The sequence below is a fragment of the Barbatula barbatula genome (genome assembly GCF_947034865.1).
Source record: "Barbatula barbatula genome assembly, chromosome: 16".
Classification (NCBI taxonomy): domain Eukaryota; kingdom Metazoa; phylum Chordata; class Actinopteri; order Cypriniformes; family Nemacheilidae; genus Barbatula; species Barbatula barbatula.
The window spans coordinates 9,539,654-9,657,955 of record NC_136779.1 but is presented as its reverse complement, the minus strand read 5'-3'; the positions used below and the strand labels follow the sequence as shown (position 1 = coordinate 9,657,955).

General features: G+C 38.9%; 5 protein-coding genes across 16 annotated transcripts; 4 read left to right on the top strand and 1 right to left on the bottom strand.

Moving 5' to 3' along the window:
• Positions 1-740: 740 nt before the first annotated feature.
• On the top strand, positions 741-19,745 carry jcada (junctional cadherin 5 associated a). 2 transcript variants are annotated; one of them, XM_079477256.1, is made up of 4 exons: positions 741-952; positions 9,511-9,978; positions 12,006-16,057; positions 17,376-19,745. In XM_079477256.1, the coding sequence occupies exons 2-4, from the start codon at positions 9,626-9,628 to the stop codon at positions 17,408-17,410; spliced, it is 4,440 nt and encodes a 1,479-aa protein (XP_079333382.1). In that variant the 5' UTR covers positions 741-952; positions 9,511-9,625; the 3' UTR covers positions 17,411-19,745. The 2 variants fall into 2 exon arrangements, with proteins under 2 accessions (XP_079333382.1, XP_079333383.1); XM_079477257.1 differs by lacking the exon at positions 741-952 and adding an exon at positions 1,002-2,156.
• Positions 19,746-26,077: 6,332 nt separating this feature from the next.
• svila (supervillin a) lies at positions 26,078-81,860 on the top strand. 7 transcript variants are annotated; one of them, XM_079475869.1, is made up of 41 exons: positions 43,021-43,252; positions 47,078-47,138; positions 47,667-47,758; positions 49,512-49,572; positions 49,697-49,845; positions 49,932-50,619; positions 54,855-55,730; positions 56,172-56,339; positions 56,813-56,847; positions 57,863-57,927; positions 58,738-58,874; positions 59,255-59,350; positions 60,066-60,351; positions 62,935-63,340; positions 64,746-64,986; positions 66,354-66,486; positions 67,415-67,462; positions 68,100-68,168; positions 69,570-69,738; positions 69,977-70,072; positions 70,323-70,409; positions 70,557-70,734; positions 70,894-71,066; positions 71,189-71,344; positions 72,309-72,445; positions 72,701-72,848; positions 72,973-73,118; positions 74,268-74,443; positions 74,720-74,867; positions 74,963-75,156; positions 75,302-75,384; positions 75,536-75,684; positions 77,840-77,945; positions 78,076-78,283; positions 78,446-78,579; positions 78,659-78,814; positions 79,044-79,187; positions 79,490-79,611; positions 79,739-79,894; positions 80,623-80,643; positions 81,064-81,860. In XM_079475869.1, exons 1-41 carry the CDS (start codon positions 43,198-43,200, stop codon positions 81,148-81,150), a joined length of 6,840 nt encoding a protein of 2,279 aa, XP_079331995.1. In that variant the 5' UTR covers positions 43,021-43,197; the 3' UTR covers positions 81,151-81,860. The 7 variants fall into 7 exon arrangements, 6 of the variants coding, with proteins under 6 accessions (XP_079331999.1, XP_079332000.1, XP_079331995.1 ...); XR_013787722.1 differs by lacking the exons at positions 67,415-67,462; positions 68,100-68,168 and having other exon boundaries at positions 80,581-80,643; XM_079475870.1 differs by lacking the exons at positions 67,415-67,462; positions 68,100-68,168.
• A 2,897-nt stretch (positions 81,861-84,757) lies between these two features.
• On the top strand, positions 84,758-106,991 carry psme4b (proteasome activator subunit 4b). 2 transcript variants are annotated; one of them, XM_079476626.1, is made up of 47 exons: positions 84,762-85,239; positions 87,032-87,172; positions 87,258-87,374; positions 88,456-88,509; positions 90,015-90,059; positions 90,395-90,544; positions 90,617-90,680; positions 91,087-91,161; positions 91,242-91,364; positions 91,448-91,540; positions 91,668-91,933; positions 92,564-92,750; positions 92,832-92,921; positions 93,009-93,073; positions 93,151-93,301; positions 94,312-94,410; positions 94,493-94,562; positions 94,650-94,717; positions 94,919-95,134; positions 95,216-95,373; positions 96,097-96,192; positions 96,285-96,340; positions 96,479-96,535; positions 96,636-96,691; positions 97,617-97,715; positions 97,793-97,855; positions 97,947-98,042; positions 98,118-98,249; positions 98,332-98,541; positions 98,699-98,835; positions 99,197-99,250; positions 99,416-99,545; positions 100,610-100,691; positions 100,811-100,964; positions 101,105-101,171; positions 101,272-101,397; positions 102,444-102,596; positions 102,694-102,798; positions 102,991-103,082; positions 103,165-103,296; positions 103,384-103,678; positions 103,786-103,914; positions 104,091-104,246; positions 104,320-104,482; positions 104,635-104,768; positions 104,854-104,992; positions 105,245-106,991. In XM_079476626.1, exons 1-46 carry the CDS (start codon positions 85,043-85,045, stop codon positions 104,986-104,988), a joined length of 5,538 nt encoding a protein of 1,845 aa, XP_079332752.1. In that variant the 5' UTR covers positions 84,762-85,042; the 3' UTR covers positions 104,989-104,992; positions 105,245-106,991. The 2 variants fall into 2 exon arrangements, with proteins under 2 accessions (XP_079332753.1, XP_079332752.1); XM_079476627.1 differs by lacking the exon at positions 88,456-88,509 and having other exon boundaries at positions 84,758-85,239.
• A 472-nt stretch (positions 106,992-107,463) lies between these two features.
• chac2 (ChaC, cation transport regulator homolog 2 (E. coli)) lies at positions 107,464-109,728 on the bottom strand. The gene is made up of 3 exons (XM_079476633.1): positions 108,491-109,728; positions 108,324-108,359; positions 107,464-108,181 (listed from the first exon to the last, which is right to left on the bottom strand). The coding sequence occupies exons 1-3, from the start codon at positions 108,623-108,625 to the stop codon at positions 107,810-107,812; spliced, it is 543 nt and encodes a 180-aa protein (XP_079332759.1). The 5' UTR covers positions 108,626-109,728; the 3' UTR covers positions 107,464-107,809.
• On the top strand, positions 109,189-117,726 carry asb3 (ankyrin repeat and SOCS box containing 3). Of its 4 annotated transcripts, none has more exons than XM_079476628.1 (9): positions 109,189-109,858; positions 110,112-110,322; positions 111,340-111,498; positions 111,828-111,940; positions 112,209-112,341; positions 112,536-112,713; positions 113,386-113,853; positions 114,001-114,134; positions 114,538-117,726. In XM_079476628.1, exons 2-9 carry the CDS (start codon positions 110,124-110,126, stop codon positions 114,687-114,689), a joined length of 1,536 nt encoding a protein of 511 aa, XP_079332754.1. In that variant the 5' UTR covers positions 109,189-109,858; positions 110,112-110,123; the 3' UTR covers positions 114,690-117,726. The 4 variants fall into 4 exon arrangements, with proteins under 4 accessions (XP_079332754.1, XP_079332757.1, XP_079332755.1 ...); XM_079476631.1 differs by having other exon boundaries at positions 109,742-109,858; positions 110,092-110,322; XM_079476629.1 differs by having other exon boundaries at positions 109,855-109,979.
• The last annotated feature ends 576 nt before the right edge of the window (positions 117,727-118,302 follow it).

Below are 118,302 nucleotides of genomic sequence, written 5' to 3'. Positions count from 1 at the left end.
TAGACTGGGCGCTACAAGCTTTGCTTTTACTTGATAATGTTTATCTGTTTTAGTGGAAGGCAGACCTAAACAATGGATAGATTTACAGGAAATAGATAAGCAGCAACTAAGCAATTTAAAGTCGGTTGGAATTATCACAAACATTTAAGCGGTTTGAGGTCCGTGACCTTCAGAGTTACGTCAACAGATGTTTAGGTGTAGTATGACCACACAAAACAAGCCTTGAAATTTCAATGGAAACACTAGTAAACCACAGCATAGATCGATTCCGGTGATTTCTGTTCGAGAAGTGTAGCACTCCCATTCCAAAAACTCTGCGGATTGGGTTATATCTAACATCTGTGTCAATATTATGAGATCCGTCAGCCTTTTTGCACTTTTGAATTGCTCAAATGGAACAGCCTTCCATCTGTGAATGGTCAGCCAAGAAAACACGCAGGTACTGGGGAGTGTGTGCGTGTGTGTAAGCGCGTATAAGTGTGTGCTACTGAAGTATGCAAAGCTTCCAAGGAAATATCTGAGCCCACTTTTTTCCAGGAACTTTTCCTGAATCATTCAGTTGTGAAAAAATGACGATATAAAAAATGGTTTCCAAGAATGATTAGTAAACAAACCAAATACCTTTAGTACACAAAATGCATTTTTAAAAGGGTGTGTATGCGTTTAGGAATGAATAAACGATTGCAAATGGAGATCGCTTACAAGCATGAATAAAACTCAGTATGAGGCGTTTGTGTAATAGTGTAATGGGATGGGGTGGGGTGTATTTCAGTTTCGTCAGTAAAAGTTTACCCACACGTTGGGAGGAACCATTCCCCTCTTCACCCGACCCACGCAAGACACATCTGAGCTCTCCCTCTCCACTGCACAACCCTTAGATATGCTCAGCACAGACACCACATCAAGAACTAAACACAGGCTACTCTAGGACCCCAGAAAGAGCACATCTCAGGTACGTGGCAAAATACGATATATTTTCCCTCAACACATCAAACGGACTTATTCACGAAGCGTTTGAATGTGAACGCGCATCTGCTGACGCTGGTAACACTGACCCGCTCAATAACGCCGGGAATGACGCGTCTCGGCATAAACTTGCGAGATAACGGAATCGTATCTCTATTCAACATTTCGTCCCGTTATGTTTCTGTGTCTGTCACAGGATGCACGGCCACTGCTGTTGATATGATATTTTGGACAGGGATGAATTGCGCCCCACTCTCCAATAATGATTCGTCTATTTCTAGCCTTTCCCCCAGAACTCAACATCTCCTGGAAGGCGGACAGCTCGATGCTTCGCTGTAAATTCTGTTTAGAGGTCGGGCGCAGTGCGCAAGATGTGTGTGCGCTACATTCGCGAGAACCGAGCGGATTTTATAGTGTAGGGGAGGGATGGGCTATATCCTTCATCTAACGTGACATTATAACTTTGATGTCAAGTTCTGTACATTCCCTAATATATTATTCCAAAAGTTTTTCTTGTAAAATCAACTATCCTGATTATCTTTGCTATCAACAACAGACGGGTGCGTCTTCGTCGTTCAAATGTTTGCAAAATCGCGCTGGGACTGTCCCTCGCATTTACGCACGCTCGTGCATATTGTTGTCACCCGCGCAACAATCTAACAATCTTTCTTTAACATCCGTTTTGAATGGTGATCAGACAGCTTGGCTTGGCGTGTCAGCAGTTGTTGTCCGGAAAAACAACCTCCTGTTGTGTTGACACCGGCTGGTTAGTGAAGAACTTCAAAGGGCAAACGTCTCACGTGTAGAGGAAGCGACCTGTGTCAAGCTCGCGGGAGGTGCGAGGTCAACAACTCCGCGCCGGATGGCCGCTTAACTCCATAGCGAAGCTACTGGTTAAAGGCTTCGTTTGTTGGTCCGTTAACAGCTTTTGACATCGACAGAGGAGTCTGGTTTATTATGAGCACTTATGTTTGCTGATGAGAGCGGAATTTTGGGATATCTTAAAACCGCCAAGGTCCAGCTTTGGAGGCTGTTGGAAATGCTCTTATAAACAATCCCATCTGCACGTCTGTCCTCGTGTGGCTTGCAGATTTTCGGTTCGAATACACATTTTGTGACCAATTGTGTGCAAAGGCCCAAAGCAAGGACTCGAGTGGTTTTATGGAGCTGTTGGGAGCCGTTCTTGAAAGGTGAGGAGACGAATGGTCTCGAGAGAGAAAATGTGAAAAGGTCAAGTTGAGGTCACGAAGCGGATCATGAGAGAATGCAGATGTGTCTTTAGAGTGAAAGTTTGTCGAGATTATGATTATATTATAAATCGGCATTGTGATATTATTGGCATAACGTCTGCATATGCGCATTATACGTCTTAATGTTGTAAATGTATCTGGGCCTTTGTCAAAGTAAAAGTAAAACCTTCGTATATAATTATAGCTTATTATATTATCATATATCCTAATATGTAGATTTGACTTTTAGGTATAAAAGAAATAGGAACACATACATCCTAATTGTCCACTTAAGTATTCTTTACATCTGAAGAAACGGGAGGGCAAAGGAAGGACAAAAGCGGAAGAGCTGAATCACACAGCATCACTTATCTAATGATACACGGAGAAAGGGCTGAAGTCTGTTTCCTGGAAATGTGCTGATACCACTGCTATACACATGCAGTTACTCACATAAAGTACTTTTTTGTGAATGAAGCGGTGAAGGTTTATTACATGAGCAGATCAGTTATAATCTAATATTTCAAGATTGCTCAGTAAATGCTTCGGTTTTATTAAAGACAGCCTGTGATTTCATTGGAGTGTTGGGACCTTTCTACAGTATCGTCTTTAAATGTGTTTATAGTATAGTTTCAGTTGTAAGCATGCACAGGGAACACAAATGCTCCTCCGTAATAGAAATTAATGAACATCGTTGCATCATTCAGACAACATTTTGCTTACAGAATGTTGTCTCGGAATGAATTTTGTCTGTTTTACGGGACAAAATCATTAGACGGGTCCCCATGCGAGTCGCAATGAATTCAAAATCTCATTCATTTCAATATTATTGTTCCACAGCTCATTCAAATTACGGATAACATATTAATGAGCATGTAGAGACGTTACCAAACCATCAACACGAAACTTTGACTTAAAGCAACCTTTTGAGATAAATGTATTAATTCATGATAAAAGTTTGACTTTGTGTGTGGGTTGATATTGAAGAGAAATATTCTGTGAGACGTGCTTTCCTCCACAACTGCGTTCTCCGCTTATATATTGTATAGTAATAAAAGAGGGCTGGCTGACCAATCAAATGCTTTAAGATCAGAAGGTTTTTGGTAGTGATAAACATTTCACAAGCAAAATGCAACCATGTGCACATGAAAGAGTATAGTGAAATAATGACCTAGTAATTAAAAGAGATGCAGGGCAAAGGATTGGTATATAGCCCTTGTGTATGATGAAGTCACATTAAACTCATATGGAGAACAGATGGACCGCTCTTATATGCTCCTGTATGGATTCCTCTAGGCAAATAAATTAGCCAAGCGATTAAACTCAGAGGAGGAATACAAACTGATAAGGATCACTGGTCAGCTTTTTCCCTCTGATGAAAAAAGCAACCTGTTCCAATGTCCTGCTTGAAGGTTATAAGCAGTTGGTTGTCTATTCAGCTTTAGTCGTTTTTCTGAGAGGTACTGCACATTTTCAACAATCTCTGCTCTTTAACACAAAAGTATTGTTTTGTCAAATGTCTCTAAGTTTTTTCCCCTTGGTTTGAGATTATATTGCTTGGCAGGATAGGAGAGTTATTAGCAGAACACTTATGAGTTCCGGTCCTTTGATCAGGGTGTTTCTAACGGATAAACCTTGTCACTGGGGTCTCTTGGTAAGTCAAGTTTCCTTATGCTGGTTCATTTAGTTTAAACAGTTTACAAAAGGAGAGCTCTTTGAACTGTTTGTACATAGCCATACAAATATTACAAATATAGAAGTAATAATAGAGATAAAAAATGCTGATGGTCGGTGATTTGGTGACACAAACTATAAAGAACTGAGCACATTTACCTCACATTTCACCCAGGATGCGCTCTTTACTATTAGACATTACATTAAAAGACATGACATGTTCATTGATCTGTCTTAGTTTACTCACTCTCCAGTTGTTCCAAATCTGTATACATTCCTGTATTCTGATTAACATCAATATTTGTATGAATAGATGTCAATATCACAAATATTCAAAATATATTTCATATGCCACTAGTATATGGGCCAAAGACGAAAAAAGGGTTTAAGCATAAAAACAATAAGTCTAATACTGCTTAAAAATGTTGTGGTTCAAAAAAATGTTGTCAGGCATATTTGCAACAAAAATCTATTTATGACATATCAAAAGTCTAATTGCTTTCACCCCAAATGCTAATTATTTGTAATTGTACATTTTGTTTTGCCACAAATTTGTCTAGGTTTTGCCCATTTGTCAATAATATTTTTTTACTCATTTATAGCACAATAAAATGTAATATGCTCCCTTATTCTTTTAGAAATTGTAATATGTACAAGTCAGAATAAGCATGTTGTTTGAATTTGTACATAAATGTTGTGTTACACTGAATGACAATGTAACATTATGTAAACCAAATTTTGACATTTTATTCTCCCGAAACTTAGTTGAAACCATTAAGTAGACATTTTACTTACATCTAATGTGCTTTCCACGGACATAAAATCAATTTTACACATTTCTTTTGATAGGGACATATTAACATCTTTGACCCATGTGATACATTTTTCAGCCCTTGTTGATCCAGTTTGGTTTACATTTATACCTTTCTAGCAGAAAACCCAGCATAGCAGTCCACCTTAAAAGTATTCAGAAACTGATTTTAAAAATCATATTTTTAAGGCAACACATTTCAATTATGAGAATATTAAATTATTAAAATTTGATTGAAAAAATGCGACAGATATAGCATATTTTGATTCTTCCACACTTCAGCACTGAAGCGTATTAATTCAATTCAGGTTGCACTTTTTTACAATGTTGCATTGCTTTAAAGCATGCTTTGACTTAAGTAAATACGATCAGTAGTCCTTATGATATCAATGAGAAATTTGTTGAATTAAAAATAATTTATGTTAAGGATGTAGAACACAAAGAACATTGGATTATTGGTTTGTCACTGGGTTTATAGTTCCAGTCTGGTAAAGCATTGCTTTCTGCTTTGATGACTCTTTGGTTCTCCTGCCAATTGAATTACCAGACCTTGAAAACATTTCTCTAGTGCCATCAGTGACACCATTCTTATAGTCTTTTCTTAGAAAACATGCTTTTCAAAGAAGGCAAAATGGTCATTTCCATGGCCACAGCTCAAACAAAACAAGGGTGTTTAAGTAGCTGGTTTAAGAAGTAGTTTTCATCATGCAGATTAGACAGATTTCTTGAAAGGCATAGGTTGTAATTGCAAAAAGATGCAGCCTGCATCTTTTCTGTGGACTTGATCCAAAACTATAAATATATGATAATGGCACTTTCTATTCACTTCCTATTTAAAAAACACTTATTTCTTCCTCTCTGTTCTCTGTTTTTTCTAGCAATCTGCTCTAGCTTTTGTACACTGTATAAGACTCCTCTGTTCAATTATTTAATGTAAATTTATTCTGTGAGGCCCAAAGGAACAGCACATTTTCCATATATGGATCTTTATTGAACCCTGTTTTAACTTTTACAGTTGAGCAAAACTTGAGCCTTTAAACTTGATATATCTAATAACTCCAATCTTTTTACGGGAATCTAAACAAAATCATATATGTATGAACAGTGTGACCTTACATCTTTCTGGTTTGTAACTCAAAGAAGAAAACTTCCCAAAGTCTGCACAAAACCATAATACAGATAAATGAACACAACAGGGATAGGGAAAATTGTGTTGCCAGTTCATTATATTTATTTAGAACCCAACTGGAGTAAAAATCTGTTGAACGTCTGTGATGCTGCCAAGATTCAGAGTTATGAGTGACATAATCGAGATCCTCAAGTCAGCCCAAAAAACAGCTTGGTTAAGCATTTTCCTTCTGTTTTGGCTCCATCCTTTTCCTCGCAGTATCAGTGTTTGGCTGTCAAGTTTATTCAGCCCCTCCGCCGCATAGAGGCTTTTCCTCGTAACATGCGTGCACATCCTCAGGAAGCAAAGGGTCAACTGTGATGATGTCACAGTGTTTACGATGAAGAGAAGTGTGAACATGTGGCTCTTAAGGGACAGCGTAGGAGTTGTGTTAGGACAGATGGAACAATGACGGGGTGTGGATTTGGAAAACTTTTTTTATAGAACAGGGCAGACATTTTATTGTTTGTTATCAAACTTGTTGTTTTTGTGTTACCCATAAATTCTCAACTTTTAGTCAACGAGACGGCTTCTCAACAGGGGCTGTTGTTTCTGGCTTTTTCCGTGCAGGCCATTACTTGCATATTTATGTCACGGTTATTAGACAATTTGTGAGGAAACATTAGTCTGATGAGGTTCTTTATCATGAGTCTCAACGCAGTTGTTCTGTCACTCCAGAGATTGAGAGAAGGTAAAAACGACATGAAATCTAAAATTGACCCTATGCAAGCTCTGCCTCTTTTTGTGCACATTATTCTACATAAACATAATGTTTGTCATAAACATGCTTTTGCTGGCATACGAGTGAATCTGCAATCTATTCTATGGTTTTTATATCGTTTGTTGACATTTCAACAAATTCCCCTATTAGTTAAACAGCTAGATAACATGAACCACAGTTAAACAGAGTCAATGTCACAAATCCTCTACGTTTCCACCCCTCCTTGCAAGCCATTACCCTCCATTCTGGATAAAAACACTCACTTTTCACAATCCAATACATTCCTGATGGGTAAAATCATGTCTCGCCTCAATTTTGTCTCATCGAGTATCATGTTATATTTGGAAATGTGTCAAGTTATATCAAATTGGTTGCAGAACGATTGTGCCTCGGTGTAATCTTAACATTTGTTTGTTTTGTAAACATTAAAACAATTGTTTACATTTAGAGAAAATGTGCTTTGTTTCTTCATTAGATCTGTCTTTTTAAGTTTTTCTCAAACACACACCAAAAGTCTGTGAGTAAAGAGTTGACACCAAACTGTCACGGGCGAAGGCTCTGGGCTCCACAGGGTGTGTTGGTGAGGCTGGTGTGAGGGGGGGAGATCTAAAAATGTGTGATCGGTTATGAGGAAGGCATTTCTGGCTCCACAGGAACACCTTACAGTCTAAAGCGATAAAGTCTAGGCTTCTCATCTGAGGGAAGAGGACGTATGGGTTTTATATCTCAAGATTTAGCTGCAAATCTAACAACTGCAGGTGATCCTGAGTGTTTATTGTTGGAAAAAATAAATCCAAAGATGCCAAAATTCTCCATATCTGAGCGGAATTAAATGATTCACTGTTATTCACTTTTGGCTCAAAGCATCCCGATGACATCACTGGTCTGCTCGTGCTTTTGTTCATTTTTAGCTGGCGACATGTGTTTGCCATAAAGGCAGGCCATTAATAAGAAAAGTTTGCAATCTCACAGATCTGCAATTTTATGAATTTACTCAAGGCTCCCAGCAGCAGTTTGTCATTTCTGAAACTTCAGCTGTGTTCTAACCCATGCAGGCAAACATTTCTATGCTATTAAACCTCTCCATGGACCTTGCCTAGAATTTTCTTTTTGCCAGCGTCTGGCTTTTGGATGTTGTCGTGTTTTTTGTCAGATTACATTTACGTGTACAAGCATGTGGGGTCTGTTTTGCCTACATTGTGGATTTCCAATATTGTAAAATGGCTTAAAACATTTAAAATATTTATGGAAATAAATAATAAATCGTAAAAGGATATTATACGGTTTGTGTGAGGGTCAGGTGTAGCAAACCAAAGTAAAGTTCTTCCACCATGGCAGAAAGACACATTTTTCTGAAAGATATGGCTAGTGGTAAGTGATGAGTTTTTCCACCTTGGCTAAAGAAGAGAGGAGGAGTATAACTCTCCTATTTTGGTCTAGGTATGTCTACATGACAAAACTCCACCCAAAAATGAAAATTCTAGTATGAATTACCTCCCCCTCCCAAGTTCTAAACCTGTGTACATTTCTTTGTTTGGTTGAACACAAAGAAAGATATTTGGAAAAATTTGAGCGAATGATAGGAGAGATCTTTGATCATTAAATGATGACATTAAACTTTTTCCTATATTGTATAGGATACATTGTATAGGATGTTTAATGTCAATTTAAATATTCACACTATGGCAGTCAATGGTGTGCCAGAAATGTCAGAACTTGAGGTTGAGTAAATGATGACAAAACTTTCATTTTTGGGTTAAGTATCCCTTTAAGGTGGGGGGAATAATATTTCGGTGATGTATTCACAAAGAGAGCTTCACGTCTGTATTGACAGTGTTTCACAAGTAAACAATTATTTATTTGTTATTACCATTTATTTTTTACCAAAAGATTTAGCTTGGGCTTGTTTTTAGAAAGATTATAGGACAAGCAGCATGCTGAACCGAGAACATTCAGATATCGCTGAGATCTAAGCTTCGGTATGGACTTCACCCTCTGCAGATCAAGAAACCAACAATAATCTTTGTAATGGGGAGATTGTAGGCAATGTAATAGGCATCTCTCTCGCTCTCTCTCTTTTTTGTGTTTGTGTGTGTGCAAGGAAAGTTAGATGACCTCTTTCTTTTGCAGACTTGCTCACATGTACAGACTGAAAACAGACATGCAAACACACTAAGACATACTTTTGATGCAGTACATATAAGTTAGGTCTCCTCTGACTACCTTAAAAAAGATGAGATGCGAAATATACACACTACATATTTACTGATGTATACCCTTTTCTTAAACCTAACCGTTAACATTATTACATTTAATGCACAAAATCGTTTGAGTAAGCTTTGGTGAGAATGACTTATCCTTTGTCATTTATTTTTTATAGATTTAAAAAATGTGTCCTTCACAAGTATAGCCAAACCTGTACACACACACACACACACACACACACACACACACATGTTAACATTTAAAAATATGATCACAAATGGTCTGAACTCTTTACAACTACTAATGCACTTCAGTCACATTTGGCGCTCAAGATTTTCTGCACTTGCAGAGTGTTTTGCAAGTGAGCTATTCAGAGATCTGGATACATTTTCTGTTCTGGATAGAGAACTGAGGAAGGCAGGGATGGTGGGGTGTGTGTGTGTGTGTGGGGGGGGGGTGATTGATGGACCAGTTTAGTGGATAGACAAACAGACAGTGTGCATGTGAGACAGAACCTTTTTTGCCTCTGCCTCTGATGGGGGGCAATCAACAAAAACCATCATTTTTAACTTCACCTCTTGCTCTCTCCCCCTCTTTATCGCTCTCTCTCTCCATCTTGCTCTCTCTCTCTCTCTCTCTCTCTCTCTCTCTCTCTCTCTCTCTCCATCTTGCTCTCTCTCTCTCTCTCTCTCTCTCTCTCTTCCTACTGTCCTGTTTTCTATCATTTCTTCCATAGTGATGGCCTCTCCCGTGCAGCTGTTCATGAGCTCGCCTCATCTGGTCTAGAAGCCGAATTCATCTGACTCTCTCACACACACACACCACCAAAAGCAACAACACACCGCACAGCCATGTACAGCGTGGAAGACCTTCTCATCTCTCATGGATACAAAGTCCCACAGAGGAACAGCAACAATGTCCCTGTTTCACACTCGTCTTCCCCCCACCCCGCAACCTATGAGAAATGTCTGCCAACACGAAGCGACAGCCGGTGTGAAATCGGTGAGAAGCGGAAAGGACACAGCGCAGTAAATGGCTATGAGGGGGACCATGTTTACAGCGGTGGAGGATTCAGAAAGACTCCTGGCAGGGGATTCCCCGGTGACACAGAGAACAGGGTCAGAAAGCAGAAAACGCAAGACTTGGACAACGGGAACCTCAGAGATGGACGTCTGCCAGAAGACAGTATGACCACAGACAGCGGGTGAGTTGGGTGCTTATATTTTGACCTCTTTTTCTATGCATCACCTTTAACTCTCTTCCACTTTTGTGCTTTTTTTTCTCATCGCTTTGATATGGTATGATGAGTGTTACGTAAAGGTTGAACCTGTCAAGGACTTCCCTTTCCGTCAACCTATTTTTATCTTTTTATATCTATCCCCCTCCCCTATTATTCTCTCTTCTTATTTTTTGTTTGGTCTTTCATCTTCATGTCATCCTCTCAAATCTTTGGACTTCCTACATTTCTTGTTCGGTCTCCTACACTCATTTGCTTGTCTGCACCGTTTCCTACCTCACTCCTCCTTGCTGATGAATTCATTAACTATGTTTAGTAGATTTTTGCAGTGCGTTTTTTATATCCTCACATGTCACATGGGCCGTAACGGGGTAAACACTGCTGTTGTCGGAAATCCCGCAGCACCCCCTACTGAGCATGCTCAGTTCTGCAGGCAGAGGCGGCAGTAAACTACATGTCCCACGAGTCCTTTGTCAGATCAATATTCAGTTCCTTGGAACAATCTCTTATATAACACACTTATTAATAAAACATGATGAATATAAATGTGAATATCTGCATCCTGCCAGCCTTCTTGTCGCCAAACAGCTTAAGAGATTCATTTGTTGTAAGATTTATTCATATTTTAGAGGTCACTTTGGTTCTCAAAATGAACTTCTGTCTTTTTTGTGTCTTTTTTTGTGTTTTTTGTAAGCCCCATGTTTATTAATTTATTGATTTATTCATATAATGTCCTTATCAATGTCATTAGATATAAATATCTAATGACTGTTACTAAGCTAGATGATCCTGCAGGTCAGGATTGTTTAACATGCAGATAATACTGTATGCTCCCTGCTGCCAAGATATCGGATGAGAAAATAGACCTTCACTGCTGACTCATCTGTTTGCACTAGATTACAGTTTGTCAGGTTAGTCCCCTGCTTAAGAAAAAAGCCTAATTTATCCTAGTTTGCTTGCACCATAATAGCCTCACAATCTACGGTGCCTATGGAGATCTCCTGCATTGCTGACCACATTGTCAGCATTAGCAAACTGAAATGTCTTTTTTGGGATTGGGATGCTGTACTGTGCTTGCATTGTAATTGGTGCCTGTATTACTGATTTTACAACCATTTACTTGATCCATTAAATTAACAGATATTATTATTTTTGTCAACTACAGCCACAGGAAAAATGTGAGACCATTTCAGAGACCGTTTTTATGATTTTCTATTTTTGTTTAGAGCTATGTGTTTAGGTAAAATGTGAAATGTTTAATTCTGTGACCTACTAATAAAACTACAAATAAATATAAAGAAAATGAAAAATGGAGTAACAGGTCAAAATAGCAGAAAAGATGCTCTGTATTTTTTCAGACCTCAAATACTGCAGTAAGTTCATATTAACTTGTAAGCAATACAACAGTAATATTTCTACGTGTATTTAGAAAAAGTTCAAAAAATATAGTTCTCCCAAAAATGTCACCTCTGTAATCATTTATTCACCGTCGTGTCATTCCAAACCTGCCTGTCTTTCTAGATATTTTGCAAAATGTCTCAGTGGCTTAGTGGTCATACAATGAAAGTCAATGGAATTTTGTGCTGTTTGGTTACCAACATTCTTCAAAATATATTTTTTGTGTTCTACTGCAGAAGCTCATACAGGTTTGAAATTAAATGAGAGTCAGTAAATTATTAAATAATTTTTCATTTTTAGGTGTAATACCCCTTTAAAAGCCTCCATCTCATTACGCTCATATTTGGAGTGTGTTTCAATGACTAATATAGGAAAAACACAAAATAAATAAAATGAAAGGTGAATTTGAATGACACGTTTATTTAATATCATAATTGGCATTGAAGAATATCATTATCGTGATTTATTTTAGCCACGATATGATCATTGGAGAAAATATGATATTGTGACAGCCCTAATCTTCAAAATCTACTAATATTGCCTCTATGACTTATCTAGTATAATATTTGACATTTTAACTTTTATTTTTAATGCAGGTTTTATGACAGCCACAGAGGAATACATACCCAGCCTAGATCTGAGCAGGATGTGTCCTACTGGCGGAGAAGAGGTCAGGACTTCAGTGTGCTTCTGGATTATGCAGACTTCAGAGACCCACGTGGAAGTGCTGGAGGGGTTCCCAACAAACCAGAGGGGATGCAACGGAGGCCAGAATCTGCCTTAAGCACAGAGGAGCATAACCGTGCCAGACAGCGCCGGGCAGATAGCACACGTGCGAGGGAGAGAGAGATGGCCCTGCACCAGTGGAGAATTGCAGCTGAAAGGAAGTATCAGAGTTTGGGAACGGAAGAGTGGCGTCCAATGACCAGCATGAGTCGTCAGCCGTCCGAAAATGAGGTGGCACAGGAGCAACGCAGGCCACGGACTGCAGAAGGAGCTGTTCCACCCAGAACCAAAAGCAAATCTCAGTCTCTGCCCAGAATGGCACTTCAATCAGAAAGTCTTCAGTACTTCAGCATACCGACCGCCGGGCAGGACTCATATGGAAGCTTTAGGGTGAATGGACACCACACACAAGACCTTCATGGAAGACAACTTAGTGATGCAGAGAGAAGGGAGAGGTGGACCGACCGATCAGGCGCTCAGTCGGCACCACCATTGAAACCAAGATTCAGTCGACCTCTCAGACCTCCATCTTATGAGGTGCACCAGCAGATGCGTGGAAGCACAGAGATACTCACGGGAGAGCTCCCCCCTCGGGCCAGAGACAGGACTCCGCTGCCCTTCTCAAGGCAAGAATACTTTGTACAAGAACTTGGAGGTTCTGGTGCAGAGCCACCTGGTTACATCCCTCCCCCATCCTACAGGAGGCAGCCTGTGGTTAGAGGCGGGCACAGAACTTATCCCATCTCAATGGGCAACCACCAGTACAGAGGTGACCCATACATGCAGGGCTCTGCCATGACAGAAGTGCAGGAATGGTTTATTAGGCAGACCGGGATGGCATGGCCAGATCATTACAGAGATGGAAGGAGAAGCGTGCCATGCAGGAGACAAGCATATCCAGGTTACGCTGAAGAACGAATGGGTAATGTTCAATACATTCCCTTCGATGACCCTCGCGTCAGGCACATTTCAGGATCGGGAATAGATGGCAATTCTCTTACAGACGCAGACAAAATCAGAAACATCAGAAACGAGATTCCAGTAAACCACATAACTGAGAAGAATAATGACAGTGCCTTTCTGCTTGAAGAGAAACCATGTGATCACACTGAACCATGTAAAAGCAATATGAGTGACTCTATTAATGAAAACAGTATGCACAAGGAAGTCTTAAAAGAGACAGAAAGCTCAAGCACAGCAGCCGACCAAAACTGCAACAGGGATCCAGCTGACCACACAATTGCTCCTCAGACATCACAACAGAGCTTCAACTCAAACCAAGGTTTTATTGAGACGGTAACACAGGTAAAGAAATTTGAGGCAAAAACTGTAGCCGAGAATAAGAAGAACTCCAAAAAGAGGCTTAAGGAGACTATGTTTTGCCTGGTTTCAGTCCCTATTAATATGCAGGCTAACAAAGCCGTCTCTGACCCAAATAACAATGAAAAAGTGGCTGGCTCAATTGAGAACACAGCAATACAACCTGACAACCAAAACTCTTCTGTAACTCCAGAAAGCAAGGACACACAAATGCAGTCCAGCAGCGCTGTATTCATGAGAAGCTCTGAAAACTCTCCTTTGAGGAAAGAAATTGTAAGAAAGAACGTTAGGATGTTTAATGCAAGCCAAGACAATGAAATGTTCTACCCAGGATCCTGGCCTGGAGATCATTACAGGAACCAGGAAACTCAGACAGGCTCTCCAGAAATTTTAAGAAACACCCATTCCCAAAGAGAAGCCCAGACATCGAATGACTATTCCTTCCCTCACACAACCACAAATAAGGAGGATGAAACTCACTGCAGTGCCAACTATGGATATCCCATGATGGGTCAAAAAGACCTATACCCTTCCAGCAACAGTGCATTCTCCAGAACTCGAACTGAGAGCAGTTTGAATATAAAGAGTCCCACTCTACCCCAATCGTCACCCACAACACAATCTCCAGACTATCAGCCTTTGCCCAGAAAGACTTCAACCCAGCAGCAAAATACAGATAGCCAAGAAGTTTTCGGACAGTTCCTGTTAAAGCCGGTGAATAGAAGAAAATGGGATGCCATCGGGGAGCTTGAGTCTTTTAATAAGGAAATACAAGATCAGACAGGCAAGTGTCCAAATGTTAAGCAGAATATAAAAGACCTGGACGACGCGCTAAACAATGTCCTGGAACTGAGCAAAGCTAGCATAGAGGTCAACAATAGAAGACAGGAAACAGGCCCACTTTATTTATCTGAGGAAACTGACCAGGAGTCACATGTGGTGCAGGTCACGGAGACGCATTTAAAAAGAAAGAACTTAAATGTAAAGTCAGATTCGGCTAGTAGAAGCAGATTAGAAGGACATCCGGAATACTTTTCCAGGGCAGAGTTAACTTTGGACGCCCAAACCCAAGAAATACCCAATGCCAAAGGCAATAATTATGTGAACTTTGAGGTTATGAGAAAGGAGAATGCTGATCCAGCGATGCATAGGCAGGATATACCCGTGCCAAAAGAGTGCTTGCTCAAAGATGTTGGGTTAACAGTGTACACTGCCATTCCAGACACTGTGACCTCTGGCTCACCTACATACTTGAGTCCGGAATCACCGATGTTAACTAGCCCTTCAGACAATTCAGAGGTGTGCGACACCCTACACATTACATCATCCGACAGCAGCGGAGATCTGAGCAGACACAGCCCTGAGATAGCCGAAGTTACTCAAAGCTTGAATGATAATAACGTCTTCAATTCCAAAGCCCTCAACGAGAAGGACGCTGGGAGAGGAAGATCAGGGGGGTCCTCACATGTCCGTGCGATCAAGAGTCTCCATTGTAGGTTTAAAGCCAATTATGAAGATGACGAAGAAAAAATTTATTCCGATTATCTCAGCTGGAGTAATGAAAAGACGCTGGCAGATGAACACCTAGAGACTCTTCTGAGTCAAGAGAAAGCCAGCAGCATGCAGACGGAAGACATAAGTAACTTATACCAAGTGCAGTGTGCCAAGGGCATTCCTGAAAACGAGTCCATTCAGGAACGTGCTGCCCGGATACTTGGCATCACAGTACCGGTTGAATCTTTGGTTGTTGATCAGGGTGATGGCAAAAAGGAGGAAACAACTTTAGAAGTCACAGATGGTTTAGTCTGTGAAACACAAACCAAAGAGATGAGCTCAAATGAGGAGACGCAGAATGTCAGTAGAGAGTGTGAGGATGTGCCAGATGGGTCTATGGAACGTCATGTGATAGAACAGACAGAGGGACAACCTGGAGATGATCCAGAATCTGGAGATGATTTATTTAATGCAGAAAGACATGGGCGTAGAGTTTCTTCTATGTTGGAGCTGCCTGAGTTTCCTCCGAGCAACTTATGTTTGTCTCTTCCACTGTCAGAAGATGAGGAGTTGACCCTAAGTGTGAGTGGAGGAGACAACAAGATTGATGAGGTAACAGAAGCACCATGGGACCATTTGCAAACCGGTTCCTCTTTGTCCACAAATGATCAAGCATTCCTCGAGTACAGCATCTATGCAAAAGAAGAAGGCACTCAGTCATTAGTGAGGACTATCAACAGGATCACCCTGGCCAAAGAGACAGAAGAACAACAAAGTTTAGAAGATGAAGCAAGAGAACTTTCAGAATCAGTTATAAAGGACCAAGTGCTGAAGGATGAGGACCAATGTGTTGAGTGTGCATCAGGAGAAATCAAGGACTTAATAAGTTTTATGCAAGAGGGGGACGAGGCTCAAAAGGAAGAGAAAATGACAGCATATGAGCTGATACAAGAGAGATCAAGTCAGCCACCAACAAGGTCAAAGGGACGTCCAATCCCACAGCCTCGTAGTGGCATGGTAGCTAAAAGAGAGATTACGCTGGCACAAGTGTTCATAATGGATGATGCAGTGTTGGCAATAGAAGAAGATGAGAAACTATGCATTTCAGGTTGGTGATATTATTAGTTTACTTTTATTACGTTTGTGAGGCTGCAAGTAGAAGTGAAAAAAGTAGAATCATAAGCCGTATTCGCACAAGATGGCGCCGATGAGCTTTTGGTATGCCAAAGTCGGCAGACTAATTTCCAGTTGTATGACACTGTTTGGGAAAAGGATGCGGCAAATATGGGTGTTTTTTAGATAAAAAAGTATAAAGTAATATATCAGCGATGATCCTCTTTACACTGTTAGGCCAAAGCAACACCATAGTGTTTTATGACCCGAACCTGGTGTCGCAAAAGCTCACCAGTGTCATCCTGTGCAACTAGCCCAGTCATTGATACTGGCAGTGAATTGAAAATGATTTCAAATCCCTGCACTATCAGAAAATTCTGACCTCACCAACTCAACTTTTTCTAGTGACTTTTTACACCTTCATTTAAAGTTCTGTAAATGTAGAAATAGACTGTTGCCACAAATGCTAACTGACAATCTAATTGAAAGAAATGTATAGAGCAAGTCAACTGAAATTTTTTACTTATAATTTTTTTATATATTTTGTTTTCCAAATCATTTATTTTAGAAATGTTGAGGAATTTTTACAGTGTATTGTACAAAATTACAGTTTGTTTAGCACTTCAGTGTACATTTATATTATATATTATAATTATATTACATATAATAGTCTGAGTATCAAAGGTATAAGTGAATATTTTAAGGTATAAAATATTATATATAATATACAGCCACAGCTAAAATAAAGAGACCCTTTTTTATTTTATCATTATTTATAGATGTATTACATTTACATTTAGGCCTTTAGAAAATGCTTTTATCCAAAGCGCCTTACAGAGAAGATTAAGTGACAATATAGCGATTTGTCATAGGAGACAATAATACAATATACTAGTTTTTACAAAGCCACAACAACTAAGTTCTATAAAAAAAGAATGATCAAATTCTATAAATTCTATAAATGTGTGAAGTGTCTTTTGCGTAGTGCCCTATATAGGAATAGGCACTCTCAGAAACGTGTTATTAAGTGTACTACCTTATATTTTTTAACAACGTAAGCTTTATAAATATATGTAAATGTAGCTGCCAGTCATCAATAACTTGTCATCATCTTGGGGGCCAATCAGTAATGAGGTTTCTCCACCACAAGAGGGAAGTGTGGACTGATGAATCATACTTAATGGCATCAAAATTAGATATAATGTTCTCTTGATAGTTTAGTTTATATTACACTATATCAAGTCCACAGTGTAAGTTAACCACTTCAGAGTCTTTGTCAAAATAATTAATATATTTTATGTGTTTATCCTCAGATGCATATGACCCTAGTCGTGTGGAGAGAGTCTAAACTTGGACAAACTTGTCAGAGCAATTCTGTGACCTTACTGGAATACCGCTGTCATCAAAAACTCATCTGAAACAGAACTGGAAACCTCCAGGCCTTTTTATAATAGTCAAAGAAATTCATAAGCAGGCAGATGGACTTCGAGACACATATTCAGAGTAATTTTCAGAACTTCTACGGCCTGTTGATGACTAGCAAATGATCATAGACAGTCTATCAATGAGATTTGAATGTATAATGTATATCAAGCAAAGATCAGACGTTGTTGGCTACAATTCATTCTGTGTAGATCTAATCATTTTCTCAAGAAACGTATTTTTCTCTGCACCAGCAAATTCTGTTCGAGTTCTGTTGGACTGTCACAGAACACAGCGTCATTCATGTGCCATTAAGCAACATTAGGAAGAAAGACACAACTGCTTGCACTTCTGCAGTATTACCAATGAGAGAAAGAAGGGAGGCCTTGATGTATCAAAGCAATGTATCAGACCGGCGAGGTAGCAGCTGAATCAGTTACATTACACTGTGCTTTAAATCACAAAGTATTTTTGTAAGAAATGTTAAAAGGAAGGCGTAAACCGTGTTTTATAGGTGGGAGAAACTGTGTATGTTACTGTTGTAAAGCTGCAATATTAAATCATATTTCTTTTTTTCTCAAATTATGCCACAGGCGAAGAAGAAAGCTGAACAGTGTCCAAGATTTAAGAATATTTTATGTGAAATCTTTCTAGCTTTTATCTAAATGGCAAGAGACAGTATTCATAGTTCTCGCTTTATATCGAGTCTGTGCACTCATGACGTTTTCATATTCCATATGCAGTTTGAGCATTTTTTCGAAGTAGCAATCTGATTATGTGTAATCTCAACACAAAATGCAATAAAAAAACGAAAAATGTATTTATTTTTATCAAACTATCAATAACCTGTACAGATGAAAATATATCCGAAAAAGTATTTGGTATTTTACCTTGTGAATCTTTTTTGCTTGCTTACAATCATTATAGATATATCATCTGAATATATTTCTTATGCATATTATACTCTTGCAATGACGGATTCTTTTTTGTGCCGTGCTGTGCTGTGCCTTTTGTTGCACAAACTTCAGAAGGTATTATTTTATGTTTTGTGTTTTAATGCAATTTCTAACACATATGAAGTGAACAGTCCATCTCACTTCTCAAAGTTACTAGGATACTGGATGCAGTGGTTGTAATATATTTGCCCTATTATAGCTTGGGTTCCAATTTTTATGACTCTATATTATTTCTGAGTATTTCCATCACGTTGTTTATACTATAACTGAAGCCAACATGACCAGGTGAAATATAAAGTAAATTGAGTATTTAGCACATCCAAAGACAAACAATAATGATCTCAGCCTACTCCAAAAAGTCATTGCTTCCATTATCATGGGCAACTAGTACAAATATTGTAATGTGACCGAAGGCATTACTGTACATTAGCTATTTTGTAATAATAAATAAGCTGCAAAAACATGTTGTTAAGAAGCTAAACATAATAAACAAAACATTGCATTTGTTAGATGGCATTAAAGTATTGTTGTAAGTAGTCTTGATTGTTTCTACCATTTTGTACCATTTTTCATTTCAAAATGAATTATTATATTGTTGCATATGACATTTAATATTTTTTCTATTTTCTTACAGAAACTGTACATGATTATTTTGTATGGGTTGGATTGATTTGCCGTCTCTGCGTGAGAAGATGTAAACGGGGGTCAGGAAAATGTTTTTGGTACGACATTAAACTATATTCATTATATTGCATTGTGCACATTTCTAACCTCCTATAAAGCTTTCAAAGTATTTAAATTCAAAACAAGCTATTTTTAGAGTATTTTACAGAAAAGGATGCTAGTACTGGTGTCTTTGAAGTATTGAATGTGAATGTGAATGAAATGTTTGAGAGGAAATTCCTTTGTATATTACAGCAGGTTGCTCATTAATAAACTCCTTGCATGGACTTGTTTTATATGTTTAACTTGAAAGAGAGGATACAGAACAGTTGAAAGCACATTAATATATTTAATGAAACGAATGAAATATAATAGAATTGCGTTGAAATGAGAGCAATAACAGTGTTTCTTTCTTCTGAAACCAACATGACTGATCATACTTTACAAACTAAACTAAGTTTATGCATTTACTTAAAAAATCGAATTGTTCTAAAGCCTATTTTTTCCACTTTTACTCAGAAATCTAAACTTTTTGCGGTATTGTCATGAAGACATTAGTAAAGAAGGACAATATGAGACCTCTTTCAATAAACTGTAATCTGTTTTTAGAGTATATTTAATAAAAGTTACCAACATATCTATATATCTTGCCGATCCCACGAATTTGTCTTGATACACAAGTTAATGATTTTTACAGAAACAAAACTTTCACTCCAGTTTGTTAAAGGGATGGTTCACAATGAATATTCTGACCCTCTTGTTTTTTCAAACCTATATGACTTTCTTTCATCTGCAGAACACAAATGAATGTATTTTGATGAAAGTTGGTAACCGAACAGCGCCGACACCCATTGACTTCTATTACTTCCTGATTCCGGTTAACAACTTTCATCAAAATACATTCATTTGTGTTCTGCAGATGAAAGAAAGTCACATAGGTTTAAAATGACAAGAGGGTGTGTAAATGAAGAGTAAATGATTTTTGGGTGAACTATCACTTTAAGACGAGTTATGGCTAAAGGGGATATAACATTATTAGGAAATGTACCTCAGGAAAATTGATTTTACACATAAAGGGTATAATGTGCAAGATATGTTTATATTCTGACTGTATGCACTGAATACAAACATATCTAGATGCCTTTCTCTGTTCTTGAGAACTCATGGTTCATTGTAAATTTGCACTTTTCTCTCTGTCAGTCTGTCTTCCCCCATCACATGCATCTCTTTGTTATTTCAAAGGTCAGGAACATAAATTACCGACCAAGTTTAATTACAGCAACTTGTGAAATTGTCAGTTGATGAGTGTTTGTGGATCTATTTGTGTCTCTGGTTACGGAAAGAAAAGGTTACGCTAAAGAATTACCCCTCCACCGATTGAACCAGAGCCAGTGGCCTTTTCCACAGCTGACCCTCAGCTTAGCAATCAGCCAGCGGTGAATGACCATACGCTCATTCCAATTAAACCGACAGAGTCATCTCATTGTCCGTGCTCTCTCAGGCCGTGTCGGAATAATGCTTTCAATCTAACCACCTAACCGAAATCTCAAAGCACTCTGCCATTTGAGAAAGCAGTGTGTGTGTTTTAGTCCAGATCTAGATAGTGGTGCAACTGAAACTCTGTTTTCCTGCTTTGCACCGTGTCCAGTGTGATTCAATAATGTTCGCTTGCAAAATGCATTTTATGTTGTATCTGATTTAATTAAAACTGCACTCAAAGATCCTGATGTGGATTCAGTTTGCTTGCCAGTTCTGGATTAAGTTTGTACTTGTGGCATGGGTAGAAGGTTCACCCCTGCAAGACATTCAACTGGTTGCCATTTCAAAGTATTGCATTTTGAATTTTGTTCATCGAGTGTACCGTTGACTCCATTCCTCTTTTTATCAAAAGCATATTCTGAATCAAGGCCAGAATTCTTGGCCCCTTACATCGATAATTCTTGAATTGTTTGGGGCCCCATGCACATCATTCCTACATTGTACCTTTAACCCCAATACTTCAGCTACGACTCGGTTTGGAATATAGAAGCATAATGGAAGCATATTTAATCTTATCTTTTTATCATCTCATCATCTCTACCCCTGCTGATTTTTTACACCCACAAACACAGGGTGTCAATCCCCATGATCTTCCCTAGATACAATAAACACTATAATATAAACAAAGCATTGTGCAACTTTCACCCAACAGCCTACAGATGCTAGTCTGTCCCTAGGGTCTTTGGGTGTGTGTTTGCATGTGCATGTGCACGGAGGAAGTTTTCAAAATAAATCCATCACAATATACTTTATTCCAACATCATTTTATGACACACTTTTTACATGATGTCAAGAACTGTAAATGATCAACACAAACCATGCATTTGAACCAAACAATCTGCTTCTCTTGTCTCTAGACAAACACAATGAATGTTACTGCGCTGAAATGTGAAACTGTGTTCACTGTTGAACCACAGTATAGGGATAATTCACGCAAAAATGTGAATTCCTTCATCATTGATTCACTGTCATGTCATTCCAAACTTGAATGACTTTCTTTCTGTTGCAGAACACAAAAGGAGATTTTTTTGAAGAATGTTGGTAATCAAACAACATTTGCCCCCATTGACTTCCATTGTGTGGAAACAAAACTGAGGCATTTCATCCAAATATCTTCTTTTCTGATTCACAGAAGAAAGAGTCATAAACAGGTTTGCATCCACACGAGGGGGAATAAATGATAACAGAATTTTTATTTTTAGCTGAACTATCCCTTTACATATGATTCTTTTTAATTATGGTTAGCCTTTTTTCCAATAGATATTCTTATATCTTTCCTTCAAATGTGCATTTTAACTCCTCTCTCTTTCCCAATCATATCTCGGTTTGTTTTGAAAATGTCTATTTGTTAGTTACTTTGAACCACAATTTTTGAATGTTTACATGTAAGTGGCTTGATGTCTTTTAATTATTTAGTGAAAGTAACTGGAGACCACATACAGAAGTCTTTTTGTATTCAGTCCATCAATGGGCTTTACTAAATAATGCATATCTGATAGTCAAGGGAGAGTAGAATCTGGATGAAACAGTTTGACATGAACACAATGACGCCACGGGTATTATAGTTGAGCAATAATGTTATTATGATGTCTGTTTCAATAGGTGGGGAGGGGGGTGTTTTCAAGGACTTTGTATAATTTTTGTTAGGTTTGTGTAAGCTTTGTGTCAGCAGGGCCATGTGATATTTGACTCTGGTCAGCATGAACATGAAACATTAACTGATACAAATTTTCTCCATTTATATTACAATAAAGAGTACATAAGGCATGGCTCCATTACAGATTTAATCATTTGAGACTTGGGATGAATCGCCCATGTGGAATACACTTTTGGTTGTTGAGGTAATGTGTATTACTTAGTGTCCGTTTAAAGGGGTTTATTCGTCCAAAATGAAAATTTGTTCATTATTTACTCATCTTCGTGTTATTCCAAAATGGTATGATTTTCTTTTTCTACAGAACACAAAAGATATTTTGAAGAACTTTGGTAACCAAACAACAATGGACCCTAATGACCCCAGACACATATTTCTTCCACAGAAAAAAGTCAAACAGGTTTAAAACGACGTGATGATGCATTTTTTTTGTGAACTGTCCCTTTAACATTGTTCCCAAATTTCCGTATTTCCATGCTGTCATGTTTGTTTGTAATTGTGTGTAACACAATCTCATGGGAATTCGTAATTTACAAGGTGAATAATTTGAATAAATCTGAGGATTTTATACGTACAATCCCCTTTGCCTCAGTGACGGTTAAGTATAGGGGTGGGGCTTCAGTATTGCTTATTACAATTAATCATGTATCTTTACGATTCACATCGTCCGAATTCATACGATTTAGGCTCCAAATAAAATAGATACAAATTCCCCTCAGATCAGGTTGCCTTATCTCCAAGGTTGTAAAAAGAAAACAAAAATACTACAGATTGAAAGTGGTAGTGGTGGTGGTAGTTGGTATGGATGCAAGCCAGTTTCTAGTGCGTTGCTTGGTGGAGTGGTGGTTGCTAGGGTGTAGTGGTTGCAGGCAGTTGCCGGGGTTGGTATAAATGGCCTACTTATGTTAAGGGGTCTGTGCATATTAAACTGGGAGTAGGTTTTATTTTTCATTATGCACATCTTTATTTTAACCTTTGGACTACAGCACTACGTGAAGTACTATGTTCTACAGCTTTGTTTGGCATGTGAGATTAATGCATTATAAAGTTAGTTATCATATGTGCATGCAAACTGCCAAGGTCACATGGTCAACAAGAAATAGTCTATTAAGTTTGGTCATTTCTCCAGTCAACTAGAACAAATGATTCATGGTTTTTGCCCTCAATAGATGTATTTTTCCATTATCTGGATACTGTTATATAGTGTAACCCGCAACCATTGGGCTTTTAATCTTCTCGTGTCAAGGTTATGCCTGATCTAATGGCATCTAACACCCATACATCCACACTGCATGAAGATTCATTGTTATATATGTAAAATGGAACTCCTTTTATTCATGAAGTACAATATATGCCCTTCTCTCCTCTAGCCCACAAACTCATCAACACAAACCGTGTAATAGATTCTGTGGTTGTCACTGTGTATCTGTGCTTCCCAATTCATTTCTGTTTAGATATTTTCTTTTTCCCAATGCATCATTCATCCACTGCATTCTTAACAGCATCATTAAAACCTTCTTAGAGTTTGGCTTGAACAGTGTATAGCATTTAAGTGCCCGTTATTATTGAAAAAATCATGGTTGCTACTAATGTTTTGGTTTAAGAGATGACAGTCTAATCTCGCAATGAACTTGCTTGATAGCCTGTTGGTTGATTTTAATGTAGCCTACATAGGCTACATGTCAGGAGAAGCACAGTGATACGTTTATGGACAAAAAATGAAAACGGATCATTATTGTCTTAGAAGTTTAGATTTCAGTTTTAACTAACTGCATATGCTTTTCACAACACATATTGTTTGAACGCAACTTTACATTGAATACCTCACAACCCATGAAGGAAAGCCTCTGCATATTGTTAGAAACTACCTTATTAATTATTAAGAATAATTATACGGAGTGCATATACAGTACACTATACTGTTTTAGGCCAACCCAATGAACGTTTATCTGACCATCACCAAATGAAAAATTAAACAACAGAAGAATAGTTTCAATTGATTTAGAAAATACCAGGACTTCCAGGATGTAGAGATATTGTATCTCAACAGGAACTTCCTGGATAAACAAGTAAATCAATAATTACACCTGGAAAGTGGAATTAACATGGAATCATACATTTATCATTTCACAGTTTCTTTAATATGATCTAAGGCAATAACCCCCCCCAAAAAAACAAGTCCCAGTCAATTACTTTAAATTACTTTATTAAAAAATTCGCATTGAAGATGCACTGAATATGTTCTGAGTGAATATTTCATTGTGTTTTTCTTGTTCGAAGACAAGTGTCATTTAAAGTCCAATAGTAGGTTTTATAGCAGGAACTCAAGAATGCTATCAAATCTAAGTTTAAGCTCATCTTTTTAAAGTTATCGACTGTTATATGTGAGAACTGACAAATGTAAAATGTGTATTGCATAAAAGTAAAAAAGCTTGAAAAAGTGATGTAAATATAAAATAAAGTAGCTTTTCTCTGTGTTAAAATGGATGTTGAAATATGTTGTTATGAGTTTATTCTCAGATTCTTGCAAATAGTTGCTCTCATACTAGTTTTCACTGGGTGGTCTTTAAAAATTACAGGCTGTGCTTGTGCCAGTGTGTGCATGTAGGGGTGTGGTTACCAGTAAATCTATTTGATGCAGATTCTCAGCGTGTGTCTGGATGGCTTTGTCTCTGTCTGCCCATTTATTTCCTTCGTATGTCACTTTCTCAGCCTTGTGGGAATGAGATGCTGCCATGATGTATCTAATGAACGGAACCTCTTTGACCACCACAGTAGTACACTGGTAGCAAAAGTCAGTGTGTTTTGTTTATTCACTTTTCTCGCTTTGCCTCTTCTTGTTTTATCCTAAGAAAATATGCACAGAACGCACCAAATGTCAAAATAACGCTACTACGATAGGCAACATTATTTGTTTAGATAGAGTATGTACGTTTGTATGCTTTATAGAGACTTCATCCGGCAAGGCAAGACCAAAACGTGACCTAGGTCACATCTGTTTCCTATATACAACAGAATGCGGGATGGATTTGCAATCAAAATTCCTTACTGCAATATATTTGACATGAGATTTTGCAGAACAACTTTATTTACAGCGTTCAACCGCTGAATTTTGTTTTTCTGCTTAAACAGAGTGCTGCTAGTATAATAGTTAAGGAACTTGGACGGTGTAGGATAAGTTTGATCCCCAAAAGGTGGATGGAAAGTTTGTCTAATATTACAGTACTCATAGCCACTTACACCCACCACAGAATGAATGCGCCGATCCATCTCTTGTGAATGAAAACTAACTAATCTTTGAAAGTCTCCATTATCATTCTTCTTAGCCCACACTGTGTCTCAGTTTTTGTGGGTCCATGGTGTCATTTGTGATACATGTATCTCTTCTTTCAAATTTGGTCTGTTTTCATGTTGTTTCAATTCACTTTATCTGCCAACCAACAATTATTGTCTTTGAAAGGTCAGCTCTCTGAATACAAAGATGTCTTTATTTCTCTAAATTTGCATTGTAGGGAATTGCAAACCATAATAATTTGTCTGACAGACAGTTTATTCATTCAGCCTAATGAATAATGGAGATATTCAACTTATAATAAGGGGTCAATTGTGTGTCAACGAGAATTTGTGAAAACTAATTCCTGTTTCAAATGTACAATTTTAACGTGGTCATATATCTCTACCAGCTTATATTACATGCAGATTTCTAGCATGTTAGAAAGTCAGGGTAGATGTGTTCTTACGGCTTGGCCCTTTAAGAGTAGACTCACGTCGCCCGGAAGCCGCTGCTCAGGACAAAATGTAAGCTAGGCAGGGGCGCGCGCGCCAGCGAGCGTCAATGACAGGCGGACGCGCGCTTTCACTACACGCACTCATTCGTTTATCATGCTATGTTGGTTGAGATACTTTTTGACGGCACTTGTTCATTCACATCGCTTGGAATAAACGCCTTGAAAAGTACACTTCGGGTAAGTTGTTAAATTAAATGAGCTGTTTTTGGTGGATGTCCGCCTTTTAAAACATGATTTATTTCCCATGAGGCATTTTTCTTGTTTTTAGCAATTAGCAGAAATTAAAACAACACATGAACTGGTGAGACTGAGGTGTAACGCTGTTGAGTAATTAATGGCCGATAATGATCCACAATGTTTCCCTTACTTGGTTTCACAGTGTTGCGTTTCATTTCGTTAAACGACGTGCTCTTCTGCTGAACAACAGAACCATCATGTTGGGAATGTTACTGGAGTTCACGTCAAAGTTTATGTTACTAAGTGTAACGGAGGACACGGGTGCGCGCTTCATTGCAACAATAATTGAAACGTGAAGAAAAAGTGTGCAAAAATACGCTGCGTTGGTTGTTACGCTTTGTCGAAGTTCACAAGTGCAAGTTTATTTTGACAAGTATAGAAACGAAAGTGCCCACAGCTTTGTATTTGATAAGACTAATGTAACGGTCAGTCCCGTTACTCGATATACTTTCATGTTTCACAGCGGGGCGCGCATATTTGTGGCGCGTTCATGAGGAGTTGCACCTCAGCAGGTAAAGAAACGCCCGAGAGGGTCCGTGACCGTATGATGACACGAGTCGTTTGCGAACTCTTCTTTTGATATCACGTTCTCGAAAGGAGAGGTTACTTCACCATTTACGCACGGATCCACGTGGAAGTTCATTGAAAAGTTGCTTTTGTTATAAAAGTTTTTAGTTGGGCGAGCATGCACAGCAAGTATGATGTGTGAACTGTTACTGAATTGTTTTGTGCACACTGAACAAAACAAGGCTTTCATATGCTTCACTGGATCAAATGACTTTATTTATTCATTTAATCTTATTTGCACTGATCAGACACTGTATGATACCACCCCAGTAAAGTCAAACTTTTAGTTGGTCCTTGGTTTCAGAAATGAGTTGGCATGCTTGGGCACAGTGCAATTTCGGGACATTTACCTTTTTTCAAATTATTGTTAAGATTACTTTTTTTCATACCTGTTGGTTAGACCTGAATGTAAATATTTGACATTACATCCGTGATACTGTAGTTATGCGCCTGCAAACACGTTTTTGCTGTTAGACAGCAATGCGTGAATGTGTTTAATCTCATACCCTCATATTTGAATTATAAAACCTATTTTTGCATGTGTGCAGATTGAAGAAACAAATTCGTTACAAAGATGCACTTCATTAATAATCTAGCTTCTACTGTGCCAATGTTTGTGGATTATTCAGTATATATAATGGTTAAAAGTGCAGGTTAAAAGCACTTTACATTATGGCGTCATCCCATCCTTTTCCAACATGTGTTAAGGGCGTGCCTGTGTTAGCATTTGGAAGCCCTCCTGAGTTTTAATGATTTCCTCCTTGGCCTTTAAAAGCTGTGTGTGATCACAGTTTTGTAATGTCGCATGCTTTTTTTATGCAGTACTGTAAAATAAGAGAGAAATGAAGGACTGAGATATTGGTATAGATTGAGATGAAGATGACCGGAGTATTAATGAAGTTTCTTTCCAAATTCTCAGAGAAAGATTACGCTTACAGTAATGGTCATCAATTTATCATCTATATATTTATGTATGTGTCCTGGTGCTTTTATCTACTCTAAAGAGCACATTACCATTGATAGCTTTTTTAATGTGTAGTTTGTTAAGACAAGTGCTGACTCCAGAAAAGGGCAGATCCTCCTCTCTATTTTCACTCTTATAACCAGAGTCAGAAGAGACGTGCCGTCCACCCATGTCTTTTTTGATCACTGTGATCTTGTAGAGCTTTGCCTCGTGACTGATCATGGCTCTTATGTTCCATAACAAAGCTGTCTTTCCATAAACTCTTCAATATTTCTGCAACACCAGGCGGTGCAAGGAGCATGCTTTGGATTAGTGAGAAGGATGTCTTGTAGGTTTACGGTTAACCTCACTTTCTGTTGGCTCAAATTAAAGTCTGTGGTCCACATAGTCGGATGACTGATGTAATGCTATATGTTCTGCATTAGGGGTGTGTATTGGCAAGGACCTCACGGAACAATATATATATCACGGTAAATGATCACGCTGCGATATATTGTTATATAATACGTATTATGAAATATTGCTGTATTTTTTTATACAAAATTGTCAAAAGATTTGTTTTGGAGCAGACAGTACACCCACACGTTGGCTCTGGAAGCTGGAGTGCCATGAACGATCCTTCTTTTAAGGCAATGGCCGCATGTACATGATTTTAAAACACGTAGGCCTATCGATAGAAGATGTTGGAATATCGATACACGTGTGCTGTATCTATAGTTTTTTTCACAGCCCTACATTACACACAAAATATAATCAGTATCATTTTTTCACTTCCTTCTAGTCTATGAATTGGAGACCCAGCAGACCTTTCAGTTATATTCTCGAACTAATTTTTTCAAGTAAGCGATCCTCAATTGTATGGAATCTTTAGAAACCATGTAATTTGAAAGATAGACATGAATGGCAGCTTTTCGCTCTATCATTTGTGTGAGCTTGCCTACATATATTGTTCCTTTGTATACACACTTAAGTTAGTTAAATTGTTTACAATGAGGAGTTACTTTTGTTCAGTGAACAGTGGGATGGAAATGTCCAAAAAATGGTTTTGTGTTTGTAAAAGTGTGGCTTAAAAAAGTGTATCCGCCATTAATACATTAATGTGTATTGTAAGGTCCTCTTTTTGTTTGCACACACACACACACATATCCATTCACTGTGTGTAGGTCTGCTTAATGGGGGTATTAAGCGTGCGCTGATGTTGGCACGGTAACACCCATACCCATCATTCAGCAGACATAACCCCTGGAGCCATCTGAAGCAACTGCTCATTAATCAGAGATCAGCTCTCCAAACAAGCCGTAATAAGCAACGGTTGTCCTGCCCGGCCTGCATAGAGAGAGGCTACAGTAACCCGCCTGTGGGACCCTATTGTTGTAATTTTGCCAACATTGCGTCTTGTGTTACCCTTGATTAATATTTTGATTTCTTTCACAAAGGCTAACGTTGTGCTGATCGTATGAACGGAAGGCAGCACACAAGAGTTCCTAACATTCCTTCCACCTATGTTATTGAACTACCCCTTTAACTAGTCTCTGAGGAGCTGTTCCTCATTGATGTGCGATAAAATTGCGAAAATTAATCTGGCTATTTTCCTTACAGGGTCACACAATATAAGAACATAACATGTACAAATATAGTAAGATAGACTAGAAATTGTTCTATAGTCTTGTAGAAAAAAAAGTTGGATAGAAGAAGGTAATATGTTCCCTTTTTAGTTCCCCTTACACCGTCAGCCCCAGCAGAACATCTCTGCAGAACCTCCTGTTTTCACTCTGAGTCACAGCTGACCTTGTTGCGCAAGCTCGGGCTGACATCATTGTTAAAGACCCTGCACTGGGGTTGCAGAAGGCGGTAAAAACCGGTGTGGGGCCTCAATCTATACTCATGCCCTGGGATGAGAAGCAGTTGAGGCTCCTGAGACATGGCAAAAAATATTGCAAAAACAGCCGCTCTGTGTGTACTGTAGCACACGCACCTGCTTGTACGTTATGCTGGTAGACAATGCAGGCAATAGCTTTAGGCTACACATGCCTGTGTGTGTGTGCCTGTCTTTGGATGTTGTCTTTGGTTGGACAATAGTCTTGTTCAAGTTTGTAGAGAACCATAAAAATGTCAAAAAAGAGTTGAAAATACAAGCATGTGCTTGACTTACCACAGATTTGTAAGAACACTAACGCTTTTATTAAAACTTTTCTGAGCTGTCTGTCTTTTAGTGGTGTTCAGTATTATATAGTCTATGTGGCATTGGTTATAATAAAATATGTATAGTCATGCATATGTGTTGAAACCTGTACTATACATGACTGCCATTTTGCAGTTTCAGTAAATGGTATTCAGAGACAGTAAGTTAAATAAACAAACACACATCTGTACATGACTTGGAAATACTCATAGTATGATGTCTGACCTCTCAAAGTCAAGGAGAGACTTGGCACCATATTTACACAGTGACATACCTTTTGCTCACAGATAATGAAAAACGTATACGTCATACTCACATGAGGATCACAGCTGTGTTGATAACTGGAATGTCTCTGGCTGTGAGCCACAGAACCCTCGAGTACGTTGGAGAACACACAGCCTGTTTCTGAGCCAGATAAAGACATTATCAGCTAACGGGTCCACAGCTGTGTTGTGCTGTTTGATTGTTCGTGTGAATGCTTATAGTATGTCATTGAGACATGAGGGAATCCCGTCACAATAACACGTCTTCATATCTCATTCTTTTCGCGTTGTTCTGACTGATTTATTCAGGGGGCTTTCACACGGGGCATGTGCGCCGTCTGTGGTCTGGTTCAGTGTGTAATTGTTCACGACGCCCCCTGCAGGAGCGGTCTGGTATCACACTCACTTGACTATCCAACCTTGGTGCATTTGCATTCATCTTACATCATCACTAATGTGCATGTAATAGAACTCATGGACAATGCAATGCAGTTCACCCTTTTATGTTGTTCTTGCACAGCAAGAGCTATTGACAACTGTGTGTGCGCGCCCTGTTCCCCATTTTAACCTAAACTGCCAATGTGAAAGCCCGAGACAGCAGTGCTTTAGTGTTGATTTATTTTAAGTGCACCATCAGCTGTTTGGTTGGTTGCTTATCGGTTCCAGAGATGCCTTAAAGAGGTCTCAATGTACGTAGCGCTCCGTGCATTTGTATAAATCATTGGCGCCCACTTAAGGAAAGTTACAAACTCCAGACAGCTGTTAAACTGCGTGTGGTTCGCAAATTGCATTTGGTCAGTCTTTTAATGTGGAATATACACTGTGGCTGGCATACTCTTTTTGCTAAATACTTGTGTCCTCTTATATCAGATTTTCCTCGTAGCAAAATCATTTAAGATTGACTTTTTCAGGATGACACACATGCACACACCCTCCAAAAAACAACAACATACACTTTGCACAACACATCTTTCTCGTGTGTCGTCACATGCTTGGTTCTGTGCTCTCCCCAGAGTACAAATCTTTTTTTCCTCCATTTCACTCTGTCAGATGGATCATTAGTTGATGTGATTGATACTACCTCATCGACAGCAAACTATTGCCTGGGTAACGGCACTTAACTTATCCAAGCACCCTTGTAACAGTGGGATGTCACAGAGGAAAAGGGCAGGATGGTTGTTTTTGCAGAGCTGATGGATTCAGCCTGTGCAAGAGAGGAAGAGAAAAGAGAGGGAACATGATTTTTCAATTAGGCCTTCCCTCACAATTCTTGTCGTAAGAGTGCAAAAAGCCAGATCTGGAGGGAGAACAAACCTCAACCCAAGTTAGTTCCCACTAAATCACATGTGCACACAAACACCCACACACGTATACAAAGAACCACCCCATCGTGTTTGAAATCTTGCTTCTCACCATTTATTTTTGTTATAGAATACAGTGCCAATAGTGATAGTTACAGACTATGTTCTGGTTGAGCTCTGTCTATCCAGTGATGTTACCGTGTTTGTAAAACCGTAGTTTTGCTAAAACATTACAATCATGATCTCTTAAATGCACTACTTTCCCACTAGAGGCGCAACACCATGGTCAACACTTTCATTATCTCAATTACACTACAGTATGTAAAAGCAAAGAACTTTCATGAATACTATTTATTTTTCACTGTGTATAATAATTGTTTTACATTGTTTTAAGTATAGTTACTGTATATAATTCCTTTGCTTGTAAAGTTAGATTTTTTTGCATGAATAAGTTTGCCATAAATGGCTTTTAGTGATGATATTGCGTTAATACAATTACATAAAATAGAGATTAGAATTATTTGGCCGTATTTGCCAAAGCTAAAATGTATTATGGTCTGACAGATAGGAGTTCATTTTTGCTCTTTAAACAACACATTTAAATTCTTGGGCTGATATAATTGATGCAAGTTATTTCTTAGATTAGTAATCACACAAACAAGGTTTGGACAAAATCTTATAACACACATTATCGCCTATTTGCACAGTGTACATTTTGTTCGTCCAATCATTGTATATATTTTGCTTGGGGGTGTCATATTTTGAAGTCTCTTGTCAGCATCTTTATTCAGGCATCAGATACAACAGATGTTGTGAACAGCTGTGATGTAGTTGTAATTGTTCATTAGAAAAATTGAAAAACCTGTAGTGCTTTGAATCCATCTGTTATTTCTGGGCTCTCATTATAGTCATTGAACGAGGCATCTGGAAGATCACACTTCTGAATTTGCTATAAAACCTCTCCAAATTTAGCCACTCATCATGTTTAGAATTATATTAATAGTATGGTGTATTACATTTGGGTGAAGTTCCAGTTGCCTTGTATGTTTATGTTTGTTAATGAATTCCAGGGTTTTCTTGTTATGAGATCTCATCTGGCTATCTTGCATGAGTTTTCAGCTTACCGTTTGACACAGGAAGATTCAGACGTCCAAACAAATAAAGAATCTCAATTGGTTGTGTGTCTGACTGATGCCAGTTGGTTCATCTAGACACAATCACGTTATTCATACAAAACGTTTTCTACAGTGACCCACTTGTTACCCTCATTAAAAGTTTTTTTTTGTCATGATTCGGGCCTCTATCCTGGTCGAGGCACTAATGAAGGCTTTTCTCATAGAGGCCTTTTCTGTTAGTAAACATTGACAAGTTTATGTGGGCAGAGCTTAAGTGGACACAGGAAGATGACCCTGAATGCATTACTTATGCTAGGTAGCACGTTTTGTTTGCTTGCTTTTTGACAATGCCCACTCGATGGATCCAGGGACGAACTGAAAGGATTACCTCCAGTTAAGTGGCTTGACATCTACACCTACCAGACAGGGAAGCCAAGCATGTATAGTAAAGATACACTCAGAGCGTATACATCTATAGATGTCTGCGTGTACTAACAGTGGAAAATGTGAGCAAATGCATTTACTTGAACACAAACTTGACACATAACGTGAGACTTCTCACTTTTCCATCTCCCTTTATACTTGTGCACTTGTGACAACTAAACCGAAAGAGATCACAAACAGTTTCCTTTGTTTAGTTTCTGGCCGATAGTTAACTGCTAGTTGTATAACTAACAAAGCTAGCTAGCATACCTTCTGTGTTCAAAAGTTAACGCTACATGAAAAAGAACCTTTTCTCAAGTTTCTGATTTGAGCATACGTGAGAGCTTTTTAGACACATAACTTACCCAAATCATCGTTTTTTTATCAAGTGTTAGGAAGTGAAATGCCAGCATTTTTGATGCTTGTTCTTGTTCAGTCTGCGCTATTTATTGTGTTTAACTACAGTGTTTTTGTTTGGCAATGGCAGCAGGTATGTGTTAAAATATCAAATTGGAGACTGTATTCTGTCCATTCTGGCACTAAACAACACAAGATGATATTTTAAACTCCTCATGTAGCCGATTCTGTGCTGGTTTATTGGCAGCCTCCAGTTTTGCCTCCAGCAAATGCCGTGATGTAAGGGTTCAAGGTGCAAAAGGGGTCCGAGTTCATGATGAAATGGCCAGTGTTATTATCCCATTGTGCCCCTGGGTTGGGGCAGTTACTGTAGCATTGGCAGGGTCATATTCCTCAGCATATGTGGGTACTACTCACTTTCTCCAAGTGTGCTTCCAAATTTTTTTATTGCTTTTTGTACACTGCCAGTCAGATAGATAACTGGCCAGATGGTGCCTAAATAAAGAAATCCTAAAGGAAAAGCATAATAAGAGGTGAAGTCAATGTAGACCGTAGATTCAACATTTGCAATATTTTCGAAAACATGTTTTATTCTCTTTTTGATCTTAAAAATAGCTTTTGCCATGCTGTGCAGTTAATCCATCATTATGAAATCTTTCTTTTCTCGTGCAGTTTCTGAGGGGTCATTTTGGCTCCTCTTTTGTTCTTTATGCTGGCTCTGTCTGCTTTTAGCCTACAAACAAAGCTTTGGCTTCTCTTGGTTAAAAATATATATCTGTGAGGCATTCATCTGCCTAATGTTTTCTGTATATAGTAACATCAAATGAGAAAAGCCAGCTAAGCAAGTTTATTTTTCTGTTTGTGTGCGAGTATGCACTTTGTCGGCCCAAAGTTGATAGAGTGAGTGTGCATAAAAAGGTTTTGGAGGATGGTATTATGAGCAGTCAGGGCTCTAGACTCATTCTTCCCACTTTCTCATTTGGTCGCACCAACTTACAATTTGGTTGCACCCTTTTTCACAGTAATCATAATTTATCTCGCACGTTATAAAAAAACTGAGAGCATTTTGGTCGCAGTCTAGAGCACTGGCAGTTTTCTGAGATTTGTAAACCCTTGTAAATGTTCCCTTTCACTCATAAGTTTTTCCTCTGTAGAACACTGTAGCTCCGAGTATTTATTCATGTCCCTCTTCTGATGACAAGGATGTATGCTTCTTCAAGCTTTTTCCATATTTTCCAGGGTTTCATCTTGTTGGCTTACTAAAATACATGACGAGAATTTTGTCATTATTTTGAGGTGTATGTATGTTCACAGCGTCTTATTGAATGCATAATAATGATAACACTCAATAATGTGTTTTTTGTTCGCACATTATGTAGATGCATTGATACAGCTGCAAATTTGTACAATTGGTATGGTTATGTGTATTCGCATATGCAAGTTTGTGTTTATGAAAGGCTTTGAGAGCAGGCACTAGGTGGAGCTATGACCTCTCCAAACAAAAGCTCAAAACAGGTGAGGTTCTTTGACTATGTTCACTAGATCTGTTCTCACTCCCTTTATCTTTCTTTTCTCCTCTCTTATGAAGTGATCTTAAACAGAGCCCTAATCTGTTATGTCTCCCTCTGACACTTAAATTGTGTCCTGCACACTGTCATCACTTGAACTAATGCTCCTCTCAGTTTCGTGTGCACAGAGCACATTGATAATGTGCGGAGAGGAAACAACTCATCATCCTCGTAGAAGTGTTAGTGTTGCTTTAACATAAAAGGCAGCAGAATATTGTCACACTGTCTGGTATATTTTGTAAAAGCTTTAACCAGTAAAATGAACCATTTCATGCTTTTGACTGGAGACAGCAACCCAATTGTTCACTTTATCAGAATGCAAAGTTGGAGAAGACCAGGTAAGCTTAGCTTTGTGTTATGTACATTTAAGGCAAAAATGAGATCAAATTAAAGTTTGTGAATTTATGGTTTGAGTATGTTCGAAATGTGTTGCTCTTTTGAGAAAGCCAAATATATCACACTGTTCTTCCAAAACTTTGGATGTCCAAATTCACAGTTTTTTGGGAAATGGGAAAAACAGTACTTTTTAAACAATGAAATACTGTGTTGTTGTGTACTGTGCGGTTTAATCCTCTTTATTGGTTTGATATTTGCAAAACCCAGTGACAAACATAAAGAGTGACTAATAATTATTATTAAGAAATAAAAATTACAAAATATGGGCATATGAGGTTTCATGGTATATTCCCGTTGCTATAATGACACTTAAGTAATAAGACGTTGTCAAAGTTATGTAAATCTTAACTTGTTAAACTTATGGTAATAATAAAAGTTTCAATAAAGCATTGTATATGACATGAAATGGATTATTAAAAACAAAAGGTGTGATCACAATTGCTTTTAGATTATATAGTGTATTAAACCTTGTTGTGTCTCTGCTGGATCTGCACTCCGTCATGCTTGCACTCACTTACACTATCAGGGTGTCAAACAACACTTTGTCCTTGTCTCTCTCTTTCTCCCTCCCTCACTGTAAGGCCTGCTATGGCATGGCAGTGGTGGGAAAGCACCGTGCTATATTTAAGTACCTGTGATGTCTGTCTTCATACAGAGCTGCTGTGCTGTACTCCCTTTGAAGGGAGTGTGATTGACAGTGAAGGGGTGCTTGTGCACATGTGTGTGTGTGTGTGTGTGTGTGTGTGTGTGTGTATATACCAGTGCGGCATGGCCCCCTGCTGTCGTCCTCTCATCCTGTTGCTTGTTCGCTTTATGACCCTCGCCAGATCTGAGGCATCTCTTCTGAAGAGCAGTGAACATGTCTGTCTGTATTATTTAACCCTTTCATGAGTAAAACACAGAGAACACAATTCATATTTCCCACTGACGAGTAAGCTCAGTTGAAACTACATTTGAAGCAAGAGTTACGACTAGAGTAAGTAGTTTGGATATGTTTTTTTATTTTTGTGCTCATTGTTTTTTAACTTTTTATACGATTTAAGTCTTTAAAGGGTTAAATATAATTTCCTTTAATAGTATGTTTGTGTGTGTACGTCTCAGGATGTTTGGTTTCTGTTCACTGTTAGTAAACTGGGTGAGAATCTGTGACCTAGAGTGCATGGAGACTGTGTATGAGACATTGGGGCTGAGCGATCTTTGATGAGAGACAGACACAGAAAGACAGAGGTTAATAAAAGTCAGTGACTTTATAACTGCTTATGTAGACTGAGTGTTTTTTTAAATCCTACAGGGCTAGCCTCAGTTTTCTTGATTTATTGTTATGCTTTACATCATTTGTATCTATTGGATTGGAGTTGGTAAAAAAATGCTTTTTCGACTTCATAGCAGGCAGGTTTGTTGTTCTGCATTGTATTGAATTTTGCCTGTTCTTGTTTTGTGTATGCATGACACGTGTGATCTCATTTCTTTTTGACAACTTGCTGCTGCTGAGGTGTGTGTCCATGAGCAGTCAGCCTAAATTGCGAATCCTCACTCTCCACAGCTGTCCAATGACCCCCACCTGCTTTCTCTCCATCAGACTTTTCTGACCAAAATAGACACACACACACATGGCAGATGCAAGTTATAAACAACCTTTTTTTGATAACCGTGATGTCAGAAGAGAAAATTATCAGGAAAATCGTTTACCCATACACAGTCAGATATGATTATGGCGTGAAACAACTTCTCTTACAGCTGGGTAAGCTTTTAAGCTCTGAAACTATCTTAGCAGCCTTTAACTCTATTTCCACACCGCAATATCGGTTTCCATTGGTGGAGTATTTGTGTCCGTAGTAGTCCTTAATGGTATGACAGGCTTATGTGTAAGCTGTAAATTAACTAGCCCTATGCTAAATATACTCACTTGAGCTTTAGCTAAGCCTAACTGGCTAACAATGTCCTATATCTGGCTTAAGGATGATAACAGGAGCATTTTCTGTACGCTTACTGTCACTGTATAACAACTTGCAAAATTCAGCTAGACTTTCCATGCATCAATGAAGTGCTTAGCTCATAGCGTTTCAGAAGATCTTATGTAAACTGTCTTGCAGATGTTCACAAAGGACACATTCTTTGTTTTTAGAACAAGCTAGATGAAGCAAAGATGACTTTTTGACAAATGTGTACTTTGACTAACAATTAAGAAATGTCACAGTCAGAACTCCAGAACCTTGGGATACACCATAAATTGTCATTGTTTTAATCACGATAACGATTTAAAAAGTTCTAAACTGACAGATTGTTGGTATCCGTTATTATTATTCAATATTTTTAGGGTGTATGTGTCATGCATTTACTATAGACCACTTCGGGAAACGTAAGCAACACTGATCCACCTCGGGTCCAGAAGAACTTCCTGTTTTAGGGAACACTACACAAATGTTTGAACAAAATGCATCCAACAGAACAGTTGCTTCTGGACCAGTGTTTACATCTTGCAATTTGGTCTATAATTTATACAAAAATAAACCTGTTTGTATTCCCTGTTCCAAAAGGCTTGGCTAAACTGGTTTGCTTCATTTAGAAGCCAGCTTGCCATTGGTTCGTACTTGTCACTACTAGAAACATAGTGAGGGATATGCAGCAAGCACACACACAAAACTGCTCTCAACAAAAAGGTGCAGCCACATCATTGACACAGCCCAGCCATCCAAGCAAGGGAAACAAAGCTACTGTGACTCCGACTTTAGCCACTCAGAATGCACGTTCCCATATTAGGATAGAGGTGTATGTGTGATAATTTTAGTCAAACGTGATGCAAAATCAGTTAATGGTGTACTGACCTTGTACCGCTGCTTATTAATGACCTTGATTAGGTGACCAATGAAGGTCTGAAACCAGACTCCATGAAAGTTTATTAGTCACATCACAATTTCAGGACTTTGATCTGTTGTGTGTCATATATCAAGCAGTGTAGAAGTCATACTGGTTAAATGGAGCAGAATGCTTACATGGGTCATCAGTTTTTCCCCTGTTGTGTCATACATGCTTGGAGCTTTAGGTTTAATTGTACTTAATTCTGAGGGTGGTAAAAGCATTTACAATGATTCATACTTATATTCAAATTATTTGAGTTTAAAGTTTAAAAGCCAAGAACAGAAAAGGCTGAACAAGCTTTATTTTGCAACATCTTAAAGAAAGCAGCCAGTATTCCGTATTGTAAACTTAATGGTGCACTGACTGTGTGTAAAATGGAACTATTTAGACTTCATTAAGTTTACGTATTGTTTAGATACATACAGTGGGGCAAAAAAGTATTTAGTCAGCCACCAATTGTTCATTGCAAGTTCTCCCACTTACAAAGATGAGAGAGGCCTGTTATTTTCATCATAGGTACACTTCAACTATGAGGGACAGAATGAGAAACAAAATCCAGAAAATCACATTGTCTGATTTTTTTAAGAATTTATTTGCAAATTATGGTGGAAGATAAGTATTTGGTCATATACAAAAAAGCAAGATTTCTTGCTCTCACAGACCTGTAACTTCTTTAACAGGCTCCTCTGTCCTCCACTCGTTACCTGTATTAATGGCACCTGCTTGAACTTGTTATCAGTATAAAAGACACCTGTCCACAACCTCAAACAGTCAGACTCCAAACTCCACTTTGGCCAAGACCAAAGAGCAAAATTGTAGACCTCCACCAGGCTGGGAAGACTGAATCTACAATAGGTACGCAGCTTGGTGTGGGGAAATCAACTGTGGGCAATTATTAGAAAATGGAAGACATACAAGACCACTGATAATCTCCCTCGATTTGGGGCTCCACTCAAGATCTCACCCCGTGGGGTCAAAAATGATCACAAGAACGGTGAGCAAAAATCCCAGAACCACACGGGGGGACCTAGCGAATGACCTGCAGAGAGCTGGGACCAAAGTAACAAAGGCTACCATCAGTAACACACTTTGCCGCCAGAGTTGCCAGACGTGTCCCCTGCTTAAGACAGTAAATGTCCGGGCCCATCTGAAGTTTGCTAGAGAGCATTTGGATGATCCAGAAGAGGATTGTGAGAGTGTCATATGGTCAGATGAAACCACAATATAACTTTTTGGTAAAAACTCACCTTATCGTGTTTGGTGGAGAAAGAATTCTGAGTTGCATCCAAAGAACACCATACCTACTGTGAAGCATGGGGGTGGAAACATCATGCTTTGGGGCTGTTTTTCTGCAAAGGGACCAGGACGACTGATCCGTGTAAAGGAAAGAACGAATGGGGCAAAGTATCGTGAGATTTTGAGTAAAAACCACCTTCCATCAGCAAGGGCATTGAAGATGAAACGTGATCCCAAACACACCACCCGGGCAATGGAGTGGCTTCGTAAGAAGCATTTCAAGGTCCTGGAGTGGCCTAGCCAGTCTCCAGATCTCAACCCCATAGAAAATCTGTGTTGCCCAGCGACGGCCCCAAAACATCACTGCTCTAGAGGAGACCTGCATGGAGGAATGGGCCAAACTTACCAGCAGCAGTGTGTAAAAGCCTTGTGGAGACTTACAGTAAACATTTTACCTCTGTCATTGCCAACAAAGGGTATATAACAAAGTATTGAGATGAACTTTTGTTATTGACCAAATACTTATTTTCCACCGTAATTTGCAAATAAATTCTTTATGAAAAATCCAGAAAATCACACTGTCTGATTTTTAGGTGACGTGTACCTATGATGAAAATTACAAGCCTCTCTCATCTTTTTAAGTGGGAGAACTTGCACAATTGGTGGCTGACTAAATACGTTTTTGCCCCACTGTACATATTTATTTATAACCCAGCACAATGTAAAGGAACATTTTAAGCTGCATAAACAGAATGAACTTACGTACAGTAACCTGGATAGTTTGATAATATTTAAGACATGGCTGTATTTCATTAGCAGACCATTTAGAAAACCACAAGAATCTGAATAGTTCCTTGTCAAGTTGTCTGGCTTGAACCCTTCTGAAAGTTGATAGGTTTGGAAATCTGAGTCATTGTCAAAACAATGCAACAATATTGATACATTGTTTGTTAGCTTTCTTTAGAGAGTACAGCTCTGGGTTAGTTTTGCACTCATCATATTTAGACTCAAAAGAAGTATTAATTTGTACAATTATTTCTATTTTGTTTGTCTTTTTCTAAATCTTTTTTTATATTTGAGAACAGATTTTCTTTATATAATTGACTGCACTTGATCCAAAAGAGACACTAAATTGTTTTATCTTCCAGGGCATTGACATTACTATTTGATAGATGGTAGATGCTTAAACTAAAATTTATCAAGTCATGGCTCATTTTTTAAAGTTTGTATTTATAAAACCGCACAATGTTTTCAAAACATATAGTCCAAGTCTCTTTGGTTTGAATTACTTGAATCAGTTCTTATAGCCTATTAACATTTACATAAACTGGATTTAAGCTTCGTTTGTAGCCTTGACACACGGCATGGTTTTTGACTTAATGTGCCTCAGAATTTCTCTTTATTTCTGTTTGTTTGAGTTTATTGTCACCACTTACCACTTTATTTACTACTGTGGCGTGCAGAGGGTGTGAAACCAAGCCCAACAGATCAACCTCTAAATACAAAGCACATGTACATGTTTTTTATGAAGGCGTCTTATCAGATGGTTAGCTTTGGATCAGGGGATGATGTCATTTTTGTACTATTTGTCATATGAGAAACCAGGAAATTAGAAGATTACATTACGCGTAATGAAAGGACAGAGCAGATGCCCTCATCACTCCGTTATGTCAACTCTTTATCATCTGTTGGATCCTGATGGTGAGACGGGTTATTTTAGATATTAGCTCAGTCTCTGGAATGCCTGTGATTTTTCTGATCATGATGTGTGATAGGGTCAGACCTTGAGCTTTATCAGATGCTCTGGATCGTGCTAAAGCTCTGTAATTGTGTCCAGAACAACAGCAGCTGATTTCTCAAGCTTCTTGAGAAACTCACTGACACATTCTTGATTTTGCTGGGTCTCAGTCTTTGGTATAGTAGTCATACTTAAGGGTGTTTGTGTGCATGGCAATGATAAGTATTGCTGTGGAAACACTGCACTCAGGATAATAGGCCAGAAATAGTGCAGGGCAAATGCCGTTCTTCATGTACATTAGTGCCTGAATGCCCTGGTTTTCTGAATACTACTGTGTAGTTAGTCTCCCCAGTTCACTTCCATTAAGTATCTGTGTCTCATGTTCTCATTGTTCTGTTAATACTGTCATTCATTTTATTTACTTGCCACTGATGACCACCTTTTTATAGTTTCTTGCACCAAGAGGTAGGATCTTAGAAGAAAGTCCTGTTTTTGCAACTGTAACAGTAAAAGTTTTGTTTTATATTGACTTTATTTAAAACAGTTTGTTATAACGGGCCAAACTCCCTAACTGTTTGTGGGGGGGTTCTCTATTTACCATGTTTTTTAAAAGTAAAATAAGACTTCTCAGGTTATCACACATTTTAAAGATTCTTTTGATATTTTTATACTATAATATGTTTCGGCAACTTCAAAGAAGCACATGAACTTTATTTCTCTAATATATTTTTAATCCATTATCTCACCATGATTGTTCTCTGTCTCCTCTCACTGTCATCTTATCTTTATAGTCTGAGTCCAGCATCTCTCTGCCTCAGATGTGTTACTCTTACATACAAGATTTGGAATTAGGCTGGTTGTTGGGATAGTTATTTTTTTATACGTATATCCCATTTGAACCTTGAAGCTAACAGGCGTGCTAAGTCTTTCTTTCAAGCTCATTACTAATCCTGCCCAGAAAAGCAAGGTGGTAAATCATAAATGTAGGAGTCTTGTTTTTTCTGTTTTTTTACACAGGGGCCTGGATAGTTGAAATATATCATCTGTTGATTTTGGGCATGCAGAAAGGGAAAAGCAGGTGAACACATCTAATGATATGTCTACTATAAAAGTCAAGTTTTTAAATCAATAGCGCTACAACATCTTGGCAAATGTTGCCCATGGCAGAGCGCTTTCTTTTCCAGCGTATGTCATTGCTCAGAGATGAGTGGAATTTCTTGTTTCTTTGTCGCACTCATCTTCTCTTTCTTTCTCACCCTTTCAGCTGCTCTGAATACACACACAGTAGTGAGCCTGCATACTTCTATGCAGCTGCTAGTGCATACAACCTCTACTTTTCTACTTTATGTCCCTTTGTCCATCTGTCTCTGTTTTTCTTTATCTCTCTCGTGCCTCAGTATTTTGACTTTAATCAGATTATTGTCCTTGCAGCTTTTGCATTGTAGTTTCCCTGCTAGCATTGTGCATTGGTCATGCTGTCTCTCTCTGTCTCTCTGTCTCTCTCTGTCTCTCTCTGTCTCTCTCTGTCTCTCTCTGTCTCTCTGTCTCTCTCTCTCTCTCTCTCTCTCTCTCTCTCTCTCTCTCTCTGTCTCTCTCTCTCTGTCTCTCTCTCTCTGTCTCTCTCTCCACACTGCACTCATTCTGCTGCTGCTTCTGCCTCCCTCTCTCTCTCCACCACCCTTCTCTGGCTGTCCCAGGACCTCTGCAGCTAACTGCATCACCTTGCAGTTCAAGCATTGCTGTCTTTCTGCAGTCCCCTCCCTGGGCTCTCTCTCTCTCTCTCTCTGCTTCTATCTCCCTTGCTTTTATTTCTTCACACCCCCCTTTTCTCTCTACTCCTTTACATCACAATCTCCCTCACCTTTTTGTCACAATTTTTTCCGTTCTCTGGCAAGTATTTTGTCAACATGTACCGGAACCCTTGGATCTCCAACTATATCAACCATGTCAAGTTGTGTCAAGGTGAGTAAATGGGACAGGAGTTGGAATAGTGATAGTGCCTCCAAGGACAAAACTAATCAGGACGAACAGTCGCTGACTCGGATACAGCAGAAAGAGGAGAGTAAAGGACTGCATGGTTAAGTGTTTCAGTTTTCTAATGTTATTCAGTTTAAGAGAGTTATGCCAGACTTGCAGTTCTTCTGGTGTATTGCCTTTTAATGGCTTTGTTTTGGTCTGTGCACTTGCGCAACAGAACATGCCTTTTCATTCATCCTGTGTTTAGTTGTGTTTTTATTAGTTTAATGGCGTGTTTGCGCATTAATAGCAGGTGTGTGTATGCGTTTGTCCATCAGATTATGCCTAGGAGCGCTTTGTTGCATATAGATTCATTGTAATATACCGTACGAATGGGGTTTACGGTCACCTAATTTGCTCTTTCCTAGACTGTGGACACCAGATGTCTAAGACTCTTATGATCTCTCATAGTCTGTGCATCAGAACACTATAGCTTTCCCCTGCATTATTGATTGTCTTTTAGTTTTTTTATTAAACCTTGACATTCTGACCCTATATATAAACTTAATTTACATTTAATATGTAAATATGTATTTTTGCTGATGCTTTTCAAAAAGTGCAATACTAATATTGCATGCAAAAACACATATTGCATGTTTTGGTTTGATGGTTCCCTGGGACTCAACCCTGTAAGTTTGGCATTGCTAGCGCCACATCCTTCCACTTGAGCCACAGGGACAGCATAAAGTGATTGATAGCGTAGGTATGCATGATGGGACACTTCATGTGTTCACTCTGTTTAATCCTATTACTCTTGAAGACTAATCCTTTATTAGCCAAGACCAACACATGCTAGCTTATTTGGCCCCGTTCTTTGCTGCATTTAGTAACAAGTCCTTTTCCTTTATGTGTTTAATAAACTAACCAATAAATAATGCGTCACTTTTTGCTTGAATTGCTTTTTGAGCTTTTTTCTTAAGTACCATTCAGCTTGTTCTTTATTGCTTAGTGTACCTTGGCTTCACAAGCTAAACAAATGTCAAGCATCTGAAGCCACAAAACCTCTGCAAGGCAATTCAGTTTAGTTTTGTGATCTCATCCTATGGCTTGACAAGCCACAGCTTGCCTTGACTGTTCGCGCACCTAAGAGCTCTTACTAATGGCAGATAACTATGACTGAACCCTACAGTCATGCATGTTTATCTCATCCGTGTTAAGTGGTGGAAACAGGTGTGTGATGCAGTTTAACTGTAAATGAACCTGTACAAAAATAAGTGCTGTGCCATTAGCTTTAATGTGATGTCTGTTGTAGATCAGAGATGTATGTCTGTGTGTTATAGGCTCTGTAATAACACACTTGCCCTTTGACTTGCTGTAAATGTCACGCTTGACTGCGATCCTATTAACATCTGCGCATTAAAGGGCACAGGGACAACTAGCATCACATAGGTGTCGTGAATCTGTATGCATGTCTGTTAGCAGGTGCTGTAAACATGACCATGCACATATTGATAGAGCTTATTCCACCACAGGGTAATCTAAGTGATCGATCTAGTTTATCTGCATTACTAACGGTGTTTGCGTAATGGCTATGTGTCGTTGTTGTTATAGACTTTAGGATACACGTCATTAACTTTTCTCTGTAGGGTATATTTACTGCTGGGAATGAGATTGAAGTATAGCATACCTTTTGGTACACCACCAGTCAAAGGGTTGGGTCACATGACTGAAATGTTTCTTAAGATCCTGAAATTCTTTTCATTTGAGGTGCATGCTTAAATCTTTTTTGTAAGCGGAAATATAATCGTGCAACTCTGTAAAAAAACGTAATGTCACTGACAATTTTGACAGATTTTTCATCTATAGTTTACAGAATTTTACAGTTTTTCGTGTATTGTAATACGATAAAGATTTTTTTATAGATGGCAGTGAATGTTGTAAGTGATACAGACCCGTCTATCTCCCTTCTATAGTATCTCTGCTTGACATTTGGAGCAGGTTTTGAAAGAGTGCGCGATGTGATGACATGGCGCATCTTCGGTCAAATTATGTGGAATCTAAAAATTTTGCCACAAATTATGCGTTTTTTTATCATGCATTAAATTATGTGATCGCAAAGTCCTGCAGGGAGTGGAAATTTTGTGTCTTTAGGGATTTTTTTGGGTCAAATATTTTTTTTTTTTATGGGAAATCAACGTCCCTTAGACTTGATAATAAATAAAAATGACAAAAGCAGCCAATAAGAGCACAGAATAGATTGAACTTTTTCAATGTGGTTTTAAAAGCAGCTCAGGGTGAGATTCCCTAAAGAAGCTGGTTAATAAAATGCAAAGAGGATTTTTCTCTACTTTTAGGAAAAGGTTAATTAAACCTACACAATGTAAATACACAAATTGTTGTGTTCTACATTTACATTAACATGTTTGGCAGACGCTTTTATCCAAAGCGACTTACATTGTTGCATTGTACTAAACATTTTTTTCTGACCATGTGCAATCCCATGGGATCAAACCCACGACCCTGGCATTGCAAGCGCCATGCTCTAACCACTGAGCCACGGGAAAGCCCAGTCTAAATCTAATATCCAGCTGTGGCCTGGTGGTTAGAGAGTTGGGCTTGTGATCAGAAGGTTGCCAGTTCTAATCTCAGGGCCAGCAGGTCATGACTGAAGTGCCCTTGAGCAAGACACCTTACCCCTGATTGCTGATTGTCACTGTAAAAAAACTACTTGTAAGTCGCTTTGGATAAAAGCGTCTGCCAAATGAATAAATGTAAATGTAAATATCCATAGTTGCATTTGTGCTGTTGCATAGTTTTTATGTTACAATTGTTCTGAAGAGTGGTCCGATGACTATTCTTCAAAAGGTCAGTGGTAGGACGAGCTAAAAAACTTTTATCAAGTTTTTTTGCAAAGTGGCCAAATTCCCTCATGACCCACATAGTTTTTCTAAGTATTTCTTATTCTTTCCAAAACTTTCATTCGCCTGCCGGCTGATGTCGTCTCATCCTCTGGCCATGTGATTTTTAGGCAGTGAGGAATGTTTTTACCAGATACTCATTCCAGCTGTGAAAACTTTCCCGGTAACAAAACACACCGTCAATTGGCTCATTCACTCTCTCTTCTCCGATTGTGTTTGTGAAAAGAGAGGACAGTAATGACATTGTAACCACCATCCCTGCTGTAGATTAATAGATTTGAATATTATAAAAGTTAGAAAATGTGTGTTTGTGTAGGTGTGCTAAAGCTGTTGATCTATGGGTGAAGTGAAAACACATGGCCTTCTCCAGTCCCACTGTGAGGCTCAGATGTCAAATCTCCATGTGCTTATACAGAGAATTGATTCCAAACAGGATTACAGCACCAGTATTAGACGTCTCATTTACATTTCTCGCATGGGTGAAGTTGAAGCAGCATCACCTGTGTTTAAACAAACACAAACCAAAGAACTTTCATTTGATCTTTTTTCTTTTGTGTTTGTTCTTTCTTTCTTTCTCGCTTGCTTGCTTATCCATTCATCCATGTTCTTTATAATGATGATGCTCTGGTGGGGTCTACTCTGTCTCTCAGAGTAACCGTGTGTGTCGGCATAATGTTATGGATGATGATATGACACACACACTTTGTCCATTACATCGTGCTCACTTTGACTAACAAAACATTGAAACCGTACAGATGGCTTTTGTACATACAGATGTACCTGTCTGTCTGTGTTGACGTTGGGATGGATACAATTGTTTAAAATGTTCACTTTCAAAAATGTGTTGCTGAATCGTTCTGTCACCAGCAGGAGCATTTGTAATCTGAAGGGTATGTTGTCTTTGTGTCTGCAGGTTCCACGGGAGAAACAGCCACTAAAGTTGGCAACACCAAATTACAGCAGAGAGCTCATAGGTAGGATCCTTATTTTATGATGTAATGATTGATATGTTTGAATATATTTATTCAATAAGAAAAACCTTGAAGATAAATAAAACTGACAGAATTACAGCTGGCTTATGTAATATTGAATGTTTTTCAAACTATCTCTTAAACAAATGTATTTGTAGCATGTAGCAGTCAATGCAATAAATTATAGTAGATGATTTATTGACTCATCATGGCTAAAGAGAACTAAGATGTGCTTTCACACTTTTAGAAAAACATTATCTTTTTTCTCCCAGTTTGCTTTATCTCTTGTTTTGGATTCCGGTCATGAAATATAGTATTCATAATTGCTTCTCACATTTTTTTTTATTTTGCTACATATGCCAAGATCTGAATTATTTAATTGATGAATGGATGCTGTGTTAAAGAACACCAAAATGAAACATATTTTGTGTTCTGCAGAAGAAAGAAAGCCTTTTTGTTTCTATTACAAAAGCAACATTATTCCAGAAGTGTAGAATATTAACACATTAAAGGCTGGTACTATTTTTACAGCTTCCACAAAGAGTTCTCATTTGAGGATAAGACCGAGGGAACTACCGGCAACAACGAATTAGATGTCAGTCTACTGACAAATACACCCAAAGGTAAGTGCAATGTATGTTAAACATTTCTTTTGTGTAGTTTATATTGTTTTTAAAGTCACTTGACAAGAAGTCAAGGGCTCTGATATATACATGGATTCATTAATTACTTAAGGAATTGATAGACATCTGCAGATCTCAAATTGAGCGGTATTAGAGTTTGGTTAAGTAACTTAATGCGAAGGTTGTGGATTGAATCCCTCACATCATTATAGGGGTCTGCTAAATGGAAGGTATATAATTTTGCCTATCATTCCTTGATGCAAAGGCATTGCTTTCCAAGACTATTTGTTGTCTCACTCACATTGTTTTGATGGGTTTTTGAACGCATGGGGTCCTGGGGGTTGGGCTACTGATGGCCACCTGTTGTTGGGCATGTAGATTTGCTTTATTGTCCCTCAAAATGGGACGGTTGGATGAAAGAAAGTGTCTATGCAAGTTCAGAAAATGAGTGAACATGATTAATAGCTCGCGCTGAGCAGCTTGCTTCTGGTAAGCTCCAAATAATATTTTTCCTCTGGGAATTTGTTGGTTGGTTTAATTGTTTTCTGTGCTGTACTAGCTTGAACCTCTATAGGTGTAGTTTTCTAGGTTATTTTTCATAAAGATGAGGCTCTTGTTGTTGAATCCTGGTTTGTTAGATTCTGTTAAGTGTCCATTCACTTTGCTGTTGTTAATAAAAAGATTTGAAGAATGATTTTTACAACTCAAACACCTTTATGTTTATTATTTACGATGTACTTCAGCTCAATTGTTAAAGATTGGTCAGATGGGTAACTATTTGGGAATTTAATAATTGCCTTGTTGACCACATGAAGGGAAACAGTATGTCATATGTATACATTCGTTCACTGCACTGGTCTCCTTGGTGAAGGACATGTTTGGGTGTTTCAGTTTTCCTCTGTTACCTAGAAACGAGGAAAATTACTGAGGATGGGTTACCTGCGATTGGGTAACTTATGGAAACACAGTAAGTTGTGCTCCTTGCTCATGTCATATGTTGAGGGCTTAGTGTAAGAAGCTTTAGTTTCAAAGAGTGTGCTGGGGCTGCTGTTACTCACACAGTAATAGGAATTGTGTGTCTGTAAGAGCATTGCTAGTGTTTCAGTACACTGACACAGTTACCAAAATAATTATGGGAATTAGGATGAGTATTTAGAGAAACTTAAGAGACACTTTTGCCGCTATTTGTCAGGCTTATAGTCTTTTTGGCTACTGCTTCTAAATCGTTTCAATAGCTGTGAGTCTTATTAAATAAAATGTTTTATTTGGCTTCACTAGTTCAGTACATTCAACACTTTGCCTTTGTCTACCTTTAAAGGTCCAGTGTGTGATATTTAGAAGGATCTATTGACAAAAATGCAATGAAATATATTCATAAACTACGTCTTCAGAGGTGTATAAAGACCCTACATAATAAAGCGTTTTGTTATTATCACCTTAGAATAAGCTTAATCTATCTACATACACCGCGGGTCCCTTTGAATGGAATTCATCATGTTGTTTCTAGACTTTCTAGAGGTGTTTCTAGTAGCCCTAAACGGATAAACTGCTCTACAGAATGAGTTGTTTGGCAAAGAAGCGAAAGTGCAACGTCATCTTTGTCCTGTGCAGCCATCGTAGTGCTTCACAGGGAGGGGTGGAGTCAACCACTCCACATTAGAACTTAAAGTTTGAGTATATTAGGAATGCATGAAATGTTTATTGTTAAATATTTGACACAAACCAGGTTCTTTTTTTCTGTCTTTTTCTTAAGTCTCAGAATTAAGGAAACGTTTTGAGGGTGTAAGCACGAGTCAGAGTTGGGACATGAACAGGTATGACAAAATTTTATATAATAGAAAGAGATCAGTCTGATAAAAATGTGTCTGCACATTTGTTAACATTTGTTTTATTTATAATATCCTGTTTAATATTTTCTTGTATCGCTCGTATTTCTAGGAAAGAGCGAATTGCAAGGCGTCTGGAGGGTATTGATAGTGAAGTTCTTCAAAATATCCCAAGTTGTGCTGGTCTGGTGACCAATCGGCTGCTAGAGGAGGACACTCCGAGATATACCCGTGCGGCAGATACCTGCGACCCCTGTACAGGTCAGTTAAATTTGTCGACTTCCCTATTAAAAATGAAAACCATAATTCAAATCTTATTTTTAGTTTTTTTCTTACTCTCATTCCAGTTTCATTACAACACTACGGCAAAAATGATCCTAACTACTCAAAAACGCAAAACTCCGAGGTTCAATCCAGGACCCATGCAGCCCTCTCAGAGTCTGCCTACAGCACTGACTCCACTCATGTGGTAGAAGTGGACTCTAAAGCCGAACGGATCGCCCGCTACAAAGCGGAACGTCGCCGCCAGCTTGCAGAGCGCTACGGTATCTCTCTGGATCAGGAGACGGACATTGACTACTCCACTCACTACTACAAAAACTCCAGAGAGCCCGACGGGGCAGACCATCAACGCAGAGTGAAGCCAGAAGGGGGAGAGGGTGCAGAGCATAATGCTTACACACCTTTGCCTCTTGAAGATAAGATGAGCTCACATATCTGTAAAGATCCAGTGTATAGCTGGGAGCCTAAAGACTCTCTCTCTGAACGTGAAAGGTTGATGAATCTAGAGAATCAAAGAAGGGCACAGGAGAGAGATAGATTCCATAGAGGTGGTGGGGTTGCACCTGACGCATCTGCAGCATATATGGACGTGTCGGGGTCCGCCAGAGTTCCAGGGAGGGATCTAGGTGTCATGGGGGTTCCCGGCTCACCCGTTGCAGGCAGAAAGGTCACAATGCCATCTCCCAAACAGGGAGCATCTCCCGGGGACATGTTTATTGAGCAACAGGCCCATAATATCCTCTACAGACAAGGGTGAGTACGCTCATCATAACTATCTGTATATATTATTTCACGTGTAAGGTACACAAGGCAGAAAGTAGCTATGCAACAAATATAATAGTGTTACGGGAGGAGTGTATGTTTGGCAAATTGTGTGAAGAGGTCATAGTTGCGTAGTTCTAATGTTTTCAAAAACAGCAATTGACCAATCAGCATCAAGGTGTTGTAACTAAGCATTTCATTATACTCTTATTTTCCTTGCTCATTGTCTTTATCTCTTGGAAAGAGTTATGGCCTGTCCCCCCCTTTCACAGGTATTTCCCAAAAAAGAAAATGAGTTTGGCTCATATACTGTTAGGAGTATTTCTCCCTAAAGATGGTCGGGCTGTTTTGTGTGACACATTTCCCATTAGTCTTGACCTTTACTGTCCTTTTTTGGAAGCTGTTTCTTTATTATGTGGGTCATGGCTCCATTGAGACACATTGTTGCTTAATTTGGCAAGCACTTTAATTCCAAAGGATTCCAGTGGAATTTAAATTCTAACAAAGATTCACAAACAAAGCCAGAAATAATATAAATGAACATATAAAATGATATTCAGGAAATACCCGTTGCAGGTTCTTAATGTCAGTATTAATCTTTATTTGTTTGTTAATGTGAAAAGTTGAGGACATGGCCTTTAAATTCCCATTACCAGAAGGATACGCTTCATTTGCAAATAATTCCAGTTCTACATCAAATCATTTCTGTTTGTATAAATGCAGATATTTTCTCTTTCCTGCCTTTTTTTTCTGGACACACTCAACCGGTTAAATACTTTTTTGGGCGTGTTTTTGAACATATTTAGCTCCCGTAGCCAGTCAACCAACCAATGGTCTCTTCAGACTGATTCAGAAGGAGACACACTCTCTCTGATCAACTGGCCTTCCAGGTACCATTGAGAGTGTATGGGCGTGTTTCACCTAACGGTGGTCCTACCTAAACTCATAACCCAATCTCAAAACAATTCTAGCCACTAATTTTAATTTTAACAAGGCTAATTCAAACTGATCCAAACTCCAACAAACACCATTAAACGGGTTTGGATGAAAAAATTATGTTGTTTTGAATCAGTAGGTTAAAGGGGCTGAGGGTGTGGTTTTGAGTTGGGCCCATCATCACAGTAACTAAAAAGGCCATCTTCGCACATTCTATCCTCCATCCCATCCCAAACTGTTAACAATATAATTGATGTGTTTGATAATTGATATTTGAACATTTCACTACCATTTACCCATTTCTTGGTAATAAACACACCTCGCTGGACTGTGACTACTTTTGTATGAGAGAGACTTACAGTAATTATCATCATACAAGTGTTTATGCATTTAAGTACTTGGCTCTGTGATAACAAGTGGTTCTCATTTAAGTTTGGATACTGTGCTGGAAGAGAAAAATGTTGAGCTGCAGTATGAGTCACTAAACTTGACAAGAATGTAAACCGAGAACATTGGGCATGCATTTGCTCAATATGCCAAATGGAGAGTGTGATAACTTCATTAGTCATGCAAAACACAAGAGCCAAGTTTTCTGGAAGTCATTTCACAGGCAAATTGTGTTCCCATTTTGCATAGTTTTTCTTTTCTTGTAAACCCCCCACACTCTAGTCTAATGGTTTGTTTACTGTATGGGATTGCTCTTCTGTAATTCCTGCCACAGTCGCTGTATAAAGTCTAGTGCGTATAGGGAAAGTTTGAAGAATGTGGATGCTTTGCAATAACTTTCATTTTGGCTTATTTTGTCACCAAGCTCTTATTTTTTGAATACTTCCTTCCAACCACTTGGCATACCACTTGTATCAATCCCTGGTGGATAAAATCAAGTCCTCTTTATATTTGTTTGCCTTGTGGGAATGTCACATTATATTAGCCTTTGTGTTTATGTTCAAAATTACTGTCACAGTTGTTTTATTAACAGTATACCATTAATTTAGCCTTCAAAATGCGGTTCACTTAGTGAAGGTCATAAACATTTCACATGACTCTTACAGAGGGCAAAACATGGTTTCACTTGATGGGGTTCAAAGCCCAGTGGAGTGCTTTCTTTGCCATATGTGTCGCTCAACTTTTAGTGCAAAAAATACAGCCGTCAAGTCTCTGCAAGTTTCTTGAAGACTTGGGTCAGAGGAAGCAGTTTTGAACAGCTAAAGGAAGTGGAGGAAAAATAGCAATTTCTACAAAAGGCTGGACTTTCTTTTATGTAGAGTTGCACCGATATATCGGCATTGGTCGATAAAAGCACTTTTTCACACTATCAGCTAACAGTCAGGAAAATGCAATGAATTTGTGCTCTGTATATAGAACATGTTAAGAAACATCACCAGCTTGATGTTCAATATTAATAACCATTATAGGAATTAATAACATTCAGATGGTTAAGAAATATGAATTTAATCTTCAGAATAAGTAATGGCATGTACCACTCTAAATAATCGGAATTGATAGAGAAAGGTATTATCGTGCATCTCTACTTATGTTTTGCTTTCAAGTGTTAGGTCAGCTCAAAACCAGCTCTGCTGCTGGATATCAAGCTTCGACATGGGTGAACAGGTGGACATAGTGACATCTGACAACAGGATAGAGAAATTATACATGTATGAAGGAAAATGATAGAATTCTATAAGCATCGTGTTTTTTTTTCTGTGCGATTAAAATGTTTTATTATATATTTCTTGTTTGCAAAAGGCTTGTCTTTGTCCGTAGCTCGGACAACTTGACAGTCCTGCTTCTCACTTTCCCAACTGGCTACCCCGTTGTTGCTATATTGAACTGGTCGGGCTGATCAAACATCTTGGGCATCAACAGTCTTGTTTTGATTGCGCAACAATGTTCACACTTTAGGGAAATCAACCCATGAAACCTGTGTATGTAGCTAGAACTGGTTAAAAATACACTATTTCCTTGTAAGATTTACAAGTAGTGCATTAACTGGTTGCGATAAGAGAATCTTTGCTGAGAGCTTTGACTTTTACTGCTGAATCTGAACTAAAGGCACAGTAAAGATCCAGTCATCACACAGTAAGCAAGTTTAGCAAACCACCCTGACTCTTCTGAGCCCTTTTCACTAGTATATAATGAGATGCTGTGCAGTAGGTATTAGATGGTTTATAGGATGCCTGAGCTTAATATATGATAATGGTTTTGGAGAGGTCTTTTAGTGGTTAAGGCTACTAGAAGGCTTTAGTGGTTTTTCACATTACGGGTTTGCTTATGTAGGATCCTCCAACTGAACGCTGGCCATTGGGCTTAATAGTTTAAGCACAATACTTTTCACTGGTTCGGGTCAGATTTCACTGCTGGTGTGTGTTGACGATTGATTTGCGGTATGGCATGTTGTGCCACGTTATAAAATGATAATTGAGACTAAAGTTATAATATGTCAAAAATAAAGTCAAAGTTATTTTGATGAATATTGGTATGGTGTTGATACAATAGAAGTCACCGGGTACTGCCATTGTTTGGCGACCAGCATTCTTCAAAATGTATTTTTTGTTCTGCAGAAGAAAGTAAATCATACAGGTTTGAAATGATAAGTGGGTGAGTAAATGATGACAACATATTCATTGAACTGTCTCTAAGTTTTTGCCTTATAATGGGTTCCTATGGAAAAGTGCCTGATGTGAAATTTTGCTCCTCGATACTGGTCTCATCTGCTCATCTGCATTATAACTTCACTCTTAAAATATGAGATTAATCTTGTAATGGTTTTTTTTTGCGTGGCACTAACATACTGTTACATATTTTTACAGTGAACTTTTACAACGAAAAGCCTTTAGAAATGAAAGCTTTAGCGCAAGTTCTGCCAGGAAGACACTAATGCTACACCAGTCATTACCTATAGTTCTAGCCTATCTTCACCGAACATTTGGAGTATGTAAGATCCATACCTACTCAATATGTGCCTGACGCAGACATTTACACCCTCCTCCCCACCTCCACAAGGTCAGTCCCTGTCCATACATGCTGAGGGGTAGGCTCCACCTCTGCCTTTATCTTCAGGCAGAATCTGCGACCCTCTAAGGACAGGGCCTACACCAAAGAACTTTATAATATTAACTTTTGCTTTCCTTAGCTGGTCAGCTGTTAAATAAATGTCATTGCAACGTCATCTTGCCTCCCAAGTCTTTCTGGCAGAACTTCTCGTATGTTCAGAGTTTTTATTGCCAGTGTCAGCAAATATTTATTTCTTCTTTCCTTTAAGCATTAACCCTTTTTTCTTCTCCTGAAAGAATCCGAGTTAGGGAGAGACTGGCCCGTGACGAGCCTTCTCACAAAAGTCCAAAGTGGGGCTCCGCAACAGAGACTCCTGCATACACCCAATTTCCCCAGTCATACCCGCGATATAATTCTCACGCTTTGACACTCCTCAATACACCAGCTAAACAACAGCAGACTCATCCACGCCAGGAGGAGCGCCATGATCTGGGGGGACAGAGTTACTTCTCTATGGGCAGTGAATCCAAACATAAACACGAGAGCCAGGGGATGCTCCAAGAAGCAGAATTCAAAATAGATGGGCGACAGGATGAGAGGGCAGTTGGTCTCCTGCACAGCAGGAAGGTCGTTTTACCTTCCGAGTTTCGAAGGAAAGAAAAAAACACGGAGGACCCACGCCGTGGATGGACTGAGAACATGGAAGCAGACCTGAGGATCAGTAGCCACGGAAGGAAGTTTGTTACAGAAGATCCCAGAGGGATGCAGGGAGGCTGGTCAAGACCGGAAGTTTACACGGAGCATGTGTCCCGACGTCAGGCTGCAGAGTCTATGTATGCAAAATCTAAAGAGTCAAAAAAGTGGGCTGATGCTACACTTCATCAGCAAGGATCCAGTTCAGCTCCACTCCAAACCTCTACCCAAACCACTGCTGTGACCTCCAGTGGAAGATGGGCTCCAGGTTCATCAAAACCCCTCACTCACCGCGATGCTGGAATTGTCCAGAAGACCGTTTCTCATCAAAAACCCATCCAGGACTCTGTTCACATAAGAGAAGCTGCTCCTCAGGAGAAAGTTCCCAATGGGGATCTCCTACCGGAACCCAAGGTTTCAGTGGCCCAGCTCCGCCACACCTTCCTGGAAAGTGTTGCAAGCCCCCGGAAAACCGAACTGTAGGTTATGGTACATTACCGTAATGTATCGGCTTACTAACCCATCTAACATAGAAGGAGGAATGAATTAATATATCTATCCAATCCAGCTTCCTGGAGAATGAAATGAAGGAAAAGACTAATTTTAAGAATCATCTTTTCCTTTAGTTATCATACTCTTGGATATATTTTGCTCAGCTTTTGCCCTTTCTTGCTCCCTCTGTCTTTCCTTGGCTAAGCTTGTTAACTTCGTATTTTGCGGATGGACCTAGCAATATTGGCCTATCACTTTTTTCATGTTTGTAGGAGTTTCATTAATTCACATAACACACCATGATATGCCAAACATAATTTATTCTCATCTTTGCATTAACAATGAGTTTATCCAGCATCATTTGCTCTTCTTTCTCTCATATCTGTCGTTTATATTTCCTGCTTCATTCATACTTTGTGACATAAAAGGTCAAAAGGACCACCTGCAGTTACAGACGTGCCCTGGAGAAATGAGAGAGGCGGAGATCGGTCATCTCATCGCCCTGTGAGATATATATGTGCCGCTGAGAGTAGAAAGACATCTCAGAGATTTAGAACTCAGCCAATCACAACAACTGAACGTGAACGGTTGGACCGGTAGGCTTTATGGGTAGTTTTTTGCATGACAGTGACTTTTCGCTTGGAGTGCAGCTTCAAATTAATATCACATATAAAATGGTTTTATTAAACATGGTGATAACATAGAATAGTTTGTGAGTGACACCTCTGAGGACCCTTTTCTAACTGCACTGCAATTCTTTAACCATTCTTTGTTAGCAATTCGTTTTTATGTGTAGTCGATTCGAATGTAAAGCTTTGGTCATTGTTTTTTCATGAAACGTTCTTTGTTTTGTCTTAATTCTAATGCTGTGGATTGAACAGTTCTTTCCTTCGCTTACCAACCAAGTAATCCCGCTGCTTTGTGTATTTTCCAGATTTCCTCTTTGTTCTCTTCATGTTGCTAAATACTCTGCTTTGTGCATTTACGCTATCGGGTGGTTGATGTTATTTTTTCGATCTTTACCTTAATTGTTACGGTTTACTAAGTTTTAAACTTTTGTTCCCTACAGGTCTTGTCTAACCCCTGAACCGCCAAGCCCGGAGGGTAAGTCTTACATTTTTTATGTACATAAAAAAGGAGTCCTTAATCAGATCAAGCTCTAATGTACCATGCCTTTGTTATTGTATTTTCAAATGGAAAGTTGCTATTCTGTAGCAAGATTTTGTTTAATTCAATTTGATTTAGCTCTTTAGATACTTTTTTAGATTCATTATGAACAAGAACTTCAGGTTTTTCATTGTTCATAATGAATGAATGGGGAGGGGACTGTGTTATGTAATATGAAAGCAAAATTAAAACTTTGCGTTGCACAGGAGTGTCATACCAACCCTTACATAAATATTTTCTCTGTTCACATTTAGGTGTATTGTTATGAATAATGTTAATATGGCTCTGAACTACAGAATACTTTGAACTAGGAAAAAGACAGACCATCATTTTGAAAGATGTTTTCAGGTGCATTGCTTGGCTTCGGCAAAACTTCCATATATTAAGGGAAAACCTGAAAAGGAATAGATCAAATAGTCTATATTCTGTATAACTTGGTTTAACATGCGTTACATGCCATGATATCAATGTGCCAATGTTTTGACATGTTGTATTATTCATTTTATTTCCTTTCCTTACCCCATTTTTATTTCTTTATTTATTAATGTTATTTTCTAAAATCAATGAAAACAGTGTTAAAAAGTATAGCAGTCATTATAACTAAGCAGTATTGTTGCCTCTACTTTTATTAATGTCCAAGTTGCCCCCTCCTTAGCATACAGTTTTTTGGAAAATTCGAGCTGGAGAGGTTCGGATTGTTTACCCTTCATCAAATTGCTCTAAAGAACAATAGGACTGCCTTGTTGTAGCACATCTGGATCCTTTATATAAACTAGTACTGCTTTGCTTTTCTAGTTCTGTGTAATTTGAACATTTTAATGCTTGTTGACAAGAAGAATTTGTCTAAAATTGCGCAGAAAAAAGCGTAATTTATATTGCACATTATAAACGCATTGTTCTCGTGAAAACACTTCTGAGTCATTCATTTCCTAATTTTTCTGTGTTTTTCCAGTGGATGAGGAGAAGCTGGATGAAAGAGCAAAGCTGAGTGTGGCTGCCAAGCGTTCTCTCTTCAGGGTACGAGGAGCCTGAGTGTGTCTGTGCCTGTTCCAAACCCTTTTAGCGAGCTGCTTCACTGCATCCAACTCAAATCAAACCACTGAAAGTGACCGATTTGACACACTTGTGGCGTGTGACATATCACGACTCCGTTTTGTCGATTCTAGCAGGGTCTACTAAGCTTACGAAATGATACTGTAATAAGCGCAACACAATATAGCACACACATCTTAGATGGGTGATCATTTAGGTGGGGCAATATTTTACATTTTTTTATATTTTGTTTTTATTATACTAGATTTATAAAATAGGCTAGTTCCTGAACATTTAAATTTTCATTTTTGGGGGAAATTATTCACCAAGCTTGATGCGGTGCTTTATAGATTTAGGCTAAACTTGGGTAGCTTGGATCAATCTGCTTTTTAGAATAATTTTACCCACGCCTTGAAGCGGCAGTCTGGAAGTTTGGCCTTATTTTTTCACCATCTCAGTTTGTAATTGCTACTGCAAGTGATGTCCGGAGGTAATTTCTTTACTCGAGTTGAACATGACAAAGACAGAACGAACAACAGATGAAACTGTGTACCCATCTGTATTAACACAACCCGTGTTCTACGGTTTTTGTGTTAACTATTGAAATTTTCAAATGTCTTACCTGTTCAGAAAAAATAAAGCCAAGTGTGCATCCATTTCAATCTTTTCAGATCACAGAGTTCACACCACCTTTGAAATGCCTTACCCAATATTAATTATTGTTTTCACACAAGTCCAATATATGCTTTATACATTATTTCTATATTTCATTTTAACCATCTCTATGTTTCTAAGGAGCTAGAGAAGAGTTCAGATGGTTCAGTTCTGAAGTCATGGAGTCGTAACCCTGGCGTGGAACGGAGGCTGAGGAGAGGTCAGGATCGTTCACGCACCCAGCCAGTGACATCAGAGGAGGTGGTCATTGCTGCTAAGTAAGTGTAGAGTTTTATGAGTCTGTCCTTTAAATTAAATTTAGCAGCTTTTGGCTGGAGAAAAAACACTTTTCCCAAACTGTTTATTCTATTGGGTGTTTTAAAAATTTTAAAGGTTTTACATCTACAGTTAACATGAGCAAATTAAAGTTTTGCCAGCAAGATACTCATTGGTATACCGACAACCATATGAACCATGTTTTGCACATAAAAGATTACTAGGAAGACAGGATATTGTAAATTTTCTTAAGGTTTATTCTATCATTTTCTGTCGTGTCCTTTTCTGTTGTATGTAGTTATTTGTTCTTCAGTTCTCATTTAATTTCCATGTTCTTTTCCTTTTCTCTCCACCTCTCTCTTGGCCTCTGTGTGGTTTAAAGTGTCCCTGGCCATTTGTCACAGTCTCAGACTGTGCAAACCTCTGTAGCACGTGTTCCTAGTCCTACTTTAATCAACAGCTCTGTGACCAAATGCAGGTACCCCGGATCAGACATACTGTATATAACACTCACATGAGCCTATGTGTGTGTAAGACGGGCATGGTCACTCCAATCAATACTAATGTTTGTCAGTTTCTGTACTGCGAGCATGTATATGTCCACAGATGTGCATGTCATTAAAAATGTCTTTCTCTCATGTGTGAATTATGTGCGGTAAACCATACTTTTTTGATAGACTGTGAATAAAGTAAAGAAAGATGTTTTTTAGAAAAGTCAAACAAGTATGAGTTGAAATTAGATCGAAGTTATTTATATGAAGAAACGGCACCCTCTTGTGGCATTATCAAGTCCCGTATTTTCTTCTGGTATTACGGTGGAGAATTTTATAGCATATTCACAGCATGACATGTTTGTCTGCACACGCTCAGATGATTTTAATAGAGCTATCTGCCTAAATTACATTTAAAAACGTCTAACACGGGCATTTATTTGTTGAACAGAATAAATGAAATGTTATATTTTTTTCCAATTTATTTGCAACCATCTGAGAAATGTATTTATCCGCATTGCTTCACTCAGATTTTTACATACTTCACGGGGGCTTAAATATTCAAAGCATGCATGCATCACATTTTCAAAAAGTCAATTTTTTCATGATGCGAACAGATTACATCATCATCCGTATAGAAAATAATGGAGTTGATTTTAAACCGAATATCTGTAGCAAACTAAATAAGGATCTGTCCCACAGTCTGCAGGCATCATCCCAGCAGAGCTCAATGGTGAGGGAGCAGGCCAGAGAAATTCGGCTGGCTCAGGAGGCCGTGGAGATGGATCGAGCTCGGCACGCTATTCCTGGGGAAGATGGCCAGGAGGAGCCAGACCTTTCCACGCTTACACTGGCAGAGAAGATGGCGCTCTTTAATCGCCTGGCACAGCAGTCCAGCCACGCCCCTCGGGCTAGGAGTGACACTCGGGCACGCAGGAGTAACGCACGCTACCAGACACAGCCGATCACTCTGGGAGAGGTCGAACAGGTATTTACAATGTCACTTCCTTAGTTTATGTTTACTGATTAGATATGTACAGTATGCACATTTTGGTTTTAGGTATGTGTCGGGATATTTTGTAAATGGGTTTTTAACCTATAGATTGGGCTATAATAGCAAACACGGTTGCAGAATCTGCAAAGTAAACACAGTTCTTCTCATGAGCACATCAGAGACAAATAAATATCCTGTCAGAAACAGGAACTAGGTCCAGGAGGTCAGCCTTTAAATGGGTCTCATTAAATTAATGATCCCGTAGTTATTTAGTCTGTCTTTTCAAATGAATTAATGTTGGGAAACCGTTTCTTAGCCAAACCATTCTCAAGGATAATAATGTTTAAACCACTATCAGTAACAGCAAAGTATAGTTTGACTAGACAACATTCAGTAATTTTCTACAGTATAATTAGTCTCGAAGGGATGAAACATCATTTCGCACAAATAGTTTTGTCTGTCACACAGGATGGTTCGGTTTCTGAGATGTTTGATGAGGAGTCGGAGTTCTCAGAGGTTCTCAGTGATTTGGAACATGTGAGGGTGCTTGTGTTCTCTGGAACTGTGTGATGTCTCACAGTAAAACCGTTGGCCGGTGTTTTAACTGCAGTGTCCTAATCCTTGAGAATATATTTCTTTCTGTGCCAGTAGCCTGAATTCAAGACGTTTTTTAGCACCTTGCTACCACAACGATGTCATTAGGCATGAGCAGTAATGCTGTTATATGTAATTGTTCTTTAGATTGCTGCACTTTGCTTTTGTAGTAGAGCCAAGAAATGTTGACAGACAGTGTTTTGTCATTTTGTTTATCATGCTACAAAATATACAGTACATGCATTATTAAAAGGATAGTTCACCCAAAAATGAAAATTCTGTCATTTACGCACCTTCTAGACACAAAAGATGCTTTGAAGAATGTTGGTCACCAAACTACAGCGGTACTTCTATGGTATGGAAACAAAACCAATCCAAGTCAGTGGGTACCGCTGTGGTTTGGTTACCAACATTCGCTAAAATATCTTCTTTCTCAAAATATTATTTTGTGTTCTGCAGAAAGAATGCCATACAGGTTTAAAATGACTATAGAATGAGTGAATAATGACAGAATTTACATTTTTGGGTGAACTATCACTTTAAAGGAGTAGTTTACCTTCCAAATGAAAATTCTGTCGTCATTTACTCACCCACTTGTCATTTCAAACCTGTATGACTTTCTTCTGCAGAACACAAAATAAAATGTTGAAAAATGCTGGTAACCGAACAGCACTCGCTCCCATTCACTTCAATTGTAACCGATGCAAGTGAATGGGGGGCTGTTAACAACATTCTTTAAAATATCTTCTTTTGTGTTCTGTGGAAGGAAGAAAGTCATACAGGTTTGAAATGACAAGAGGGTGAGTAAATGACGACAGAATTTTCATTTTGAAGGCAAACTACTACTTTAAGTCCAGGCTGATACAGATTGTATTATGCTGTTTATATGTTTGCATGGTTATAAGTGAGCATAATAATTTCTGTACAATAACACAAGTGAGATACAAAAATACGCGTAAAATGACATATATTGTGATATGTGATGTATATACTGTGATTGGTCTAATGTTATGAATTCGCATGTGGTGCGAGTTTTCAAAGCACTCATAAAAAATGATCGAGGGTTAGAGGAAATTGGGTCATATCACAGAAGACATCAGCTGTGTCTGAAACTGCTCCCTATCTCCTATATAGTGCACTATATTAGGTGTCCGCCATTTTGTAGGGGTGTCCAGAGTGAACAACTTCATTCCCTACATTCGTTCACTCTTTATTACCCATAATCCACTCTGATTTTGGGTGTACATCCGATTCACTTCTTCCCCATATAGTGGACTCAAATGTCATTCGCTATATAGGGAATAGCGAATGATTGAACGGTTTCAGACACAGCAATCATCTCTATTTGCCTGGGAAGTCAGAATGTGTGAGTGTTTTTATGAGAAGAGGGGAAATGAATCAGCGTAATTGAGATCATCGTTGATTGATTTCCTCATTTCACAGTCAATGATTCTTGTTCTAAATGTGCACCACGGCTCTGCCTGAAGCCCCACTGAGCAGAACACTCATTTACTGTGCTCGTCTGTGCCTGTTGCAAGTGATTCAATGTGTCCGTTTCTGAGGGCATGGTGGGAACAGTCGGGTTCAGTGTATAAAGGGCATGGCTTTGAGAACTGTCCCGTCATTGGCTGATTTGATGCTGCAGGAAATGCAATGAGTCAGCGGCCAGTTAGTCAGCATGATGGACTGTTGATGAGTGTGATGTTTCCTTTTAATGCTGACCCACTTTGTTCTCTCATCCCTTCTCTCTCTTTTTTTTAACCCTCTCTCTCTCTCTCTCTCTCTCTCTCTCTCCTCTCTCATCTTCCTACCTACCTACTTTTTACTGTAATGTCATCGCTCCACTTTTCACTTTCCCATCATCCTCTTCTCTGACCCACAACCACGACACAATCCACATCTCCCATCATCCAATCTACTTTCTTTCTTTCTTTCTTTCTTTCTTTCTTTCTTTCTGTCTCCCCCTCGCTTGTTCTTCTCTAGTTGCTCCCTGTGGTTGGGGATCGTTTTGCATCCGCCTCTTCCTCGGCCCTTAAATCCTCTACGGTTTCCACTGAACACGCCGGTGACATCCACCTGGCCACGCCTAATTTATCTGGCCCCGCCTACTATGAGCAGGCCCTGTCCCCACCGCAACGCTCTCAACCTGCCCAAGAGACATCTAGGAATCAGACACATCAGGAAGCAGATATGTCAACTGTGGCCCGAGGAGAAAGGCTGGTTTTGGGCATGGGGAAGAGGAAGCACCCCTCGCCAGAAAGCATTAAACAGACACCACAAGCTCAGCCGGACAGAGAGTGGGAGGAGCCAGGGCATAATATGGAGCTGGTGAACTCTCAAGACCTTTCAGAAACAGATGGAAAGCACAAGTCAAAGGGAGCCGTCTCAGGTAGAGTCACCTTTTCACTACACTTTTATTGTGTGTCTGTTTAATAGAAATAAAGTGCAGACTGTTGTTTTGTTGTTAATGTATTAAGTATGTATTAACCTATGTATTTCGATGTTATAATTCATACTCTAATCATTAATGCATGTCATTTATAATGTGTACTAGTCATGAAATGTTGTGTGCGTGCGTGCATGCGTGGGGGATATTGACAGAAAGGTTAAGTAACGGCTCACTTCCCCCTAATTTGCGTCTACAGTCTCGACCAAAAGTGCTTTTCTACTTTGTTAAATTTACATAATCTTATCTTTTTATTCAAGTATATTATTAAAGATGAAACAAAAACCTTGAGTTCTTGTTCCACAAGTGTACTTTGAGTATAAACTATAAATGATTAGAATTTGGTAAGACGCGTACAAAGCTTATTGAGTCAAGATGCAGGATAATGACCGCAAAATATTACTGTAAAAGAGACCGTTGTTTTTGCTTTTTTGCATTTTTTTATGTCTTCGAATACCTTAAAAGTCGTTGTTAACTTTGTACCATACATCTCAAATTTTGATCATTTCATCGAATCTTTACTTGACGTCACTTTTGGTCGCTAGTGTGTCTGTGGGTAGTTGACAAATTAATCTTCCTATGGTGTGACAGCAAAAACTTAATAATATATTCATTTGTATTTCTGATATAACATGGCATTAGAGATTTATCTTCATTGTAAGTTTTTTCTAAATTGTTGTCGTCACACCAAAGGACACATGTGCGGTTTATTTGTAAACTACCCATAAGCACTATTTACACTGTGCAGTAATACAAAGACGTTAATTAAATACAAATACAAAGTTAAAATCTTTGAAGAAACTATGTTAAATAACATACTGACATTTTGGGACTGGTTACTGAAAGTTTGTGTAACTTATGCACTTTGACAGGGATAAGGGATCATAGCTTGTTATGATGGCTTCATGCAGTGCAGGGTGGTGATGTTTTTTTTATTTTTGCTGTACAGCAGATGTCCTCTGTGCTGATAATGGTGTGTGACTATTAAAGAGCAGGGCGTCATGCATGGCAGGGCGGAGCAATAGTATATAATGTGTGTCTTTTCTGTTGATTGTAGAGTTTGAGACATTTGTAAAGTGTCTTCTGCTTTTCCTCATCCGAACAGACAAAGGGAGGTCTTTAAACCTAAGCAAGACAGAAAGATGTCTGTGTAATCCGCGTAACTACTGCAAACAAAGATTCCCTTTATGTTTAAAAAAACTTCCTGTGTAACCTCACTTGCATATTTATCAAAATTTTGCTCCACATGTGTGCCTTCCGTGAAATTCTTGACGGAACAGTGTGTATATGTTCATGTAAGAATGATTGTTCGTGATGGCTCTAACCCTGTTTTTTCTGTGATAAACAGATCTTCCTGTGCACACAGCCGCAATACACGCAGCGACTGCTGCGACACAGGACTCGTCCTCGATACGGGGCGTCTCTCTCACACAGCACACACACGCGCAGACGCTCACAGAGTCTGGCGCGCACCTCCCTGTGGACTGCGCGAAAGAGCTGGAGCAGGAGTGTGAGACGGACTTTATAACAGAGGAGGGAGACGTGTTCACAGGCATCATGTCTGCCAGACAGATGTCTATCAAAGATAGGTGAGTGCTGTGTTTTTAGTTTCAAATACTACAGATGAGAATTGTCAAAAGGACTCTTGAAAGTTTGCGTAGTGCATAGTTTAGATTTTAAATTGTGATTTTTACATTGGTGTTGGAATATTGTATTTAATACGGACTATACAGGAGATGTAAATATAGGTTATAAAGCACGGTCCAAAACTAAGCGTGGATGGTGCTTGCTTGTTTGTTTACAGCATTTGAAAGTAAGATTATGATGGGAAATGTGTAAGCATTTCACTTTGCACTTGATTTGACCGTTATTATGCTGCAGTAATGTAGTCAGGTCGGCTTTAGCATCCTCGTGAGCATGAGGGTCAAATATTAACAAAAATGTACTTTGCAATTATAAAAAGAACATTTCCTAGTTTACTAAAGAATGACTCTCTGGTGTTTTGATCATCTGGATTGTATTGGATTTGTTTAGTCAGAGCTGTATTGCTGTGGTCTGTTTAGGATCAAAGTGTTGTGTAACTGACAGACAGAGAGGGAGGCTGGCAAAAACAGAATGGCGTAATTGATTGATGAAATTGTAAAAATGGTCGATCTCCGAGCTTTCCCACACTTGGTATAAATGAGCTTAAGTGTGTGTGTTCTATGCAATAAAAAAGTCACACATTTTGATTTTTTATAAAACAAATGTATAGAGAACAAATGTATAGAAACGGTGTATAGATAAAATATGGATTTGGGTAAATTTAATGAAAAATGTTTGACAAATCTGAGCTCAGTTTGTGACATTGTTGCGATGTCTTCAAAAACTGTAATGAGGACATTTGTGAGATTTCTGGGTCTTTGTCTTAAGAACTAAATATCAGAGACTTAAAGCCGAGGTAACACACGCAGTTTCTGCCAATCTCAGATTAGTCTTCAGTACCTATAGAGTAGTACTGCATGCTTCATATCTTTGATGATTGTTTTGTTTGATCACATTTATAAAAGAGAAATACAGCTGTACAATTATTTCCGAAAACAGTCGAGCTCCTGGAGGCGTGCAGGGGGCCGGAACTAAAGCACGAGCACACAATACATCGTTGCATTATTCCTGAATATCTGTTGATTCACTCTATGTTCGCGTTGTTTACACTATGCATGTACGTGCCAATCGCCGACTCAGTTTCATTTACTGCGTACAGTTCATGTCCGGCATCTTTTAGCGCTGGGACCTCTCCATTCTTCGGTTTCAAACGATCCAAATCCAACGTCATATCCACGGTTTATACGACATTCATGACCGAAATGTGTGAAATGACAAGTTGCCTATGTTAAGCATGAGTAGCCAGCACGTTTAACAGCGTAAATAAATCAGAATGCGTGAAATAGCATTTTTACAATTGCGTTCCTGTCAGGTTGGCTCTGTTGAAGAAGAGCGGAGAGGAGGACTGGAGGAATCGCATCAATAAAAAACAGGATGTGGTGAAGGTCGCGGTGTCTGAAAAACACGCCCAGCTGTGGGAAGTGGAGCAGAGCTTCAAGAAGAAGGTAACCCCTGAACTTTGAACTCTGCTGTCACCTGATCATAAAGGTCATAGTGAATTGTACTTTGTATACTGTGTATTTGCTAAGTGTGTTGGTATGTTAAAAAGCATCTGGTTGAGCAAATATCATGATACAATTATAATTGTCACTTCTATTTGTTGCATAATTGACTTATGCCTGATATTAGTCTGTCAAAAAACAAATGAGTATTTCTAAACAGAGAATCGTATGTCTATTTAATGTTGTTGCTCTCTTGTTTGTTTTTGTTTTTGTTTGCATGTTTTTCTGGTGTTCACTGGGCAAGCTAAAATTAAGTTTTACAGTTTTGTTTGGCTGTTTGAAACTCAGTCACAATAGTCAACTGATCGGGCAAACTTGCATGACATCATTATACATGTGTGTACTGTAATCTCTTAAACAAGGTTCTAGATCATTAGTATGTTGGATATGTTTTTAACATGCATCTATCTGTGTTTTATCCGTCTCTTTCTTTTAGTCCACTTCTTTTTGCATGTTTTTGTTATCATATAGTTCATAAATAAAATCAAACTCTAATAAAAGATGCAATCCTTAAAATCTTTGCGTGCTTCATAGTAATTCTCTATTGTGCTGATGGGATTAGGTTTCACATGCTTTTCTCTGTTTTTAATATCTCAGGTTATCTGCTTTAATTCATGTTTTACGTCATAATTCGACCACTCTAACATATGCTAATATTCGAGTGCTTGTGAAGGAAAACTATCAGTTAGCTGGTATAAGTGGAGTTAAATTGCAGCATCTTCCTTGGCAGATGCTCTGGCGGAACAGGTTTAGTTATCAGACCGTTGTAAATAAGGAGAATTGTATGTGACTGATGTAAAAATTGAAGAACTTGTTCATGGCATGCTAGAGCGGGGTATTTTTCCCTTGTTTATTTTACCCCTTTTTCTAGGATGATGGGATGATGATAGATGACTTTGCTGTGTCTGATCAACTCTGGGTAAGACTGTTAGCCGTTAGCAGTAGTGCTAACACAGGTTGCTGGTGGTGTTCGTTTTAATCTTTGCAACTTTAATGTCAATTTGCTGTCCTGGCGTTTTGACATGGCACCTCAGGATGACACTTTTGCTTATGGTGATGATTTATTAGTCTATTGCTTATTCAACTCACAGTGCTACCGTGGTCATAATATGACTTATGCAATACTGGAAATATTGTCTTTCTTTGATTTAAATACAGTCATTGTGGTTACTTTGTCATTGGGGTGATGTGTTGTCTGACAGTTATGGTGTGTTGTGACTTGCTTTGTTCAACCACCCATACAAGCTCTAAATCTGCTTTAGTCACCTTTTGACAGTGCACAATAGATGAGAGATTTACAGTTTCATCAAAGGCAGACTTGTATCTGCCAGTTTAGACGTTTTGGTCAACTTTCAACAGATCTGTTTCAGAATCAGCAAATTCAGGGTGGTTGTACAAGGCAAGTAGTTGTGCATTGAATTTGCAGTTTTTTCGCAGAATATTTGATGATAGTCTAAGATCAGACCAGTGTCACCTGCCTGCTGTCTGTCCTGTCCTCCTCATGCCTTGTCATACATCATCTTTTGTCTTGCTTCCCCTCTCAATCCTGTCTTTAGGACCCTGTCTTTTCCTCCTCCTTTTCGTGTGCTTCTGAACCACTGGATCATATAGCCATTCACCCCCAGGTGAGCAAGACCCTCCCCTTACCTGCCCGTAATAAGAAATATAACTGTGGCGATTTTGAGCTTGCCTGCTTGGTCTTAAACCAATACCAGATCTTCAACATTATGCATTATTGTCACTCATTTGAACACTTACTTTCATTTTGGTACTTTTTAAGTAGTGCGTTTTAACTTCAAAGAAATGTTCAAGTACTTGAATCGTTTTAGACAGTTTGCATGTCATTAATGTCTTCATGCATCAAATAAGGACGTTTAGCTTTAACAGATCATTTAGTTATGTAGTTAAAATATTTAAAATGTATTCTGAGCCCAGGGGTCCGTAGTCATGAAAAAACTTGGACATATTAGGGAATTTGGGTATGGTAATAGATTTTTTTAACATCTATGAGAGATTTAAGCAGCTACTAATTTATGAAACCTATTAAAAAAACTACAAACGATTTTGAAGAACCCATGGAAGTTCATTGGTCAAAAGACATGGGAACCTTACATACTGTATAGATAAACTTTTACTAATGGAAACTTTCTTAGCTAAACATTCAAATATTATAACATACTGTTTGTGGGAAGTATACAAGTTTTCTAAATCATGCCACATTTCATAATCCGTCCCATATCGTTCTCCTCACCCCTCTGTTAGGGTTTGCTGGTGTGGTCTCAAGAGAAATATCTTCTTCCTCTTTTTATTAATAGAAGACACTTTTGCCTAAGCTGCATCCATTCATTTTCCATTCTTTCTTTTTTCCATTCTTTTCTCATCCCTTTATTCTTTTCGCCTGCTCTTCCCTCCGTGTGAAGGCTACCCCCCTGCCCGTGCAGGTGGATGAGCGTCACCCCTGGAGACGGAAGGTGCCTCCCACCCCCCACATCCACACACATCCACTGTTCTTCCAAAACACAGTACTCCATTAAGACTGTTGCTGGTATAATGTCTGGTAAATTAGTTTTTTGGTGGTGTTGTGGTACTTTACATGTCTATTGTAGGTTGTTTCTTATGTGCAACTTGACAACTTGTTGTTTCGTTTGGTCAGTCAATTGATCACTGCTAGTTATTCGGAGTATATAATATTGTTACAATATTAGTTATTAAAGTATATAATATATAATATAATAATTAGAATCTCTCTGATTGGTTCATTCCTAGATTAACAATAGAATAAACAGTGGTTGGTTGTGCACCCCCGATATATCCGATTTTTAGGTTATATACAGTATGTATAGTACCAAAACTTTTACAGTATGTATTATTATTTGTGTTTCTAACTATTTTAACAATCCTTTGAAATTGAACATGAAGTCAACCAAGCATCACACTATTGTAGATTTAAATGGACAAGACCTTTAAACATGTCAAATCTGTCAAATGTATTGTATTCATGTCAGATCTCTTGTTTGCCGTCTCAGAGGATTGGAAATGAGGTGGTGGAGAGCCAGAGGATCGAGCGAATTGAGATGTCCATTCATGAGCGCAAGCAGCTCATCACTACGCAAGAAGATGCCTGGAAGGTCAAAGGGCACGGAGCAGCAAATGACTCGACTCAGTTTACAGTGGCAGGCCGGATGGTCAGGAAAGGTCAGGGAATAATCCCCACATTCATATTTATTGCTTTCTGAAGGTATTAGGAAGTTGTTGTTGTTGTTTTATTAGTGTTAATGTTAAAACTCCATTAAAATGACTGGAGCAGACACAGTTTTCGTCTTCTCTCCCCCTACACCAATTTTTACACTTAATTTGTTTGTATTCTTTTAATGTTGTTACATGAAAAGTCCATGTCACAGTATTAAAAAAAGATGTGCTCCGTTTTTCTCAGGTCTGGCAGCCCCCTCTGTTCTCTCAAATCCAGTGCTGTCTCCTCTTTCCTCTAAGAACAAGAATGGTTCCCACACCATCTCCAAACCATTTGAAGGTGAGCAGACCATCGCATACATACACCATACATACGAACACATTCATACGCTCTCATAACCATTACACTTTCATCAGCTGTTGCCTACAGTAGTTAACACATTGCTTTAATCAATTCACATCCATGGTGCTCATGTATGTGATCCTCATGTCATCTTTTCATTTCATTACCCTTTTCTGTTTGTTTCTAACAATACAAGTGGCAAAACAAAGATTGTAGTTCATTGTAACTGCTGTATTTGCTGATGCAGAGATTGAAGTCAGACAGGACATGAAGCTGGAATCAGACAAGAAGCTGGAAAAGTTGGAATCATTCCTTGGCCGGCTCAATAGTAAAGGTAAGTGTCAAGGATGCCACGTCGTTGTTTTTTCTTCTTCTGTCTTGTATTAAGGAGCCATAAGATGGTTAATTCCCCCGAAGTATAAACAAGTGTTTGTGTTAGCATCACCTTTAATGTGTGTTTTCCACTTTTTCCTTATCCTAGTTTTGGGTCTTCAGGAGACCACCATTGCAGTCACAGAAAAGTCTGTTAAAGAGGTCATGGCCCTGGAGGATGAAACCTTTGATAAGTTTTATCGGCACACAGAGGAAATGGCCAAGATTACAAGCGGAGTGGAAATCAATGATGATTTCGATGCCATCTTTGGAACACAGATGCCCAGGTACAATTTACTACTATATATGCAGGTTTTAGATCTAAGCATAGTCTAAAAAAATGCATTTGTTTGTATATTATTTTATCTGTTTGGAACTTAACCGTGCTCACTTATAAGACTGTGCTGTGTTCATCCTTTGACCTTTTTGACTTTGGGTTTTGTCAGGTTGACCTCAGAGATGGTGCAGCACAAACGAGCAGTACGACCCACCAGGAACGTTCAGTCTTCCAGGAATCCCCTGAAAATGTTGGCTGTTCGGGAGGACATCAGACACGAGTACACAGAGCAGAGACTGAACATTGGGCTTCTGGAGAGCAAGAGGATGAAACGGGAAAAGAGTAAGTCATGCGGGGTTGGTGTAAAAGTTTCTTAAGCTCATCTCCTCAAGTCTATTTGTAGACTCATGACTGGGAACGCACCTGTACATGTCATAAAAATGTTATTGAATTGTGTTTTGTAGTGAATAAGAACAGTGGATTCTCTGATGTTGCTCTCGCTGGTTTGGCCAGTAAGGAAAACTTCAGCAGTGTGAGTCTGCGCAGTGTGAACATCTCCGAGCAGAGTTCCAACAACAGTGCCATGCCCTATAAAAAACTCATGCTCATTCAGGTCAAAGGTGAGTGACATCACACTGCCGTCAGTCACGCAAGAACAAGTTTTCAAACTCTTCTGTTGATGTTAAAGGGATAGTTCACCTAAAAACGAAGATTCTTTCATTGTTTACTCACCCTTGTGTTATTTCAAACCTGTATGACATTTGGTGACCAAATGTCACTGCAGAACACAAAATATATTTTCAAGAACATTGGGAACCAAACAGCATTGGCCCCCTTTGACTTCCATTGTATGGACACAAAAAAGCTGACACATTTCTTAAAATATCTTATTTTGTGTTCTGCAGAAGAATGAAAGTCATAAGTGTTTTAAACAACATAAGGGTGAAATAAATGAGGATATCATTTTTCTTTTTTGGAGAACTATCCCTTTAAGGTGGATTTACTCTGCTATAATTGAGAATAAAGTAGTTCCTAGATAGTGATAGTTGGTTGGCAGTCAACAACGCTCATTTGCTCTAACCTTGTTTGGGCAAAGCTGTTTACGACTATTCCTGAGGAGTAAAACGACCTCACCGCCATGAAAGGTGGTGTGATAGTGTGCTGTTTACTTTAAAGAGGGATGAAGAACTTCTCTAGTCAGTGTAGAAAGAGGAGACCAGCTGGTGTTCTATGTGGACTGATGGTGTAAGAATCTGGGACACTGTGGATACCAATTCCTCATAAGGCATACACTCTCTCCCTCTTTGTGTATCACTCAAACAAGCACACAATTTAAGTTACGTCCATGTACCCAATGCAAAACAGAACAGCTCCCCTAACCAAAACAAAGAGAAACCAGATATGCTTGATTAAAGCGAACAGTCCAATAACAACACGTAGTAGCGTACTGCTTTACAAGATGTTCATACAACTGGGTTGAACAAGCCATATTCTCAAAGCAGATCACTTCCTGTCTATTGTAACAACAGAGGTGAGCCTGTGATATATTTAATATCACATTTATTTCCCTGTGAATTTAACCAGGTCGCCGGCACGTCCAGACCAGACTAGTGGAGCCCAGAGCCTCTTCCTTGAACAGCGGCGATTGCTTCCTCTTGGTCACGCCTCATTACTGCTTCATCTGGATCGGAGAATTCGCAAATGTTATCGAGAAGGCCAAAGTGAGTGTGTTCTGCATGCGTCTCGCGAATCACCCTGTGCTAGATTTCAGTGTTCCCATGTCAGTGTTACGTTATGTAAGCAGGGTGTGATTTAGGTCAGTAATGCTCGGACAGCGGATGAAATAATGTAATTGCATTTGATTGATGTAGTGAAGAGAAAGCTCGAATAAACACATTACGCACTGACTACACACAGTACGTAAAACATGTTATTGATGTCTCTGCAATTCGTTATATGCATTTTCAATCCTGAAGGCGGCAGAGTTGACCGCGTTCATTCAGACGAAGCACGACCTGGGCTGCCGAGCCTCGTATGTGCAGACTATTGAAGAAGGTGCCAACACTCATACTCATGCAGCCAAAGAGTTTTGGAAGATTCTTGGTGGCCAAGCCAGTTATCAGTGTAAGTTATATGTTTTCATTCAGGAATGGTTGGGCGATGTCATTATGACTTCATTCAACTGCACGGTAATAAGTCAGGCAGAGATCTTTGATCTTTATCTAATATGTCTATCTGTACTTTACAGCCGCAGGCTCTCCAGAAGAGGATGAGTTCTATGAGAATGCTTTAGTGGAGACCAACTGTATCTACAAGCTGTTGGAGGATAAACTTGTTCCTGATGATGACTACTGGGGTCGAGTGCCTCGCTGCTCTATGCTTAACGCTAGAGAAGTAATGAAAATATTTCTAAATATTACATATTTAATTAAAATTATTTTTATTTATTTATTACATTTCTGATAAATGTGCAATTAACAGCATAATAGCAAAAAGTAATATAATAATACTATTTTCTTTCTTTTTAATGCTTTTTTAATAAAGTTTGTTGTTTTAAAAGTTTGACAACAGGGCAAAAATCTAAATCACAATTATTTTGTCCATTATTGAGATCAACATTATTTAACATGATTACTCACTGACATTTGAAAGAGCAAAAAAGAACAACAAATGTCTTTATAACTTTTATTTGAAACTGAAAAACAAAGATAAATGCAAAAAAAAATGTATGCTGCACTTTTACTGTAACGTACTGTAGATCCCTGCCAAATGGAAGGATGCTCAATAATAGCTTCACCTCAACCGTATTGTTTTTATAATCGTTGGAAGACAGAATATCCGATTACGATTTCTTGCGCAGGCCTATTTAAGAACCACTGGCTTATTATTTAAATTATATACTTTCATTTTATTTTCCTGTTGTGTTATAAGCTGCAGTCCAGCATTTTCAAATTTACATTTTACAAGTAAAATCAGGTCATTATAATATAATAGGTTATATACATAATATACAGCTATATGTAAGAAAGAGACATATTTAAGACTTTCATACGGTGTAATGTTTAAATTGTAAAATGTACTGATCTGATGTGATTTACTTAAAATATAATCAGGCCAGTACTGACATAATGATACTTAAAGTGATAGTTTGCCCAAAACATTCAGTCATCATTTACTCACCCTTTTGTCATTTCAAACCTGTATGACTTTCTTCCGCAGAACACAAAAGAAGATATTTTGAAAATGTTGTTAACTGGACCCCATTCACTTGCATTGGTTTTGTTTCCATACACTAGAAGTGAATGGTGGCCAGTGCTGTTCGATTAACAGCTTTCTTGAAAATGTTTTGCGGACGAAAGAAATTCATAAAGGTTTGAAATGACAAGAGTGCGAGTAAATGATGATAGAGTTTTCATATTTGGGTGAACTAACACTTTACGGCATAATTCGAACAACTCTGTATGTCAGGTCTGAACAGATACTTTCAGTGGACATTTAAAAAGTCTTCACAACGGACTTTATTTTTTGTTTTGTGACATCCAGGTGCTGGTGTTTGATTTTGGTAGCGAGGTGTACGTGTGGCACGGTAAGGAGGTGACGTTGGCACAGAGAAAAGTGGCTTTTCAGTTGGCTAAGCATCTGTGGAACGGCACGTTTGATTACAGTAACTGTGATATCAATCCTCTGGATCCTGGAGAATGCAACCCACTCATACCCAGGTACAAAAGTGATGTACACCCACATACACAGCTGAGTATGGCTCTGTTTATGCATACTGTTCCATTATACATCAGGTTTTGACACTTGTGACCTTTTAAAGCGTATGCACAGGGACCTCCATTCTCTGAACTTGCTACACCTGTCACATCAACAGCTAAATATTTTGGTGTTGCCATTTGAATGACGCAGGATTTATTTTATTCTCGCTTCTGCTTTGAAGAATTTCTTTATGTAAAGTGAACTTTAAAATGTTTTCTTTCTTTTGTGTTTAATAGAAAAGGCCAGGGACGGCCAGACTGGGCTGTTTTCGGCAGGTTGTCTCAGCACAATGAAACTACCCTGTTTAAAGAGAAGTTTCTCGACTGGAGTGACACTCAGAAATCCTCGAGAAAACATAACTCCTTGTACGCTAATGAAAATAAGGTAGACATACAGGATCTCTATGTTATGAGTACATAATAATTCCAGTGCTGCAAATAGCATTTCAGAAGGCTACAAATGGGTAACGATTTCTTTAGGAGCATCGAAGTGGGGAATGTAGGCCCTATGATGCGTCTCGGATGTTGCCAATGGTGCGGACGCCAGTAAGGACCGTTCTGGATGGGGCAGATATTGGACGAGGTTATGGATTGGTGGATGGTGACGAGAGGCGGAACTTTGAGATCAGCACGTTGTCTGTTGATGTTTGGCATATTCTGGAGTTTGACTACAGGTGAGATCAACTTTTAATTGTCGCCATTTCATTATTTATATCCGTTTGATTTATGAAACTCCAGAATGGATGTGAATTCAATCCAAAGTTGTTCTGTAGGAAATGCACAACCAATAACAATCTCTCTGTGTCTCGCTTGTTCTAGTCGTCTACCCAAACAGAGCATCGGACAGTTTCATGAAGGCGACACATATGTGGTCAAATGGAAGTATATGGTCAGCACAGCAGGTGAGCAGTGTGTATGTACACATGTGAGATCACCCCTGTGTCATTGAGAGATATCAACACTATAAAACTAGAGATACAGGTTATTGGTGTAGGTGCTGCTGTATAGATGGGAAACATTGCTAATGATCGTATGCTCTCTGCTTTTGTGCAGTTGGCAAGAGGCTGAATTCAGAAAGGATCATTGGCCCAGGGAAGGAGAAGTGTTGTTATTTCTTCTGGCAAGGTCGAAACTCTACTGTGAGTGAGAAGGGAACGTCAGCCCTGATGACTGTGGAGCTGGATGAGGAAAGAGGAGCCCAGGTATAATACACTATTATACTATGTATGGTATACTATATAGTAGGGTTGCACATTGTATTGGTGGAAGGAAGCATCGCTAAGCTAAAGCTTCAAAATTCCTGCGATGCCTCTCTGTTTTTTAAACGGTAGTATCTTAGTGCTATAACTAGCCAGGTTTCCTTTACCCTTCAAAATGCGCGAATTGAAATAGCGCATTCAAAATAAGCCAACTGGAAACATGTCTATTCGCATAAACTCCAATGTATCGCAAAAACGTTCTCACGCTCGCATGTGGGTTTATTTCAGGCAATACGATTAAGGCATATTTCGCCAAAACTGCAATGAAAACGCTTTTTGTCGTTTTTACAAGTCTACAAGGCTATAAAAAAGGTCACATGACCATTCGACATATGTTTTGACAGAACATTTGGAAAGATAGTATTGGATTGGATTCAATTTATTGTCATTACACACATACAAGTACAGTGCAACGTAATGTATTTTTAGAAGAAGATAAAGCATAACATGGGGAAGGTGAGGAGAAAAACATGTACACAATACACCACAGACAAGACTTGCAACAGGGAGAAGTAATCCAGTTCCGACAAGCAGCCATCTGATTCTGCTGCCATGGTGGCGCCGTATACAGACCCGCTTGTCAGGCTGGCGGGTCAAAGCGAGCGTGTGATATAATATCTTATATGATGGCCCAAATGCAGGAAAACGAGCGAGTGCAGTATGGAGATTTATTAGGTACAGTGAGGTAATATGAAAATATATAAGGAAATATAGACATTTCTCTTTACTATGTCATCACAGTAGGTGACACTATGCAATAAAGTTTGTTTTCAACCTGCCATAAAACGTACAAGAAGTACGGCCAGAATGAGTTATAGCGCGAAGAATCAAATACACTTTAATCACATACCATGATTTAATGGAAACACAGTTATTCTGCGATATTGTTTTAATCGACATTTAGAAAACATTGTTTACATTTTGTGCAAATCTGTAATGGAAACCTGGCTACTGACACAAAAATGTCCGCCACCTACTGGCCATTTTAGTCGCATTTAAAGTAAGCCTAACATTTTCCTTTATAAGCATTACTATAAATGTAATTTGTCGCACATTGATTGAATTAGTTCCAATGTAAAAAATATATATAATAGTTTCTACAGTAAAGTTTGCTAGAATTACTAGACACTAGTCTTTTTTTAAATCTTACCACAGTAAATATTAAAGTATTCTACAGTATTTACTTAGACTTATCCAATTACTACAGTTAATACTACAAATATTGTAGTGTCCAGTATAATACAATTCAGTAAATACATGTTTCATTTAGATCTGCGTATTAAGAATTTTGGTCTATTTTGTAGATTTTAATTAAGAAACATGACACAGCATGGCAATATTACTTTGTATCGTGATATTTCATAAGGTATAGTATCGTACGATATGTTTATGGTACCGTGAAAACCCTGGTTATGACTATAACATCTACATTTCATTATATAGTGGGGTTGTCACATCAAGTATTTTGGTAGTTGTTTTGTTTAAAAAGTGATCATTTTTTATCAAGTGATCGTTTTTATTTGATTAAATTCATAATAAAACTTTACTCATACTTTAACGGAAAAGTTCACCCGAAAATTACATTTCTGTCTTCGTTTGCTCACCCTCAGGTTGTTCCAGATCTGTTTAATTTCTTTTTTCTGATGAACACAGAGAAATATATGTGGAAGAGTGCTTTTAACCGAACAGTTCTTGGACCCCGTTGACTACCATAGTAGGAATATAATTGATTTAAAAATGTCTGTTGAACACAAAAGAATGTATTTTGAAGAACGTAGGAAAGCGAACAGTTCTGAGGCACTTTTGACTTTGCATTGTAATTTTTCCTACTATGGTAGTCAATAGTGGTCAAGAACTGTTCGGTTACAAGCATTCTTCCAATTATCTTTCTCTCTGTTCATAATAACAAATAAATGTATAGGGATTCGAAACATCTCGAGTGTAGGTAAATGAAGATAGAATTTGTATTTTTGGCTGAACTGTCCCTTTAAGTTAACAATACAGACTATCATTTTTAAAACAACAACAATACTTTTTGAGTCTCTCAAAATAGCTGTTTGTATAGTATTCCCTTTTTGTATTTGTTTGTGTTTTGCAGATGCAGGTCCAGCAGGGAAAAGAGCCTCCTTGTTTCCTGCAGTGTTTTAACGGAGGAATGATTGTCCATGCTGGAAAGAGAGAGGAAGAGGAGGAAAATGAACAAAGTAATCCAATTTGCCAACTGTTTCTTTAATTTTACCCATTGTTTTCTAATTTACTGTATTTAGCATGAGATCAATTTAGCTGCATTGTAGGCAGTTTAAGAGATCGTTTTTATAATTTGATTTTGTGCAGACGACTGGCGATTATACTGTGTGAGAGGAGAGAAACCCATAGAAGGCCATCTGCTGGAGGTAGTGTGCCACTGCAGCAGTCTGCGCTCTCGCACCTCCGTCATCCTCCTGAACATCCCTAAAGCCAGCATGTACCTGTGGCACGGCTGCAAGGCGCAGACACACACGCGTGATGTTGGCCGTACCGCTGCCAACAAGATTAAGGAGCAGTGAGTGAACCGATACACATAAACACATGTCAAAACAAAAGTCTTTCAGCTTCATGTAAGCACAAATTTTGATTCAGATTTTGGAATAGCATACCTGACTTTGAAATGTTATCTCTACGCCACCTGAGTTTCAATCACATTACAAGAGTTTCTGGTGACCAGGTGTCCTCTGGAGGCGGGGCTTCACAGCAGCAGTAAGGTGTCCATCCAGGAGTGTGATGAAGGAGCAGAACCACTGGGACTCTGGGAAGCTCTGGGAAGGAGAGATCGAAAGGCTTACGACTGCATGCTGCAGGGTGGGTAGAAAATTATGCGTTGTGTGTTTGTTACTGTATGTGCCAACCCAGAGCTCATTTATCTGTTTGCATCTTTCAGATCCAGGAAAGTTCAACTTTACTCCTCGTCTGTTCCAACTAAGCAGCACTTCAGGAGAGTTTGTGGCTTTGGAATTTGTGTATCCGTCCAGAGAACCGAATTTAGTCAACTCGATGCCTTTCCTACAGGAGGATTTGTACACAGCCACTCAGCCAGGTGCTTGACACATTAACGTTAACTAAATACGGTTAGAAGTGCTGTTTTCAGATGCGCTTGTTAACCTGTGCTGTCCTGGTATTCAGTTACATTTTTAATACACTTTCTTAAACCAACGCGTGCCTAATGTATCAAGGAAAAATGATTCTTCATCACATTCATTTAAATATAATGAGGTTTTCTGTGACAGTATCATGATGTCACTTTTTGTGTTGTGTTTACCTTTCAGCTCTGTTTTTGGTGGATAATCACCATGAAGTTTACCTATGGCAGGGCTGGTGGCCTGTGGATAGTGAAAGCACGGGCTCAGCTCGTATACGATGGGACTCCGACAGGAAGTGCGCCATGGAAACAGTGCTCCAGTATTGCAAAGGTGATCAATCAGCTGACCAACCTTCCTGATTAATAAGAATGGCAGTCCAGTAACAGTTGTTATACCAATGGGGACCATGTTTAACTCCATGTCCCATGTTTCTTACAATTATGTATTTAGGAAGATTTTGAAATTAAATTCAAGATCGTTTGTGTTAAATTTGAATAAAACTCATGAATTTGGCAATACTAGGCAACCTAGTTTTTTGCAGATCTTATATTCTTACATTTGTTTTAATACAAGGCTACTACCCATAGGTCACAAACTAACTGCTTGAGGTCTTTCTCAACTTGTCACTGTAGAAAAAAATGAGAAGAAACCGCCAAAATCATACCTGATCCATGCTGGGCTGGAGCCTCTTACCTTCACTAACATGTTCCCTAGCTGGGAACAAAGAGAGGACATCACCGAGATCACAGAGAAGGTGAGAGAGATTTTTAAATGCATATAAGATGTTCCTGTACACAGTTATATGAACGTTGATTTTCTCAATTTTCTGTCAATTGTCTTATCAGAAATATTTTTTTTTGTTATTTTTCTGTGATTTTTAGGAAGCTGAAGTATGTAATCAGATCATTCTTGTTGAGGATGTCTTGTCTAGACTCTGTAAGACCACGTACCCATTGGCTGATATACAAGCCCGTCCCTTACCAGAAGGCGTTGACCCTCTAAATCTTGAGATCTACCTATCAGATGAAGACTTTGAGGTACGACAGTACATCTATTCAACAGCAATGATCAAATGATCTTTGCATTTGATCAAACCTCTTTTTTTTTTATTTAGTTATTTCCAAAGTTGTATTAAAGCGATAGCTCACCCAAACATGACACTTCTGTTATGAATGAATCATCCTAAAGTTGTTCCAAACCTGTATACATGTGTTTGGTTTGTTGTACACAAAGATATTTGGAAAAATGTTAGCAATGGACATTTCTGGGGCACCATTGACTACCATTGTAGGAAAAATGATCGTAAACACAGAATTTAGAAAAACAAACAGTTCTGAGGCACCTTTGACTACCATTTTTGAGCACCACTGCTAACATTCTCATTCTTTTGAATGTATTTCTTTGTGTTCAACAGAACAAAGTAATTTACACAGGTTTTGAACTACCTGAAGTTTCATAATTCATGACAGAATTTACATTTTTGGGTGGAGTATCCCTTTAATGAGCCTTGTGGCCTCTGCTTTCAGAATAATGAGATTTTCAGGAACATTAGAAAAGTGTATAGTCCGTGTCTGTTCTGTTATACTATCTACGTTCATTTGCCTTTGTGTTTTCATACTTCTCATTCTCCATCCACCCTGTCTTGTTAAAGTAGCCCCTCTTAACCAATCTCTTGCTCTTTCTTCCCCTGCATCTTTCTGCTTTTCCCCCTTTGCTGGTGTAGTCTTGCATCTGACAGAGGTTAATTTTTCCCTTCACGTACCAGGGTGTAGGGGCTTCTGGGAAGGTGAGTTATGTTTCATGAGGAACACTGGTGTTATTCCCACTAATGCAGCATCCTCACTGTTTGAACCGCTTCACCCCATTTGCTTTTGTATCTGAAACTGCCTGTGTGTGGGTCACCATGCACCACCAATAGCTTACTTTGCATCATGCATGGGGTTGATTTAATAAATTATTAGGATTTTCCTGTATGGGTATACATGGAAAAGTGTTAACTTTTGTGTATATTTTGTAAATTCTTTGAACCTTCTAATGGGAATAACAATGCTGTGGGTTTGTAAGGGTTGGTGAGCACTACTTTTGCGTGTGTGCACACGTGTGACCATTCATCAACTTTTTCCAGCACACCAGAGAATTTAGTCTGATAACCTGTTTGTCAGATAATTTTATGATGTATGTAAATAAATGTGTGTGTTTCAAACAGAAAGCATTGGAGATGACAAGAAGTGAGTATGAGGCACTGCCAGGATGGAAGCAAGTGAATGTGAAGAAAGCCAAAGGATTGTTTTAGTAGGAAATGTTTTCTAAGTGATTGAATCTGCAAGTGGAGAACTTTCTCATTCCTTTTGATCCAGATGGAAAAAACACACAAGCGTGCCTGTGTCAAACCACACATGGAAGAGAGAAGGAGGAAATAAAAAAGAAAAGACCGATATTGGCAGGGGTTTACCAGCCTCTTGTAGCACATTTCTTCCCTGTTTTGTTTCCAGAGTTTATTTGTTATTCTTGTTTTACAGCAAGCTCTTTGAGCATTTCCCAGCTTGTTGTGTTCTTCCTGTCCACATGATAGAAGTCATTCAGCCCTCATCCTCTGCCCAGCTTTATGTAAAACCCATAAAAAAGAAGCCTTTTAGTATTATCCGAATGTAAGAAGGCTCAAGTGTCATTGGTATCATAAAAGCACTGGTGTCAAATTATATAATGTCGTTCTAAACATTCATTCTGCATTAAATGGCCTCCAGAGTTATTTAATCATCCGGAAAGATGCTTGAGCTTTGTGTGTGTGTGTGTTTATATGAGTGTTTGTGAATCTGTACAGTTTATTAAGTGTCTAGGTTGGATTGAATGAAAAGTGTGGAATAAGAGAAAATGTCTTTCTATTCTGCATTGTATAGTGCCTTGCCTTCATGTACAGTTTATATAAAGACAGATGCTAGTCTGCATTTTTTTGTGATATAAATAAATAATAGAGCAAAATAAACACTGAAATATGTAAATCATATTTTGACTTGTGTGGTCTTCTCAAACAAGTGTTAAATAAATAAATTATTTTTCTTTCATTAAATTTAAAAATAAATTACATGTTAAATATTTTAAATAGTGTTCAATTGTTTGCAAGAATTGAAATATTAAAGGTCCAATGTATGAAATTGAACGGCGTCTAGTGGTAAGGTTGCGGATTGCAACCAACGGCTCACTCCACCCCTCACTTTAGAAGCACTACTGTGGCTGACACAGCTCTAAGATGTCATGTTTACATTACTTTGCAGAAGGAGATAACATATTTACAAAACTCACTATGTAGAGCAGTTTGTCTGTTTAGGGCTACTGTAGAAACAACATGATGAATTTCATGTTAGATGACCTGCAGTGTACACAACAGTTTTTATTACCTTAAAATTAGCTATATTGCATTTTGGTCAATAGATCATGCAAAAAAATACAAGCACCTTTTTGTTTCAAAATATAATAAATATAGTTGGATTTTGGTAGTATTTAAAGTGAAAACGAAGGGGATTTTCTCCCATTAGAATCGTGCTGTTTATAATTTCAATAGATGGCCAGCAGAGAGCCCCGTTGCTGTACATTTGAGAAAACAGTCCAAAAGGTTTCTGTCAGAAGTAGGATTTTTTACGTAGAAGTAAAATGATTTTAACATATTTATACAAAACCCTTATTCAGATTTACAGAAATGTATTTTGCATAATTACACTGAATTCATGTTTTTTACTTTTTTCCCACAGCTAAACTGATGAATCTTTCATCAGATGTGTCAGATGTGCTCTGTGTTGTGGTCAAAGACAAGAACGTCACATAAAAGAAATGATTAATTGCATAAAACACTGCTATCTGTCCACAAGAGGGCGATTATGCCTGCAGGGCACTTTAGGGTCAAATGGGGTTTACAAATCACATGTTCCAATCAAAGTCAGGGCTAAAAATGTCACATCAAGTGATTGGTGATGACAGTTCAGATCTCCCGGTCAAAAGGCTGCTGCTTGCTGTCAGACAGGATAGAGGACACACGTTTTTTCAGACAGAACCTTACTGCCCTATATCATGAGTAATAGCTATGTTGTGTATAGTTTTTGTTACATTTTATTTATCTTTTATTTACTCATAACAGCAACAAGCATTTAATTTGCATGTTGGCAAGGCACAATTTATAGTAGCTTGCAAGAACATGAAAATAGTTGCTTATGAACATTCTGTTTATATGATTTCATATACATTGAATATGGTCCAGTTACTATTACAATTGACATGCCACATACTTCACAGGCAGGCAAGAGGGTCGAGTTGATCCAGGATCTCATGAACAATACCTTCGATGAGGGCAGACAAATCGGCTTTGCCTGGAATGCACTGACCCTCCAGGCAAAGAACCTGATTGGCTGAACGGTAAAAGGTTGCTGCGTTTGATTTGCTGGAATTTACGCACTGGAAATGTCCCATTGGTTGGTACGCATGTGGGCTGTGTGGTTGATGGGTTATAAATGACCTTATGAAGAACCTCTGTGTCTGGATACTCACATGATCAGAAAACCCCTTTTCTCTTTGGTGACCTAGAGATACAAACGTGTGAAGAAAAATGTAGATGTATCGAAGAATTGAGGAAAATAATGACCAGTTTCTCTCCGATTTGCAAGAAAACTGTTGAAGGATGAGAAGACCTCATTCAAACTGTACAGGGTGCTCCTCTCATCTGTTGTGACACTAGGTTAGATGAATAGCAGTTCAATGGGTCAGTACACAAGGAAAGAACCAAAGCAGATTTAAGTGATCCTGTTAGTATCATAGCCACTGATAAACCGTTTAAACAAAGCGAAGGGCCCAATATACAAACAAAGCATGCGGTCAGCCCAGGCGGATGTTCTCAACATTTGGTTACAAGAAGTGGATTTATTGCCTTTAGTCAAAAGCAAAGAACAGGACAGATTTCTCTACCTAACCACACGTGTTTCTAAAATCATGTTTTAACAATTGAGAAATATTTTTCCATACCTATGATCAAGGCAGTACCTATGAATGATCAATATATATATATATATATATGTACTGTACATTCAAACATACAGTATATACTTTAGTCATTTACTTACTATCATAACTACGCCTCTAACAGATTATATTAGTTAGTGGCTCTATGCAGTGGTTGAATTGAAGGGGGGCTGGGGGATCCGGGGCCCCCCATTAGGCATTAAGGATAAGAAGTAAAAAATAGACTTGGGGGTCCCTCAGATATATTTTTTTGAGTAAAAATTATAATGACAAACGTGATTAAATTCATGCTATGGATATGGTCAATTCCATGAATTAATTATTTTCAATAATTGATATTAAGTTTGTTTATGGGCTAGTTCTCACGTCGCTTTCAATTTTTAAGCTGAACAAACATTATTATTCAAAGTGTCAATCATCCAGTTGTTTTTAGGGAAAATAGTAAATACTACATCGGTAAAGAATGCGTGTATGATTCTGTTGGATATAAACTACTGTTCAAAAGTCATTTATGTTCCCCGAGCCTGCATTGATTTGATCCAAAATAGACTATAGAGAAGCCTGTTCTTGTATGTAAGCCTGTTTTGAATAAATACTATAGGCCTATAATATAATAAAGCATATTATGATCAAATATATTGTGTATTTTGTATAAATTGTATATTGCGAGACGAACCCCCACCAAAAAAAAAGTCTTATGCTGGGGACCCCCATAAGACTTGATTCAATTTGAGCACTGTGTTGGTTTTTTTTTCTTTTAATAACAGTGAATATTACAGAACACCACACATTGGGTAATGTAGTGAACGCGCAGATACACACCAGCAGAGGGCGCGCCGTTGGGTTCAACCCCCGCCGTGTGTGCGTATGTATGTGAGTTTGTTGAACGTGTGTGTATGTGAGTGTGTGTCTGTCCGTGTGACTCGTAATATGTGTCAAGAGAGAGAGAAGGGAGACTTCTCTATGTAACAGACTAAAGCTAATGTGTTTTACACCAGAGGTCAGAAAAACAGAGATTAATCGAAGTAAGAAGTCCTAAACCCGCATCACAAAAACGGGACGAATGCGAAAGTAGCGGATTTTTCAATAAAACAAAGATTTATCAAGGAAACTTCTGTCAAGAGGGGACGGAAATAAGCCGGACAAGTCAGAAGAGGATATTTGTTTCGGGAAATCGTAATATGAAAAAGGACCAGGCAGAGATATCAGGTTTTGTCCCACAGAAAGAGATCGTCTACAACAAACTTCTCCCGTACGCCGATAAACTAGACCGCGAATCAAATGACATTTTGGCCCAGATTAAAGGGAACTTGGGTCGGGCTGTCCAACTCCGAGAATTATGGCCCGGGATTTTATTTTGGACAAGGAAACTTTCCACGTAAGTATACGTAGAGCACAAACGCTTTGTTTACTTGTATGCATTTACCCAGTTTCTCATTCTTTATCAATAAAGGCACGCTAAGCGACACCGTTAGCCTTTAGCTCGCCGGCTAAAAGCTACGTTACCTGAGTCACCCAGCTGTCCTTGCTTCCATATAAACATCGCCGTTTTGTTGTTCGTTGCTCGTTTGTGGACTTTCGTCATTCTTGGTGTAAAATGAGACTTCGCCTCGTTTGTCAGTGTGGTTTTGACATGTAAACAGGTAGTTGTGCGTGTTTGTTGTGTAAACTCGTTTCTAGGCTAATCTGCTAGCGGAGGCTAACACCAGTGTTTGATATGCAGCTGCCACATGCATCACTGCAATTACTGGTTAGACATGGTTGCATTTAAACATTCACTTGACTCCGGCAAAACTGCGATAACATTGTTAAACAGCATATAGCAGACAGGCCACTGCATTATTGAAAGCCTTATTTAACTTTATGATTTGCTTTATTCGCATTTATTCCTCTGGGATTCTCACGGTTGACCGTTCGAGGAAGCCCATCGTCCTATATATTTTTCCAGGCATTTAAATATATTCAAGAATTCGCATACGGCCGCATCTCTCTGCTTTTATGGGCAATATGTTTACACACTCGTGGCAACTTTCCCTGCCATCAGTCAAACACAAGTGAATGGCTAAAACTGGAAACGAGTAAGGTCAGCTAACATCAAAGTGAATGTGTTTAAAGTCATTCTTTGAGGAGCCATGTCAGCCTGACTCAGCATTTGTCATACTCATAGCTCTGGTAAGACATGATCACATGGTGGCCTTCATGCTGGCTTGTTTAGATAAGATCTGTCATCCCACCCAAACCGAATTAAAACTATGACATTATGGAAAATCTTGAAAGAAACTGTGTTTTCCAATTTCTTGTGTCCGTCATGTGATGGTTTATGTGCGTCTATTGGTGTATTTCCTAGGGATGGACGATATATTATCGGCCATATCGGTATCGGCCTATAAATGGACGTTTTAATGTTATCGGTATGGGACGATAATAAAATGTAGGCTGATATATTATCGCCAATAAATCGTAAAGGATTTCCTCTGCTGCACGCTGCTCACAGTTCAAATACCGTACATTACTGTCTTTCTGTGATGATCATTCACTTACTGTTTTTAGCAAAACATTGTTGATGTAGATACAATATGTATCAATGTGTACATTATAGGAACAGAAGCATATTGTATGAATCAGACTGCTGTCTGAATGCTTTCTGTCTTGATACCTGATAGACTTGTGGCTATATAGAACATTTTTCAGGGTTGCTCGGGAAGAACTTCTATAATTTGTTTGTTGAATAAAAATATACCAGAGAAGTTTTAAGGTTAAACAATCTTTAACTAGTGTAAAGTAGGCTTGGCACATGATTTTCAGGGGAAAAGAGAACTAACGGTTACCTTGTTTTCTGCAGTGAATGTTTTCATATAAAAGCAGTTTTTCCTTTTGTTTCAGTCTTAGGAAATGTTATATTAAATCTAGATACTGTATATCGGCCAATATATCGCTTATCGGCGTCCAATCTTAAACAAAGGCATAAAAATGCATTTCTTAATTACATGTCCAAATGATAGGTCATTTCTCTATGTAAGGTCAATGCTTATTTTCACAACATACCCACTGTCACATCTTACCCCACTGTTCTCCATATATATATATATATATACATTATGGTTTTCCCTTCCCATCTCTTTTCTTGTTTTCCACACTAACCACTATGACATCGTATTGATCCTCAACAGGTACCTCCGTCTCTACGGGAGAAAGTTCAGCAAGGAGGACCATGTGCTCTTCATCAAGCTTCTTTACGAGCTGGTCACCATCCCCAAGCTGGAAATCAGCATGATGCAAAGCTTTGCGCGACTTCTCATCAACTTATTAAAGTACAAAACAATTGTGTTAAAATGGGTGTAAAAATGCTAGGTGTAGTGTAACTCGTTTTTCTGACTGTTGTGTTTTATTTCACAGGAAGAAAGAACTGCTGTCCCGTGAGGACCTGGAGCTGCCTTGGAGGCCTTTGTACGAGCTCTATGAGAGTATCCTGTACTCCAAAACCGAGCATCTTGGTCTTAACTGGTTCCCAAAGTAGGTCTCCCGCTCCGTTTCTTATGTGCTTAAGTCATCTTCTGATTCACTGTCATCTTTTGTGAGCTGTGGCTAAAAGTCTAAACGTCCATAAAACAATATTTTGTTGAGACTGGATACCACCTCGCTTAAAGGGACATTTCAATCAAAAATAAAAATTCCGTATTTTACTCAACCGTGAGTTGTTCCAAATCTGTATCAATTTATTTGTTCCAATGGACACAGAGAAAGATGTTTGGAAGAATGCTTGTAAACAAACAGTTCTTGGCCACCATTGACTACCATAGTAGGAAAAATTACAAAGGCATTCAAAAGTGCCCCAGAACTGTTTGCTTATCTACATTCTTGAAATATCTGTTCAACAGAACAAAGAAATGTTTAAAGCAAGTTCATGGGGTCCAAGAACTGTTTGCTTACAATGATTCTTCTAAATATCTTTGTGTTCATCAGAAAAAAAAGAGACATTTATACAGATTTGGAACAACTTGAGGGTGAGTAAATGAAGACAGAATTGACAGCTTGATTCCTTGTGACCAGGCCCTAACAGAATTTTTCCATAAATAGCTTGACACACGTATTATTTATAAAGTTGTTCATATTTCCCCCTACTAGGATATTCTTATTGACATATATATACAGCAATTTTTAATTTTAAGAGACTTCTTTAGGACAGAGACAGCTGTTAAATTGTAAAAATAGTTCTGCAGCTATACCATGAAATAAACTGTATATTGCAATCTACAGGTTAATAAATTTTCACAGTGGCACAGTATACGCGTAATGTAAACTCTGATTTAAACATTGAATCCATCCTGTGTGGGCCTGCTCAGATCCTAGGAGGAAAGTGAAGTAGACCTATGTTAAAGTGGGTCAGCGTAGTATGGAAGTAAACAGAAATAAAAAAATGTTGTTTGGTTCATGGAAAACACCCTTTACCGCACAAGGTTTAATAAGCGCCGCTGTCTCGTAACACAGCCATGCCCATTTAGCCTTACACGTACAGTAGGTCGATTAAAATTGAGATTGATAATGTTGTTATGTTTAGCACTGGCTTACACATCTTTCCTTTTCTCACATTCAGTTATCGAGCAGCAGCCTCAACTAAACAAAAAATGCTTAATTTTGTGCGCAAGCGGTAAGCACAGCCCGTGTTTTCCATGTTGTACTGTACTTTTCAGAGAGGCAGCCACTGATGTTTAATTGCATGTGTCCGAGGCAAATCACCAAAATATGTTACACATGGTACCACAGCTTACACCTTCGTCTCTATGTACAATGTTTCTGTAGAAGCAAAGTCATGTAATAACATGCCTCACAAATCAGGAAATGGTGCTTCTTTAAAGTTTCTAATATTTCATCTGTTTATGCAACATGATTCCTGGTGGCTCAAGGGTGTCAGATTTTAGCTCGGTTTAACTTCAAAGTTCATATTTTGGCACATTTCCACCGCAATAACCTGGAACAATTTGACCCACGAACATGTTTCTCCCCAGACCTGTTGCTGTCTGCGTTTCCATAGCGGTCTAAAGTACCGTGAAGATTAGGCAAATCAGTCCGTGACGTAGGACTGCATGTGACAGCTTCTCCCAGTTCAGGAGGGGCGGTAATGTCGAACAACAATGATGTCACATTAGGCGACGGACGCTCATCATTGTATGTGCGACAATGCCCAGCTTGTATAACCGACTCAGTATTTTGAAGTATACTTTTTCATTGCGGATTATCGTTTCCAATTCCCGTTGGATTTCGTCCTTAGCAAAAGCACATAATAAAGCCTGGACCTCGTCGTCGGTCCATCTGTCGTATTTTCGTATATAACAATTCTGTCATCATTTATTCACCCTCATGTTGTTCCAAACCTGTATATAATAAAACAAGTGAGTTGCCTATTATTGAGATTATACAAGTGGTTCCTCCTGGAGATTTTCTCAGTTTTTGATTTTGTTGCCTTAGCGGCCAGACGGTCTGAATTAATAATTCAAACAATTTTCCTCTTGGGTTCTAGTATCATTGTGTTCTATTTTAATCTGCCTGCGCTGAATATGGAAGTTGGTGTGTGTTTACCGGCGCACCGAGAGAAACATAAACAGCTGCAGTGTCTTGTTGGCAACCATGACTTTGGCCATTTTTGTTTAGGCGATATGGTTAAGTAACATTACTGTGTGTGTTACATTTAGATTTTTTTTTATTTCAGCAACTTAAGAGGGTAATTGTTACATTGTTTGCAAGACCACAAAAAAAGTAAATAAACTAATTTATATTTATGTAATTATGTAAACAGACTTACTGTATAAATATGTCCGCGAGGTATTTTTTTAAAACATCAACACACAACACGGCTTTGACACATTAAAAATGTGCTGAATAAGCTGTTAATGCAGTGACCTGTATTTAAAGTTTTTGAGCTCAGCTTTATAAAAAGCACATGAGGAGAACCCGATAACCTGACATGTTACACCTGTGCCAAGGATCGGGTGTTGGGAATCTCTCCTTAGACTTTCACAAAACACACTGTAGTTGGGTTTCTGCTTTGCACGTGGTCTAATCGCATCCTTTGCTCGGGCGATCTTGCTTCTGTTAATATGAATTTACTTCTCTCCATTCATGTGACACTCCACTGTTTCCTCTCTCTCTCTTTAGCTCAGTGGAGAATGTGTTGAAGACGCTAGTCAAGAGCTGCCGACTGTAAGTGTTCCTTCAATCCTCTGTTGCATACGCTCAAACACTGCTGTGCCGTCAGATAAGGCCTATAAATGTTTGACCCCTTTCGCAAAGGAATGGCACATTGGGTTAATCAGCTTTCCGTTTGTGCTGTTGAAAGAATTGTGTAATCAGGCCGATGTTAGACAAGCACGTGGCTTTCACGCTGAGCCGATTACAGCTCTCTTAACACACAGCGCTGTTGACCGTTCATTTAACAACCTTTTTCATCTAAGAGACTGTTTTACAAGAGCTCACATTACAAATACACATGGGATGTGATTACTGAAGCTACATTAAACGTGTGTATGTGTGTGTAGTTATTTCCCGGAGTCTGCCACACAGGAGATGCTGGATGAGTGGCGGCCGTTACTGTGCCCGTTTGATGTCACTATGCATAAGGCTATTGGCTACTTCGAGCTGTTTTTGCCCACCATCATGCCCCCTGAACAGCATCACAAAGGCTTCAAGTAAGACCAGTAAAGAACCAAGGGTTGCGATCTGCGATCGAAAAAAAACATTAAGTTTGATTTGTGTTTTAGGTTATGGTTTGATGAGCTCATGGAACTGTGGGTCTCCGTGCAAAACTTACCTGTGTGGGAGGGTGTAAGTATTTTCATGCTTGTGAGAGCGCTACGTCGGCTATTTGTTCGATTTTTGAATTTGTGACTTTGCTTTGATAATCCGTAAGCATTGTAAATTATGTCACAGGAAGTTGGCAAGTCCAGTTGAGTCACACTTTGTGCTCGTATGACTGTTGGTTTGTAACGCAAGGAAACAAAATATACAAGCTGCTATGCCGATCACTTGCTGTCAAGTTCAGCTTTACTTTTGTTGGAATTTCTTTTAATATTTGATATGGATTTGAACCTTGGCACTTACAAGCTAACCAAAACCTGTATCACTGAGCCATAAATGTTATTAAACACTACATTACTTAATTGTGATTGAATCTTGGACCTTCCACTTCATTCTCATAAGATTTAGTCTGTTAACTGTTGTTTCCTTACAGAATCTTGTGAATATCTTTGCTCGCCTGGCTAATGACAACATTGGCTACGTGAACTGGGATCCCTACATTCCCCAGGTATCGTTCTGCTAATGCTAAGGATCTACAGGCCTTGTAATATGTTATCAGAGCATGTTCTGATAGATTTTTGTTTTCAGATCTTCACCAGGATCCTGCGTAGCTTTAACCTGCCTGTTGGCACCAGCCTAATGATAGTTCCCAGGTACTTAACCAACTCCTACGATATTGCTCATGTCGTCCTGTGGGTTTCAGCCATGCTGGTAAGTGTAATGAGTCACACTTCACCTATAAAGTTAAAATGTCCATTTATTTAATGAGACCTTCGTATAATATTTTTCATCAGGGCGGTCCACAGAACCAGGCCCAGAAACAGCTTAATGGACTCTTCAGCAGTATAGCATCCTTCTACCACCCCTCCAACAACGGCCGCTGGCTGGTAAGATACATCACAGGTTTAACCAAAGCATGATGCCATGCGTAATTTCACATTACCGTAGCTTTCTTTTTTGTGATCGTATACGTCATATGTCCTTAACTCTGATGTCTCTCATTTTCTTCTACAGATGAAGTTGATGAAGCTCCTACAGCGTCTGCCTGCCAGCGTGGTTCGACGGCTACACCGGGAGCGCTATAAGAAGCCTTGTTGGATCAGTCCCGTTCCCCCCAGCCACAGGCTCACTGATCAGGATGTGACAGAGTTTGTAGAGAGCATGAAACAGCCGGTGCTGATGGCCATGTTCAGTAAGACAGGCAGCATGGATGCAGCACAGGCCCTGCAGAACCTCGCTCTCATGAGACCAGAGCTGGTCATCCCACCTGTGCTGGAGAAGTGAGTGTGAAACTGCTGAACGATATACAATATCATTGTATTTTTTGATTGTATAATCTGTAGGCACCAAAAATGTTGCATTTTGCAAATCATTTCGAACAAATTATATTGAATTCATGCACCCCACTTAGAGAACTCAATTTAAGGGAATTATTTTCACTTCTCACTGAATGCCATCAGAAAATGAAATCTGCATGCGCTAGGTTGTAGGTGCGTGTGCCTGAAGTATTCATAAGTAGTCTACTAGGATTTCATTTTAGACATGGATTTGATTTGTGTAAGTGAAGTTCCTAACGTTTAATATTCTGGTACTTTTTGTCCAGGCATATGTCAGATGATATTATAAGCGTATTGTTGCAAATTTGGGTGAAGTATTGTTTTTTACCCAATAAATTGCAGATTGCAATTTTAAAAAGCAATATAGTTATTGTATAAAATGGTTTATTTGTATTCTTACAGCTTAACTGTAGCCCATATAGTGCTTTTTATTCACTGTCGGGGGTTTACAAATCCAATCTTCGTAAATAGGCTTTGTAAGCAGTCTTAGAATCCTTTGTGAAGCAAAAGCTGGACTCTTCCCTAAGTGTGAACAGCTCTTGGATATACGTGTAAATGTGCTGCCCCCTGCAGGACGTATTCAGCGATGGAGACGCTGACGGAGCCACACCAGCTCACCGCCACCCTCAGCTGCATGATTGGCATGGCCCGAAGTCTCCTCAGCGGCGGCCGACATTATCCAGAAGGGCCCGCGCACGTCCTGCCCCTGCTTATGAGAGCCCTGCCTGGCGTTGACCCCAATGACTTCAGCAAATGCATGGTGGGTAAAATGTGAAGGTTATTTAAAACAACTTGTACTGGTGTTTTGTGCATTCAACCAAATTGCTTGTTCTATTTTTAGATCACCTTTCAGTTCATTGCTACTTTCACTACTTTAGTGCCTTTGGTGGATTGTTCGTCAGCCCTCCATGAGAAGAATGACTTGACAGAGGTGGGACTTGACTAAAGAGACGTCACATCATTGTTTTAGGTTTTGTGAAAAATAAATCTGCTTTAATGCTCAAGTCATTTATTGCAGATGGAGAGGGAGTTGTGTTCAGCCTCTGCAGAGTTTGAGGACTTTGTTCTGCAGTTTATGGACAGGTGAGTCATTAGTCAGATCTGGTCTAGTATACAACAGTAGATTGTTGTGACTTATGCACGGTTGTGTGCGTCTGTAGGTGTTTTGCATTGATTGACAGCAGCACGCTGGAGCAGACGCGTGAGGAAACTGAGACAGAGAAGATGACTCATCTGGAGAGTCTAGTGGAGCTTGGCCTCTCATCCACCTTTAGCACAATTCTGACGCAGTGCTCCATGGAGATCTTTAAGGTATTGCATGTGTTCACACTCACAGTTTTCTCTTTCTTATCTATTTTTCTATTTTTAAAGGGACGGTTAACATCTACAGTGAACTTTATTTGTACGTTTTCTAAAAAGCATCCTTCCACAATTTTGCTTACACAAAGGATCTGTGTCCATCAGACGCAAAACATTTTGCGTCCGAGACCGACACTTTGCAGTAATGTGAAAATAAAGTGCTGGACTTGCTTGATGTCAAAATCGTTATTAAGAGAGATAAAGTGTGGGACTTGGTTGTTGTGAGTTATTAAGAGTGATATGTTATGAATATGATCCTTCCTCAGTTTATTGGAAATATTTACTTTAATGCACATGTAAAAATTGACTATGCACCCTCATAATGCAATTAAAATTGCCTTTTTGGCAATATTGCAATTATACTTTACCTCATGTACATGCAATAATTCGATTTAAATGATAAAATTAAGCTCATAATCGTTGTAAGCATGATCGAAGTAACATGTGGCAAATGTGTTTTTTATCGCAATAAGAAGGCATCTTAACACCTTAAAGGAGAAGTTCACTTTGGAATAAAAATTTTATGATTATTTACTCACCCTCACATCATATAAGACATCCATACTTTTTACATCTTACTTTTAACCACAAATACACTGCTTGCACCCAACCGTGTTGCACATTCACGACTTCCTGTTTTGTGGTCTCAGGCTAAATAAAGCGCAGCTTTCACAGCATTTGGTCATTACTATTAATACAAGTATTAATAATGCAAATATATGTTTTACCTGGTTGTTAGGGTGATTCGGTTAATTTAAACTAGTGCTGGAAACAGAGAAGATGGCGACCTCTAGTAGTAGTTTTTACTGTGCATTCCAATTAAATCAATTGATTTAAGCCATATTAACATAATAAATACAGTTTCTTAGTTTTCTCATTTTGGACCCAAACTCTTAATTTATTCTGGGACACAAGATTATTCTACAATCTTCTTATATCAGGTTCTTTAATTATATTCATAGGTGGCTCTTGAGAAAGTCTTTAACTTTGCCACCACCAACATCTTTGAGACCCGTGTTGCAGGCAGGATGGTGGCCGACATGTGCAGAGCTGCCGCTAAGGTAATTTTTACCCTTCTCATACATTCTCTCACACACACAGCTGTGACACCGTACGACTGATCTCTCCTATGCTCTCCTTAAGTGTCATCCTGCTGAGTCTCTCAGGCTGTTTGTACCACACTGCTGCAGCGCCATTACTCACCTCACTGCCAGTACGTACATGAAAACATATGATCTGACGTTATCTCAAGCAAATTTACCGGGTCCGTATCCTCACCGTGAGATTCTGTGTGTTTCAGATGAGGATGTTTTGAAAGAGGAAGAGCTGGATAAAGAACTGCTCTGGAACCTTCAGCTGCTGTCTGAGGTCAGAATAGCACTCCTGTGTATAACTACTACTTCACGATTCTGACTGTCTGTTCAATAAGCATGAGCTATCCAATCCTTACCAAAAGAGACCTCATTTGAATTTGAGTCTGCGTAACGTGTATTCTTCGTGGAAAAGGCCATCATGAATTATCCATAAGAAGCTTACTGATAATTTAAATTTCCTCTCACTGATCCTCAGGTTACTCGTGTGGATGGAGAAAAGCTCCTGCTGTACCGTACGCAGCTGGTGCAGATTCTGCAGCTGTCCCTGCGGCTGCGCTGTAAGCAGGGCTATACTCTGGCCTGCAACCTGCTGCACCACATCCTGCGCTCCACGGCGCTCACCTACCCCACAGACTACTGCAGCGTGCCCGGAGGCTTCAACAAACCCCTGCAAGAGTACCTGCCCATCAAGGTACATGCAGATATACGCAAATAAAAAATGTAAGGGATAATTTACATCGGACCTTTGATGATCTCGCTTCTTTCTGCACAGGACTGGGGTCGTCCAGGAGACCTGTGGAACCTGGATATCCAGTGGCATGTTCCGAGTGTGGAGGAGACTGCGTTTGTGTTCTACATCCTAGACTTGCTGCTGCAGCCAGAGCTCCAGCGTTTGCAGAAATTTGCACAAGGAGAGCAGGATATGAGCAGGTCAGAGGTCAACAACCTGGATAGAAGTTTTAGTGGAGACTAGGAGTGGGATTCTATAGCCAACTCGCGTTTCTGTTAGATTTTGATATTTCATATTGTCTGCTCAGACCCACTAGATTAAATATAATAAGCAGTTACTATGCTGTGGATTACGGAATCCACAAAAAATAACATGTTGATGAAACAATTTTCTCCACATTACTAATGGAAATGTAATGACGTCTTTACATTATAAATTTAGACAAAAGACCATCATCCGGGATAGTGTCTCATGTAGCAAAATAAAAGCCCCTTTGTAATTTCCATTATTTAATGTATTTTATTTTTTTATGTTATTGTTATTTATTGATTTAGAATGTATTAGTATTATATTATAGTATTATAATTTTATAAGTAAAATGAAGATTTCACTGAAGATTCATGAAAATAGATGTGGTGTTAAAGGAATAGTTCACCTTCAAAATGTAAATTCTGTCATTATTTACATGCCTTCTTGTCATTTCAAACCTGTATGACTAAATCACAATTTTAAATTAACAACAGGGTGAGAAAAAGATGACAGAATTTCATTTTAAAAGTTAACTATTTCTTTTAATATATACATTAATTCGTTCAGGATAGTTTTAATTCTAACAGTCTACAATTCAAATTTTACTTTATAGTCAGAAATGTTAATACCAGATGTCAGTAATGACACTAATTCTGACATCTTATTTCGTGCAGGGATGATGTTCTTCAGAGTCTGTGTATAGTCCAGCACTGTTTATTGGGAGCTGGCAGCATGCTCCCCCCTTTAGAAGGACCCCCAGTCACTGGCCTGTAAGTGCTAAAACCCACAGGCATAACAAGTGTATATTATTTTCAATGCAGTAGGAATCTCATTTTGGTTTGTTCATTCTCTTCTACTTTAGTGTACCCAGCATGGTTATCCTGGAGGAAACAAAGCTGTACAATGGTGTTGACTATGGTAAGCCATTATTGGGGAAGTTCAATGTGAAATGATTTTGATATAATCCGTTTCATGATGCTGTTAGAATGATGGATTGTATTTTATGGTCATATCAAAATTGGAAGTCTCTGTAGCACTTTGCTGTTTTTTCCACAGACATGTCCAGAGAAAACTATCGTGAGGCAATCTGCAAAGTGATGAGCCAGTTGCTTCGTGAGTGCTTTTTTATTTAGACCCCTCTGTTCCCAAAGCACACTCAAACTGTATTGATTGTAATTCCTGAAACCCTCACCAGCATCTTCTAATTCTTTAGATTACATTCTGGAACACTCAGAGGACGACACCAAATCACTCTTTGCTGTTATCAAGGTAAGGATATGGAGCAGATGAAAACAAAATGGATAGATTGAGATTGAGCTGCTGGTTATGTTCTAGATCAGTCATCCTCATTAGGCAGACCACGGTCCGGGTCCGGACCTTTGCTTCGTTCCATCCGGACAGCGAGACGGAGCCTAATAAACCATTTAACTTTTGACTATTTTGGTTGTTAAAATCGAGCCGCACGTCTGCACAATCGGAGAATCACATCACACACGCTCTCTGGAACATTTACGTACTTGATCTTTTCCCGCTATATCCTCTGATATCTTTATTTTGCACCAAACGTGCTTCATTTGAACCCTTTTCACGCCGCGCGCACTGGTTCTGCCGCATGAAGAGCAGCAAACACTTCTTATTTCAACAAAACTAGTGCAGATACGCAGAGCAGGTAAATGGATACAAGAGTAAACAAAATGCAGCAAATATTAAAGCATTTGGATCCGTCAGTCTGTTTACTGTTTGCTATATGTCTCCAACCTTTTTACCAGATTTGTGATATTTTATTAACCATAACGTTTTTGTCTACATTTAGCATTCGCATTATTGGTCAGCATGTAAACATTTGTGACCTTGTGAAAACCCAGGCTAACATCTCATAATCAAATGTATTATTATAATAAGCATCAAAGATTAATTTCAATTCATTAATATTAATGATCAGATTTCTATTAAAATGGCATTCCCCAAAAGCCACAGAGCCTATACATACATATGATCTTTTATCAGGCCATTTATTTTATATTTTGATATATCTTTATCCAAATGGGCTAAACTGATTAAATATTTAATTAATTTCAAAAACCGTATTGTCCGGACCTCCGTTTCGAAGAAAATATAAAGACCGGACCTCTTGGAACTTAAATTGAATACCCCTGTTCTAGATCATAGCTGACAGTTGCACCATTTCCCTCAGATCGTCAGCGACTTGATGCACTTTAAAGGTTCCCACAAACACGAGTTTGACTCCCGTTGGAAAAGTTTTAACCTGGTGAAGAAGTCTATGGAGAACAGGGTGAGAAATCTTGGGTCACTGTGGTATTCTGTATTTAAAAGGGATAATTTTCTCAATATTTCTATTGTTCTTTTCAGCTTCATGGCAAGAAACGGCACATTCGAGCGCTTCTGATTGACAGAGTTCTACTTCAACATGAGGTTTGAGCTAATACAAAAAATCATAGTGATACTTCATCTGAAATACTGTATTTTAGATTAAGTTTATTTATGTCCTACTTTAAACTTTTAGATGCGTAAGCTGTTGGTAGAGGGTTGTGAATACAAGACTGTTCATCAGGACCTACTTGGGGACCTTCTGCGTCTCTCAACCAGCACCTACAGTCAGGTTTGAATCCACATTGGTGATCTTACCATGTCCCCTATTTTATTACTTAACCATAAGCATTTTTGTTCTCTTCAGGTCCGCAGCAAGGCCCAGAACGTGTTGTTTACAGCACTGGGCACATACAACTTCTGCTGCAGAGACATTACACCACGTGTCCTGGAGCTACTGAAACCCACACGAACTGATGTCACCCAGCAACAGTTCAAGGTCAACAGTGTACTGTTTTCTTTCATTTTAGCATCCGTTATGCTTGTGTATTTACTTTATCGATTCTTGTGTTCACCTCTAGGGGGCTCTGTACTGCTTGCTTGGGAACCATTGTGGCGTGTGTCTTGCCAACTTACATGACTGGGACTGCATCGCTCAGACGTGGCCAGCCATAGTGCGCTCTGGCCTCAGCTCAGCTATGTCCCTAGAGAAACCATCCATCGTCAGGCTGTTCGATGACCTCGCTGACAAGGTCCATCGCCAGTACGAGACCATCGGCATCGATTTCTCCGTGAGAAACTTTCCCTTTTTGTACATTTTAGGTGGAAACTTAATGCCATTTAGTGTTTCCAGTGCAGTATGTACAGGTTGTAACAAAGTGTTGCTTTGTCACGACACTCTTGTTCATTCGCACTCATTCTCATGTGTGTCTCTCGGCGAGTTTGCAGGTACCTGAGAGCGCTGTGTTACTGGGCCAGAGCATCACAAAGTCAACCCAACCCACTCCACACATGGGCACCCCTACAGACCAGGAGCTGGACCAGGGTCTGGCACTTCAAAAAGCCAAAAACAAGGAGGCAGTGGAGTGAGTGGTCACTGTTTGGTTCAGTTCAGTTTAATTTGCTGATAGGTATGTCTTAAAGTGAGCAAAAAAAATTTTGAGGAAACTATCCCTTTCTTGTCAAATCTGGATGATTCTTTCTTCTGCAGAACACAAAAGCAGATATTTTGACACATTGGTCCCACTCCTTATTGACTTCCATTGTATGGGGACAAAACCGCAGACCCACTTCTTAAAAAAACTTCTTTTGTATTCAGCAGAGTGAATAAATAATGAATTTTATTTTTGTATGAACTATCACTTGAAGAAATTTGAGGTCGATCAAGTAACCAGTATTAACTGAGTGAGTAAACTAGTCTAATAAATACTTTGTTCGCTCTTTCAGGAAGTATGAAGGGCTGGTGAAGGATCTGTTGCAATGTCTAGATGACCATGACTTGTAAGTCTGACAAATGTTAAAAACTAATAAATAATAAATCTGTTGCAATGTCTAGATGACCATGACTTGTAAATCTAATAAATGTTTAAAAACGCTACATTTCTACAAAATTTGAATTAAAATGGCGTCACACGTTGGTTAATATGCTGTTATGCATCTCATCAGGCCTTGGAAGTTTGAGCAAATTGCTATTGGCTTCTTATCTCTACTATTAAGAGATGACCATCCTTTACCTGAACCTGCAGTCCACTTCCTCGTGCAGAGCCTCAACCACGATGCTCTAGTTGTGCGCAAGGTATGTAGGCGTAATCACATGTTAGTTCATACACCAGAGAGGGTGATAAATGACCTTATAGTTTTGTGACTATAACATTATAGGGCCATACTAGGATCTTTTTAAAAACAAATATCAAACTAAATATATTTTAGAAAGCTCACTTTTTAAATAAGTGCATTTAAAATCATTACCATATTAATAGTGTAATTTCATCAAGATTGTAAATATTTGATGCATTACTCAACATAACAGTATTGTTCGGAGCCCGTTTGGTCACCTGTCAGAGAAATAAAAACCAAGACCAGTAAATCCGTGGCCACAGATTTAAAATTCCGTTTTTAAAGTTACGTACACATGAAAATACATGTTTCAAACTTCAATAGAATTAACAGGGAATTACTTCTAACCACAAGACTAAATGCCCACATTTTATTGATATGTATTCAAATAAACTGTCAAATGCAAATATGTGTTTAACTACTGTATGGGCTCAAATATACCATTATTTAAAGCTCAATAGTATTAATTGGGAATGACTTCTAGCCAAAAGAATGTACAGTGTTCATGTGTGTGTCAGATACAATGCACACCTTTTAGATTATTGATATGTATTAAAATAAACCGTCAAATCCTATGCAAATAATGCTATGTTTCTCACTGCTGTATGGGCTTATACCTAAATATACAAATTTTAAAGCTCAATAGCATTTAAAGGGAATGATTTCTCTGACTAACTGTAAAGTGTTCATGTGTGTGTCAGCTAGAATGCACACCTTTTAGATTATTGATCTGTATTAAAATAAACCGTCAAGTCACATACAAACAATTTTATTGTTAATTTTAATACTGAAAAATCTAAATGTTGTGCATAATAGCTGACACATGAACATGGCGCAGTTAGTTTAGTGTGCTAGAAGTCATTCCCTTTTAATGCTTTTGAAGTTGGAAAAAGGTATTTTAATGTTTATGTAACTTTAGAGATGATCCCTAAATTTCACGAATAACGAAAGTTTAATGTCAAACCAACTTCATCCCAGTGAAACGCATGCTTTGGCCTGTAATGTTGTGTTCTGCTGGTGTAGATGGCGATCGCTGCTGTGGCGGGCATACTGAAACAGCTCAAGAGAACCCGCAAGAAAGTTCCCATCAGTCCCTCTAAGATTAGTGAGTACACATTGTACTATTTACCGGTATGTTTAGACATCAGCGACACGAGGAAACGATTCCATTAGTAATGCAAATTCGCTGTCTGAGAAGCTCATTACACGTGTGCTGTTTTGTAGGTGGGGTAACAGAGCCGGAGGGGCTTGTGGCAGGAGACAGGCCAGGAAATGACTGGCTGCAGTATCACAGGGACATCCTGCCACACAACCAGCAGACCTGGGACACTTTCTGCTTTGTGGAAAAGACACACTGGGGATACTACAGCTGGCCAAAGTAATTACTGTCAGCCACTGACCTATTTTGGATGACCTGAAATTTGCGTAACATTCATGTTGAAGTTCTCAAATGCTCTTGCAATGTCATGGTAAAGCATCTCTTTTCATCCGTACTTTCTCACTGTTCTCTGCTTATAGGAAGCTGATGGTTTATGCTCCACCAAACGAACAGCCTCAGGATCTCTGCACTGAGAACATGAGTGAGGTAAAGTTACGCACATCTGCATATCAATGTATGGTTTAGTAAAGCTGTTGCTGATCTGCCTAACCTGACATCACTTCTGCTGAATGCTATCTTTCTACAGAGGGAGCACATCATCTATGACCAGTTCACAGATCCCACGTTTATCAGTCAGCTCATCAAGTTCTTGTCTCTTGAGGACCGAAAGGGCAAAGACAAGTTCAATCCTCGACGCTTCTGTCTCTTCAAGGTACCATCATACAAACAAAATTATCATTGGTTTGGAGGTAGAATTTGTGTAGTTTATTATCTCGAATAACTGTTCTACAGTAGGTTAGAAAACAATCTTCAGGTAAAATTATCTTTTGTTTGTTCGATACAAGTTTCTGATTTAACTATTAAAATCACTTGAAAGAGGTACTTTCATGTAAAATATATTAATAATTATAATTTGAGCCTTTCATAGACTCAAGGCGCTAGAAATTGGTTAAACCATAACAAAGACTGTTTCTAGAGCACCTCTGGGGGTCGGAAGGGAAGTGAGGTTTATCTGCAGCCCTTCTCTCTCTCTCTGTCTCCCGTTGGCATTCGGTACACTGGAGTTTTTGTGCGCCGCTTTCGTTGGAAAATAAAAAAAACTATTACATTTGCATGGTCGCCAGTGGTCTCTGCAAAAATGTCACTCGCAAATTAATATTTTTAGTCGCAAATGCAACCGTTTTAGTCGAGTGTGGAGCCCTGTGTGCTGTAATTTAATAAGTTAATTTTTAATAAGTTAATTTTTAATAAGTTACATTTAATTTAATAAATTAAAGTAACTTTAAAACATATGTTGCCATGATTTGTCGATCATAAAATTTTTCCCAGGGTATCCACAGAGGCCAATGGGAGCTATATAGATAAACACTTGTTTCATTGTTGTTGGGTTCTCTGTACCAAACTGGCGCAACCTTAAAGCCCAGGGGCCCTTGACTACCATGAGCCCGAGCGGGCCCTGGGCTACCATGAGCTTAAATGTTGCTGGCCCCATTGGGCCGGTCAGTTATCCATCCCTGCTTGGAGGTAACTGGTTCGGGGCCCTATAAAGTCTCTGGTCTCTTTGCGGCACAAATTAAGCATTTTATAAGTCAAACTTGTTTTGTATGCATTTACATTTACATTGTCATTTAGCAGACGCTTTTATTCTTTGCAACTTACAGAGAGCAATAAGCGATATGTCATACAGGAGCAAAACCTTGTCCACCTGTGGTTGCATAACAGAATACAGATGGCCTGTTTTTTTCTTAACCATCACAGGGGCTTTTCCGGAACTACAGCGATGCTTTCCTCTCCGTTCTCAAGCCTCATATGGAGCGTCTGGCAGCTGACTCTCATGAGAGCACCCAGCGCTGTGTGGCCGAGATCATCGCAGGTCTGATTAGAGGCAGCAAGCACTGGAGCTTTAACAAGGTTGGCACAACTTCTTTAAGATGAACACTAGAATTAATGGAGCATCTAAAATGTTTGACCATGTAAGCACTGAACTTTCAAACCTTCTCTCACACAGGTGGAGGCATTATGGCAGTTCCTGATTCCATTGATGCGAACGGCATTATCAAAAATTACTGTAGAGACTTATGCTGACTGGGGTACCTGCGTAGCAACTGCTTGTGTATGTTTTCACTTTTCTTTCTACTGGTAAACATTAGAACTTACTTTGTGCATGACAAAGTGCTCTTTCATTGAAGGGAGTGTTTTTTTAAAGGCACAGTAGCAAAATGTAATTCTAAGGATCATACAGAAGATGAAAATTGGTTATAAAAACAGAAGTATGAGAATTGGGTATTGATGGTTAATCTTACAGGAGAGCAGAGATCCACGAAAGCTCCACTGGCTTCTTGAGATGCTGATGGAATGTCCTCTAAGCGGCGAAGGAGGATCTTTTGTAGATGCCTGGTAAATGTGCTTTATCTTGCTGTAGTAGTAGAAAGATGTAGTAATATTTACCCTAAAGATATTTTTCTATTTTTCTCTTTAGTCACCTGTATGTGCTGCAGGGTGGTCTTGCTCAGCAGGAGTGGAGGGTCCCTGAGCTTCTTCACAGACTGTTGAGTTACCTGGAGCCCAAACTCACTCAGGTTTATAAGAACGTGAGAGAGCGCATCGGCAGGTGAGTCTGGTTGCATTAACACACAAATCTTAATTCTAAGTTTTCTTGCAGATCCCCAAAATAAATACGCAATTTCTTCATCCGCAGCGTGCTGACATACATTTTCATGATTGACGTCACCCTGCCGTACACTGGGCCCACTAAGTCCCCACACATCGCCCAGTTCACAGAGAGAATTCTTTCAAAGCTGAAGCCCCTGATGGAGGGAGACGAAGAGATCCAAAACCACGTGTTGGAGGAAAACGGAGTGGGTGAGCAGGATGAAAGGACCCAGGCCATCAAACTCCTGAAAACGGTCCTGAAGTGGCAGATGGCCAGTGCGGGGCGCTCTTTCTCCACACCAGTGCCACAGCAACTACAGCTGCTGCCCCTGCTTTTTAAGGTCTTGCTCTTTATCTCTGAGCTTGTGCTTTTATTTATTCATTTTTCGGGAGTGCCTCACCGCCTGTGTCTGACTTCCACTCTCCGTTGCTTTCTGTTCATCTTCAGATTGCTCCTGTTGAAAACGATGACAGCTATGATGAACTGAAGAGAGATGCAAAGACGTGCCTGTCCCTCTTGTCTCAGGGGCTTCTCTATCCTGAGCAGATCCCTCTGGTGTTGGAGGTGCTACACGAGGTGAGGACTGTTCAGAAGGCTGAATTTAACCTCAGGCGATTTAGCTGATCCTGAATTACCTGTCAAGTTATATATTCAGATCATTTGCTTCAGTTTACAATTTAGATCAAGTGTTTTGCATTTTCAATGGTTGCCAGGGCTGGGTGGTTAAATATTTATCATCATGTCATTCTCAGATCGCCGGCATCAGCTCTTGGCATGCTCGGTTCTCAGTGCTGACGTACCTACAGATAATGGTGTTCTATAATCTGTTCACCATATTGAACACCGAGCAGGCCATTCAGGGCGTAAGAGACCTGGTCATCCGACTGCTAGAGGACGAACAGCTAGAGGTACCGTTTTTGCCACGTCGGCTTTATTCCTTCAGTTCACACGCAAGTGTTCACTACACTATTTGTGTGACAGGTGAGGGAGATGGCCGCCACTACTCTGAGCGGCTTCCTGCAGTGTAACTTTCTGACCATGGACGCCTCCATGCAGACTCATTTCGAAGCTTTATGTAAAACAAGACTGCCCAAGAAAAGAAAGAGAGATGTGGGATCTGTGGTGGACACTATACCTTCCGTTGGTACGTAGCCCACTTTAAACACAAGCAGTGCTGTGTCATACAATGCAAGACAGATTCTCTTAAAAATAAGTCTTGGTTTAAGGATATTTTGATATTTTGAATAGAAAACAAGAGACTGAATTTGTAAAGATTCACGTTCATGTCTTTCTCAGACCTGGTAAGGCGTCACGCAGGAGTGCTAGGACTCAGCGCTTGCATCTTATCCAGCCCGTATGACGTCCCAACCTGGATGCCTCAGATTCTCATGGACCTCAGCGCACATCTCAATGACACACAGCCTATCGAGGTACAGCAGTCATCACAACACAAACTGGCTTTTAGGGACTATTAGAGTGATTCAAAATCAATACAGGTATTTCTGTCCGGTTTAGATGACCGTGAAAAAGACTCTGTCTAATTTCCGCCGCACTCATCACGACAACTGGCTGGAACACAAGCAGCAGTTCACGGACGACCAGCTCGTGGTGCTCACAGACCTTCTCGTGTCACCCTGCTACTATGCATAGACGGGTACGGATAAAAGCAAATCGTTTAACATAATCTTGTCGTTCCAAACTTGTATGACTGACTGACTTCTGTAGAACAAAAAATATATTTTGAAGAACGTTGGGAACAAAACCCCACTGGCCCTCATTGACTTCCATGTGTTCCACAGAAAAGTCATATACAGGTTTTTAACAACATGGTTTTTATTTTTCGGTGCAGCGTTTAATTCTCTTTCAAATATCTGACTAATCTGATCAATACTTTATCTATTTTCAGGACGTGAGAGTGTGGCTGCAGGTTTTAGTTTTCTTTTTCAATTTTATATTCAAAGAAATAAAATACACATTATGCATTCTTGAGGACGTAGTGGGTCAACGAGAGGAACGCAGATGCTTCTCTAACAGAACCCCTTGAACCCTGATCTAAGATCCCAGAGGACCGCATGAGAGCAGGAGGAATGTATAGGCATGAAGGAACCGTATGAAATACCGAGATTGATGACCTACAAATACACTCTGTACGTACTGTTTGTATGTATATATCTAGCCCATATTTTTGCATTTCAACTATACTTAATATTTAAGGTTTACCAGCGCAGGCCTGCAGTCTATAATGTTGTACAGATTGTTTTTTTTTCTTTCATCATCTGTGTGTTGATAATTTGTGATGAAGGACAGAATGCTCCCCCCTCACTAAATCCCTTGCTTTTCTTTCCCATAATGCATCATCCTTGCTAAAGTGAGGTTTGTAGGTTTTGATTTTAAGATCAAGTCATCTTGAGCCCATTGTTTGAATCTATTAGATACATTACAGATTTCTGACGTTCCAGGTTTTGCTAATTTAACTGGAATCATCATTTTTATCTGCGCTTTTTTAGCATTTTTTGTTCTGTAAACATGTCCACCATTCAAGAGGTATGTGATTTTCCATTACAAAATGAGACATCACTGACATAGCAGCATATTTTAACCATGATTTAATGCAGTTGATTTAAATCTGTGCGCCGTTCTCATGTGACAATAAGATGTGTGTGAGAGACCCTCAAAAGACGGGTGTTTAAGCTGAGCCCTTGTTATAAATCAAAGTACGCAAGTGTAGTACTCTATGGTTTTTGTGGTGTGTGGAGGTAAGCCGTTTGTGGTCAGGTGAGACACAGACGTTGTGTGTAGCACTCTGCTCACATCCCCTCATAACAGGGTTTTGTTTTGTGTCCTGTGTGTTTGTGTATTTATACGTGTATGTATATGTATTTATGTACTGTACATATGCATTTATCTATGCATAAACGACTTACACCTGCTTACAAGAACAGCCTGATCAGATTACATTTGAGGCCAGTTCGTGCGAGTGGTCTTGTGCGTGCGAGTGGCTGTCCTGCCGTTGGCACCGAGATACATATGCATATCGGTGCGAATGTGCCTGTTTGTAGTTTGGCCGACGTATGGTTGAGTCTCATGTTTTGAGCTGTTTTTATTGGCATGTGACGGATGTTAGAGGATGGAGACTTCTGTGAGATTGCTCCGAGGATATTAACCTGAAGTTCTTTACTGCAGCCTCTGTACATAACTACATTAGATGGTCTTCTGAATCTCTCTCTCTCACACACACACAGCTTCAGGCCAGAAGGGCTTAAGTTGTACCCTGGTCAGTTCTGTTTTACATTTTGGAGTGTACATAACAGAATCATTGTTTAGCTTAGTGCCAAAACCTCTATTTTTTTAGATGTTGCTTTGTTTTACTCAAAAGGCCAATAAATGTATTGTTTTTTAACAAATGAAAAGAGGAGGCATATTTCTTCCCACAAGTTTATTTGCATTTACTCTAGGTCTTTGTCATTATTCTATTCAAACATGTCGTACACACTGAATGCTGGTAAAAATGGATTTTGTTGTATCTATATTGACATGTGAGCATCCTTCATACATAAAGAAGTCCAACTCAAAGCTCTGCTTAAATGAATCTCGTAAAACCTGTATGATATTTCCCTCAAAATAAAAGAAAATATTTTGGCTACAGGAAATTAACCCTTGTGTTGTGTCCGGGTCTGTGGTGGGACACTTATTTACTCAAATACAAATGTTTGTTTTTCAGCTAAATATCTTTTCAAGATAATTTTTATTTTTAGGACATTACGTTAATTACAAAAAGGACCTTTTTCATAAATGTGGTCTAACAGATATGACAAATATTAGCCATTTCTGTGCATTGTAACAGATTTTTTACATACATACATTATTTAAAAAGTGAAGGGTTAAAAACCGTTCATGTTTTTTTGCTTTGTGACACTTAAGACGTTAATGAAAATCACCAAAGAATGGGAGTTACAGAAAGACTCAATAGTAAATGGATGGATGAATTTAAGGATCATGACCTAAACAAGTTTTGATGTTCAGCTTGTCATTGCGTAGTTATAGGTGAAATGAGTTCTAGAAGGGCTTTAAAACCTTCATGTTTCCTGAGTAAAATAAACCAACCCCCAGACCTGAATTGTCCACTCTATGTATGACAATAATACGTTTTATTTATAAAGTTTATTTATAAAGCAAGCGCCTTTCCCAAGCTCAAGGTCGCTGTACAAAGGTAGTGGTTAATAACCAGAACCAACTTAGTTTGATTCATATCTCAGTGTTGCGAGATGACAAACGTGTGAAGTAAATCACGTCATAAAAATCTTCCCTACATAAAATAATAGTTCGGAGAAAAAACAAACAGAACAAAAGTAGTTAAAGTGCAGCTTATCAAGTAATCCCTTAAAGTGTGTGTCAACTGTCATCGAGGATAAAACAATCACTTAAAAACAAATGGACTGAAGTTTTAAGGGACGGCGTAAATAACAGCACATCACTCCATCTCCTCCTGCAGTTCCTTCACAAGACGCTCCAGAGAGAACAGGTGATCATCTGAGTCCTCAGGTACTAGTTGCCTGAGGGCATCAGCAAGCTCAAACAGGTAATCTGTATTCTTGCCGCTTGGACCTACAGACATCACAATCTGCCGAGCAATGGTCTCCAAAGGCGCGGGGCCAAGATAATTTGGGTTGTTACAGGATCCAATGTAGAGCAATGTGTCGGGCATTGGCTGGTGTTCTTTCTCTTTGGGATAAAACGTAACGGGTATCACTGCGTACCCACCTTTCTCCCTATAGTCTAGATATTCTTTGACCTCCTTTTCCCGGCCTGATGGCAACTTGTAAGCAACACCCCACACACAACCCTGCGAAGGGTAAATGAATAGAAGATTATTAAAGAAGTAAATAGTGTAAATGCACTTGTACTTCATTTTCATAAGCCACACGTACAGCATAAATATCACATGGCATCATTTGGCTATCAACTATACCGCCATAAGGACTTACCTCAGGATCCTCTGTTAATGTCACCACTCGCCCAGGCTGAAATAGATAAACAATACATAATACATGCGTTTAATGCGTCTGTATCAAGAAGAGCATCATGGCAGGTCACTTACTATAAACCAGCAGGTCAATTGTTAAGGCAAGTAACGTTAAGAACTTATTCGTACCTTTCCAGGCACCCCTCGATGATCCGTGCTTCCCTGCCAGAACCTGCGACTGAAGCCTTTCACGAAACCGACACGTCTGTCCTCGTAAGGAAAGTCCACTTTCCAAATCAGAGACCCGTATCCGAAAACCCACATCTTTCGTGCTCTGACAGCAGTGTTTGCCGCGTGCGTGCCACTGACGCGTCGTTCCTGGTATTTATATGAGCTACTACCGTGTCTGTTTGATGCGTGTTTGGTTTAGGTGTGGGCATAGTGCAAGTAATGATCGGTATTACTTGGAATCGCACAAAAAAACCGATAAAGAACTAGTTATACTTGTCTAGGACAGATCTAGAAGGAAATATCAAATCTCTCTCTCTCTCTATGAAGGATTTAGTGAGAGCCGACCACACTGATCTACTTTGGCTAAACATTAACGTTTAAAACTACCTGTCATAATCTTGAGACACCGATCGGGTACGAGACAAAAGTAGCACTTTCAAAATAAAAGCCCCCACACTGCGGGCTTTAAAAAGAAATCATTACAAAGCGTGTACGACGTGTGATAAAAAAAACAGTACTACAGTTACTGTTAGAAGGCGTGCGTGTTTACACATACTAAGCTTTTATTTGCATTGTTTTACTCGTTGCTGTTTGTTTAACCAGATCGTTGCTTACAAGAGGTCAATAAACAATAATTATAGACTGGTTCCCATAGCAAGCACACGTTCTGTATTAAGGATGAGTTAGAGGGTGGATGTGAGTAAAATATGCATAGCACTAACACGACTTAATGACCTTTAACAACTGTACCTTTGTTAGGATGCAGCGCCTTTAAGCGGCGCTATTACTTATACGGCCCGTACAATAACGTTATACTCCGTTACAATGGTCGCAGTTCATGGATAAATACATCATTGAAATGCAGTGAACTTGCCGTGTCGAAACTATTCACGCCGCACATTATATCAATGCACGGAACCTGAAAGAAGATGCCCGTTACTCACCCGGAATCCTAAACCAGCCAATCAAGAAACAGTGTCCCCGGAAGTTACGCAAAACATCGCTGGACCTAAACAAATCGTACGCGTTTTGCTATTTTGAGGAATACTTAACAATAATAAATTAAACTAGATTAATTAGTACAATCAAAGTTTCACAACGGCCTCGCGGCACCATTTACCATTACTTGACCAGATTGCCTGTTAACCTAAAGGTGCACTTCTATGTGGATTGTAGAAATTACACTCGTGTAACTTAATTGGTTCTCCGAGTTATGCAGTTATAATATGAAGTCATTAGCGTAATGCAAAGATGCGCTGACGCCGCGGACTTCTGATTGGCTGCACCGCGTCTCATATCGAGGCGTTTGAGGTTCACTATTTCAAGGTAAGAATGAACATACAATGACTGTCTTAAGAGAAATACATGTTCATTTGACAAGGTTTTAAATGAGACAATATATGACGTTTACGCAGAGTATTCCCGCGCCAAGTTGTGACGTTGACTGGTAACCGCGAACAGACTTCATTCAACTAATTTAACTTAAACACACGAGTCTGTCTAACTCGACTTCAGCGCAGGTTCTGTGTAAATGATTTAGTTTTTGGTCATGTTTTTAGCGCGAGTGTTGTTTTTAAAGGAAGATAAGGTGATGGACTTCACGGAATGTTATGAAGACACGTGCTCAGCGGTGGCGCTGGCGGCCCGGGAGGAGAACGGTCGACAGATGCAGAGACTTATACAGCGAGGCTTCGCCGTGGATGTGAGGGATAACCGTGGCTGGAACCCCCTACACGAGGCTGCTGCGGCTGGATCCGCGGATTGTGTGCGCCGTCTACTATCTGCTGCAGGTACCAGTTTCTGCGGAGGTTTACTGAGATCTATCTATATATATATATATACTTTATTTTTCTGAATTCTAAATATTATTGACTTGATGTTCATAAATAATATCTAAATAATTAACATCTGTTCAGTATGTAACGAACACTTGGGGACAATGTGTTGTATATTTGACATTAAAAGTCATCATTTAATATATTCCAATAAATAGAAAATAAAGTCTTGCATTTCTTATATGAACAAACATTTAAACAAAACTCACTAAATTATAATAGACGTATAAGTTGAATTGCAACAGAAATAATAAACATAGAAATAAAGAAGAGTTAACTGTCTGTCTCCTTTTATCATGCGTTTAACTCGAAAAATACTCCTTGGAAAGAAAAAACTAAATGTAACCTTCCAGGTGTTCCATGAGACTGTGAAGGGCCATTTCCTTGTCCTCTTCACCCACTGCCAATGCTGTGCAAAAGGGGCACTGTTAAAGACTGCAACAGTTTGTTTCTCAGTCAGAATTGTCGTATGTCTCTGCAATGGATGAAATGAGAAATACATGACGCGCACCCTCGCTGTCTAAACTGACAAAGTAACTAATAGTTAAGTGCCTTCATGTACACACAAACCATAAATAAATAAGCTATGTTGTTAATAAATAAAAACAATCAAGAAATAATAACCAACATTAAAGATAGACATATCTGCTTCGTCGCAAAGCCCCATTCACAACACACTTACACAAAATGATTAAATACTACAAGGTTTTGAAACTTTTTAATTATAATATGTGAAAGACGTGCACCAAAGAATTGAGATAAACACCTAACTTAATATATTATATACATTGATTTTTCACAACATATGAACAAAACTAGACGGAACTCCTTCTGCTCTCCGCCATGGTTTTAATGCGTGTATCCAGAAACGCGTGGTGCTGCCAGTCTATATGTAAAAAATATTCTATTGTTTTTACTTGAGATATAGTCGCTGACTATTATGAAATTGACAAGTGTGTCTCTACTCCTCAGTCAACTGTGAAGACTATGTGAACACTTTGACACATCACTCAGAGACTCCGCTTTACTTTGCTGCAAAGAATGGGCACCTCCGGGCAGTGAAGTGTCTTATTAAGGGCGGTGCAGACCTTAACAGAACAACAAATGATCTCTCCTGTCCACTCTTTGCAGGTAAGAAGCATCTGAGATCATCTCAGGCCATGTGTTGTCTACTTAAAGTGATATTCACCCAGAAATGAAAATTCTGTCATCACTTACACTTGTCACTTCAAACCTGTATGACCTTTGTTCTCCTGCAAAACACAAAAGTAAAATATTTTGAAAAATGTTGTGAAACCGAACCATGACAGTTCTCCATTCGCTTGCATTGCTTTTGTATCCATACAACAGAAGTGACTGGGTCCCGTCACTGTTCGGTTACCAACTTTATGCAGAATATCTTTTGTGTTTTTCCTATGAATGTTTACTTATATTTTTCTCTTATATGTTAAACGTTCAAGCTGTTGATGGTGGGCACACAGAGGTGGTGGAGTTGCTGGTTGAAAGAGGGGCAGAAGTCAACAGGAGTCACTCTCTGTCAAGCTGGTCTTGTCTCCATCAAGCTGCTTACAAGGTATAACTCTAGTGTTTTATAAAGCATTTACATCTTTAGTTTTTATTTCATGTAACAGAGCTCTGGTTACAAGTCAAGAAGTAAAAATCTGTCAAGCTATTCTAAACCTGTATGACCTCTTTTTGCCTTCTGAATCCATAACTTTGTTTTACATCATGGACAAAACCAATATTGGATGGAAATGAGGCGTAGGATAATGCATCATAGTTTTAGAAAGATTTGAAGGCCCAAATCTATGTAAATAATGCTATAAAACGAATATTTTTAGGGCCATACTGAGATTGTACGGTTCATGGTGGGCGTGTGCCACCTTGAGGCAGTGGATGAATATAGGATCACACCCTTATTTGTTGCTGCACAGTATGGACATCACCAATGCTTAGAGATCCTCGCAAATGCTGGTGAGCAGATTTCTTTAATGATTAACCTTGAATCATCTTACAATTACTAGCAATGTACAAAAAGGGTGCAATGTTCAGTGTTCAAGGCTATTGATCAAGGCTATTTTATACTACAACTTAATTTAGAGGCTGCATTTGAAAGTAAATAAATCAAATAAATTTAGTCGTCTGAGCACAAGTTTTTATCGCTGTAGGGGCGAATGTGAACTGCCAGTCAGAGGATCTGGCCACCCCATTGTTCATTGCTGCTCAAAAGGGCCACTTGTGTTGTGTGGAGAGTTTGCTAGCCCTTGGGGCCGACCCAAACCTGTACTGCAACGATTACCCTTGGCAGCTACCCATCCATGCTGCTGCGGAGTTTGGTCACCTCAGGTATGACAGCTTGTACAATGATGTCTTGCGTATGACATGTTTAAAATAATTAATTTAAAAACATTTACTCAGTTTACTGACACAATTTAAAAAAGGCATTAAAATACTCCTTGTCAATCCCATAGCATGTTTTTACAGAAAGAGACCCCATGATGCCCAAGCAAGCTTTTATTAATCATACATAATTAGACAATAATTAGTTATATTTGGATAGCAATTGTTTGAATGTGGAGAAGTACCTGTATCCGTAATGACAATCATTTTTGTGTGTGTAAACAGTCCTTTAAAAATGTTATAGAGGATGAGAGTATCATTCATGGATACTCAATGATTTGAGAACATCTAGTAGAACATTTAATTCGTTTAATAAATGTTTTAACTTTCTCTGTTTAAATAACAACATATTATGCACCTAGACAAATCAAGAAGTGTAACCATAATGAGGATTTCATCAGAAAAACCAATACAATATGAAAATAATTAATTTCTGTGTTTGTGCAAGATAGAGAACACGGTCTTGTTTATTTTATAAATCTTTTGTTTTATAAAATTCTTTACTGTAATGATGTTTAGACCCAACTTTAGATAAAAGCGTCTGCGTAAATGTGAGCGTAATAGTTTTTTTCCTACACTTCATTAATCCGGATGCTTTTCTTTTGTCATTCTGTATAGTGTTCTCAAAAAACTGATTCCTGTAACAAACCGAGTATGTGACCGAGGTGAAGGAGAGGTTAGTCCAGTGTACATGGCAGTACTTTTCAAGCACGTGGACAGCCTTCGGGCCCTGCTGAAGGAGGGCTACAGTCCAGACGCTCAGAGGTCTGCGCTTGGGTACAGCTGCCCTTTGGACACGGCTATGCATTGCTACCGTAGCATGTATGACATGAACAAGTGTCGAGAGATCAATCTGATACTCTTGAATGCAGGCGCCCATGTGTGCATGGACGTATACAGCTATGCATTAGAGGGCAATGAGCCCGAACATTTACCTTTTATCCTGGAGCACGCTGGATTACCTCAGGGTGAACGACTCCGAGAGCTGGCCCAGAGTGCCCTTTCTAAAATGCGGAGGGCCTCCTACTGGCTCCCTCTGCTGCTGAAAGCAGGACTGGACCCCATGCTCCTCCTACAAGATCAAATGTAAGCAACACATTTGGACATTTTTTTAATCCTAAATGGATTATCCATGCGTGTGGTTTTAAATAAATGATTGTGCTTTATTAATGTCAAAGTTAAAACCACTGTGTTAAGCTCTTCATTTCTCTGTTATGCTTTAATTGAGTGCAGGCTTGAAGTTGCTGAGTGCCGAGTGCTTAATTTCTTTCTGGAGTTCATTAATTGGAAGACTCTGCCCTACACAATGCTTCGGATTACTTCTTACCGCCGAAAGATTGGCATATGGAAGCCACGCAAGCATTTCGGTAAAGAAGTGGATTGAAGTGCATTTTCAGTCATATATTGATTTACGATTATTTAGTGTGAATCGGTTAATAATTAAAGTAATTTTGACTAAATTAAAATGTAGCTGTATAAAATTATATCGTAAATATTGATTTTGATGTATTGTGTTTGTCCATAAACGAATGAATTCAATAAATGTAGTGAAAAAAGTGGATAACAAACTTGATGATTTTCAACTACGTATTGAATCGAAGTGGCTTTTTGGCATAAATCATGATTGCTCTGGTTTAAAATCTTTGAAGTAAATATTAAGCTAAATGGAAGTATATTATTTTAGTATAATATACTGCGTTTTATTTCTGTATGATCTTAAAGTGACACATGCCCACAAATGCTCATTCATCCTTTGCTCTTTGCTTTCAGATTCAGTCCCTGCTTTAACCCATCTTTGCAGACTGGCAGTGCGGGCATCGGTGGGCAGCCTCTCTCTTTCTAAGACCTCCTTTGTACGGCAGCTACCCATTCCCACACTTCTTCAGGACTACCTTCAGTTCAGCGATGTCAGTCCTATCTAATTAAGTTCTCTTGGCGCGTGCAGTATTTTGTACAAGATGTTAATACAATTTTATTTACTGTTCCTTGAAGATGGACTCTGGCTCCTTTCATTATTTTGATATTTAGAAATGAGGAGGACAAATGCAGAATCTTACAAATTTTTCCCGACCTGTTATGTTCCCCTCATAGGCAGCTGGCCTTCAGACTGAGCTGCTGTTGAAATTCACCTCTGCTCTGTGTCTTTGGTTTGCCTCGTTATCTTATTTCTCTCAGTAGCTCTCTTCTCTGTCTGCTTCCAAGGTCACGCTGCCTCCAAGACGCATACTCTCGGCGAATGTTAATTGCCATCGCAGGCACACTCATTCAGAGACGCCACTATCTGCCTTTGGTCGTGCTTTTTATTTTGCGTCGTTTTAGGCATGTACACGGTACAGCGTGAAAACCTTGCGGTTGCATTTAAAGTTGTGTGTCGTGATGGTGTGAGCCTCTGACTTGTTTAGTAAAGAGAGAGCTGTGCCTTCACGAATGAGGTCATCTACAAGAGCTTGTTTCTTTTTTACGCACACGTCGGAGTTGCAAGGTTTTATTTATTTTCATTTAGGGTATTTAGATTTACCTAAATTTGTTAAAAATGACTGTGTTCATATATTCACGTTAATATATATATAAGCACTGATGCTGCATACTTCTGATTGGCTGAACCGCGCCACTGTCAAAGCTGACATTGAAAATAACACCTGCGTGCTTGAACGCGCCAAGTTGCTACGTTGCATTGCAACCGCAAACAGCATACAGCTTGTTAGCATGAAAAACTTGTATCTTGAAAGTGTTACTGGTGCCCTAGTCATTTTTACAACGGGTGTCTAAACATATCTACTGTAAATCCCATTTTATATACACCGTTTTAGGGGCAACAACATAAACAAACTTTATGTGGCCCGAACCTAATTTCCAGTAGACCTCTGTAAACAATTAACTGTTACGTTTTTACTATTTTAATGTGTATTAAATATTGTTAAATTAATATGAATAAATTATGACACAGACAGGGGATAGGCACGTGTCTGATGAAACCTGATAAAAATTATAATTTTATCTTGCATATATAATTAAATCTTATTCGTTTAACATTTTAAATTGGTTGTAAATATTCTGTCAGCTGTGTGTAGTGAAACAGGATGTTCTTGTGACCTGCGTTAAACCTGCGTTGGCATCCTAAGTGGTCTTGACTGAAAAAATCTAATGTGTTTAATGGTTATAATGGGAATTGTAGTAGGGTTTAATGGAAACTGGGTCTCTATGTGTTGGGGTCTGTTGTTGAGTTATTTGGCAGACAGAAATCAATACAACACAATAGACACAACATAACATTTTTTTTAATGCTTTTGAGGGTAAAAAGCTGTTGGTGCCTTTGTAACGAAAACGATTTTCCCATTTAATTTCAGAAGGGATGCGTAAAGGCATAAACGTGTGGTTGAGTGTATTTCCCGTGGTATATTGTATACCACATGCAAACAGCAGGGGGAGAGCATGTATAACCGGGACAGCAGTGGGCCGCAGCTTGACTACATGAATGAGGGGAGCCATTTCTGCTCCTTCCCCGTTATTTCAAATTCAGAGCAAACCAGAACCTGTGCCTAAGCAACTCTGTGCCTTGTTCTAGACAATCAGGCCACCTCTCTGCGGGAGACTGTGGAAAAGCAAGGCATCAGTAATCATGTGCATTAAGCTTTTCTTGTGCTGCAGGTAAGATCAAGTCCAACAGTTAGGTTTTGATTAGCAATCAGGCTTATACAGCCTAAGGACTGACTGACTTTCTTTGATTCTTCCTTGTTTCACGCACATTTCTTATCGAAATCACTGACAAGAGTGATAAACCTTTTAAATAGCTTGTGTCGATGAACCATAATATCCAGGAACATTTTAAAAACCGTGACCACAGTTTTCACATGAGATTTAAAAAAATATATATTTTTGCCCATGAGCCTCTTCTGTACCAGATTAGCTGCTACTGAGTAAGAAATGCCCAGTTTTTACCATCTGCTGCCCCAAATAACCCGTTTTATTTGAACTCCCTAATTCAATCGGTACAGAGAGATTGTGTCCAGAAAACAATACATAATTGATGCCACGTAATCTAAAATGTAGCTAGAGCGACATGCACGTTCTATTAAAAGCCGTTCTGACGTACAGCCTTCAGTAAGAGCTCGAAACCTGGTCGAGCAACCTCCACCCTTCACACTCTGAATTTTGTTGATTCTGTAGTTTTTTTTTTCTTCGAGGCTTCTTCAAACTCAAAACCATCACACAGTGAAGCGCATCGGCTGTCTCTTTATTTAGTCACATGGCACGTCTCACATTGAAGTGCTCGGGCTTCTCAGAAATGTGATAAGTACTTCTCTAAGCTTCGTACGTCGGTGGATTGAAGAAGCTGTAGTTGGCCGTGACATTTTGAATGAATATTCCAAAATATAATATAGTGTTAAAATGACAGCTTTTTGCTGAATTAATATATACTTTGGTATCTGTGCAGAAGCCCTTATTTCTGTGTATGCTTCACAGGGGCGTTTAGTTTGTTTCAAGGATCTAGTTAGAAAGTGCAGTGGCCTTATCATCGGTTCATTGTGCTATTCTCACTATAGACCTAAATTGCGAGGACACGGTTGCCTGGCGACCTGCTGATGGAAAATATCTGCTAAAATATTTCCAGGGGAGCTGTTTTTCTCTAGACTTTCTAGAACACCCTCGACACTTTCCATACTGGGGGTTATTAAAAAGTTAATGAGACTTACTGTATAAATTCAAGTCATCAAGAAAATAAGAAAGGAAAACATGAAAAATGTTTTGCTTAAGTTTATTACATCACCTGTTGGGAATAATCTAAGTTTGCCGCTGCACGAATGATTTATATTATTGGGTATGATTTGATAATTCTTGCCTTTTTGATGGAAGAGTACTGCGTCTTATTGCATTTGTGCATAGTCTGGTACCCACTGCTAACACACTCCAAGGAAATAAACAAAGGTGATGGGCTTCTGTTTGCTCTCACTGAACATGAGATTAATGTGTTTCTCCAAGTCAATTTGTTGTTTTATCTTCCAGGTCCTACATGTCTCATCTCATTGATTTTACTCTTTGCCACCTCACAAACAGGTCATTATGTATTCGTTTGCTTGTGTTTGTGTCAGTATGTTTGTTTTGTCTGGTGTAATCTGGCCAGAGGAAATGGGCCATTTCATTTGGACATTTGTTTCAGGGAACTAGTGGAGTGTTGATATAAAACTCGATGTTGCTTGTAACTGGGTGGAGATGTTTTGTGAATGCGATTGTTAAAACCAAACACTGTTTTCATTTACTCACCTTCGTGTCATTACAAACCTGTATTACATTGCCTATCAAAACAAAAAGTCAAAAATGTGGTGAACTTTCAGTTGGGTGGATTCAATTCAACGACTTAAGTTCTTTATGAGTCACTTTAACGCTTAATAAAACACACAGGAGTGTCAGCAAGAAAGTATGCGCAGCTCACACAAACAAAGTTTATGCCACTTTTTCTGAAGCTTTTCTGGATCTGCTTTAACAGCAGCTAAACATTCAGGAAAATGTGTTCATATAAGTACAATATGTAAAGAG

Excerpts from the sequence above, each read along its gene's own strand:
- psme4b (XM_079476626.1), top strand. The coding sequence starts at position 85,043 with ATGAAAAAGGACCAGGCAGAGATATCAGGTTTTGTCCCACAGAAAGAG. Across the intron at positions 94,718-94,918 it reads ACCTTCAGCTGCTGTCTGAG|GTTACTCGTGTGGATGGAGA; the intron begins GTCAGAATAGCA and ends ACTGATCCTCAG. Across the intron at positions 100,692-100,810 it reads CATCAGTCCCTCTAAGATTA|GTGGGGTAACAGAGCCGGAG; the intron begins GTGAGTACACAT and ends GCTGTTTTGTAG.
- svila (XM_079475869.1), top strand. The coding sequence starts at position 43,198 with ATGTACCGGAACCCTTGGATCTCCAACTATATCAACCATGTCAAGTTG. Across the intron at positions 55,731-56,171 it reads AGCCCCCGGAAAACCGAACT|GTCAAAAGGACCACCTGCAG; the intron begins GTAGGTTATGGT and ends GTGACATAAAAG. Across the intron at positions 66,487-67,414 it reads AGCAGAGCTTCAAGAAGAAG|GATGATGGGATGATGATAGA; the intron begins GTAACCCCTGAA and ends CCCTTTTTCTAG.
- chac2 (XM_079476633.1), bottom strand. The coding sequence starts at position 108,625 with ATGTGGGTTTTCGGATACGGGTCTCTGATTTGGAAAGTGGACTTTCCT. Across the intron at positions 108,360-108,490 it reads ATCGAGGGGTGCCTGGAAAG|CCTGGGCGAGTGGTGACATT; the intron begins GTACGAATAAGT and ends TATCTATTTCAG. Across the intron at positions 108,182-108,323 it reads CATTAACAGAGGATCCTGAG|GGTTGTGTGTGGGGTGTTGC; the intron begins GTAAGTCCTTAT and ends TACCCTTCGCAG.
- asb3 (XM_079476628.1), top strand. The coding sequence starts at position 110,124 with ATGGACTTCACGGAATGTTATGAAGACACGTGCTCAGCGGTGGCGCTG. Across the intron at positions 111,941-112,208 it reads TCCATCAAGCTGCTTACAAG|GGCCATACTGAGATTGTACG; the intron begins GTATAACTCTAG and ends GAATATTTTTAG. Across the intron at positions 114,135-114,537 it reads GAAGCCACGCAAGCATTTCG|ATTCAGTCCCTGCTTTAACC; the intron begins GTAAAGAAGTGG and ends CTTTGCTTTCAG.
- jcada (XM_079477256.1), top strand. The coding sequence starts at position 9,626 with ATGTACAGCGTGGAAGACCTTCTCATCTCTCATGGATACAAAGTCCCA. Across the intron at positions 9,979-12,005 it reads AGTATGACCACAGACAGCGG|GTTTTATGACAGCCACAGAG; the intron begins GTGAGTTGGGTG and ends TTTTTAATGCAG. Across the intron at positions 16,058-17,375 it reads TGAGAAACTATGCATTTCAG|ATGCATATGACCCTAGTCGT; the intron begins GTTGGTGATATT and ends GTTTATCCTCAG.